A 144,179-nucleotide genomic window follows, 5' to 3' on the forward strand; every position below is an offset into this window, starting at 1 on the left:
TTTGGGTGTTTTTTCCATGCGTCTTTTTGTAATTTTTCCATGCGTGTTTAGGTGTTTTTCGCATGCATTTTTTGGTGATTTCTCCATGCGTTTCTGATGTGTTTTTCATGCGCTTTTTGGTGTTTTTCTACGCGTTTTTTTGGTGTAATTTGCATGCGTTTTTTCGTATATTTTTTATTCGGTTTCTAGGATTACTTCCACGAATTTGTTTTGTGTTTATTTCACCCGTTTTTTGGAGATTTTTACATGTGTATTTTTTTGCGTATTTTGCATGCATTTCTTAAATGTTTCTTGCATGCGTGTTTTGGTGTTTTTTGTATGCATTGCTGGTGTTTATTCCATGCGTTTTCTGGTGCATTGTTCATGCGTTTTTTCGTGTTTTATTTCTTGCGTTTTTCGTGATGTTTCCATCCGTTTTATGATGTTTTTTGCTTGAATTTCTTCGTAATTCTTCTATGCTTTTTTAGTGCAATTGTCATGCGTTTTTTGGTGTTTTTTCCATGCGTTTCTTGCATGCATTTTTGGTATTTTTTGCATGCGTTTTTTGGTGTTTTTTCCACGCGTTCGAGATTTTTCTATGCGATTTTACGGTTTTTTTGCTTGCAAAGTTTAGTGTTTTTTTTCCACGCGTTTTTTTTTTTTGTGTTTCTTGCAAGCGTTATTTGTAGTTTTTTCCATGCGTTTTTTTGTGTTTTTTGCATGCAATGTTTGGTGATTTTTCCATGCGTTCTTTGGTGTATTTTTCTTGCGTTTTTTCGTGTGTATTTCATGCATTTTCTAGGATTTTTTCCATGTATTTTTTGTTTTTTTCCACGCGTTTTTTTTGGTGTTTCTTGCAAGCGTTATTTGTAGTTTTTTCCATGCGTTTTGTTTTGATGTCTTTTGCATGCTTTCTTGGTGTATTTTTCATGCGTATTTTGATGTTTTTTCGACGCTGATTTTCGTGTAATTTTCGTACGTTTTTGGTGTATTTTTCATGCGTTTTCTAGCATTATTTAGACGCATTTTCTGGTGTTCTTTCTATGCGTTTTTTGATGTTATTCTGCACACATTTTGGTGTTTTTTTGCATGCGTTCTTGTGGTTTCCCCATGCGTTTTCTGGTGTTTTTTGCATGCAAAATTCGGTGTGCTTTCCTTGCGTTTTGGGGTGTCTTTTCCACGCGTCTTTTTGTGATTTTTCCATGCGTGTTTTGTGTTTTCGCATGCATTTTTTTTTTGTGATTTCTCCATGCGTTTCTGATATATTTTTCATGCGCTTTCTGGTGTTTTTTCTACGCGTTTTTGGTGTAATTTGCGTGTGTTTTTTCGTATATTTCTTATTCGGTTTCTAGGATTACTTCCACGAATTTTTTTTTGTTTTTTTTGCATGCATTTTTGGTTATTCTTGCATGCGTGTTTTGGTGCTTTTGTATGCATTTCTGGTGTTTATTCCATGCGTTTTCTGGTGTATTGTTCATGCGTTTTTTCGTGTTTTTTCCTTGCGTTTTTTGTGATGTTTCCATCCGTTTTTTGGTGTTTTTTGCTTGCATTTCTTCGTATTTCTTCTATGCGTTTTTAGTGCAATTGTCATGCGTTTTTTGATGTTTTTCCATGCGTTTCTTGCATGCATTTTTGGTATTTTTTGCATGCGTTTTTTGGTGTTTTTTCCACGCGTTCGATATTTTTCTATGCGTTTTTAGGGTTTTTTTGCATGTAAATTTTAGTGTTTTTTTTTTCACCCTTTTTTTTTTGGTGTTTCTTGCAAGCGTTATTTGTAGTTTTGTTCCATGCGTTTTTTTGGTGTTTTTTGCATGCAATGTTTGGTGATTTTTCCATGCGTTCTTTGGGGTATTCTTGCGTTTTTTCGTGTGTATTTCATGCATTTTCTAGGATTTTTTCCATGCATTTTTTGTTTTTTTCCAAGCCTTTTTTTTGTGTGTGTGTGTGTTTCTTGCTACCGTTATTTGTAGTTATTTGTATCCATGCGTTTTTTTTTTGGTGTTTTTGCATGCAATGTTTGGTGATTTTTCCATGCGTTTTTTGGTGTATTTTTCTTGCGTTTTTTTGAGTACATTTCCTGAGTTTTCTAGAATATTTTTCATGCATTTTTTCGTGATTTTGCATGCGTTTTTTTTGGGCTTTTTTGTATGCGTTTGTTGACGATTTTTGCATGCCTTTGTTCTCATTTTCCCATGCATGTTTTAGTATTTTTCCCATGCATTTTTTCGTATTTTTTTCCACCCGTTTTTTGTGCTTTTTCCATGCGCGTTTTGGGATTATTTTTGCATGGATTTTTTTGGTGCTTTTCCATGCGTTTTTGATGTATTTTTAATGCGTTTTTGGTGTTTTGTCTACGCGATTTTTGGTGTAATTTTCGTGCGTTTCTTCGTGTATTTTTCATGCGTTTTCTAGGAATATTTCGATGTATTTTGTGTTTTTTACACGCGTTCTTTTTCTTATTTTTCCATTCGTTTTTTCGTGTTTTCTGCTTTCATATTTTCGTATTTCTTCTATGCGTTTTTGGTGTAATTTTCATGCATATCTTTGGTGTTCTTTCCATGCGTTTCTTTGGTATTTTTTGCATGCATTTTTTCGTACTTTTTGCATGCGTTTTTTAGTGTTTTCTTTCACGCGCTTTTTTGTGTTTTTTGCATGCGTTATTTGTTCTTTTTTCGATGCGTGGTTCTTTTTTCCATGCGTCGTGTAATTGTCATGCGTTTTTCCGTGTTTTTTCCATACGTTTTTTGGCGTTTATTCCTGGGTATTTTGTTGTTTTTTACATGCGTTCTTTTGGGATTTTTCCATGCGCCTTTTCGGTGTTTTTTTTGCATGCATTTTTTGCTGTTTTTCCATGCATAATCTGGCCTTTTTTTCATGCGTTTTTTCGTGTATTTTTCACGCGTATTTTAGCATTTTTTTAAGCTCTTTTTGTTTTTTCCACGCGCTTTTTAGTGATTTTTCCATGCTTTTTGGGGGGTTTTTTCTTGCCTTTTTCGTGTTTCTTCTATGCGTTTTTTGGTGTAATTGTCATGTGTTTTTTGGTGTTTCTTCCATGCGTTTCATTGGTGCTTTTCGCATGCGTTTTCGTTTTTCACGCAATTTTTTGGTGTCTTTTCCATACGTTTTTTGTCGTTTTTTCCATGCGTATTACTGTCTTTATTCCATGCGTACTTTTGGGATTTTTCCATGCGTTTTTTCGGTGTTTTTTGCACCCAATTTTTGGAGTTTTTTGCATGCGTTTTTGGAATTTTTTGCATGCATTTTTGGTGTTCTTTCCATGCGTTTGTTCTTTTTGCGTGCGTTTTTGGTGTTTTTTCCATGCGTTTTTGCTGTTTTTCGATGCGTTTTTTGGTGTTTCTTGCATGCTATGTGTGATGTTCTTTCCATGCGCTTTCGCTTGTGTTTTCCACGCGTCTTTTTGTAATTTTTCCATGCTTGTTTTGGTGTTTGTGCTTGCATTTTCTCGTGTTTCTTCTATGCGTTTTTTGGTGTAAGTGTCAAGAGTTTTTTGTCTTTTTCGACGCGTTTCTTTGGTGTTTTTCGCATGCAATGTTTAGTGTTTTTTTCATGAAATCTCGGATATTTTTTCCATGCGTGTTTCTGTGATTTTTCCATGCGTGTTTCTGTGATTTTTCCATGCGTTTCTTTTTGGGTTTTTACTGGCATTTGTTGGTGTTTCTGCTATGCGTTTTTTCTTGTAATTGCCATCCGCTTTTTGGTGTTTTTTCCACGCGTTTCTTTGGTGTCTTTTGCATGCTTTCTTGGTGTATTTTTCATGCGTATTTTGATGTTTTTACGACGCGGTTTTTCGTGTAATTTTCGCACGTTTTTGGTGTATTTATCATGGGTTTTCTAGGATTATTTAGACGCATTTTTTGGTGTTTTTTCCATGCGTTTTCTGATGTTTTTTTGCACACTTTTTTGGTGTTTTCTTGCATGTGTTCTTGTGGTTTTTCCATGCGTTTTTGGTGTTTTTTGCATGCAAAATTTGGTGTGCTTTCCATGTGTTTTGGGGTGTTTTATGCATGCGTCTTTTTGTGATTTTTCCATGCGTATTTTGGTGTTTTATGCATGCATTTTTTTGGTCATTTCTCCATGCGTTTCTGATGTATTTTTCATGCGCTTTTTGGTGTTTTTTCTACGCTTTTTTTGGTGTAATTTGCGTGCGGCTTTTCGTATATTTTTTATTCGGTTTTATTCGGATTACTTCAACGAATTTTTTTGTGTTTATTTCACCCGTTTTTTTGGAGATTTTTCCATGTGTATTTTTTTGTGTATTTTGCACGCATTTTTTGGTGCTTCTTGCATGCGTGTTTTAGTGCTTTTGTATGCATTTCTGGTGTTTTTTAAATGCGTTTTCTGATGTATTGTTCATGCGTTTTTTCGTGTTTTTTTTCTTGCGTTTTTTGTGATGTTTCCGTCCGTTTTTTGGTGTATTTTGCTTGCACTTCTTCGTATTTCTTCTATGCGTTTTTAGTGCAATTGTCATGCGTTTTTTGGTGTTTGTTCCATGCGTTTCTCTCATGCTTTTTTGGTATTTTTTGCATGCGTTTTTTGGTGTTTTTTCTATGCGTATTTTGGTGTTTATTTCCACACGTTCGAGATTTTTCTAAGCGTTTTTACGTTTTTTTTGCATGCAAAGTTTAGTGTCTTTTCCCACGCGTTTTTTTGGTGTTTCTTGCAAGCGTTATTTGTAGTTTTTTCCATGCGTTTTTTTGGTGTTTTTTGCATGCAATGTTTGGAGATTTTTCCATGCGTTCTTTGGTGTATTTTTCTTGCGTTTTTTCGTATGTATTTCATGCCTTTTCAAGGATTTTTTACATGCAATTTTTCTTTTTTCCACGCGTTATTTTGTGATTTTTTCCATGCGTTTTTTGGTGTATTTTTCTTGCGTTTTTTGTGTACACTTCATGCGTTTTCTAGGATTATTTTCATGCATTTTTTGTTGATTTTGCATGCGTTTTTTGGTGGTTCTTAAATGCGTTTGTTGGCGTCTTTTCCATGCCTTTGTTCTGATTTTCCCATGCATGTTTTAGTATTTTTTACATGCATTTTTTCGTTTTTTTTCCACCCGCTTTTTGTGCTTTTTCCATGCGCGTTTTGGGGTTTTTTTTTTTTTGCATGCATTTTTTGTTGCTTTTCCATGCGTTTTTGATGTATTTTTAATGCGTTTTTTGGTGTTTTGTCTACGAGTTCTTTGGTGTAATTTTCGTGCGTTTCTTCGTGTATTTTTCATGCGTTTTCTAGGAACATTTCCATGTATTTTGTGTTTTTTACCCGCGTTCTTTTTGTTATTTTTCCATGCGTTTTTTCGTGTTTTCTGCTTCCATATTTTCGTATTTCTTCTATGCGTTTTTGGTGTATTTTCCATGCGTATTTTCGTGTATGTTTCATACGTTTTTTAGTATTTTTACCATTCATTTTTTCGTGTTTTATTCCATGCGTGTTTTGGTGTTCTTTGCTTGCATTATTTCGTGTTTCTTCTATGTGTTTTTTGGTGTAATATTCATGCGATTTTTGGTGTTTTTTCCCATGCATTTCTTTCGTGTTTTTGCATGCATTTTTTCGTGTTTTTTGTATGCACATTTTTGTAATTTTTGCACGCATATTTTTGGTGTTTTTTCCATTCGTATTTCCGTGTTTTTTCATGCTTTTTTTGTGATTTTTCCCTGCGTTTTTTTCGCGTTTTTTGCTTGCAATTTTTCGTGTTTCTTCTATGCGTTTTTTGATGTTCTTTCCATGCCTTTCTTTGGTGCTTTTTGTAAGCATCTTTTGGTGATTTTTCATGCGTTTCTTTGGTGTTTTTTGCATGAAATATTTGGTGTTCTTTTATTGCGTTTTTAGTGTATTTTTATGTGTTTTTTGGTGCTTAGTCTACGCGATTTTTGGTGTAAATTTCGTGCCTTTTTTTCGCGTATTTTAATGGGTTTTTGGTGTTTTTGGTTGCATTTTTCGTGATTCTTCTATGCGGTTTTTGGTGTTTTTTGCATGCTTTATTTGTTGTTTTTCCATGCGTGTTTTGGTGTTTTTGCAGGCAAAATTTGTTGTTTTTCAATGCATTTTTTGGTGTATTTTTCTGGCGTTTTTTTGTGTATATTTCATGCGTTTTCTAGTTTTTCTCCATGCGGTTTTTGGCGATTTTCATGCATTTCTTAGTGTTTTTGTATGAATTTTATGTGTTTTTTGCATGCCTGTGTTGTGGTTTTCCCATGCATGTTTTGGTGTTTTTTGCATGCAATTTTTGGTATTTTTTGCATGCCTTGGTTGTGATCTTTACATGCATCTTTTGGTGTTCTTTGCATGCAATTTTTGTTTTTCCATGCGTTGTCTCGTGTATTTTCCATGCGTATTTTCGTGTATTTTTCATACGTTTTTTAGTAGTTTTACCATGCATTTTTTTTCGTGTTTTATTCCATGCGTGCTTTGGTGTTCTTTGCTTGCATTATTTCGTGTTTTTTCTATGCGTTTTTTGGTGTAATATTCATGCAATTTTTAGTGTTTTTTCCATGCGTTTCTTTCGTGTTTCTTGCATTCACTTTTTTTATGCATTTTTTGGTAATTTTTGCACGCATTTTTTAGGTGTTTTTCCATGCGTTTTTTGGCGTTTTTTCCATGCGTATTTCCGTGTTTTTTCATGCTTTTTTGTGATTTTTCCATGCGCTTTTTTGGCGTTTTTTGCTTGCATTTTTTCGTGTTTCTTCTATGCATTTTTTGTGTTCTTTGCATGCCTGTCTTTGGTGCTTTTTGCAAGCATCTTTTGGTGTTTTTTCATGCGTTTCTTTGGTGTTTTTTGCATGCAATATTTGGTGTTCTTTTATTGCGTTTTTAGTGTATTTTTATGTGTTTTTTTTGGTGGTTAGTCTACGCTATTTTTTGTGTAAATTTCTTGCGTTTTTTCGTGTATTTTAATGCGTTTTTTGGTGTTTATTGCTTGCATATTTTCGTGTTTCTTCTATGCGTTTTTTGGTGTTCTGTCCATGGCATTCTTTGGTGTTTTCCCTTTTTTTTTGGTGTTTTTTCCATACGTTTCATTGGTGTGTTTGCAATCAAAGTTTGGTGTTTCTTCCATGCGTTCCTTTGGTGACTTTTGCATGCATATTTTAGTTTCTTTGCACGCATGGTTTTGGTAGTTCTTCCATACGTTTTTTGGCGTCTTTTCCATGCGTATTTTGGTGTCTTCTCCATTCGATCTTTTAGGATATTTTCATGTTTTTTCGGTGTATTTTGTATGAAACTTTTTGTGTTCTTTCCATGCGTCTTCGGGTGTTTTTTCCATGCGTCTATTCGTAATTTTTCCATGCGTGTTTTTGCCATTTTCGAATGCGTTTTTGGTGTATTTTTAATGCGGTTTTGGTGTTTCGTCTACGTGTTTATTGGTCTAATTTTCGTGCGTTGTTTCGTGTAGTTTTCATGCGTTTTCTAGAAATATTTCGATGCATTTTTTTGTGTTTTTCCACGCGTTTTCTTTTGTGAATTTTCCATACGTTTTTTTGGTGTTTTTTGCATGCATTTGTTGTGATTTTTCCATGCGTGTTTTGGTGTTTTTTGCTAGCATTTTTTCGTGTTTCTTCTATATTTTTTGGTGTATTTGTCATTCGTTTTTTATGTTTTTCCATGCGTTTCTTTAGTGTTTTTTGCATGCAGTTTTGGTGTATTTTCCATGCTTTTTTTTGGCGTTTTTGCATGCAATTTTTTGGTATTTTTTGCATGCGTTTTTTGGTTTTGTTCCATGCGTATTTTGGTGTTTTTTCGATGCGTACCTTTGAGATTTTTCTATGCGTTTTATCGGTGTTTTTGCATGAAACTTTTGTAATTTTTCCACGCGATTTTTGGTGTTTTTTGCACGCTTTTTTTTTTGGTGTTTTTCCATGCGTTGTTTGGTGTATTTTTCTTGCGTTTTCTGTGCATATTTCTTGCCTTTTTTGGTGTAATTGTCATGCGTTTTTTGGTGTTTTTCCATGCGTTTCTTTGGTGTTCTTCCATGCGTTTTCGGCGTTTATTCCATGCGTATTTTGGTATTTTTTACATGCGTTCTTTTGTGATTTTTTTTTCGGTGTTTTTTGCCCGCAATTTTTGGTGTTTTTTTGCATGCTTTTTTGGAGTTTTTTACATGCAGTTTTTGGTCTTCCTTCCATACGTTTTTCGGGGGTTTTGCTCGCGTTTTTTGGTATTTTTTTTGCATGCGTTTTTGTTGTTTTTTCTATGCGTTTTTTCGTGTTGTTTGCATGCAATGTGTGATGACCTTTCCATGCGCTTTTGGGTGCTTTTTCCATGCTTCTTTTCGTAAATTTTCCATGCATGTTTTTGTGTTTTTGCATGCATTTTTGGTGTTTTTTCCATGCGTTCTTGATGTATTTTTCATGCATTTTTTCGTGTATTTTTCATGCGATTTTTAGCCATTTTTCCACGCAGTTTTTTGTGTTTTTCGGACTCGTTTTTTTGATTTTTCCATGCCTTTTTTGGTGTATTTGGCATGCATTTTCTGGTGTTACTTGCATGCGTTTGTTGAGATTTTTCGATGCGTGTTTTTGGTGTTTTTTGCATGCATTTTTGGTGTTTTTTCCACGCATTTTCTGGTGTATTTTTCATGCGTTTTTTCGTGTATTTTTCACGCGTTTATTAGTATTTCTCCACGCATTTTTTTGTGTTTTTTCGACTTTTTATTTTTCTATGCAAATTTTCGTGTATTTTACATGCATTATTTGGTGTTACTTTCATGCGTTTGTTATGATTTTTCCATGCGTGTTTTGGTGTTTTTTTCATGCGTTTCTTAGTGTACTTTTCATGCGTTTTTTAGTACGTTTTTCATGCAGATTTTTGTTTTTTCCACGCTTTTTTTTGTAATTTTTCCATGCGTTTTTTGGTGTTTTTTGCTTGCATATTTTCGTATTTCTTCTATGCGGTTTTTGGTGTTTTTTGCATGAGTTATTTGTTGCTTTTTACATGCGTGTTTTGGTGTCTTTTGCACGCAAGATTTGGTGTTTTTCCATGCATTTTTTGGTGTGTTTTTCTGGCATTTTTTTGTGTACATTTCATGCGTTTTCTAGGTTTTTCTCCATGCCTTTTTTTGTAATTTTCATGCATTTCTTGGTGTTTTTTGCATGCATATTTTGATATTTTTATGCATGCATTTTTTGGTGTTTTTCTATGCGTTTTTTGGTGTTTTTTGCATGCCTTTTTTGTTATTTTTACATGCATGGTTTGGTGTTCTTTGCATGCAATTTTTGTGGTTTATCATTGCGCAGTCTCATGTATTTTCCATGCGTATTTTCGTGTATGTTTCACATGTTTTTTAGTATTTTTACCATGCATTTTTTTCGTGTTTTATTCCATGCGTGTTTTGGTGTTCTTTGCTTGCATTATTTCGTGTTTCTTCTATGCGTTTTTTGGTGTAATATTCATGCGATTTTTGGTGTTTTTCCCATGCATTTCTTTCGTGTTTTTGCATGCATTTTTTCCTGTTTTTTTGTATGCACATTTTTGTAATTTTTGCACGCATTTTTTTGGTGTTTTTTCCATGCGTATTTCCGTGTTTTTTTCATGCTTTTTTGTGATTTTTCCATGCGTTTTTTTCGCGTTTTTTGCTTGCAATTTTTCGTGTTTCTTCTATGCGTTTTTTGGTGTTCTTTCCATGCCTTTCTTTGGTGCTTTTTGCAAGCATTTTTGGTGATTTTTCATGCGTTTCTTTGGTGTTTTTTGCATGCAATATTTGGTGTTCTTTTATTGCGTTTTTAGTGTATTTTTATGTGTTTTTGGTGCTTAGTCTACGCGATTTTTGGTGTAAATTTCGTGCCTTTTTTTCGCGTATTTTAATGGGATTTTGGTGTTTTTGGTTGCATATTTTCGTGATTCTTCTATGCGGTTTTTGGTGTTTTTTGCATGCTTTATTTGTTGTTTTTCCATGCGTGTTTTGGTGTTTTTGCAGGCAATATTTGGTGTTTTTCAATGCACTCTTTGGTGTATTTTTCTGGCGTTTTTTTTTTGTGTATATTTCATGCGTTTTCTAGTTTTTCTCCATGCGGTTTTTGGCGATTTTCATGCATTTCTTAGTGTTTTTTGTATGCATTTTTTGGTGTTTTTTGCTTGCCTCTGTTGTGGTTTTCCCATGCATGTTTTGGTGTTTTTTGCATGCCTTGGTTGTGATTTTTACATGCATGTTTTGGTGTTCTTTGCATGCAATTTTTGTTTTTCCATGCGTTGTCTCGTGTATTTTCCATGCGTATTTTCGTGTATTTTTCATACGTTTTTTAGTAGTTTTACCATGCATTTTTTTTCGTGTTTTATTCCATGCGTGCTTTGGTGTTCTTTGCTTGCATTATTTCGTGTTTTTTCTATGCGTTTTTTGGTGTAATATTCATGCAATTTTTAGTGTTTTTTCCATGCGTTTCTTTCGTGTTTCTTGCATTCACTTTTTTATGCATTTTTTGGTAATTTTTGCACGCATTTTTTTTTTTTGGTATTTTTCCATGCGTTTTTTGGCGTTTTTTCCATGCGTATTTCCGTGTTTTTTCATGCTTGTGATATTTCCATACGCTTTTATGGCGTTTTTTGCTTGCATTTTTTCGTGTTTCTTCTATGCAATTTTTGGTGTTCTTTGCATGCCTGTCTTTGGTGCTTTTTGCAAGCATCTTTTGGTGTTTTTTCATGCCTTTCTTTGGTGTTTTTTGCATGCAATATTTGGTGTTCTTTTATTGCGTTTTTAGTGTATTTTTATGTGTTTTTTTGGTGCTTAGTGTACGCTATTTTTGGTGTAAATTTCTTGCGTTTTTTCGTGTATTTTAATGCGTTTTTTTGGTGTTTATTGCTTGCATATTTTCGTGTTTCTTCTATGCGTTTTTTGGTGTTCTGTCCATGGCTTTCTTTGGTGTTTTTCCCTGCATCTTTTGGTGTTTTTTCCATACGTTTCATTGGTGTTTTCGCAATCAAAGTTTGGTGTTTCTTCCATGCGTTCCTTTGGTTTTTTTTGCATGCATTTTTTTGGTGACTTTTGCATGCATATTTTGGTTTCTTTGCACGCATGGTTTTGTTATTTCTTCCATACGTTTTTTGGCGTCTTTTCCATGCGTATTTTGGTGTCTTCTCCATTCGATCTTTTCGGATATTTTCATGCGTTTTTTCGGTGTATTTTGTATGAAACTTTTGGTGTTCTTTCCATGCGTCTTCGGGTGTTTTTTCCATGCGTCTATTCGTAATTTTTCCATGCGTGTTTTTGCCATTTTCGAATGCGTTTTTGGTGTATTTTTAATGCGGTTTTGGTGTTTCGTCTACGTGTTTATTGGTCTAATTTTCGTGCGTTGTTTCGTGTAGTTTTCATGCGTTTTCTAGAAATATTTCGATGCATTTTTTTGTGTTTTTCCACGCGTTTTCTTTTGTGAATTTTCCATGCGTTTTTTTTTGGTGTTTTTTGCATGCATTTGTTGTGATTTTTCCATGCGTGTTTTGGTGTTTTTTGCTAGCATTTTTTCGTGTTTCTTCTATATTTTTTGGTGTATTTGTCATTCGTTTTTTATGTTTTTCCATGCGTTTCTTTAGTGTTTTTTGCATGCAGTTTTGGTGTATTTTCCATGCTTTATTTGGCGTTTTTGCATGCATTTTTTGGTATTTTTTGCATGCGCTTTTTGGTTTTGTTCCATGCGTATTTTGGTGTTTTTTCGATGCGTACCTTTGAGATTTTTCTATGCGTTTTATCGGTGTTTTTGCATGCAACTTTTGTTAATTTTTCCACGCGATTCTTGGTGTTTTTTGCACGCATTTTTTTGGTGTTTTTCCATGCGTTGTTTGGTGTATTTTTCTTGCGTTTTTTTGTGTATATTTCTTGCGTTTTTTGGTGTAATTATCATGCGTTGTTTTTTTTCCATGCGTTTCTTTCGTGTTCTTCCATGCGTTTTTGGCGTTTATTCCATGCGTATTTTGGTATTTTTTACATGCGTTCTTTTGGGATTTTTCCATGTGTTTTTTCGGTGTTTTTTGCCCGCAATTTTTGGTGTTCTTTTGCATGCGATTTTGGAGTTTTTTACATGCAGTTTTTTGTCTTCCTTCCATACGTTTTTCGGGGTTTTTGCTCGCGTTTTTTGATATTTTTTTGCATGCGTTTTGTTGTTTTTCTATGCGTTTTTTCGTGTTGTTTGCATGCAATGTGTGATGACCTTTCCATGCGCTTTTGGGTGCTTTTTCCATGCTTCTTTTCGTAAATTTTCCATGCATGTTTTTGTGTTTTTGCATGCATTTTTGGTGTTTTTTCCATGCGTTTTTGATGTATTTTTCATGCATTTGTTTCGTGTATTTTTCATGCGATTTTTAGCCATTTTTCCACGCAGTTTTTTGTGTTTTTCCGACTCGTTTTTTTGATTTTTCCATGCCTTTTTTTGGTGTATTTGGCATGCATTTTCTGGTGTTACTTGCATGCATTTGCTGCGATTTTTCGATGCGTGTTTTTGGTGTTTTTTGCATGCATTTTTGGTGTTTTTTCCACGGATTTTCTGGTGTATTTTTCATGCGTTTTTTCGTGTATTTTTCACGAGTTTATTAGTATTTCTCGACGCATTTTTTTGTTTTTTCGACTTTTATTTTTCTATGCAAATTTTCGTGTATTTTACATGCATTATTTGGTGTTACTTGCATGCGTTTGTTATTTTTCCATGAGTGTTTTGGTGCTTTTTGCATGCATTTTTGGCGTTTTTTTCATGCGTTTCTTAGTACGTTTTCCATGCAGATTTTTGTTTTTTCCACGCTTTTTTTTGTAATTTTTCCATGCGTTTTTTGGTGTTTTTTGCTTGCATATTTTCGTATTTCTTCTATGCGGTTTTTGGTGTTTTTTCCATGCGTTATTTGTTGTTTTTTCCATGCGTATTTTGGTGTTTTTTGCACGCAAGATTTGGTGTTTTTCCATGCATTTTTTGGTGTGTTTTTCTGGCGTTTTTTTGTGTACATTTCATGAGTTTTCTAGGTTTTTCTCTAAGCGGTTTTTGTGATTTTCATGCATTTCTTGGTGTTTTTTGCATGCATATTTTGATATTTTTATGCATGCATTTTTTGGTGTTTTTGTATGCGTTTTTTGGTGTTTTTTGCATGCCTTTTTTGTTATTTTTACATGCATGTTTTCGTGTTCTTTGCATGCAATTTTTGTTGTTTTTCATTGCGTTGTCTCATGTATTTTCCATGCGTATTTTCGTGTATGTTTCATACGTTTTTTAGTATTTTTACCATTCATTTTTTCGTGTTTTATTCCATGCGTGTTTTGGTGTTCTTTGCTTGCATTATTTCGTGTTTCTTCTATGCGTTTTTTGGTGTAATATTCATGCGATTTTTGGTGTTTTTTCCCATGCATTTCTTTCGTGTTTTTGCATGCATTTTTTCCTGTTTTTTGTATGCACATTTTTGTAATTTTTGCACGCATATTTTTGGTGTTTTTTCCATTCGTATTTCCGTGTTTTTTCATGCTTTTTTTGTGATTTTTCCCTGCGTTTTTTTCGCGTTTTTTGCTTGCAATTTTTCGTGTTTCTTCTATGCGTTTTTTGGTGTTCTTTCCATGCCTTTCTTTGGTGCTTTTTGTAAGCATCTTTTGGTGATTTTTCATGCGTTTCTTTGGTGTTTTTTGCATGCAATATTTGGTGTTCTTTTATTGCGTTTTTAGTGTATTTTTATGTGTTTTTTGGTGCTTAGTCTACGCGATTTTTGGTGTAAATTTCGTGCCTTTTTTTCGCGTATTTTAATGGGTTTTTGGTGTTTTTGGTTGCATATTTTCGTGATTCTTCTATGCGGTTTTTGGTTTTGTTCCATGCGTATTTTGGTGTTTTTTTCGATGCGTACCTTTGAGATTTTTCTATGCGTTTTATCGGTGTTTTTGCATGCAACTTTTGTTAATTTTTCCACGCGATTTTTGGTGTTTTTTGCACGCATTTTTTGGTGTTTTTCCATGCGTTGTTTGGTGTATTTTTCTTGCGTTTTTTTGTGCAGATTTCTTGCGTTTTTTGGTGTAATTGTCATGCGTTTTTTGGTGTTTTTCCATGCGTTTCTTTGGTGTTCTTCCATGCGTTTTTGGCGTTTATTCCATGCCTATTTTGGTATTTTTTACATGCTTTCTTTTGGGATTTTTTTTTCGGTGTTTTTTGCCCGCAATTTTTGGTGTTTTTTTGCATGCGTTTTTGGAGTTTTTTACATGCAGTTTTTGGTCTTCCTTCCATACGTTTTTCGGGGTTTTTGCTCGCGTTTTTTGGTATTTTTTTTTGCATGCGTTTTTGTTGTTTTTTCTATGCGTTTTTTCGTGTTGTTTATATGCAATGTGTGATGACCTTTCCATGCGCTTTTGGGTGCTTTTTCCATGCTTCTTTTCGTAAATTTTCCATGCATGTTTTTGTATGCATTTGTGGTGTTTTTTCCATGCGTTTTTGATGTATTTTTCATGCATTTTTTCGTGTATTTTTCATGCGATTTTTAGCCATTTTTCCACGCATTTTTTTTTGTGTTTTTCCGACTCGTTTTTTTGATTTTTCCATGCCTTTTTTTGGTGTATTTGGCATGCATTTTCTGGTGTTACTTGCATGCATTTGTTGCGATTTTTCGATGCGTGTTTTTGGTGTTTTTTGCATGTATTTTTGGTGTTTTTTCCACGGATTTTCTGGTGTATTTTTCATGCTTTTTTTCATGTATTTTCATGCGTTTTTATTACATTTTTCCATGCATTATTTGTGTTTTTTCCACGTGTCTTTTTTGATTTTTCCATGCTTTTTTGTGTTGTTTCCTTGCGTATTTTCGTATTTTTTCTATGCGTTTTTGGCGTAATTTTCGTGCGTTTTTTGGTGCTCTTTCCATGCGTTTCTTTGGTGTTTTCTGCATGCATTTTTTGGTATTTTTGCATGCGATTTTTGGTGTTTGTTCCACGCGATTTTTGGTGTTTTTTGCATGCGTTATTCATTGTTAGGAGCATGTTTACGGAAAGAATAGTTATGCGCATGGTTACCAGAATTTGGCGACTTCTACGAAGGTGCTTGCGTTAATACGTAACGGGAACACTGGTGCTTTAGTCAGGGATTCAAGTCCCCGGCGAACGGGTTGGCTGCATGGGCGTTTTCGTGGTTTTTCCCATGTGTAACTTTAATACGAGCCAGTTTCCCTTCAGAAGACCTCCACGGGGCGGTGGCTTGGCAAATGCGGTCAACAGCAGGAGACTGACGTTAATTACGGAAGGGGAAAGTAAACGGCTGTGTCGGGGATCATATGAGGAGATATATTTTAAAAAAAGTGTTTTTAGGTCTCATTCAGTATCAGTATATCATTAACGTAATTAATGAAAGCTATTTGAAACCAAAATAGGATTTGCCTTAGTAAATTATAGTTAAGAATAATGGCTCCCATTGTTCTGATTATTATTGGAATAATTTAAAGATTAAATCCGATAGTATCTTAAGATGTTTTTGCAGTTGGAAAAACAAGAATATGACTCATTTTGATTCAACCTTTCTTTTCTTTATGAATGACGAATATCTGTTTGCCATACACGTGATCAAATAGGGAAGAAGTGTTTAATCCGTAAGATTATAAGTATTGATTAACATTTCATATAACTACTTCTAATTGAGGCTTTCTAAGAGCAACCCCCTTAATTTTGACTTTTAGCTTTTAATTTTAGACTAAAATATGAGCATAGAATCTACCTTTAAACAATGCGATTTTTTTTTTAAACATTGTGGCATGAGAGTGCCTAGTAATAATAGTTTTAGCGTCGCTAAGAATCATTTTCTGGATTCTCATATTGATTTTTTTCCAAAAAATATTAAAAGCTGCAATTGACGAGTATGAGCAATGCATGATACATACATACATAACGTAAGTATACCATAAAGAAAAATGAACCCCCAACAAAAGCTGATCGACTGCTATTGAACTCTAAAGAGGGGTTTATCAGAGGGAAAATGGCAATTAAAATCAATTAAAATTCCATTTAATTGATTTTAATTATTTATTTACTGTATCGATTTATTACTTATTGTAATGGATTGGAATATTTGAATATGAATTAGCTGAATACTTAAGAAAAATATTATGACTGCGAGAATCGAAAAAAAAAAAAAAAACATTTTTGAATATTTGCTTTCTTATAGAATGCAGATGAATTCATTTTTACTCAACGAAGATCAAAATTTAGTAGCTAATTAATCTGTCCTATATCGAGCACTTTAGTTCAGTGATCCGTATTAATGTGCGCTTTTTTTTTAAAAAAATTAAATGCTTCAAGAATAATTAGAAAAGGGCATAATTCTCTTCTTACCCTTAAATTCTTCAATAAAAAAAACTGCATTTTCTGCTATAACCAAGTGAAATAATTTTCTAAATATAATTCAGTGTACAAAAAATTAAGATACATAAAGGTCTAGGAAATGGAATCAGCGTTGCGATTCTCTTTAAGAAATATGGTGAAGCTTAGCAAAAAGTCTACGAAGTGAAGTAATTCCGTAGAATATTTTCTCTTTATGATTAAATTGCACTCAATTATACTTTATAAACGACATGTAAATACTACTTAATGTATATGTGTGGATGTGTGTGTGTGTGTGGCTCACTAGCGGCTGAGCTCTAAAACCGTTGAACTCTGGCAGGTCGATCCGGGGTTCGAATCCGGATCGACGGGGATGGCTGTATTGGCGTTTTCGAGGTTTTCCCCACGTGTAACGTGCATAAGAGTCAGTTTTGCTTAGAACGTTCTCCACGAGGCACTCTTACCCTTAGGCAAATAACCGTCGAATGCTTTGCTATAATCAAACAAACCAGACCAAACAATAGATATATAAATAAGTAGCTTAAAAACTGCTATATTTTACGTATACTTATCAAGTAGTATTTCAATATATATAATGATTAAAAGAAAGGAAAAGTAGGATCCTAACTGATTGTACATAATGTAATCCCTATGAAGGCCCTAACAATTCTTTCTCACTTAAAGTCGTAACCCAAAAAAGAGAACAAATTAAACTTCAGATACGTATACAATACTGAATCTAATACAAAAATACAAAATATAAAAATAAATTATATATGTACGAAACCTAACTAAGTATTTATATTGATATTACGTAAATATACGTATGGTGATGAACATTGTATAATAAAGATATTTTATACCTTGTTCTAGATTTGGTTCCATTTATATAAACCTATACATATATATAATTTAAGGATTCCATTTAAGGATTATAGTACTAGTTAATGCTACTACATATAAAACACAAAAGTGCATCAATAATGTATTTTTCAGTATTATTTAACTTCCTTCTTAAGAATTTTCTGTAGTCTAGTTTGCGTTATTTTATTCATAAGTCTCAAATAAAACAACTATTGTTTATATGTCATTAGAAAATTAACCAAAAAGCAGCGACCACAATGTAATTGAGAAACAGTCCTTAGCCGTGAAAAGGTTGAAAGCCATTCGGTTATGACTATTATCTCACATACTCAGCTACTTCGCATACATGGAACATAGCATTCGAAATAAAAAACTCAATATTTACTACAAATTTATTCGTGTAATAAATATCTGTCTTTCTACACCTATGGCTTTAAAAAAAGATGTTATTTATCTTATCGTTTATCGTTAAGTAATACATTTTCATTGCACAAAATTGCATTCATTCGAAGAATTCAATTTGTATTTTCCTCTGTATAAAACTGAATGCAGAGAAGTTAGATGTTTAAACGACCCCTAAGACCATGAGCAAGATTATTCCCTACTTTTCAGCCTCCCCTGTAAAAAAAGGGGTTCTAAATTTACGACCTGACCGCATATAAGGGTATTTCCACGGGGCATCCCTTTCTTTCCGTACAGCGCCTAAGGGCAGAGCACGTAATAAGTAAAAGAAATATCCAAGTGTTTAGGATAGAAATAGAAGAAAACTAGTAAATATTATGGGACAAAGCTATGTTTCTAAGGCTGGCACAGAATTAAACTTTTTACGGAAGAGAGTGTACTTTTAAACTTCCAATTGAGGTGCACTTTCAAAAATAAATGCAGTGGATGCGTTAAGCTACTTTTAAAGCATTCTAATATTAATACTAGACAGTGTGCTCCCAATGTAGCAAGAATACAAGTTTTTGATGTTAATTTTACAGAAATGCCTCACTTACTTTGAGAGAGTATACCGTATTTGTTCCGCCTCTCAAGAACCCGTATTATTTCTTAGGAATAGCAGTTTCCTTGGAAATGCCTTACTTATCTTTCTAGAATTAACTCGTTTTATGATAGAATCTCACCTGGTTTTAAAATTCACAATTTTAGTGAATGAAACATCTACGTCTATTTCATTTTTCAAGATAAGTATTCTTTAATTCTGTTATGTATTAATCGTTTTTATTTTCAAGCTTAAGTTGATTTGCTTATTATTTCAGGTTTGATCTGTAATTGAATGTTCTAATTTTTTTTTTAATTACAATTTTCAATTACAGATCAAACCTGAAATAATAAGGAAAACAACTTAAGCTTGAAAATAAAAACGAATAATACATAACAATTCCAGTTAAGTGCTCAGAGGGGGTCGGTCCACCCAAGCATGTAAAGGATAATGAGATTCTGAATTGAGGGGTGAATTCTGATTGAATTAAACTGAGGGGGAGATAGATTTTACTCGAAGTAAAGTCCTCAAAAGAAATCAATACAAGATTTCAACAGCTAAATACTTTTACATACATCTTTTTATACCTTTTGCACTCCGTCGAAGAAACTTTTGAATGAAAAACACGAATATCAACTAAATTGTGACTTCTTATTGCGAGAAAAGTATTTCGAGAGTTTTATTTCCGTCATTGCTAGGGAAAACGGAACAAGCCCTTAACTTTTGAATTTTTACAATTTATTCTAAAATGAAGTCTCCAAAACAAAGTTCCAAATATTGTAATTCTCTTGCGAACTACCCTCACAATTGCTGTTGTTAAGTGCTGCTAGCAGTGAGAAGAGTTTTCTAAATAAAAATGATTTCAGTGGTATTTCTGAACTGCAAATGTTTGGATTTAAGAAATCTTTCTATACTGTCTGTATTAAAGTCACTTTAAGCATCAAGTATAGGGTTATCATTGAAGGTTTTGAAAACATACAAACGAATTTTAAAAAAAGCAGAATAATAATATAATTTTAAAATGTTCGAATTAAAACTTTTCTTCAAAAATAAGTATAGAGCTTAAATTTATTTCCCTATATATCATTATTTACACATTTGTTTAGTTATTTGTTTCAATATCAAGAGAGACGGTTAAATCAGCGACCGCCCGAGGCGGCAAAAGATCTCAAAGTCGCGAACGAAGGTGCCGACACCCTTACACAAGTTGACCGTTGTACGCGGATTTCTCGCCACTAAGTTTCAGCTTGTACCTAAAGAATGCAGCCTTGTGAAGTTCCCGGGAGGTTCCGTGAAAATCGAAGTTAACAGTCGCCAACTTAATTAATGGTACTACTAGTACCTTTTGCAAGTTAAACATAGTCCATCAAAATTTTGTAGCTATTGCTGAGGAAATACTATTCTCATCATTCTTTAAGTTTTCTGTTATTGCATAAACACAGCTTAGTGTACTATATTTCTATCTAATAATTTGTAATAGAATTCTATGTAATATACGTCTATCTAATAATTTGCAATAGAATTCTATGTAATATATTTCTATCTAATTCTTCTAATATTCTTCTATCTAATATTTATATCTAATTGTTTATTAGACGCATACGGTTTAAAGCAGGGATGGACCAACTACGGCCCACCGGAAGGTTCTATCCGGCCCGTGGATAGAATTTTAATTTGCCGGTCAGAGGCAAAATAAATAAAATATGTGTTTATATATTATATGCCATCTCCTTTTCTACTTTGTTTAAATATTATTTTTTCTTCCTTTTTTACTTCCTTGTACGAAGTAAAAAGGAAGTATTTTAATCTCGAAAAGTTTCCGGCAGCATATTTCAATGCAAATATCCATTTTGACCGATATCGAATGCAATTTAACGATGTTTTTGCTTGATATCTGTACGTAAGGAAAGAATAAAACACTCTTTTCCTCCACAAAAAAAATTATAAAACTGCTTTAAAATGAATTCTGAAGAGAATGTTTCGTGGAGTCTGTACGAACGTATGTACGTACGTACGTATCTCGCATAACTGAAAAACGAGTATCCTCAGAACGTTGAAATTTTGTATATAGGACTGTTATAACATGTAGATGTGCACCTCGTATTATTATTACCAATTAAATCATGCTTAATCCTTTCTGGAATTTTTTCGAGGAAATAAGTGTTTAAGATTTACTTCGTAATTTTTAATACAGATATTTCGAGTTTTTATGTATTTTTGCCTTGTCGCGAACTGAATTAATTGAATGAGAAATACTCAATCGTATGTGAAAAACTGTTTCTTTTTTGTTTTATTTGCTTAATTTCTTTTATACATCGTTTTAGCTTTATTATAGTATTTGAATAGAACATGTGGCAACGATTAGATAATTCTTTAAATGATATCAATTTTGTGCATTCTGAGTTATAATATGAACGAAATATAATACTGTTAAGTGAACCTAGCGCCAGAGTGTCGCTACGGTAAACAAATAGAGTGAATTTTAAAGAATGCATTTATTCTATTGTGGTTTATGCGCTGATTTTTTTTTTCGCTGATTTATCAGATTTTTTTTCAAAGTGCTGATGGTCTTTTTACTTTCGCTATTTTTATAGCTTAAATAGTATATGAATTCTCTTTTCTGTAAGAATTAGTAATGTTTGCACAGTTATGAAAATATGCGTTTATGCAATGTTATGTGTTAATTGCACGTGTCGCAAGAACAGCGCGTTTATCGTTTGCAGGATAACATAATAATGGTTGTTCAAACAACTTAAAATTGTATTGAGTTCTGAAAGAACAAGAATAAAGAAGATACCAATATTTCAAATAATTCATCCAACGGAAAACTCGCATTTACTAAAAATAAAAAAAAAAATAGACAAAAATGCATTCAAATGAAACACGTTTTCGATACGTATTGTCCCTTAGAGAATTAGCGAGACACAGTAAGGTTATAATTGACGATATTTCAGTTATCGAATATCGCTTAATGGTTTTTTAGATACTACTAGCAAACAAAAAAACTACTTTATTCTTGTAAATCCTGTCTAAATTTAAGGACAAATTATTCTGCGCTCTCGTTGACTTCGCAAGTCTGTCTACCAGTCTGTTCTTACACTCACTCCTACTAACCCATTTTTGTCTGCCTTTTTAGCTTTATTATTCAACATCATTTTCTTCGCATTTACGCCATATGCAATTCAACAGCAAAGTTACAAAACTTTCAAAAGCAGCATAGTAGTACGTGTTTGAATTCACGATGCGGCGTAAGCATTAGAATTTGTTTTATTATCGATTTCATATTTCGTAAAACTTTAACGAATTTTTGAGTAACAAACTCAACGATTTAAAAGCAAGCAATGGCAGCACTCTACGGAGAGAAAAAAAAAAAAAAAAAAAAAAAAAAACCTTTTTATCTCCAGTGCGTCGAACTGTGTATCGGAAATTCTAAACATATGCTCATTTTAAAATTATTTTGCGACATAGCTATTGAATTAAATTTTATGGTTTATGGGCAAGGAACATGATATTTAATAAATAAAGGTAACACACAAAACGTTAAAAAAATGCCCCTTTGGACGTAATTTAAAATCTGAAACATTTAAGTTTCTTTTTTTTTTTTTTTTTTTCTGTTTCTTTCAGTCTTTTCTTAGTTAATCATAGGAATTCGGCTTTACAAAACTCTCCTTCGTCTTTTAATTATTAACATTCTGTGTATGCACTTTATTTATTAAATATCAAGTTCCTAGGCTTACGCCGCATAAAATTACATTTAACACCAAAATCACAAAATATCTGAAAATAACGCATCATCAGGATTATCGATAGACATACTAGTGAGTTGCATATAAAAATGTTTTATTCCGTAGAGTGTCTGCTATTGCTAGCTTTGAAATCGTTGAGTTCGTTAAAGAAAAATTCATTATTAAAGTTTTACACAATATGAAGTAGATAATAAAACAAATTCCACATTCAAAGCTTGAGCTTCCAGGTATCCATGTTCGGATGAAGGCCTACGTTACTCATCAACATTAAATGGCTCTAGGTACCATTATTTTTTCAAAATGCGAGAAACATGCAGATTCTTGATTATTTAATTTCTTTAAATAAGTAATTCGCGAATTGCGAAGTAATTCGACTTTGAGAAATTAAGGCCGGTAGCCTGTTTCACAACTGATAGTCCAATACATACTGAATTTTTTACTACTAATATTTACAGTGTCTCACAAAAGTGATGGGACACTTGTGCTTTACAAAAGAAAACTGTAATAAAATTAATTTAAAAAAATGTAAAAATTTTTTGTGGGTGTGTTTCATACTTAAATTTAGTAACAATTATTACATAACATACATTTTCTCAAAATATTAAAATATTAATTTAATAAAAATACAATTGCTTAGAACGGAGCAAAAAATGGCTCACATAAGTGATGGGACACTACGTACTATGCAACAGAAATCGTCTGAAGTAAGCAATAAAAATATCTTTTGGGATATTTATTTTTACTCAGAAGCAATGGGCAATAATTTATAAAATCGTCTGCAGTATTTCTCTCTAGTTTGTTTTGGAAGTTTTGTGTTTTTTAGCTCTGTGCAGCCATGAATGCTAAACGAAAAGAAACTTTGCCTGAAATTCGAAAATTAGTTAATTTGCATATTGAACGTGGAAAATCTATTAGAGAAACTGCTGAAACAGTTAACTTCAGTCATTCAACAGTTTTCAATATTATTAAACGATATAAAAAGAATCATATGATTCAGGATAAAAGAAGACCTGGCCGACCATCAAAAGCTATCCAATGGAATAAAGCGAATTATAGTTCGAAATATTAAAAAAAGTCGAAGAATTAGTGCTCCTAAAGTTGCTGCTGATTTACAAGCATTATATGGAGTAATTGTTAATTCTGAGACTATTAGAAGAGTAATTCGATGTACTGGATATCACGGTAGAGCAGCCAGGAAAAAATTCTTCGTAAGTGAAAAGAATAGAAAACTCACACTGGCTTTCGCAAAATCCAACATAAAAATAAGGATCCTGATTACTGGAATGAAGTTATATTTACTGATGAGAGTAAATTTAATATATTTGGTTCTGACGGTAGAATTTTGGTGTGGAGAAAACCCAGGGAAGAAGTTCGCAAACAGAACTTGGTGCCAACAGTAAAACATGGTGGAGGAGGAATTATGGTATGGGGGTGTATGTCGTCGGTTGGAGTTGGTAATCTTGTTTTTATTGACAGTATAATGGATCAGTACAAGTATATTGACATTTTAAATCAAAATTTGAAATCTTCAGCACGAATATTGAACCTTTATAACGATTTTAAATTCTACCAGGACAATGACCCCAAGCACACTGCTTTGAACGTTAGACTCTGGCTGCTGTATAACTGTCCTGAAATAATAAAAACACCACCACAATCTCCAGACTTAAATCCCATAGAGAATATTTGGCAAGAATTGGAATCAAGAATTCGCAAACACACCATTTTTTCAAAACAACAATTAAAATCGGTGCTTCAACAAGAATGGGGTAAAATCACTCCAGAAATCACAAAAAAAATTAGTCGAATCCATCCCAAGAAGATTAAATCATGTTTTAAAAGTAAGAGATGATAATATTAACTTGAAACATAAAGCTAAAAAGCAAAATGCTAAACATGTTGAAAAATTGAATTTGAAATAACGGAGCTAAAAACGAAAATGCTTAAGAAGTTGAAAAATTCAGGAATTTTTTTAGACATAAAAAATGTATTACCGCTGAAAAATTTCAACACAATGGGAATGATAAGGGGTCATCTGTTCCTAAATCAAGCAAAACAAGTACGGCATCTGACAATATTATTCAATTTATTAAAAAATCCAAAGGACTGAGCCATAAAAGGAGCTGTATAGACATTGGATCAGATATGCAATAGTATGTCGTATATTAGAAAACTCGCCGAAGGCCTCTTTTTTTACGCTTTGCGGCATAATAAATATCAGTTTAATGAATGCACATGTTATATATGTGCATAATATAAAATCCAAACAGGCATATCAAAAAAAAGTTCGCAATAAAGCTAAGTGAAGACGATCTTGCTCCATGGATGAAGAAACGTTACAAAGTACCAACTTCACCACGACCAACAAGAACAATTATAAGGGAAATGAAATTTTGTTTTGAATACTGAACCTCCTGAACAATCTGACAGTAAAAAAAGAAAAATGTGTGCCTATTGCGGTATAGTTTGCGCACAATGACTCCTAACTCTTGTCAAATATGTTCCAGAGTAATGCGCAGAGAACAGCATGCTAGTATGTGTAAAGACTGCTTTGAGAATAAATATATGATACCTTCTTGCTAACCTAAAGTTCCAGAGATCTGAAATCATCTGCGAGTAGTATACTTTTATTTTAATTTACTTTTAAAATAGGTTTTAAACACGATTACGCACAATTCGTCTAGGAGACGAATGGTTACCATTCCCGTAAGGTTTTAAAAGAGTAGCATTCTAGGGTTAAGCGGGAAGCAGATGACTCAGGAAACGCTTTAAAAATGCGGTATGACTTGCGGTGAAGTATTCACATAGTATCAACGATCAAAAAGAGCGATAATATTGCAAACATACCCACTAAGGAGATTCTGAAAACACTATTTTTTTTAGTACTTGCTCAATGCACCGCTGAATTCAGAACGGACTGCCAGCTTTTACAATTTATAAAGTCATATGTTATACAGATATTTGAGTTAGAAAAATAACAATTTGCTTACCAACATTTGCTGCGAATATTTTTTTCATGAGACATAATGAATGAAAGCCGGCCGCATATGTGGGCATTAAAGAAAATCTTATTTCCGAAGTATTTCAGAATATTTATCTACATAAAAATATTTTTACTTTGAACTTCTAGAAGTTTGGTGAAATCTCACCGACTCGAGCGCAGAAGGTTCAACAGACATCTCAGTTCTACTTTATACATCTCAACTTAAGTGAGGGGCACAAATATATGTGGTTATATATTCGAATCCCGGGGGCGGCATTCGGATATTTAGGGCTCCGAGTTAAATTTTTTTTTTTTCATTTCATATTCGCCTTCGTCTTTTTTCTTTCCTATCTATTCCTACATGTTGCTTACATTTTAAATGCTAGATAGAGGAGAGAGGCGAAATACGCCTATTTACCTATATTAGACACCAGGCGTCACCGTCCTTCGTAACCTGTAACCTGCATTCTGCTTACAGAGATGTTGAGATTTTTCAATGTTATCCCAGCTCGTGAGTAACGAATCTTGTCGGGACTTTGTTGAAAGAATGTAAATGATTCGCAAGATAATGTGGGCATGTCGAAGTTTGAACTATTATACTGCCTATTAAAGTTTTTACATAAGGAAGAAAAGCATTTAGTGGAAATATAAATAGTTTACAAATACAACATATCGGAGAGCTAAAACTAATTAAAATGTCAGATAATTTTGAATTGCATTATGTGTAGAAATGAGTATTCCAAACACTATTTTCTGGCAAATGACATCTGTTTGAAGGGAAACCATCAGATATTGGATTGCACTTATCGGTATTGCAATTAACGCGGCTTCATTCTACATCAGACTTCATCAGACAGTCCGACTTATGGTAACCCATGCACACCCAGACTGTGTTCTGAAAAACATTTATCGGTATTGCAAACCAAAAGGCTTCAGACATTATCAGACAGTTCGACAGAGAGGTGGTCTGGTGTCAGTTCAGCTGGAAAGAGATTTTGAAGATGTGTTGTTCAAAATAAGTATCGAAAACATTGTTGGGTATTCTAACAAAAAAAAAAAAAAAAAAAGAAAGAAAGAAAGAAAAAAGGGGACGGAGAGGTTTAGCATGATGCCTCGTCGACTTTGTGTTCTTGAAAGATGGGTGATGAGAACACCGAAGATGTTGCATAACCATGGACCTTAGTATTGCAATTGCACCTAATTATGTACAGTTATGCTACAAGTACAGATATGCATGCTACGATTACAGATACGACTACAGATAGCCATGATACGAGTACAGATACGACTACAGATAGGCATGATACGAGTAAACGGGATGCGTATGCAATGGTAACTAGCCCGATCAAATCCTGTTATGGGGCACTTTGAAGAATGCAGAAGTCCAACCCGCAATCACCTCGATGCCGTCCAGCAAGCATGCAGCCCTCAAGACGTTTGTTACAGCAAAAGCATCATCGACGCATATATATGCGTTACCGAAAGCAGCACTGCAAGAGCTGACTCCGTGCTGTCAAAGGAGGCCCGAAGCAGTCGGCGGTTTGGTGATTGCGTTGCCGATATCAATGTCTGGTATTTGCGGATATTCCGTGTTGTACAAAAACCGTAGTTTTCTGGCCTAGGGTACGACCGAATGTATGATCAATACATTCGAAATGTATGGATTTAAAACAGCTGTCTCGTGCAAAGTAATGGCCACCCCTATTTTCATTTGGTGAATTTAAATCGATTCGAGTTAAGATCAAAGTTCTGTGACGCATGAAGACTGGCAATGAAAGCCGTTTTGCTTGTATTTGGGTATTTTATCCAGCTGCTTGCTGTTGAGAGAATTCTTATCATATCCCGAAATATTGCTTAATCTGTGCTTATCGTTGGTTTCGATAGAATTTGCCAAACACGTGGGTGCCATTTATGTTTAATAGCTGTGGGATAATTTATTAATACACGTTCTAATTTATTAAGTTGAATTGTTTCTTTGAACATTACTTTTAACATACATCAGATTCTGAGTCCTTCTAAATTAAACTCATTGGCGCAACAGCCCTAGTGGGCGACGGCCTGCAGTGCCCCAAAATCTGGTTTTTTGACTTTGGGCCCCAGAGGGCATCAGCATATGCCCTAGGCAAGTGGTCAGCTTGTCGTAAGACCCTCCTCTCGATGTTTCGTCCCCAAGCGAACTTGGAACTCATTTTATCGACCCACTCAAGTGATGAAAGGCAAGGTCAAAATTGTTCAGAGCGGGGATCGAACCCCGGACCTGTGGTATTGCTGCGCGACGCGTTAGCCACTTCGCCACCGGGCGACTGTCAGTCGTTCTAACAAGGATTAAAATGAAAAATGTTAAGGGAATTGAAATTTAATACAACAATAGGACTTAGTGTGTAAATGTAAATAATTTATAGTAACAATATAAGTATTTAATGGTAAATTTGTTGTTATGAATTGTATCACGTCTCTGACAGTAGTATCAGAATAAGCACACGAAATTCATCATGGCAAGGATTGCAAGATTGTGACTGTCGTTGGCAACAGCCTCGAACACCTTTCAGGTGACAGTACGACTTTGCACAGTTCCGCCCCCCCCCCAATTTTGATGGAGAGCACCCAGTGGGAACGCGTCCGAGAATATTCCACGCCTCTTCCCCTACCACAACCTCTCGAGAGGACATTTAGTTCGCCGCACATTTAGAGTGCCCCCCATGCCGCACAGATACTATATATTTATAAACATCCATGCCTTTTCCGGGATTCGGTCCTTCGCTAACCGCTGCCCGGTTGGGCAGCTGGTAAATATTGCTTCGAGTTTGTTTCTTAAAATTTTAAATCAAGAAATATTGGATTGAAAATATTACACTTTACCTGGTGTAAAGTGTCCTGTTTTGTAATCATTGTTATCGATATTCGCGCAATTAATCTAGGCCATACAAACTGACAAATTCCGATAAAACCTACAAGGTACGGTATGTATATCATAAATGATAATCGTGTGTTGGGTTCGAATTATTTCATTTTATAACCGTGGGCACCCATTCTTACTTGAGATGGCCCCTAGAAATTAAATATGTAATAGCCTAAAATTTCTGTATGATGTAAATTAGAATACAAAAATACCTTTTTATCTTTATTAACGCCTAACGCAAATTTTAGCAAATCTCGAAGTTTCATGAGTATTCTGTTATCGTTACCGGATTCAGAAATGTATAAATGTATGTCAGTGTGTGTGTATATAGGTGTATATATGTGCTATATACACACACACACACACACACACACACACACATACATTCGTGCTTACATATATACACGAACACGTACATCCATTTATACATGCATCCATTCATACATGCATACATTTCTGAATCCGGTCCGGATAACAAGACAGTACCGTTTCATGGTTACACTCATTTTCGAGAAAGTACCGACACGACATGTGGCAAATCGGCAAATGAGAAAAATGACTGGAAAATCTCTTTTGTTATTATAAACGAAAATAAAATTTAAAATTTTTAACATACTAATTCTGTGCCTTGTATTATATGGCTCTGGTGTCCCATGTCTTAACTGCAACATTTCTAGATTACTAAGCCCTTCGGATTTGAATATGTATACCTTCTCGTAACCACCGATGTGAAGGTTTACCGAATCCCAGCTATGCACATTTTGTTGACACTCTCATAAGGTTACATCCAGATTGCTCTGTTTACTTATTTACAATCAAGGCAAACAACGTCTTGATTCTGGAAATAGTTTATTGCTTAAGAATTAGCTGCACAATATTTGTATACAAAAATATAACCTTAAATAATATGCAAAAGCAGATGCTCATCATTCTTACCAATCTTAAAAGATTTGCATGAAATACTAGAATGCAGATTATAAATAGATGTCCCACTGGAAGCCTCTAACTGTGCTTCCAATCTGTGAATGTCAAGTAGGAAATACTTGGTCAATCCAAAGGCTGAAGAGTCGGTTGAGTTTATCGAATAGTAACGGTAAAGTACTCGACGGCTATCTGCCTAAGGGGAAGGATGCTTTCCTGGAAGACTTTCTCATGGTGGTGCGGTGTATTTGATTATGCCAAAGCACACTAGGGCTATCTGCCTAAGGGGAGGGATGCCTTCGTGGAGGACTTTCTAAGGGAAATTGCCTCTTTCTAAGGGATTCTAAATTTCTAAGGAAAATACACGTTAAATATGGGGAAAACCACGAAAACGCCCATGCATACAGCCAGCCCGTTCGCCGGATTCGAACCTCGGACCGAACTACCAGTGCTCAGTGACATTACCGCTCGGCCGCTAGTGGGCCCGACTTTCTGAGGGAAACACACTCGTATGCCCGTTATACGAGGGAAAACCACGAAAGTGCTCATGCGCTGTTCGCGGCATTCGAACCTCGGACCTAACTAGCAGTATTCAGTGTCTTTAACTCTTGATTGTTGGCGAGTGGATAAAGAGTCAAATAATATAACTCAGGGCAGTTCAGGTGTTGCTCAAATGCGAGTTTTTTGCTCAAGCAAATCAGAAAAATCATCTTTTCTTCAAATTTAACATTAAATAACGCTTTATATTTCACGGTTTTAGACTTCGAAACGCAAACTCCGTATTTTCTCATGAATTATATACCCATATTCAATACTCGGTAAAACTTAAACTTTGCTATTAATACGGATTGAGTTATTTTTACTGAAAATTAATCTAAAGAAGCTGACAATCTCAAGACGTAATACCTACTAACAAAAACTAACGCCCTGGCAATTTTTATTAGCACGCTTTAAAAAATTCTTAGATTTTTATATTTTACTAGCTTGTTCTAGTTAAAAATAAAATGGTAATAAATATTTAACATAAAAAAATGAAACATAAAAAGCAGTATTTGGTAAAATATAAAAACAAAATTCCAAAACATTTCAGATTTTATATTATGCCCAAAGAGACTATTTTTAACGTTTTGTGTGTTACCTTTATTTATTAAAATATCATGTTCTTCGCAATTAAATCATAAAATTCAATTTAACAGCCATTTCACAAAATATTTTAAAACAGCATATCTTTGGAATTTCCGATAGACAGTCCCACACGCTGGAGGTAAAATGTTTTTTTCCGTACATTGCTCGCTTTGAAATCGTTGAGTTCGTTAGTCAAAATTTCGTTTAAAGTTTCACAAAATATGAAATAGATAACAAAACAAATTCAAAATTAGGGATTTTAAGTGTCCATGTTTGGGCGGAAGGCTTATTCAAAATTGATTGCTCTAGGTGCATACATGCATGCAGATTCTTCATTATTTATTTTCTTTTAAAACAATACAGCGCGATAACATCTGGAGGCAACAGTTTAAATAGCTATTCTTTGTTTAGAGTGAAACGCCACAAAATGACGTTTTGAGGCTAATAGTCCTTCTGGGCTACCAGCCCTTTGGGCTAACAAAGGAAATTATACCTCATATCTCAAGTTAAATATATTATTTTGAAAGTGGTAGCGGTGGAAATTCGCCAATACCCTTGAATGTAATGTGCGCTAGTACGCCCTATGCTTCTATGTTGTTTCTTAGCTCAGAGAATGTAACATGATGCAGCTAAAAACTCACTAAAATAAAGATATTTTATTAAGCTACAGAAAAAATAATAATACTACCATATCAACACCAAGTCCTTTATTTTTCATCTCTAAAACTGATTTTTTCTTAGAAACAAAACTTTGGATTCTAAAGTGAAATCCAATGCGAGAACTGTTACCACCAAAGCATAATACAGTAACACGCAAAGTGAACATTTATATTTATTAAAATATTTGCGAGTAACTTTTAAATTAATTATTTACATTTCCTACCGTTACAAGTAAAATAATAATTGTTTTTGTACACCAGCATGTTCCGCTTCGTTCGTAACGTGTGCAGTAATCATTTGCACATATAATTATTTTTCCGCTTCCGAGCAAGTGAAATTTAAGGGAAGAAATATTTTCTTCGAATAAGCAATTTATTGTTTATACTGTTATCGTTATATAAATTGAAATATAAATAAAATCTTATGTTCCGAAAAGCTCTCCGTTTACAATTATGACGGTTTTCATACCTTAATCTCGGTTTCGATATTCACCGTCCACTTTCCAGTCAGTAGCGAATACAAAGAGCGCTACAAGAAACATGGAAATAGAGAACATTTAATGTCTCCTATTGTAGGTGCTTTCGGTTTATGAATATAATGTTTATCGTCAATATTTAAGTAAATTTATACAGTTATTAGATAATTCAAAGATAAAAAGATCTACGAAAAATTACAAATGAATACTAAACTTCAAAGTTCAACATCACGCAAACAAAGCTACATTTTTAGGCTGAAGTGATGTTATCTATCCTATTTCTATGAATACGATTGTGTAAAACGCATTGTATGTAACGTAACTACAGAAAAAATAAATGCAAATTAAAGAAGTGGTTACCGAAAACATAAAAGGAATATGGGTAAAAGCAAATGTTTTCATCAGAGAGAATTTTATAATACCCTATATATATTAATAGCCACAACTGCATTTTTTAATATTAGTTTCATAAGATCTTTTCATTGTTTGAAAATTAGAGTTCTGCCTAAAAGACGTCTTTGACTTCTATTCAAGTAACTGCGCTATTTTCCACTTTTGCGAGTAGGATCGCTGAGCGAAAGTGTTCCTTTTGAAAGATTAGTTTTCGCAGGCAACACTACGATTTTTAGGATAATTTGACATTCTACAATGTGGGCTTTGATGCCTCAAAATGAACCAATTTCCCAGATCCACCGCTAATGAGTTTTTGCATTCCCCGTAAACTGAAGCAGTATTTTCGCAGTTCACAAACTATTTGGTTTATGTTACAGCAAGAGTTTCATTAATATAAAAAGGAGGTATGCCTTCCAGGAGGACTTTCTAAGGAACACGGCTCTTACTAATGAAAGCCGTGGAGAAAACAGAGAAACGCCTCCTGTTCTTTGAAGTTTGTTCCCAGATCTAACCGGTAATTTTCCCTGATTTTACTCTCCCTCGGCTGTTCAGTCAACCTGTATGATTCTCGCTAAAACGGGGAGATTTGGTCTGATTTATGTGATCATGGCAAAGCCTCAAGAGCTATCTGCCTAAACTATATGCCATCGTGGAGGACCTTATAAGGGAAACTGGCTCGTTACACATTTGAAAACCGCGAAAACGACCGTGCAGCCTGCTCGTTTGCGGAATTCGAACCTCGGACCGAACTACCAGTGTTCAACGACTTTACTACTCGGTAGCTGGTCGGCATCTAAAAACGGGAAGGAGATTCGAAGCCTCTCACCATATGTTTTTCTTTGACGGAGGCCAACATTTACAGAAACGCTGAGTACCCAAGAGTCTCCCAATGAACCAATTTCCCAGATCTACCCACAACGATTTTTTGCATTTTTGTAAACTGAAGCAACCTTTTTGCAATTCACGAACTATTGGATTTATGTAAAAACATTAAAAATCAATTAGAAACCATGATGTAACGTAAAAAAAATAATTTTAGACTATTATTTTCTTCTACTCTAAGACTTAAAGAATGCTTCCCATTTATAGAGTGTAAAAGCAAATCAAACCTGAACTCTACGCAATTCATTTTGGAAAGAAATTAATGTAATATAGGAAATCCAAAATGGATGTAAGTTAGACAGATTATTAATTTTAAAGCATTTCTTTAAATTTCACTAAAAACTGAAATATCCATTCGTAAGTTTTAAATTGTCAAACAAACAAAATTTTCCCTTCCAAAAACGTGAAACCCCACAGTAATGCAATCAAAGCTCTTTAATAGTTTGGTGTGATAAAATTTAACTTGGAAGAAATATGCCAGAGAAGGGTGTTTTCAATAGCATTCAACGAGTCCAACAATCTAACAAAAGCCTTATATAGCAAGAGCTGTAAAGCGATTTGAAACATTACTCGTTTAATTTCAATTACGAATTGGAGTAACATATTTATTATATGCGAAGTAAAAATTATTTTTCATGATTAAGCATAGATTTGTTTGGCAATTTTCGCAGAAATGAAAGATACATAATAACGTCTAAATTAATACATAATAACGTCTAAATTACTAAAATTATTGTAGCATGTATTGCATATGAGATTATTTGTAAAATGTCAAGTTTCCATGAACTAGCGAGACATCAACAACGGGATGTCACAACGGTGTCTTTAACAGAAAACAGCATAGCGTATTGGATACAGACATAGATGGTTTGCTTTGATTTATTGAGATTACGACAAAGCACACTAGGGCTATCTGCCTAAGAGGGAGGGATGCCTTCGTGGAGGTCTTTCTAAGAGAAACTGGCTGGTACTGGTATACACGCAACACATGGACAAAAATACGAAAAGGACTATGCAGGCAGCGTGTTCTCAGAATTCGAACCTCGAATCGAACTACCAGTGTTCGACGAATTTACAGCTCGGCCGCTGGTGGGCCTGTTACTTACGTAGAACAGAAACATATATTTCTAAATAACAGAAAACCAAAGAGTCATTATCTGTAACAGCAATTCTGTATTAGATGTAATGCAAACTGTGACAGCTAAAAGAATTTTGTCAACATAATATTGAATTATTGTTATTCCAATTATATCGGCAAACTAAGACCACTGAGATGCTGATTTTCAGAATATCCTAAGTAAAATAATAAAAAACGGACTTTATTCTTCGTGCTTTAACTCAAAAAGTTTATGCTTATATAATGTCCTGAAATTTTAGTGTAAAACGAGAACACAAAATTCCATCTACTCATCGCATAGGACAATCATTTTCCGATTTCAAATAAAGCATGCGCTCAGATGTCAATGAAAAGCCTCAGAGACAAAATATGTGAAATAAAATAAAAATTCGAAGTTCTTGTATACGAACACATACAACTGTCAACAATGTGAAAATATGCAAATTCCGTTTATAATTTGTACAACAGTATTTCTTATATTTCAGTTACTCAACACTCACCACCGAAGACGGATTGCTTTTAGGAACGGTTTGTTGATATTTTCTTAAAACAAATTACCTAAAACAGACTTTAGTATTTACGGCATGACAAAAAGCACACAAAGATCTTCTCATCGTAGAAGTTCTGATATTTTCTACAATATTTAACAACTAGTACAGAAATCCAACAATTAGTACATTTTACCTCTTTCCTCTCGATAAGTCCTGTATATTTCTATAATTTTCTTTGATATGCTTTTTGTTGACCATTTTCGCAATATTGATGTACCATCTGGGAGTAAGAAGATTATTTTAAAGCCTTTTCCAGTTATTCTGTTTCAAAACCTCATAAAATCAGTTGGGATAACAGTTTCCCAAACAATTTTAAATGCTCTCACTTATAAGCATATTCTGAAGAACCATAGTAGAGCTACAGGAAAAGGCTGCCTGATTCGTTTTGGGTGGTTTCATGTACCGACTGATTATTTTTTGGTGGTTTCACACACACTGCCTGATTAGTTTTTGGTGGTTCAACATCGACTGTTAGTATCGTGTGAACTCTCCATAGAAAGCGAATAAAGGAAAGGACATAGTACAGCAATCTTCTCATGAACATATTAATCAACTTCAAAACTACTGACCGGAAAATGTGGTCTTGAAGTAAATGCGGTACTTTTCCGTTTTGCCGGCGCAGGCGATAAAGTCGCCAATAGTGGTACGACTGATGCCAAACGGAATATTCTCTCTGGTAACCTTTTACGCCTCATTTTCAAAACAAATCGCAGCCATTTTTATCAGTGATTGTTTCTTTCAATACTGGGGTAAAATTACATAGAATTTTTACCAGATAGCTCAGTTTTATACCCTAAAGCCATTCACACCAGTAAAACGGAAAAGCACCTTTTTATCTAAGGAGCATGAATAATAACATAAAATAAATATCCTAAATGCGTCATTTTTAGATTTTATGGGATAATAAATGAGTTGTTTGATAAGGTCATCCATAAAAGCAAAAATTATGTGCACACTGAAATGATATTCCGATATCTGAAGCAAATTAAGGATTTCTTAATTCTGGCAAAATTTGTATGTGAAAAACGAAAATAGAATAATAGGTTCTTTGTACATAAAATTATATAGAATTTTTATCAGATAAATCAATTTTATGCTCTAAGGCCATTCGCGGTAATTAAGTCAATTAGGATGCAATTACACCGCTCACCCGAGAGCGAAAATACAGAAAAGGCAAAGTCAAGTGTTAAATTCACCCATTCTAATGAGATTTACTTTGGTTTATTTAATTACGGCAAAGCACACTAGGGCTATCTGCCTAAGAGGAGGGATGCCTTCGTGAAGGACTTTCTAAGGGAAACTGGCTCCTATACACGTTACCCATGGGAAAAACAACGAAAATGCCCATGCAGCCAGCCCGATCGCGGGATTCGAACCTCGGACCGAACTTCCAGTGTTCAGAGACTTTACCGCTCGACCGCTGGTGGGCCCCATTCTAATGAGAATGCGCCAACGAAGTTAAGCACTGAGACGGTTTTACATAATTTCTGAGTAATCTATTAATACGAATGGAAATAATTCTTGGATTTTAAACTTCTATTCGAAATGAGGATTTAACTTGAAATTAATGTAGGTTATTAGTTTTTTGGATTAGTAGAATTAGTTTTTTGGAGCGTAGTTTACGCGAGATGAGATCCCTTGGGGTCACGTGATATGAACGTGATCAGGATGTTGAACCATGAAAGCATAGTAAATTATTAATGCCTTTTTACAAATTTATTGTCTTTATTTATTGGCTTTTTATAAAGTTTTAACGATATTAAAATGTTCATGCTTTCAAAATAAAAAATTCTTAGAACTAACATTTGTTATGTGTATACTGTATGTTGTCGCCAATAAAGTCTGCTTGGCAACATTTGAGTTGGCGAAACGGAAAAGTACCGTCCAAAACTTTGTATACCCAGCTCAAGTAGTGACAATCTCCTCTGCGTAATATCGTAGTATACGGTACGGCCCTGGCGCGATTTTGAAAATTGTTGCCAAAGGCAACATTGGGATGAGCAGTAAACGAGTCAATGTTTCAATGTCAAACGAGTCAATGTCTAACGAGTTAATGTTGTCAACACCAACATTGACTCGTTTACTGCTCATCACAATGTTGCCAAAAGGTACGTTATAATGAGCCAAAAGGTGCAGTATTATAAAACCTACTGCTGTACAAAATCGGCAAATCCCGTGTGTACCATATACTAGAATATACTCTCCCATTTTTCAGTGCAGTTCAAACCTAAACGGAGCAGCAGTATCAGGAGCTAGATTCTGTCCAAAGCAGGCGTAAAGGCTCTATGAGACTTTGGCTTTCTTCCAGTTACTCTGGAAGAAAGCCAAAGTCTACGGCTATAAACATAAAACTAAACTGAAGTTAACCAATTTGACATGACTTATAACATAAATTCACAATTACGAAACACATTATTGCTTATTATACAATTTTTCTAACTAAATTACATAAATAATCACAAATATACGAGTCAACTTAGTTACAATTTTAGAAATTTACTACATAATCTACTTCAAAATATTCATATCCAATTAGATTGTTTACAATTTTTATAATTTCTAACCCGGGTAAATAAATTATAATTAAGATTACCGAACACACCGAACAAGTATTGATTTTGAAGTCAAACAACAAAAATCAGCTTTAATTTTTCAAATTTTCACAGGACTAGTTTCGATGCTTTTACCGAACCATCCTTCTCTATAAATACTTTATATATTTTTGAAGTATTTAAAAAATATTCCTCTCTAATAGAGATTGTCTGTTTGCATTCACAGAAATAGTGTATTAAGTCTGCACTTTTTGCTTCACAATTACATTTTAGTTTGTCCGTGACCTGTCAGTGCTTGATTTATTCTTTTGTCACTAGAGAGCTTTTTTGTCTTAACTTGAGAAAAAATCTGAAATAATTTTCTTCCAGTGTTATCATTATTCAATCGTCTTGCTATTTTTTCATCATTTCTTTTTCCAATAATGTTTTCACGTATTCTATTGAGAAGGTGAAACAAATATCTATGTTTTCGCTCTTAGTTGCTTCCTTCTCAGTGTTGTCTGTAGCTTCATTCCCAACACTCCTATATAACCTTTAACCCAATTTATTTTCAAATTATGTTTTTCTATAAGTTCTACAGCTTTATTTCTGTAGTGCTTGATTTATAAACGGCTATAAAATGGTCTTGTTCCCGCGTACCCGAGAGGGGCCGATTTTGTATCCATTACATAAAATCAGAACTTGCACCTGGAGAAGTGCAGCTCCTGCTAAGATGTTGTTTTCTTAACGTTTGTGTAGTGCGTTACATTTTTGCAATCAAGTTGATTGCACCAGGAAACCGAATTTTAACAGATTTTGAGTTTATTAGAAATTAAAGATTGAGTCGAATCTTAAGTTTTAAACAATAAAAACTATGCGTTAAATAAGATTCAAGTCTAAAATTAATAGGTATGACAATGGATGGTTTAATCCTAGTATCCGGTGCACACGGGATTTGGCTACTTTTGGCGACTTTATGATGAGCAATAAAAACGGGACATATACGATGAGTAGTAAACGGGTCATTCAAAGAATATATATAGTTATACATAGTATATACTTAATATATAGTGTATAGTATATACATAGACGTTGTTTGGGTATGTATATAGTGTATAGTACATAGACGTTGTTTGGGTCATTTTTGGTGTTGGCGATAATTTTCAAAATCACGCCAAGGCTGCACCGTATACTAGGATTTTACCCAATGGATTATCATTTGACTATTATACGTGGTAGTCACCTAAAGCAGAAACTGAAAGACAAATTAGTCTTTATTGGAAAGGGAAACCACATCATCCTTCATTTATATGCAGGAGTGCAATGTCCTATTTATAGAAAAGGCTCTATGGCTAATCTTTGGAATATGGTAACAGGTAGTTTGGCGACATTTTAGTAAGGCGATAAAGGTTACTAGCTAGGACTTTAGCAAAAAACTGAGAAGTACACAGTTCCAGTCACAGATTATTTTGTGGCGACTTTTATAATAGATAATTTAGAGGGAAAAGAAAATTAATGTGGTTTCTTGCATATTTTATTTATTTTATACGTGCAAATGTCCATCCTTGGAAAGGATATATGCAAGCTGAAGATATAAAAGCTTGCATAGTATACATACTTTTTAGCGATCAGGTAATTTCATACATGTCCTTTTTACCGACTTCAAAGATTCACAAAATTTTCCTGCAAATTTTTCTATTTTATGAGAAAAATTATTTACATGTTTCATATATAAATTTGCTCTGTAAAAACAAATTTCTGTGCGCTTTTGTTCCACTACTTTCCGGAAACTTCCGATCGTGATTTTAGCTAATAAGCACTTAAAAGCAATTTCGCACCTAATCTTCGTCATGATTAAGCACTTTTGTTCCATAAAAGTTCTAGCAAAAGCGTAATTCGGCTAGCAGATTGTTGGAAAAAATGTTGAGTAAAAACAAAAAAAAAAACAAAATGGCGTCCAAAAAAAATCAAAAAAAACTAACAAGTTGCTGTAGCAGGGTTGGTCGTCAAATTTTCGTCAAAAAATACCATAATCCGAAGATTCAGCGGATGTATTTTCATGACCAAAATCTCGCAAAGTAAACAAAGAACAACAGTCTTGTATTACAGTAACAACTCGTTTTCTAATAATAAAATTATAGGGTTATATTGGGTCGGTAGAAAAACTTGGCAAAAGAAACAGTAAGGAAGAACATTTTTAAAGTTGCATAAAAAAGCTGCATATACTATATGTGTGGAAGTTTTCATTTCACTAAATTATGTTTGGCAAACGGAAGTCAAGACAGCTTCCTGAACCAAGATTCTCACTAAATTCTCTATTATGTCTTCAAACGGAATACCTGAAAGAAGCTGAAGTTCATAGCAAACTGTATGGTGTTTACAATTCACCTGCACTTAATTTCAACCGCGTCAGTATTTGAGGACAAGTCTCTTCATAAGGTTTTTACTAGTCTTTCATGCGTAGCTACGGTAACAAAGCGAAATATTTCCGAAAAGTACCTACTGACGATTTTATGATCATGGTCCGAGCGAGCTAGCACTTTAAGGAATTCGTCGCTTAATTGGCATAAAAATTCAGCGTCTAGTCATTTAGCTGCAAGATCTTTAAGAGAATAAGTAAATTTTACATTTCCGACTGGCCTAATCATAATTGCGGATAGCCTTCTGCTGCACATTACCGTTAACATTATCATTTGAATCCTCATCAGTATTACAGTTATGAACAACATTGTTATCAGTAGAATTATTAACGTTTAAACTTAGATCACTATTACTAGACACAGGATTATTTCCAAGAATAAGAGAACTAATAACATTGTCGACAGCATTATATCTATTCGGTAAATCAAGGTTACTTCTAGACTTTAAATGCCCAAGCAGTTTTATTAGGGTTTTTCTTTTTTTTTTTATCATTGCGAGATATTTCAGATTTACTAGTACAACCATTTCTTTTACTTTTAGAATCACTATTACCTAAAACCATGGAATTTGGATCGGCCTACGTTGGCGATACCATCATTACATTTGTCATTACCTTTAACAAAATTTGAAGAATGTCAGGTAGAATTTTCACTTACCTTCTGAAACCTCAATCTGCTGGTTAGCAATCGGACTGCAGACATATAATCATCAGTAGAAATGCCAGTAACCCATTGTTCCGCAGTTCATTCTTGGTGCGTGCAACACGTTTAATCTTCAATAAATGAAAGTCTTCTTCACACGCACAAATCTCCACGTTCACAAATCTTGAGTTGAATGTTCGTAACCCAGAGAACGTCCATGTCCGTCCGTTAGAAGTGACGGGCGCTAAATACTGATTCAAATCTGAGTTATCCATCAAGGCTGAGGCCGAAGTTCCAAAAACATCACGGGACAGAGTCGGGAAATCTTCGGCGGCTTCCGCCGAGAAACTGCGCTAGTGTATCATAAAAACCACTCTACCCAGCAGAGTACAGAAATCTCTTTGGATCTTGGATCATATCTTTACTGCTGGCTTTAGCTACTAGGAGCTCTTACCAGTATATTATCCTTTTACCATAGGCCATAAAGTTAAAAATTTAAGAGGTGTATTTAAAAATACACCACGCCCGAAGGCGAGATCAATAAATGAGAGAACTCATAAAATAAGTTTTGCTAAATTGTATATCATGGCATAGCATGGGTGATTATATAAATGGTGGCGAGAAGTGAAATGAAAGTCTAAGCTCCTGGGTGAATCAAGAAGAGCAGAAACACGTGATCAGCGTCCGGCATTTAGATGGTTCTAGGAGTCAGAGTTCGAAAAATTAAGTTTTTTCTAGTTTTTGGAAATAAATAAAGTTTGAACATAGTAAAAGCAACATCTATCTGTGAATTTAAGAGTCCTATGTCTTTTGAAACACTTGAAAATCTTCTAAACTTGCGATAAAATCATTAAATGGATAGGAAATTGTAAAAGGCGAAAATGAAGTCATGTAGCTCACTAGGGCTAATGAGTGAGAGTAAGTACTTGGTGTTACCACGAACTTTGATTTTAAAACACACGATACGAAATAGTAAAAATAAAAAGTAAAAGTAAAAATTTTAGTTAAATAAGTAGACAAAAGAAAAATTCATCAATGAAAAATAAAGTCCTAACTTTGCAAAGTTCATCTTTCTTGAATAGTAACAGAAATCTCGCACCAACACAATAGGCGTCTAACACACAACTCCCTTCGGTGCTCGGTGTTGCCAGCTCGTTCGCTGGATTCGAGCCTCGAACCCAACTACCGGTGTTCATGGTTCATGTTCTGTTGACTATATTTAGAATTCTCTTACTTCGTTTACAGAACTTATAAAACATGTGGTATTTTCCCGTCTCTTGTCCCCTGTTCCGAATTGCAAAACTGTATGTTATTTACCTTTCGTGGAATGTATAAAAATTAAAATTCAATTTCGTAGTTTGTGATTAGCCTCAAACCACTGCAGTAGGGTAACAAACGTGTTGGCGACTGATTTTTTGCCATGATAACCAGGAAAATGAACTGCTAACTCAAATAACTTAGCACAAATACGCTAAAAATCCAAAGGCGAGAAAGCGCTTAACAGTGATATGAACAAATTAATTATAAAAAAAAATTAATATGAAAATACTATTAAAAAAATCTGAAAGGTTTCAGATTTTAAATTACGTCCGAAGGGGCTTTCTTTTTACATTTTGTTTGTTACCTTTATTTATTAAATATTACGTTCTTCGCACTTTAAAATTTAGTTCAAGAGCAATATCTCAAAATACTTTTAAATTGAGCCTACCTTTAGAATTTCCGATACACAGTCTCGCGCGCTGGAGATAAAAATGTTTTTTCTGTGCCATGACTCGCTTTGGAAAGCTTGAGTTTGTTAAATCAAAAATTCGTTAAAGTTTTACAAAATATGAAATCGATCATAAAACAAATTCCAAATTTAGGCTTCTACATGCCCATGTTCGGGTGGAAACGTACTTTATTCAAAATTGGATGCCTCTAGGTACCCTTGTGTTTTCACAGTGCAAGAAATATACATACATTTATGTAGATTTTTCATTACTTAATTTCTTCCAAAAACATCACGGGACAGAGACATCACGGACATCACATTAGTCCAAAGGGTCAAAGCCCCTTTGGACTAATAAACAAATAAAAAAATGTGAAAGAGTTCAGATTTTACATTACGCCCAAAGGAACTTTTATTAACCGTTTTGCGTTACATTTAATTATGAATTATCACGTTCTTTGGACTTAAACCATAAAACTAAATTCAACGGCAATATCGCAAACTAATTTTAAAATGAGCCTACCTTTAGAATTTCCGATACACAGTCTCGCGAGCTGGAGATAAAAAGGTCTTTTCTTCTTCGTGCATTGCTCGATTTGAAATCGTTCGGTTCGTTAATCAAAAATTCGTTGAAGTGTTACAAAATATGAAATCTTTAATAAAACAAATTGCACATTCCAAATTAGGGCTTCCAGATGCCCATATTCGGTGGAAGATTACGTTTTTCAAAATTGAATGGCTCTAGGTACCGTTGTTTTATCGCAATGCGAGAAACATATATACATTTATACAGATTCTTCATTATTTAATTAATTTAAGTATAATACAAGGCTCTAATATTTGGCGGCAACTATCTAATAAGTGAACCGACATTTCAACGCAAAATGCCAAAACGAAATTAATAGTCCTTCTGAGCAAATTACCCCTTTGAATTAAAAAAAAAACCGTAACTATTAAAAGAAAAATTATTGTCTAAACAGTGGATAACTAGTAATATTGTTTTAAAATTTTCGCCAAAATTGAGATATGTAATTAAAATGTCTAAGAATCGAATTATAGTCCATATCTTACGAAACCGATGGAGGCTGAATTTGTGATGATGTCAAGGTCATGTGAACATACATAACTATGACGTCACAAAAATTACGTAATGTCTAATGTCATGTACTACCTTTTTTTCTAATTTTTGATTCTGCTTCTGCTACATTAGTTGAAAACTGTCTGACAACGCTGAACTCATGGTTAATCTTTAATCATTTTTAGGGTCAAAGTGAGTTTGCTTTTGCCCAGTACCGGCTAATTTTACTTTGATTATAATGGTAATTGCATAATCGAAACGCAGAATATAATCTGTTTACGCATATCGACAGATTTCCATGTTTTATAAGGATTTCCACAGCAGAATATAAAAACTTAGGACTTCAAGATTTTGTAGCATCTGTTTCTTGCAGACGAGAAAACCCATAAAAACATACTATCAGCTCATTCGCCAGGTTTTGAAACGAGGTCTAACTATCAGTATTAATTGCTCTTAGATCATCTGCCACTACGGGGTCGCTTGGAGTCCAAAAAGAAATGTTTCCAATCCTGTAAGAAAACTGGTTATTTTTTTCATATTTTTTTTAAAAAATTTTAATGGTTTTAAAAGCAAAATCTGGCAGGCTATGTGTGAAAACTGCAGTTTTTAAATGATTCTAAGAATAGCGTAACAATTCGTAGCTAAAATGAAATATTCCTACAACAAGTAAGCCGCCGAGCGGTAAAATGGCTGAACACTGGTAGTTCCGACCTGGGTTCGATTCTAGGGTAACGAGCTGGCTGCATGCGTGTTTTCGTCGTTTTCCCCATTGTAACGTGTATACAAGCCAGTTTCCCTTAGAAAGTCTTCCACGAAGGCATCGCTCCCCTTAAGCAGATAGCCTAAGGGACTGTGCTTTGCCAGAATAATAAATAAAATAAGTAAACGTACAGAAAATAAGCGCTTGCAGGATTAGTGTAACAAATCATCTTCAACCCTGGCAAAATTCATGTTTATCTGTGGAGTGTAGCATATCTGTGCCACTTGTGTTCACTACATTAAAACATAGCTCAAATTTCGTGTACTGTGTGGAAGTTTAAAATTTCCTACAAATGCGGAGCAAGGAAATGACAGACCCCCGTCGATTTGTTTTTCTGTTCTTTGCCGACTGAATAGTTGACTAAACGGCTTTAAGTAACTCCTACCAGTGAACGAGTGGTTAAGGCCGCTGAACACTGGTGATTAGCTTGTAAGGATCTTAAGTTTTACTAACGTTTATTTTATTTTAAATCTTTACTATCACTTCTTATTTTCTACTTCCGGCCAGAATTATAAGCGTGAAGGAGTTTTATGCAAAGTTGTCTGGCGAACGCCAAGTATTTAAGTGTGGCCTTTTTGCCAAGCAGAAGAGAGGAAGCCGTGAGTTCGAAGCAGGCCGCTTACCTTAGAAGTTACGCAGTTGCTACTTTGCCTTCCAGGCCAGAGGTTTTAATCCTCTTGATAAATTAAACGTATTGTAGTGTTCACAGTCTCTGTGCTACATACGCTTTCTGTTATTATAAGGCCAATCTTATTCTAAAGTTAAATTAGAGTTTAGTTTTATTTTGATATCTTTTAAGTTAGACCCCGAGTGGAGGGTCATTGTATTCCGAAGTACGGAAGTCATTGTATATAAAGAAAAAAATAAAGGGTTTTGTATACCCTTCGTCTGTATCCTGTCCACTTACTACAATTAGTGAACATAGCTTTAGTAAGCTCTCTGTTCTAGTCAGGTCATTGTATGTTTCCGAAGAAAGTTAGAAGAAACATTGAACCTGATAGTGGCGCCCGACGAAGAATAACCATGGCCGAGTTTCAAGAAGAACCTGTGCTGCCTGCAGAAACAGCTCAGAATCCAGAAATGCCAGCTGCCGCCCTGGAAGGATTTGGGTATATTGTCCAGACCATGCGCGCTTCGATGAAACCGGAAGCAACGTTTAATGGAAACTCACAGGTAACCAGTTTTTTGGAAAAATTGGATGACCACTTCATGCTCTACCCCGTGCACGAGTTTCAAAAAGTTACCTTAGCTACCAGCGCTTTGAGGGGCCAAGCGCTTAACTGGTTCAAATGTATCGGCAGAAGTCTCTTGGGTCAAGCAGGAAGTCCCACCTATACCTACGAAAATTTCAAGACTGCCCTACTAAAAGCCTTCCCTGTTGTAAGGGATCGTGCGAAATTAGAAACAGAACTGTTCAGTATATATCAACAAAGAATGGAAAACCTCTCCAGGTTTATTTTAAGAAAAATTCACGTTTTCAAGCTCTTGTATGGAAACCGTCCGGATCCTGAAATAATTCAAGTGATTTTGCCGAGGTTACTACCCCAAGTGCAAGACTTTATTGAATTGAGAAATCCGACTACACTGGAAAAATTATTTGAGCTAGCAATCCAGTTTGAAAGTAGAAGAACGGCGGACGTCGAAAGAAGACGCCAATATCAACAGCGAAACCAATTTGGTACGCCAAGACTACAGCAAACTCAAGCACATGGCTACGGAGAAAAAGCGAATCAGTGGGCAAGGAAACCCGAGCATTCAAAAACAGCCGGCGAACGTCGACAGTTCAATAGCAACCCAGGAAAAAAGTCTCAAGGCCAGTGGAGAAAGAAGGAAAGCACCGAAAGAAAAAATAATTTAAACTAAAACGGATTTCTGCTGACGAGAGGGTGCGGAAATCCGAAGGCCACGAAAACCCCTCTTCCTACAAGTTAAATACAGTAATGGTGAAAAATTTAACTCTTCCGAAGATTGAAGTCTTGGTAAATAATATCCCGGCCACCGCACTCCTGGATACCGGCGCGCAGTGTTCCTGTGTGGCAGAAGTCTTTTTTAGAAAGTATTTTCGCAAATGCCGCATATATAATGCGGATAATACAACAGTATTAGCGGCGCAAGGAGAACAATGTAAGTGCGTAGGTAAAGTACCTTTGTACATCCGTATCAAGGACGAACAAGTAAAGGTGATGTTTTTTATAGTAAAGAATTTGCAAGCACACTTAATACTAGGAATAGACTTTCTTTCAGACGCACAAGCTACACTGGATTTTAATGAAGCGTCTCTTAAACTGACGATGAAACCAGTGCGTGTAGAAAAGGTTGAACCGCCAAGGGTAAATCTCGACCACCTGCCTAATGACGAGCAAGATAGAATCCGACAAGTGGTAAGTGAATTTGCTTCCTTATTTAGTGATATTCCAGGATTTACCCAGGTTACTAACCATAGTATTGACACCGGAGATGCATTGCCGGTTCGTCAAAAACCATACCGGTATGATAAGAATAAGGAAAAAATTATAGAATGGCATATTACCGATATGCTACGTAAAAAGATCGTAACGCCTATCTCAAGTAGTTATGCTAGTCCGGTGGTTTTATGTAAGAAAAATAATGATTATCCTTTGGAGCATCCAAAAAGGTGGAGATTCGCTATTGATTACCGTAAATTAAATTCCATAACGAAATATCCGGTATATCCGTTACCGATTATAGAAGAAATTTTAAGGAACATAAAATCAACCAAATTTATGACAACTTTAGACTTAACGAATGGTTATTTTCAAATAGGGATCAGGCCTGAGGACGTGCCTAAGACTGCTTTTATAACCAAGTCTGGCACTTATGCATTTTTGCGAATGCCGTTTGGCCTTTCAGGCGCCCCAGCAACATTTCAGCGATGCATGGACATTGTGTTAAGACCTGTTCTCGGAAAGTCCACATTTATCTATTTAGACGATATCATTATTACTAGTGATAATCTAGACCAACATGTACAGGATTTAAGACAGGTGTTTTCTTTATTAAATGAGGCCGGTCTAAAAGTTAATGTCGAAAAATGCAAATTTGCAGCCCCTGAATTAAAATATTTAGGTTACAAAATATCGCAAAAAGGGATCGAGACAGATGAATCAAAAATAATCGCGGTACAAAAGTATCCCACTCCAAACACGGCAAAGAAGCTCTCTTCTTTTCTAGGACTTTGTTCATATTATAGGTCCTTTATAAAAGATTTTGCGGCTATCGCTGAGCCATTGTTAAAATTAAAAAGGAAAAAGGCAAGATTCTCGTGGACGGCCGAAGCCAATAGTGCTTTCGAAAAATTAAAACAAGCATTAACGCAAGCCCCTGTGTTGAAATTTCCTGAAAAGGATGAAAATTTAGAAATTTCAGCGGATGCTTCGGATTATGCGGTAGGAGCGGTACTTTCGCAAAATCAGCAGCCAGTAGCATTTTTTAGCCGAACTTTAAATCAAACACAAAGAAACTATTCCGCGACCGAGAGAGAGGCACTTGCAGTTCTGTTAGCAGTGCAAAAGTTCCGAGTCTATTTTGGAAAGGCGCCGATAACAGTATATTCTGATCATGCGGCGGTAACTAGATTGTACTCTGGAAAAAATTTATCCCCAAGGTTAATAAGATGGGCACTCAAGCTGCAAGAATATAATCTGGTAATCAAGCATACCCCCGGAAAGGAAAATATCGTAGCAGATGCCCTGTCACGAATTAAATTAGACGAACAGGGTAATACCGTAAAAGTTGCAATGCTGACAGCGTGTACAATAAATTCCCGAGAAACTGTAATAACCGAACTGGGTAAGGATCCTGAGTTTGGAAGTATTTATGAGTATTTGAAGGATCCTGAAAATTTTAGCCACCAAGATATTGTGGCGATAAGAAATAGGGCGGCCCATTACGAACTAATAGATGGTCTATTATTTTATACAAAAACTACGAATTCCAACAACGAATTTCGACCTGTTATCCCAGCTAGTCTTAGATTAAATATCCTGCAAGAGCTCCATGACAGCCCTTTAGCTTCTCATGCTGGTATTCGAAAAACTACTCAACGCGTACGCGAGGCAGTCTACTTTCCTGAACTGCAAAAGTTAACAAGGGCGTATGTCCAGTCCTGCCCAACATGTCAAGCCGTTAATTATATTAATTTCCGCCCGGCCGGGTTTCTAAATAGTATTAAATCCGAATTTCCAAATGAAATAATCGGTATCGATTTATTGGGCCCTTTCCCAAAAAGTCAGTTAAACAAAAGTCGCTATCTCCTTGTTATAGTTGATCATTTTAGTAAATGGACCGAAATTGTTCCCTTAAAACGAGCCTCCGCGAAATTAGTTACCGATTCTATTTTAAATAAATATATTTTAAAATACGGGGCGCCCCTAAAAGTTATATCGGATAATGGTCCTCAATTTGTAAGTAATATATTTGAAGACATGTGCCAAAAACTGGGCATACGTCATTTAAAAATGGTCCCGTATCGGCCGCAATCAAATATAGCGGAACGGGTCAACAGAAATATAGTGAAAATTATCCGTAGTTATGTTAAAAATTTTCATAAAAGCTGGGATAACTATGTCAATGAATTTGCTTTCGCCCTTAGGACCGCAAAACATGATACAACGGGCAAAACTCCTGCTGAGTTATTTCTAGGCAGAAAGATTATAACACCGTTAGATAAATTATTTTATGTGCAACAAAGAGCCCCAGAATTTAAAATGGGTGATATAGAAAAACTAATTAAGGAAGCAAAGAAGAATACGGAAGTAGCACAAAGAAAACAGAAGCTCTATTATGATTTGAAACGACGGGGAGTAACTTATAAAGTAGGGGATGAAGTACTAAAAATTAAGCATTCACTTTCTTCAGCACCAGAAGATAAAACTGCCAAATTTTTCCCACGCTTTGAAGGACCATATGTTATAGAAAAAATAACTCACGCTGTTGTAGTATTAAAGGCAAGAAATGGCGAAACCTGTTCCGCAAACATTGACCAGATAAAACCATTCTATGACCGTAATAAAATGCAAATCTTTTCAGATCTTTTGCAGGATCCGGTACGGCAGACACCGCAGGTACAAGTTCCAGAGGTGGGAAAACGACAAGTACAAGGGCAAGCCAATGAGAGACAGAAGCAAGTGAAAAGAAAATTGCCCCGCGGAAAAATTGAAGGTACAAAGAAAAAGAAGTCGTTCCACCGTCCAAAAAACAGAGTTCACGAACACCCCCAGAATGAAGAAGGGAGAAGGACGACGTATGTGGAAAAGACCGGGAGAAAGGACGGCAACTATAACCCGGCTGTGAAACGGAAGATTGACTCATCCGACAGAACTCTCCGCAGCAAAAGTCGCCGAACTGCGGAAGGGCCATCAGCGGCGGAGGAAAAAGTACAAGAAAAATTTGAACGGCCAACAACGAGGTCCAAGCAGGATCACGACAGAAGTTTCCCGGTTCCACCAACACCAGCTGCCTTCAAACGGCCAAGACCACAAGCAGAGGACAGAAGGAAGATGTTCAAGGGTGGCCGTAGTGGTGAAAAACGGAAGCTTCCAGAGGAAAGCACTGAAGGGCGAGCCCGTACAAGAAGGAGGATCAACCAAGCTACGGTTTGCAGCACCTTTAAAGACTGGGCCCAGAAAAGGATGTCTGAATATTACAAAGATAAGTAAAATTTTGTGTTACTTTACAAACTTAAGTTAATCTTTCATTCTTACTGCAAGTGGCAGATTTGAAGAAGTTTTACCTCATGCGAGGTCTACCTTTATCGCCAAAAGGGCGAGAAATGAGTTGTGACCGATTTTCTTATTATGTTTTTCAATTACTCGCGCGTAAAACTAAAGTTGATGTATAATAGCGTTGTATAAAGACTTAAATATTGTAAAAAGTTATTGTATAAATTTTATTTAAAACATTCTAACAAGAAAGAAGTTTTAGTCTGAAAGACTTTTTGAAATGTACTATTATTTCAATGTAGAAAGAATTGGCACTTGCTTTGAAAAGAATAGAAGTTAACAATGTACTACTAATGTATGTTTTCAAATGTGTAAAATTAACGGCATCTTGATATGTTCTTGTATACATGTGAACTGTTATTTTGAATGTTTAGAAATACCGTGATATGGTAAAAGTGAAAGTAATGTTAAAAAATTTGTTATTCGTGTGACTGTAAAGATTAAATCATGGTGAATATGTGTTAAAGGTTGAATGATGTAGTTAGGCTCTCTGACGCTACACTTTAGAGTTAGCCACTTTCAGAATAGTACCTCAGGGTCTAGAGTTGAAATTAGGGTGTGTTAAGAGGTCTCGTATGTTGAATTTTAACACGTTAGTGTTTTGATTATAGGAGGAAGTGTTGAACACATAGACAGAAACACATTCGTGTTTGGTGTTTTTACAACACATGTCAGAGAGCACGGGGAGAGATAATTAAAATAGTCATGAATGAAATAAGAATGTTAAGAAAAGTATATTCTATATGTTATTTACAATGTCATTCTGTAACATTTCATTAAACTAGTTTTCCTTCCAGATCTCTGGAAGGAACCAGAATTGAATAAAGCTCCTGTTTTGATGCAGTACAGATGAAAAAGAAAAAAGATTGTTGTATATTCCGGGAGCTGCTATTGTAACAAATTTCTTTCTTTTAAAATTTTCTAGTTTCTAGCTAAGTTATGTTTGTAAAAGGTTGGTCTCGCGTTAGTTTCTAGAGCTAAAAGTTTTCAACAAGGTCGTTTTAGACCTCAGTTTCAAACTAATTAACTCTGGCGGGAAGTATGTAAGGATCTTAAGTTTTACTAACGTTTATTTTATTTTAAATCTTTACTATCACTTCTTATTTTCTACTTCCGGCCAGAATTATAAGCGTGAAGGAGTTTTATGCAAAGTTGTCTGGCGAACGCCAAGTATTTAAGTGTGGCCTTTTTGCCAAGCAGAAGAGAGGAAGCCGTGAGTTCGAAGCAGGCCGCTTACCTTAGAAGTTACGCAGTTGCTACTTTGCCTTCCAGGCCAGAGGTTTTAATCCTCTTGATAAATTAAACGTATTGTAGTGTTCACAGTCTCTGTGCTACATACGCTTTCTGTTATTATAAGGCCAATCTTATTCTAAAGTTAAATTAGAGTTTAGTTTTATTTTGATATCTTTTAAGTTAGACCCCGAGTGGAGGGTCATTGTATTCCGAAGTACGGAAGTCATTGTATATAAAGAAAAAAATAAAGGGTTTTGTATACCCTTCGTCTGTATCCTGTCCACTTACTACAATTAGTGAACATAGCTTTAGTAAGCTCTCTGTTCTAGTCAGGTCATTGTATGTTTCCGAAGAAAGTTAGAAGAAACATTGAACCTGATAAGCTCTAGATTCAAATTTCAGCGAACGAGCTGACTGCTTGGGCGTTTTCGTAATTTTTCTGTTGTATCACAAGAGTACAAGCTATTTCCTATAAACTTCCTCCTCGAATACCTTCCTTTCCTTAGAGAAACAGCCCTATTATCGAATTTATGGAATTTTATGGCACCATTGAATCGAATTTTATGGTTTAACTGCGAAGAACATGATATTTAATAAATAAAGGTAACGCAAAAAATGTTTAAAAAAAGCCCCTTTAGGCGTAATATGAAATCTTAAAACTTTCAGACTTTTTTTTTTCGTTTCTGTTACATTCTAATTGTATTTATCCTTAGAGTCTGCTTTAAATTGGGTTCGACGTGTATATTTACTAAATTACCTAATGACGTAGAACCTTTCTAGCGTGTGATGCTTAGTTTAGCTATGGAGGGAAAAATTAGAAGATTCGAGACTGTTATACTAGTCAAAACTGAGTTCAGGTTTAATAATAAGACTTTTCTAATTCCTTTCGTGACTGACGAGCGTAAAAGTGTTATCAAAAATCCAATTGAATATTTAAACAATTAGTATAATTAAAATCTGAATGATTTCGGACTTTAGCAATTGCCCAAAAGCATTTGGTAAGATTTTTACGCTCTCGTTGAGTTCGCAGTCTACCATTCTGCTGTTGCAGTCACTCGTGCAATCTTTATTATTAAGAATCATTTTATTCGCTCTTACGCCATATACGATTCAACAGCAAAATTACAAAATATTTAAAAGTAGCGTATCTTTATGCTTCTAGACTGTATTATTATCGAAAGAATATACTGAAATTCTCGATGTAGTGTTAAGTGTCGGCATACATTTTTCTACTTTTCAGAGTTCCTCATATCAGTGTTCGTTTTTTGTTGGTAAGATAGCTTACAAAACATTTTTTGTGTCTTTGTATTCTTAATGTTTCGTGTGCTAGCTTTATTTTTTAGATATCACGTTCTTGGCACTTACGTCACATAAACTTCAATTCATTAAAGTTTTAAAGACAGGAAATTCAAAATTCAAATTTTGGGCTTCTAAATGCATATATTCCGGTGGAGGATTACCTTACCTAAAATGTAATGGCTCGCTCTAGGTAGCATCGGATTTTCACAGTGCGAGAAATATACATACATTGCGTGAAGATTCTTCATTATTTAAATTCTTTAAAGATAATACAGGGCGATAGTATTTGGTGGTAACAATTGGAAGCTTGAATAGCACTGAAATTGCTATTCAAGCTTCCAATTGAAATTGCTCTGAATTGCTGAGTAGCTTGAATAAGGCACTGAAATTTAATTTCAGGTGAAATTTCTTCAGCATTATGAATCTGTTAGAACTGACTCCAAAAGGGTAGCCAATCCTTAATGTCACCACTAAACTGTGCAATTTCTGATTTCGAAAATTAAATTTATTTTTAGATCTAGTGAAAGTAACAGAGTTCTGAGACTCATCCGCTATTGGCGATTTTGCATGGATTCGCGCAATTCAAGTCATGTTGCCTCAACTTTTCCCGTTCTTCGTATTCTTTTTGTTTTAGCTTTTCATCAAGTTCTTTTTGTCTCCGTTCACTAACAGTCGTTATCAAAAAATCTGTAACGAACTGTGAATTATCCAAATACTGTTTACTCTGAAAAAATCAGTTCTTCCAGTTATGTTATTGTGATCGTTTGAAGCAATGTCACTCCAATTTCTTCAGCAACATATAACAAGTCTTTTTTCTTAAATCCTTTTGCTGCCGGAAATATTGTTTCGAATCAGAAGTAATGACACCTAATGTCAGAAAATGTAAAGAACAACTGCAAACAAAAAGGTACAGATGCCTTTTAAATCACTCAAATGAACTACAATGAATGAATACGATAATTTAAAAAAATTAAAAGCTATATATTCAGTTAAAATGCAGCTTTAAATTAGCATCGCTAACAAAAACAACATAAAAAATGGCCGAAAACTTTACGTTCTAAACATTACGCAAAAAGGAAAAAGAATATTTTTTAACAACAATAATAATTGTCGCCATTGAGCAACAAGAAAAGTAATAACGAAACGTAAGTTAAAAATATTAGATAAAGTAGTAGTTAAGTTTAAATAACGATGTTAATTACTGCACAATCCTCATCAGGCACCTCGAAGTCAGAATTTTGAATTTGGAGTGTTTTTGTTTCACTTATTTCGCATTTTGTTTAGATTTAAAGCATTTTTGTTTAGCATACTCAGTGATTTGGAAGCGAGAAGTGGCAAAATTGTTCGAAATAAATTATTTGCAACTCCAGTTTGTCAGACTTTTACTATTCTGCAAAGTGTAAGATATTTATGTTTCAATTTTAATCCACAAATTCAGTTCTTTCAAAGCAATGTGTTTCCGCGACCTCAAACAGAATACTTATTATCCAGCGGTATTCCACCTGTCGATAGACATTGTTGCTCGTGACGTCAGTCACGATTTTTCTCCGCGCGGAATTTGATTTAATTTTTGAACCTGGCAGCACAAAATTGTAAGAATGAAATGTTTATGTTTAGAACAGTTGAGTGCGTAATAACGAAACTAAAATACTGATATAAACTCAATATTTGGTGCAGAAACTTTATAGATGTAGGATTTTGTATAGATACGCTTGTGTTATCTGGAATTAAGGCAAGTATGGTTTTATTTTCTTTATTTATATCGTTTAGAACTTTAATTTTTCCTTGCGCATTTTGAAATGTCATTCCAAAGCAACGCTATGGATGACATTAGCATCTTGAGGAAAAACAGAAGCAAATATTTTTCGCTTTATTATGTAAATTAAATATTATTATTATTATTTTCGAGCAAATATTACTCGCTTTATTATCAAGTTGGCAGACGTTATTAATGATAGTTCCGATGATGTAAATAATGGTGATTTTAGAATATTTTTTGTGATGGACTTTCGGAGATGTTGAGTGAAATGAAATTATTGGATAATAATAGCATTCGTAATTTATTCTCCGATACTGAGTATGAATCTGATGTTTTACAATTTAAAGAGTATATAAATGCTGGCAAACTCGCTATTTTTAAAGCACATAAAGCTATGCTATGTCGTAGCTTAGCTGCTAATAGCGTTCCAGTTTCTTTCCAAGTATGCCTCCTATTACGCTACCAGTGTGTAAGTAAAATTTTAGATGTTTTATGAACAAAAAGCGACCTTCATAATTTGTTAAGTTGTCAAGAACAGCGTTTTAATATAGACGTAAATTTTTAACTAATACGATTATTCAGTTAAGTTTGGAAAAAATACTTTTGAAATTCAAAATATTTCTTGCTCTGAGCTTTAAAATTTCGCAGTTTTTAAATTTATTTCATTATTCCGAGGGCTTTAATTAATATAAATACAACAAGAGAAGAGTGAAAATACTAATAAGCATAGTTATGAAGATATTAAATTATTTTAGTTTGCTTTATAATATTAAGATTATTTTTAAATTAATGGAACCCTCCTTAGAAGTTTGATTATAGTTTGATTACGGGGTAGATAGCCCCGTAATCAAACTAACCAAACTGCAATTAAATAATCTAATGTAAACTATTCGAGGTCTGATAAGCATTTTGATTTTGCTTTCATCATCAGGTTTGGTTTAGGCCAGATGCTATATGTAACTATTAGTGTTATTGCTAATCTGAAAAGGAAACTGCAATAAATGAGAAACAGAGTTTGGGTTATTTCTGTGCGAAAAAGGGAAATGTTCATTTATTGGCCTATGAAATTGGTCAGATTTATCACGAACAGTCTATTATTATATTCAATTTTAAAATCATTCATAATAAGGAAATTTATACTGTTGAAATAGAGTATGATAGCGAAACGAGAAGCCTATTTCTCCACATTCCTCTTCTAATGAAATGTTATGGTTGCATTTTTTAAAATTATCTTATTTTATGCACTTTTATTAATATCTGATTTCAAAACAAGTTCCCTAAGTTGTTCTGGTTTTATTTTTACTAGAAAGTTAAAAATATTGAGACAGAATATCTAATCGAGACTAATGTATTTTTGTATTCCTTGCAGTACAAAATACTGAGAAGTTCTTAAGTATTATTTAAAGCGTCCAGATAAATTTTAATACTGAACACTAAAAGATATTGCTTTTCCTAGAATATGCGTTATATCTGAAGTAAAAATATTTGAAAAAAAAAAAAAAAAAAAGCTTTCATTTTAGTATACTGCCATGTATACGAAATGTTTCACAATTATAAAGATATAGTACAATTAGTGGGTGAATAAATAAAATGACACGTTACGTTATTGCGTATGATACATTTAGAGACGGGCGAAATATTGTATGTTAGTACGAACAAGGATGTTGGATAAGAAGAATAACATACAAATGAAACGAAAACTGTAAGGACTCGGACTTTACCTGTGGTCCAAAAGGGTTTTTTAAGTTTTTTCTAAGCTCGCAGTCTGCTGCTGCATCTACTCTAGCTAAACCATTTCTTTTTGTCATTTTAGCTTTATTATCAAGTCTCATTTTCTTCACACTTATGCCATCTACAATTCAACAAGAAAAATTGTAAAAATTTTAAAAGCAGCATGTGTTCTACTATTTTCAGTGTTTTCTCAGTTTACCATGTCAATGTACTTAGTAATATGGCTTGCGAAACTTTTTGTGTTTTGGGTACTAACGTTTTTTGTGTTAAATTTATTAATTAAATATCCGCTCTTCGCACTCGTGCGATAAAAATAAATTCAGTTGAATAGCAAAATAACAAAATATTTAAAAATAGCATATCTTTAGAATTCCCAATAGATAGTTACGAGTGAAAGTTACGAACATCATTGGCCCAGCTCGCTTTCAAATCGTTGAGTTTCAAAATTAACGTTTTACAACCAGGTGCAGATGCTCGGGTGTAGAGGACTACGCTATTCCAAACATGCTGTCCCTAGGAACAGTCGTTTTTTCACAGTGCGAGAAATATACATACAGTTAGCCACAAAAGTCTGCGTACAGACTAAATTTTAAATTAAAAAACACTTAAAGCATAGAAAAAATGTATTTTAATAATTTCATTTTTTGGTTGATCTTTACATTACGGTAACTGGTAGTTTGGCGACATTTTGGAGGCGATAAAGGTTACTACCTGGGACTTTGGTAATAATGTGAGTAGTACTGAGTTCCGATTACGCATTATTTTGTGTGGGGGAAATGAGAGATCATGGGATATGTCATGTGATATTAATGGACGAATTACGGTTCTTTAATCGGAAAAGGGGGGAAATCGGGAAAAAATCTGGAAATTTTGTATTTGGCTTTATTCTGTGTTGTGTGAAATAGTGTTTGTGAATTTTTGGATCCCATGGCGGTAAGTAAAGTGAATTCGAAATGGGTATTTAGTGGTATTGAAAAGGATAGTAAGAAATGTTTTTTAAGGTTGTGTGAGAGAGAAATAAACATGTTTTATTATGTTATTTATTTTACCTGGTATCTTGCTTTGAAAGATAAGTATGATTTTAAAGATTCTGAAAGAGAATGAAGAAAAGTGTATCCGCCACGTAATGAAGATTCTGAAGGGGATTAGGTAAGTTAGTATTTTTAATTATTTTTATGCATTGTTGGAAATGTAAGGTGGAAAGGAATTTGGTATTATTGGGAAAATTGTTATTAGCAATGATTTAGTTTAAAGTAATTAGGATTGTAAGGTAATTTTTATTAATTGAATGTATGTGCTCATGTATATTTTAAGTGGTGTTTTTGAATTTAATTATATTTTAATGAAATGATAGTTATTTTGTGAATTTTATACTTGTAGGAATTTGGTGTATGGTTAAGTTGAAATAAATGTGCATGGAAATAATTTAAATATTTGATAATAAATATTTGTAATGCTTCATGTATGAATTCGTTGGTGACGTGTATAATGTAATAGATGATTTAGAGGTAAAAGTTTTTGGATATTTTATTTATTTTATATGTGGAAATGTTCATATTTGTAAAGGGTAAATACTTTTTCGCGATCAGGTAATTTCATATATGTTCTTTTTACCGGGTTTAAAGATTGAGAAAATTGTCATGTATTTTCGTGAAATTTTTCGAATTTATGAGAAAAAAGCAGTGTACATGGATATAGTGAAGAGTGTGCGCAATGCCATTTTTGTGCAATTCTGGGATGTTTTTTTAAGTAAAAATAAGTCGGCGTGTACATGGTTTATGTGTATGTGTTATTTTGAAAAACGCGTAAGGTGTATGGTATTGTGCACTTTTTCCGAATTTTGCTGTGAATATTTGTCATGATTAAGCAGTTTTGTTTGATAAAATTTCTAGCATAAGTGTAATTCGGCTAGTAGATTGTTGGAAGAAGTGTTCAGTAGATAAGAAGAAAAGAAACATGTCTTTACTTCGTGAAGACAAAATGGCGGAGGGGGGAAAAAATAGAGGGTTGCTGTAAGGGAGTTGGTCGCCAAATGTTCGCCAAAAAATCGCCAAGTTACCGTAATGTAAAGATCAACCCATTTTTTTCTTCTATTAGCTAAAATTGTAAGCTTAAATAAAGAGTAAATAATATCAGTGTAATACTTTTTACATTTTTTGAAAAATATATTTTGTCAAAAAAACTCAGAAATTCCCTCCAATAAGTCTGCGTACACTTAAAAAAAATGCGAAATATAAGTTTTTTACATTACTTCAATACTTTGTAGTATCCTTTATTCTTCAAAACAGCTTGCAGACGTCTGGGCATTGACTGAACTAGTTTTTCAGTGTCATCCGACGTAAATTTCGCCCATTCTTCCTGCAATTTACTAATTAGCTCATTTCGCCAAGTAATATTGTGTTTTCGAATTCGTTTCTCCAATTTTGCCCACAAATGTTCGATTGGATTGAGGTCTGTTGACTGTGGAGGAGTACGCAACTGTCTTAGAGTGTGATAAAAGAGATATTCCTTCACAATTTTAGCTGTATGTTTCGGGTCGTTGTCTTGTTGGAAAATAAAGGTATTAGAAAGGTTTAAAATTTCGGGCACTGTCTTGTAGATGTTTCTTCAGAATATCCAGATAAACATACTTACCCATGACTTTATCAATAATGTGAATTTCCAACTCCTTTCGATGACATATACCCCCATACCATCACGCCGCCAGCTCCATGTTTGACAGTTTGATTTCAATTTCTCAGATTCAGTTCTGTTCCTGGTTTTCTCCATACAATAGGATGGCTATTAACTTTAAATATTGTAAATTTACTTTCATCTGACCAAATTACATAATTCTAGAAGTCCTGCGAAGAGTTTAAATATGTTTTGGCAAAAGCAATTAGTTTCTTTCTATTTGTCTAGGGAAATGTATAGCTTAGACCTAGGTTTGCATCCATGATAATCGGCCTTTCCCAGCACTTTTCGTATAGTTTCAGGAGAAATTTCCATGTTGCTAGTTAACAAAATGTCTTTTGCAATGCTTGCACAGAAAGTTTAGGATTTTGTTTAATTCGTAAAAGAAATTTTTTTTCTTCTCTCTGCGTTAGCTTCTTCGGTCTCCCACATCCTGGTTTTACAGCAAGACTACCAGTGTCAAGATAGTTTTGAATAACTCTTTGCACACTAGAAAATGGTTTTACCAATATAACGAAGAGTTTTACCTTCATCTCTCAATTTGATAATTAGTTGTCTCGTAACTAAAGGAATTTCTTTATTGGTTGTCATTTTCGTCAAAGAAAATAGAAATAACAACTTCCAATTAACGTGAAATTTGCTTCGGAAGTCAAGGACCTTGAAAGTGTAATCTTTTTTGCATTCTTCAAGTTTGAAGTTTAAAAGTTAGATAAGAAATCCTCCGCCTCCTTCGCGTTGTACGCAAACTTTATAGGCTTTGATTTTTGGTCACTTACATTTTAAAAATTAGTGTGCATAAATTATTAGGTATGAAAATATTACAGTTAAATAATTTCAAAGTCCCTTATTGAAACTAAATATTTAAAAAATAAAACTTTAAGAAACTACTCTTTTCGCACCTTAAAATTTGGATTTGATATTGCTTTTCTTGATGTACGCAGATTTTATTGACTAACTGTACATTCAGGCAGACATTTACTTAGTTAGTTCCTTTAAAAGTAATGTAGGGACTTTCGAAATTTTCACAGTAATGAAATATTTATTCCCTACTTACAACTGCATTTATTCTTGCTAAGTCATTTTGTCCATGCTGTCACTTTATCAAACAATGGGGCGACATCAAAATTAAGCTGATCCCATTTCTTAGTTCATCAGAGAAACAGTTATTTTAAACTTCTTGCATTTCCAAAATTGATATTTTAACAATTTGCAGCAATGTGGAAGCGTCATTTGGAATTTTGAGTGATCAGGAGAATGTTGAAAAATGGAAACTTTCTAGTGTCCTAGAAAAGAAGCCCTCGTTCGCGAAAAACGATTAATATATGAAAGAACCATGAAATAAAAAATATTTTTGGAGTATGAATTAGGAAATGCATACCTGGTAAACCGTCCAAGATCTAAAACTAATACATCTAATTTTCGGTGTCCACAAACGGCCGAGCGGTAACGCCGCTGAATGCTGGTAATTTGACCTGGGATCGAATCCAGGCGAACGAGCTAGTTTCCCCCCCCCCCAATGTACTTTGGAACTTTGCGGTTATACTGGCTTTCAGCAGGAAATTAAAGTCCTGCTCTTGCCAGTTCCTGATGTGATCCCATGTGGGGCCTGACAGAGTAGAAACCTGAAAGAAATTTTCTCTCGTGGAGGTAGAAGTGTGCTGGAGAGAGAAAAAGAAGCACTTTGCTCCTGTACTGCTACATCTTGGATGGAATCCGCCAAGCAGGGGCCGGAGAAAGAAACTTCGGATGACCTGTGTAGGATAGCCCGAATACTAACTGTTCATTCGTCGGAGCCAGTCACGTGGGAGGTCACCCTCCCAGAAACTGACCCCGATTGATGCTGCTTGAAAACCAGAAAAACTGGAACTTAGAATTTTTGAACTCAAGAGGTGGGCGGCAAATGGGCGGAGGTTTTTGTCTTCAGCCAGGATTTCGTAGATAAGAATGTCCGTGAAATTAGCGGGATTCACATTGATAATGTTATTAAAAAAGTTGTTGTTTATTCTGCTGAGGTAGTCCTGAATAGTATCTATTTTCAAGTCGGAGTGGAGAGTCCTATTCCGAACATAGTAAGGAGCTTTTGTGATGATTCTTAGCACCTTATTTTGAAGCACTTGGAGTTTGCTAATTTCGTTTGCTTTGTAGTTTGCCCAGGCTGGGGAAGCATACGTGAGAATGGGTCGGATGACAGTTTCATAAATCCTCTTTTTCAGTCTGAGGGTGAGGTTTTCATTCTTTAGGAGAGGAAAAAGCCTGAAAATGATCCCGTGTGCTTTTCCGCTTACTCTAAGCATATGATCCTTCCAATTGTAGTTCTTGTTAAGGGTAACTCCCAGGTAATTAGCTTTATCAACTGTAGGGATGATTTTGCCAAAGAGTTTAACCTCAGTTCTGACCCGTTTCCTCTGTCTGCGATTTCGAATGAGTAGAATCTTGGACTTTTCTGGCTGAATGCACGTTTTCCAGCGACTGCACCACCCTCAATAGCAGGGATTTTCGCCTGAATTCTTGACAAGGCATACTCTGGGTTTAGAGACTTGGTGGCTATCGCTGTATCATCAGCGTAGCTGGCTGCGAGAACATTTGTATCCTCGGAAAAGCAAGGGAAATCGTTGGTATAGATGATGTAAAAAAGCGGGCCTAAAATTGACCCTTGAGGAATAACCCCCCCCCCAATGTAACTAAAATATTCTGGTTAAATAACCTTAATAAATTCTGACCTTAAGAATGAATACAGGTTCCCTTAGGAATTCCTCCACGAAGAAATGTCTCCCATAGGCAAATAACCATCGAGTTGCTTTGGCTTTACTTATTATAGGCTAACAACGACATTTGTTCCTTAACATTATCGTCTGAATGTAAAACGAAGTGTTGCTTTATGTTAATCTGTTAGTGCAGAATGATCGAAAAATTAATGTTAAATTATTGAGGTCTAACTGGGAGACAATGGTTTGAAGAATTACTAAATAAGCAAAGCTTGTGATTTCTTAGTATTTTCTTAGAAAGTATACTCCATGTTCTTCCATACAAAAAAAAAAAAAAGGGGGGGGGGTTTAAAGGAAACGAATTGCGAATATGACAACGGTCATTTAACACGTTGAGCGCGGCGCCGAATTTCCTGTCCTTTCCGTTCAGCCGGTAGCAAGATCAGCCGTAAAGCTAAGACGTATTTTTTTTTTAGAATGTTTCAATACATTTCATTAAAACTAAATTTGATCACATTTCATTGAGACTATATTTATTTTTTAACTTTAAATTTTAAGATTTTTTGTTAGCCAGGAAATTGGCCAAGGTATCGTAATTTGTTCAGCATTTATGTTCTGCGCCGCTTCTTTGGCTAGCTGATCTGCCAGCTCGTTTCCTGTTTGGCCAGCATGGGCCTTTATCCATTGCAGCTTTAGGTTTAACACGTTTTTTCCGCGGGAAATAGTTTAATTTTTTAACTGTTTCTCGCGGACCGACGCCAGCCAAACGATAATTCCAGTGCCAGTCCCCAGGCACCGACGCCAGCCACACGGAAAGTTCACTGCCGGTACCCAGGGACCGACACCGGCCACACGGAAGGTTCACTGCCGGTCCCCGGGAACCGGCGCCACATTTAACGTGTTAAACCTAAAACTGCAATAGATAAAGGCTCATGCTGGCCAAACAGGAAACAAACTGGCGGATCAGCTAGCCAAAGAAGAGGCGCAGAACATAAATGCTAAACAAATTACGATACCTTGGCCAATTTCCTGGCTTAAGAAAAATCTTACACAAAAAATTAAATCCCTGTGACAGGAAGACTGGAACTCTGACTCATTATCCCCACAGTAACTTATGATCCCCTCATAATACATGCTCAACTTGTACGGTATATAACAGGACACGGTCCTTTTCCTGTATATTTTGAAAGGTTTGGCATTACAAATACGGCACAGTGCATTTGCGAGTTGGGCACACCCAAACATTATGTAGCTAACTGCCCAATAACAACTGATTTGCACCTGCCGATCCCGCCAACGAATGAGCAAGCATTTAGCAGGTTGATGATTAATAACAAGCATACAGTACGAAAGATGAACAAAATTGTTAATAAACTTACGGACCTCGGCACTGACCTATGTCAAATCTGATTTTATATGTCTCTAATGTAAATCGTAAAGTAAACTATCTTAATCTGCAATGCAAATAAAAACCAAGAATTGCCCCGTTATGTGGACTTCCTCGGCTTTAAACAATCCTCTGGCTTTGAAGCGGACATGTCAGGCAGTCAGAAAATCACTCTCTTGGCTATTCCAAATGTATCTAAAACTGTTCTAATGTGCTGTATATACCATACTGTACTATGCATAATGTGGACTCCCTAGGCTATGAACGTTCCTTTGGCTGTGGAGCGGACATGTGAGGTAGGTAGGTAGATATTAACTGTTCTGCTATTTGAAAATTAATACTATAATACGTATAATATGATATACTTATTGTTTTGATATTGAATTGGCTAATATGACTAATAACATGTACGGTTTTATTATTATTTATTTGAGTAATTGCATAAAATAATTGAGAGATGACTTTGTTTCCTTGTACTATAGAATTCACATTTATACTGAATAATTATTTTAGTAAGCACATAGAATTCTCGCATTAAATCATTGTATTAGAATAATCGTGTAAAATCATCTTACTGAATCATTGAATAGTATTCAATTTCCAGTGTGCAAGTCACATTGTGTACTGTTCATTTCTTAAAACTGAATTGTTTTTAAGTAAATGTAAAATCAGTACCATAATAAGTACTTAGATGACAAAGTTATTGCTTTTAATGTTTACTTATCTGATTTATTTAATTATGGAATGGTTCTGTCATTAATTTGAGTAATCGTTTTCTATCAGAGTAATTGTGTGTTGTATTGATTCATGGTATCATAGTTTTGAAACATTGTAATAGATTAATCGTATTGATGATTGTGTAGATGATAAGATTATTACTTTTAATTTTTACCTACGTAGTACAATTAATAGCGGAATAGTTCTGTTATTAAATAGAGTAATCGTATTGAAGAGAAATTGTATTGTTTTATGGTATTATAGTGTTAGCTGGTTTGGTATGATTTATCATTGTACTTAGCAAATGCATAGAATATTCCACACATAAATGATATCTGTTTGGAAGAAATGTTTCCAACGTGGAGGACGTTTTGGTACCTAGGAAATTTTCTCGTCTACCGTTAAACGTTGGCCGAAAGAGAGCAAAAAGTTGGCGAAAATCCCGGCTAAATTGTCGAAGTTATTTTTTGCTGAGAGCGGTTTTGTAGGTGACGATCCAGACAAAGTTACGCCATTTGTTTTTGTGGAATTCTGTGATGTACTTCTATCTGCTCATTTTAAAATAAAATATTTATAAGTCTGACTTCACGATCCAGCAAACAGCCACTGCTCCGAAAGCTTTCGACAGGCTTTTTATTTTGCGTTTCGCAAAATTGGTTTTGTAGATTTCTACTATTTTGGTATTGTTTCCGATTAAACTGGAAGTTCTGTTCAGAACCTTAAGAGTACCAACTTTTCTCAAGTAATTGCTCCAATCGGTAACTATTGTGTCAGCTATATCCAGCCGTTCTTCTTCCCATTAAGCCCATCAACGGCCGAACGTAAAACCCGCAGAACACTGGTTGTTTCGTCCGAGGTTCGAATCTTGCGAACGGGCTGACTGCTTGGGTGTTTTCGTTGTTTCTCCCATGTGTAATGTGTATATCAGCTAGTTTCCCTTAGTGTCTTCCACGATGGCATCCCTCATCGTAACACTTTGCGGGCCGCGCATTTATCGAAGCGCCGTTACGCTGCCGCCGGTTCACGCAGGTTCTACTGCTCGCCAACGGTGATATTTACGCAATTTTTCGAAACATAAGTAGTTGGTATATAATTATTATTAAAGAAAGCACTAAAATAATTGTTACACTATTTTTATTCCATTTTATTCCAATTATATTTTTTAATTAGTACTAAAACGTTTTATTTAGAAAATTTAACTCCTAGGAATCGCAGTTCTTTTTAGTATGATAATTCTGAAAACATTTTCCAACATGCAGAAAAACGTTGCAGGAAGAACACATGTATGTAGTGGAACTTCTTTTCGGCAGTGCAGACTTTACAGGCCCTTCGCGGGTTTTCAATTCTCCCATTACCACTAATACGTGTTATTCTATGTTTCCTCAAGTCCGTAGTAAGTCTGCCTGGTGGATCAAACCTCGGCGATCTCTTATCACATTGAGCAGCCGATCTTGATTGTTGCTCCTCTTCATTCCCATTAATCCATGCTAGTGCAAGGTTTAGTAAAAATTGTTTGAATCTAATAGGATTTTCAGAATTTTTTATGTATATCTGGAACGAGTTGAGTAATGCACAGTTTATGAGATATAAAACCGTTTTTTTTTGGTCCATTTTTTGTTTTTCGGAGTATGGAATAACACGATAGGTATTGATCGGCGTGATCAACACCTTTCACAAATTTATTACACTCTTGTATGCAAATTGGGGTACTATTCGGTTTCGAGGGCCGTAAAAAAATTGCAGCGAAAATGCTGATTTCAGATTGCGTAAGTTTATATAGTTCTATATTTCTTAAGACGTCATTGAAATACTAGTTTAATTTTTAATTCCTTTTTGCTATCCTATGGATTTAACAATTTCGGAATTGCCTATGATGAAAAGTCTGCGATCGAATTTTGGGTAAAGTGCAGAATCACCCACTGCTTGACACGTTTTTAAGAATTGCACATACTCGGTATCCATGTGCCCATCGACCTATTTTCACTTAAAAAAAAATCCTAGAATTGCACAAAAATGGCACTGCGCACACCCTTGACTTTATCTATATACACATCGACCTGTTGTCACTTAAAAAGTAAAAGCAAATTGACACAATTCCAATTTTTTTACCTTTGTAAAAAGCGGCAAAGAAAAAAGCGGGCGATTCTGCACTTTACCGAAAATGTTTTCAAAGAAAAGGCATCATTCATTATAGGAAATTATGGGTACTTTTCCGTTTTGTCGGCGCAAGCGATAAAGTCGCCAATAATGGTACAACCGATGCCAAACGGAATATTCTCGCTGGTAACCTTTTACGCTTCATTTTCAAAACAAGTCGCAGCTTTTTCTTATCAGATTGTTTCTTTCAATAGTGGCATATAATTACATAGAATTTTTATCAGATAGTTCAGTTTTATGTCTAAGGCCATTTTCGGTAATTAAGTTAATCAGGATGCAATCACAGCGCTTACCCGAAGCCGAAAATATAGAAAATGTAAGTCAAGGGTTAAATTCATCAATTCTAATGAGAATGCATTAGCGAAGTAAAGCACTGCAGCTTTACATAATTTCTGAGTAAGCTATTCGTACGCATTGAAATATGTCTTGCATTTGAACTTGTGTTCCAAATTAAGATTTAACTTGAAATTAATGTAGATAATTACTGCGAGCATTAGATTTTTGTAGAGTAGTTTAAGTGAGATGAGATCGCTTGGGGTCACGTGATATGAACCGGCGAATCAAGATGTTGAACCATGAAAGCATAGTAAATTCTTAAATTAATGTCTTTTTACAAATTTACTGTCTTTATTTATTGGCTTTTTATAAAATTTTATGCGATATTAAAATGTTTATGCCTTCAAAAAAAGAATTCTTAGAACTAACATTTTTTTAAATATTTTTTATGTGTATATTGTATGTTGTCGCCAATAAAGTCTGCTTGGCGAGATTTGCGCCGGCCAAACGGAAAAGTACCAAATTATGTTTGAACAACCAACGAGATGACATTATGCTTTAGCGATAACTTGGTAGCGAAATATTATATGAAATTAACCTTTCATCTGAATTAAAACATCAATATTTAAATAGTTATTTACTATTGTACTTCCTTTCTTGCGTTAGGGTTGCCGCAATTACTTTTGGCAGCACTGGCATCAACAATAGTTTGGCGATTTTTTACGGCCCTCGAAACCGAATAGTACCCAAATTGGTTTAATGCACTTCTTTTTGGTTCTTTTACTCACACATTCGACCATGTCTGCTGAAGTTATCGTAGAAATCATCATTATCAATTTTTTGGCCGAATTTCATTTTTGTACCATAATTTCCCCTTTCCTACGAAATTCCATTGACTTATTTTTCAATGTAGCAGATTGGCAGAACAATTTGGCTCTCCTCTGTTTACTCTAATTTTGCACAGATGTTTGTTTTATGCTTTAGTAACTCCTCTGCAACCTTTACATTATTGTAATAGTTGTCCACATATACATTGTGCCATAAATTTAAATCTGGCGATAGCACGGACCTGGCGAATATTGTTGCAGTTAGCGATTTTCCTTGCGCGCAATATATTTCTAAATTGCATATATAACCAGATGTCGCCTCAAACACCATACGAACTAAAATTCCATATTTTATAATTTTCGCAGGATTATATGTACGAAAAGATAGCCTGCCCCTCCATGGAATGATACCTTCATTCAGCGATAATTCTTTCTCAAGTTTATAAATTTTTTGAAACTTTTCTACCAGGTACGAGTAAACTGGTTTTATTTTATCAAGCATTTCTTGGCAATGCTCGTTATTACTTGTCAATACTTCCATAACTGCCAAAATCGGTTCCTTGGCATAGTATTCCCAAAAATAGGTGTATGTAATCCAGGGTGAGTAGACCAATAATCGTCTTATTCTGGTTTTCTTACTATTCCCATTAGGATAACAAACCCCAAAAGTTTTTTCATTTCTACAACATTCGTATCAATCCAAGCTTTATTCTTTTTGATTCAATGTTGTTATCATTAGTCTGCTGATTATGATATAAGTTTGTTTGTGTGGCAACACAAACTGTTCCAGGCAAGCATGAAAGTTAGGTTTAAAATCAACTTCTGACCAATCATTTGCCACAGAATGCTCTTCATCACTTTCAGATTCACTAATTATTATGGTCTTCCCTTATTTCTGAATCGTCTCACAATTATATCGCTTCCACTGCCCTAATCACTTTCACTATCAGAGCAATTATCCTCTTCTGATAACAGATCAGCATATATTTCCTCATCGAAGAGCATTTTGAAGGATATCTTTAAATCTAACGTAAGTTTCCGATATTTGAAGGCAGCGAAAGACAGTCTCAAACTAACAAAACAAGCGTCCACGAAAAAAGATTTCAATAATAGACAGTCTGGTGAATTGGGAGAGGAAAGCAATTGAAACCAATGTTTTCTGATCGTCAAATGTTTTGCTATAGTATGTCTATCTATACAAACGTCGATGTGAAGCATCGTCGTTGGCGAAAATAAGTTACGCGTACGTGACAGCGGCCGATAACTGTTGCCGAGCAAAAGTCACGCCAGCGTGACAGCGGCCCGCAAAGTGTTTAGCAGATAGCCATCAATGCTTTGCCGTAATCGCATAAACCAAACCAAACCAAACTAAACCTCTTCCCATTAAACAGATACGAATTCTCTTGACCAACTGTAAATGAAATAGAGTGTAGGCACTGTGACCCCACAACCGTGGAACCTTTTTTCAAAATGCCAGAAAGAAATTACAGCAATAGCTATTGCCTTTTCTCCATAAAAGCCTGCGAAGTCAAGTTTATGCATAAATGGTGCTGCTTGGCGACAGTTTTACGGTGAAAGTCGTAATACGTAAGTACCAACGGTTTTAAGAGAAAATGGCTCCCATGAACGATTCAGGTAAATAAAATCTCAAAAGCATCAGTTCAGCCACGCGTAACCAAAATTTGTACAAACTTCTGGTATAGAGAAGCGTTACTTGTCAAAATACTAGATACGCAGAAGAAAAAAAAAAAAAAAAAATTGAATGCTTTCAGATTTTATATTACGCCCAGTGGGATGTTTTTTTGGTTTACATGTACATGCATGTTTCATAAGCCTTCGAGATAACGTCGCTTTGTACTAAACCTATTTAAAAAACAGCCTCTCTACAGAATTTCCGATAGACAGCCTCGCGCGCTGGAGATAAAAATATTTTATTTCGTACAGTGTGTTGACACTGCTGGCTTTGAAATCGTTAAGTTTCTTAATCAAAAATTCACTAAAGTTTAAGAAATATAAAATAGATAATAAAACAAATTCGAAATTCAAAATTCGATCTTCCAGTTGCACATATTCGGGTGGAAGACTTCGTTATTCAAAATTTGATGGCTATATTTATCGTTGTTTTTCCATAATGCGAGAAACATTCACGCGGGGAGAAAATATTCGGTGACGACAATTTGAAAAGTGATGCAACCATTTATAGTGATTCGAAAAAAAAAATGCCGTTTCGAGACTTCTGGGCTAACGCCCGTTTAGGCAAAAAAAAAAAAAAAAAAAAAAAAAGGTTTACCGAGTTCCTCACTTTTATTCTGTTAAATTAAGTGTGAAGGAATTTATTGAACTGCCCAGCGAATAATCGTTGGGTTCAAAGAACAGAAAGCGTAAACTCAAGAAGGGTTGTTATTATTCGCTCAAGATAGGATTAACAGTGAGCCTCTTTCTTCGGACGTGAAGGAAAGCCTCCACTCGGGACTCCACTCAAAAGTAAGAAATAAGAACTAATTAATGACTAACAAAGAGATTTAGCCGAAACTAATACAATTCTAAAATAGTTGGCCCGTAATCTTAAAGCCCACCAGCGGCCGAGCGGTAAAGACGCTGAACACTGGTAGTTCGGTCTGAGGTTCGAATTCCGCGAACGGGGTGGCTGCATGGGCGTTTTCGTGGTTTTCCCCATGTGAAACGTGTATACGAGCCAGTTTCCCTTAGAAAGTCCTCCACGAAGGCATCCCTCCCTTCAGGCAGATAGCCCTCGTGTGCTTTGCCATAATTTAATTTAATAATACAAATCAATCTAATTGTAATGTTAAACTAGCCGGCGAACTATCAAAAAGCGCGTAATACGGCCGAGCGTAAGAACGGCTTAGAGAGACTTATCCCAAAGGCCGAATCCTAGCTCTCTGTGTCGAAGTTCCGTTTGCCGTTGTCGCCGTCTCTAGCAGCTTGCACCCCCCGGGGGTCGACGTAGAGAACTCTGCGAAGCTACTGGCTAGGATCTGTACCTAGGCAGTCTCGGCCACGGGGGTATAAAATTTATGAACTTGGTGGTTCTGAAGGCTCTGGGAAAGGTCACTTATTGGCCGGCCCCGGAGTCTGGCACGTCCTAGCGCGGCGTGGTTCTAGTAACCCGGGGGTCTCCCCCGGGGTCGCTGGGTAATGTCCCGCTGCGACGGGCTCGCCCAAGCGACTGGTAGGTGCATTAGACGACCGGTGCCGCCCCGGGTGCGTCCCAGGCGGTGCGCTGCTCTCCTGGAGGGTAATAGTGGAGGTTGAACCACCATGATGTGCCCGAAGGGGGGAGTGGACCCGGAATGAGATTGAGTTCTCGATACGGGGAATGCCCTAATTATCTCTAGCTTGCAAGCTGTATACCGGCTCTCTTCCTTTGGTTGCTTCATGTAGCGGTGCAGGGAGAAAAATGCCTAAGTGAGTCCTGAAAACAAGATATAATACATAAAATAATTTTTTTTTCATAAACTGGAAAACTATATATGGCCTAACTTGAATTGCCGGTTTGGCATCGCCTTATTGCTCGAGTAAAGGACAAAACACATTCGTATTTATTTCTTAATTATTGTTCATTGAACGGGAGTTGGTTTGTTCCCTTGAAAAGTCAACTAATTTCCGATCAATGGCAATGATTACTTGCATTTAATTTAATTACTTGCTTTTAATTTATTTCTTTTTACAATTGAAATTTCGTTATTCATGATTTAATTCCAGTCCCCGTTAAACATTTTTAACAATTTACATTCAAGTTACTTTAAAACATTTTTCGAAATTGAACTTACTAAGTATGGATTCACTCTTTTAAGATAATTCTACTAAAATTAGTCTTAGGAGATAATATAATAAATTTTCTTTAGTAAATAAATTATTATTAACTTACTTTGCAGCAATTGCGCAAGTAGTAGAATAACTCGATTTCGCACTAAATGAATTTAAGATCATACAACATATATACAACCTTTTTTTTTGCATTAAATGAGTGATGAGGATGAAGTCAAAAATCATGCTATAAAGACATATTCAGCTGAGATTTTTGGACAGAGCAGATGCGAAAGCACATTAAACTTTTTATGTATGAAACTTTTGGTTATAGCTGAACATGAAAGTCGCAAATGGGCGAAGAAATTTCATACTAAACAACTTTCCCTGACCAACCCTGCCGTAAAAATTGCTGATTACGATTTTAATGACTTCAGTAATATGGACAGGTCTCTAGCTATTTCAACAAAAGGATTATGTAACTACAGTTATGTGCTTACTGTACCCTTTATCCTTATATTTGTACACATTAATATCTGTACCATGCGTTTTATTCTGTAGAATATCTGTGTATGTCATATGTAACATGTCTAACTAAATTTTACCTTGCTAAGATGTTATCGCTGGTCGTGCTCCTTGTTATTGTAATTTTTTGCATCCTTTCGTATACTCTGGCACCATCATTCTAACACTTGACATGTCATGTGCTAATCTCTCGCCTTTCAGAAATCACATCACCAGCTCGACTGCTTTCTGGCCTTCAGATATATATTCTGCCTAAAAATATAGATTAAAATGTTTTTTAAAATTTAATTATCCTATATCTCATTCATATATCTCAGTCCTGGCTAACCTTAATGTGATTCAAAACGTCTTAATTGTGTTCTACAAGGGGTAGGGCTTTTGCCCAGGTACCCTGGTGTTGAGACACCATTCTACTGGCATCTCGTGAAGAATCTCGTAGCTAAAACGCTCAGAGTGGCTTATTATATTACATTGTTGTGCTTCCTGATAGAAGCGTTCATTGAGTTTTCTGAGAAACTTCGTGAAGATCGTCGTGAAGACATTTGTTACGTACATAGAAATGCGCATTTGTAATAACGCGAAGATATCTGCTTTGCATCACCTGAAGCTTCTAAAGGTCTCTGTCGGAGATAGTCATCCATGCCTGCGAACCGGAAGTCATGATTAGGCTGATAACGGAGAGGTAAATAAGTCTCTTCTTGTCCAAGTCCAGTTGAGAGTATTTCCCAATAATATGGTATAAGCATTTCACGCACATTATTAACGTGATGTCTCCTTTCACGCACATTATTAACGGGATGTGTCCAAGTAAGGCGGTCATTAAATAAGACACCCACATTAAATAAACACGCAAGATATTTGGCCTGGGAAACCACCGGAACAATTTCATTGAATAAAGTTGTTTTTTTGATCGGAACCTTTCCTTTTGCGTTTCCGAAGGATCAAGAGCTGCGGCTTTGAGGCATTCATTTGGATTTTTAATTGTGCTCATCACTGTTCAATCGAAGGAATAAAGATCTGGACGTTTTTTGACTTACATTTTTAGTTTACATTTGCAGATTTACATTTGCAGATTTCACACCTAACACGGTATCATCTGCATAGCAAACCAAAATAGAGTTGTGTCGAAGTCAGTTGAACTTTACTTTAATAATACCCTTCCTCCTTTGCATTCAACGCAATTCTAAAAACTCATTCTGGTAGGGAGCTTTAAGTTGAAGCGAGATAAGAAAGGTTCGCTAAATTAAAATAACTGTTATAAAATTAAAACATACAAGTTATTATTCTTTTTGTCCTAAATTTAAAGAACTAACGAGCGCCTCAAAATGCATTGAAAAAATGTTCTATGTGAGGCTAGGTAGCTTTTATAAGCGTAGTAACGAAATTCCTGAAACATCGAAGGATAGAAGATAATAAAAACAACTTTGAAAGCATTTCATTTTTACCCATTTTATTGCTGTTAAGGTTCATATGATGATTTTTATGAAAGAATGGAATAATATTTGCATAATGTATACAATGTAAGGTGTACAGTAAAATCATTAAGGAACTAGAAACTGAAAAATTATACTCTATATCTCGTATTATACTTTATGGCCCCATAAAAATACAAACCACCTCCAAAGACAATTTCGCGTTTCCAATAAGAGCGCCGACCCTAACCATCAATATAGAATTTTACGCACTTTGGGAACCCACTATAAATTTCTGCGACCTCATATGAGGTCGAGTACCATTGGTGCATATCATTGTCTCACAACAGATTCATATTCATTGCCGCCGATCTACAAAAAAAAAAAGAAAAAAAAAAAAAAAAAAGTGCAAGTAGGAAAGTTGTACAAAAAATGCCAGTATCATATGAAACAGAAAAATACGGATAATTTTCATATGTGTTTTTAAATTGCACTTCTCCGTTTTTTTGTATATATTATTCTTGCAGACTTATTTCAAGAGCTGTGCGTTCACCAGCGATCAAGCGGTAAAGTCACTAAACATTGGTAATTTGACCGAAGTTTCAAATTCAAGAGAATGATTTGGCTGCATGACAGTTTTTGTGGCTTTTGTATATGTAAAGTGAATACGAGCCAGTTTATCTTGAAAACTTGCTCATACTAGTGACCTAATTGAAGACCGCTGTACGCCAGGTTCAATCGCAGGCGAACAAGTTGGCTGGGGCAGATATCCTTCGGGTGCTTTGCAATAACATACCAACCAAGAGCTCTTTCTTTTGTGTAAATATGTAAATATTTATACTGTTATCGAGCTGTATGAGGACGATAGTAGAGTTCTTGAGTAGCCTAAATAAAGGCGTTATAGTGAAATGAAATTTTAAAGTGTTAAAATTACTGTTAATTTAGAGAAATTGATGTGTTAATTACTGAATCCATTGCATTCGTGATTTGTAAGTTGTATATATTTGTTTCAGATATTAATTAGTAATGTGTCATTCCTATTTTTTGTACTATGCTGAACTGCTTTAGTATTTAGTACTGAATCATTTTCCATTAGTTTGGTTCGTTATTGTTGCAAATATTGCAAAACCGCGTATTTCGGAGAATTTCTATGTAAATTTGAATTATTACAGTGCAAAAATAGTGTGAATATGCAAATATTATGTTATCGAGCTGTGTGAGAACTATAATAGAGTTCTTGAGTAGTTTACATAAAGGCGTTATTGTGAATTTTAACGTGCTAGGTTAAACTTACTGTTAGTATAGAGAAACTGGTATAAAATTATTCAATCCATTTCATTAGTGACTTGTAATTTGCTTATATTTGTTTAGATGAAATTTTTAATTATTTAATAATGTGCGATTCCCATTTTTGTACTGTGCCGAACTATTTTAGTGTTGTATTGAATCGTTTTCTATTAGTATTATTTATTAGTGTGAGTAATTATTGCTGCAAATATTGAAAAACTGCCTATTATACGTAAACTTGATTATTTCATTGCACCGGAGAGACAGCTGCATAGCACGGTTTTATCCGTGTGACCTTTGATATGTATGTCGGGCCTCCAGCGGCTGAGCGGTAAACTCTGAACACTGGTAGTTCGGTCAGGGGTTAGAATCCAGGCGAATTTGCTGGCTCCATGGGCATTTCCGTCGTTTCACTCATGCGTAATTTGCATACAAGCCAATTACTCTTCGAAAGCCCTCAGCGAAGTCATCTCTCGTCTTAGGCAAATAGCCCTCTTATGCTTTGCCATAAATAAACTAAACAATTCGTTACGTATATTTCTTTTATAACAAAAAATTGCACATAAAGAATTTCTTTCTATAAAGTGGATTTTACATTTTATATCAAACCCTACCTATTTCTATGCTTATTAGAAAAACTGAAATTTGTTAGAGAAACTTAAAGGAAGATAGGTGAGGGCGGCAGTTTTAAGTTTTTGCCCCGCCTAGGAAAAATGCTAAATCCGGCGCTGATGTAACACTTTCTTCGCTTTAGAAATCTATTAAAAGTATTATCGAGTGCTTACAGTCCAAAGAAATATCATATATTGGGTTGGCAACTAAGTAATTGCGTATTTTTTTTAGAAAATCGAAGACAATTTTTTCATGGAACTAAATAACTTTATTCTGTAATGTATTACCCATTTTGATCAATGACCTTTTGCCATATTTCAGGCAGCATCATAATCCCACGTTCATAAAACTTCTGGTTTTTATTAGCAAAAAACTGAATCAGGTGCGATTTGACATCATCATCATTATTGAAATTTTTACCATTCAAAGAGATTTGTAAAGATCGAAACAAAAAGTAATCAGATGGTGCAAGGTCAGGACTATATGGTGGATGTGGCAAAACATCCCAACAGAGCTCCAATAATTTTTGCCGAGTGACCAAAGATGTGTGTGGCTTTGCATTGTCATGATGGAATACAACACCTTTTCGATTTGTCAATTCGGGCCGCTTTTCTTCAACTGCATTATTTAATTTCGTTAGTTGTTCAATGTAGACATCAGAATTGATCGTTCGGTTGGGTGGTAAGCGTTCAAAGTAGACAATTCCTTTGTAATTCCAACAAACTGATAACAAAACCTTCTTTTGATGAATATCAGCTTTTGATCTTGTTTGAGTTGGTTCACCTGGCCTGCTCCACGATCTTTTCCAGCTTGATATTGTTGTAAACAACTCATTTTTCATCGCCAGTTATCAGTCGTTTAAAAAATGGATCATTTTCATTACGTTTCTTTAGCAAATCGCAGCTGTTAATGCGTTGCATTAAATGCGTTTCTTTCAGTTCGTGAGGAACCCACGTATCGAGTTTTTGAACATTGCCAAGTTGTTTTAAATGATTTTCAATGCATGTATGTGATACATGAAGCTTCTCTGCAATCTCACGTGTTGCTCGATTCCACGTGTTCACGTCGATTATTGCTTTGGTTAGGTCGCTTTTGAATTAGGTCGCTTTTGAATTAGGTCGTCATCAACTTCAACTGGACGACCAGAGCGTTTTTCATCTTTGAGTTAAAAATCACCAGAACGAAATTTGGCAAACCAATTTTGACACTGCCGTTCTTTTAAGGCTTCGTCACCATAAACAGCACATAACGTTTTATGAGCTTGCGATGCGTTTTTCCCTTTGCGGAAATAAAAATGCAAAATATGACGAAAACATTCCTTTTGATTTTCCATTTTTCAATGAACGGCAGACGAAAACTACGCAACCGATAAAAAAACTTTTTTTACTGATTGACAGCTGAATTGCCAACTGTCAAATAACAATGTGTTTTACATTTGTACTACGTCTGCAACCCTAAAAATTCAACTGAAGCCATCTATGAGTGAAATCCGCAATTACTTAGTTGCCAACCCAATAGTTCATTAATCTAAGCTACGTTTAAAAGCTGAGTGATATTTCATATCTGATGTCTAATAAAAGTACTCCCTTTTCATTTAGTACATAATACATACAGATAAAATAAACAGCCGTAACTTTTCAGTTTTCATTTAGCAACATTGCTAATGTTATTTTTTAAATAGAAGAGGCTTGATATTCAGGAGAGAACGAAAACAAATTGTTGTGTTCTAGGATAAGCGAATAATCTATCCGTATAGTTTATTTTGACATACTGAACTGCATACAAGCATTCTTCTTTACCTTCAAGGAGCTAATAAGTTTCTAGCAATGGGATTTTTTTCTATTTCTTTGTTGATTAGCAACCTTTGACCCTCGCTTGAGCAGCTTGGTTCCTCAAAATATCACACTTCGTTGCTGAAATATGACTTTTTCAGCAAATTACGCAGAGATTTCTTTTCGCGCAGTTTTTGGATACATTTTTTTGTTTACTTTAGCAAAAATAATATTTCATTTTCAGGGATGCGTATCACTCCTTAAAATGAACATTTCATGTTTTCATTATTGTATACCCTGCATAAAAAAATAGAACAGTCCTGAATTCCCCGTTCTATTGGGCCGATTGGCGAAATTTAACTTGCGTTTTCCATATCTCGAAAGCGCGACTTAGGATATATATTAGATTTACATATAGCATTATTCTAACATGGGTACTTTGGCACGAAATCGGACTATTTCTGAAATCGCATACAGATTACTTTCCATGTTTGGTTTCTACGACTCAAGTTATGCCAAAGTGTCAAGTTTTGTAAAATTCGCACGAGTATAAGTAAACTCTCAAAATTTTCTCTCCTCGATGTTTATTGAAATTGCTATATATTTATAAATATTCCCTTTATTTATTAAATTTAATTCATTCCTTCATTCAGAATTCGAAGTTTAGAATACATTCAAATAAAAATCCTAGTATTTTCTGGTTTAGTTTTAAAGTTTGTATTTTTTAGTAACTTTTAGGAATTTTTCGAAAAACAATTTTGAAACCTATAAAACTTTCGCCATCATCTTAAAGTAGATTTATTTTGAGACATACCTGGAACATATTAACAATTTATTCAAAATTTCTCAAGATATACATGAATTTATATAAAAAAAGTACTTGAGGAGGAAAACTTTATTTCTGAACATAGAGTGAAGTGGAAAGGCTTCGAATGCAGAAGACAAATATAAATAAAAAATCATGTTCTTGAATGTTCAGATGGATGACTATCATTGTCCAGACGACAACGTTGATGACGAGCACCACGGGGATTCGCAAACGTCACGGAACAGGCCGTTAGGAATATCGCGACAATGTCTTTCAATTTCTAACTTCAATGCATCAATTGTTCTTGGTTTGGTGCGATAAACTTTGTATCGGAAATTTTAAAGATATGCTCAATTTAAAATTATTGTGCAATATTGCTGTTGAATTGAATTTTATGATTTAAGTGCGAAGAATGTGATATTCAATAAATAAAGGTAACACACAAATATGCCCCTTTGGTCTTAAGTCTGGAACCGTTCAGAATTTTTTTTGTTGTTGTTGTTTGTGTCGGCCTTGAACTACCACCTGTTAAAGCTAAGTTATGTGTAGTTAAAATTCCGCAATAGCAATCATTATTTTGATAATTGATCTCCATCGTTTCTCTTCCGGCCCACCAGCTGCCGATCGGTAAAGCAGCTGAACACTGGTATTTCGGTTCGAAGATCGAATCCCGTGCACGGGCTGGTTACATGGGCGTTTTTGTTCTCCTCCCCATGTGTAACGTGTATACGAGCCAGTTTCCCTTACAAATTCTTCCATAAAGGTACCCCTACTCTTGCGAAGATAGCCCTCAAGATTTCTCGCTGTGTTTTCATCTCCCAATAAATATTAACACATTTCGCATGTTCTGCATTATTCTCGTGTCTAGAAAAATAGTCAGAGCAATGGCACCAGTCCCTGCAACCAAGATTAATAAGATAAATGTACCCCTCCGAATAATTTACATGAGAAACAAAAGATGGCATCTAATGAAACAGAATATAAAAGCAGAGTTCGTATAACGTTTTAAGCATTTTTCAATACCTTGCAAAAATACGAATAAATGAATAATAGACAAATTCCGGTCTATCAGTTTCACTAGAAGAAAATTAAAAATTTTCACTTACAAAGTACACGTTCTATCTCCATTCAAATTCAATAATTCTAGAAGCTAAGTTGGGAAACCAAATATACCGAAGAGTGTTCTTTCTCTGCATGTTCAAAGTTGAGCCTGTGCAAGATCAAATTCTGCCGTGTGCGCATTCTCAAAACCCACGGTCTCATCCGGCGAAAAATGTTACGTTATCCGCCGGTGAATCCAAACTGTCTTTTGCCTCTTCTGTTATTTATATTTCTGAACTACTGTCCTGGTGACCATCTTACAGCCGCTCAAATTACTAAAGTTACCATCAAAGGGAGTAGAGCATTCTACTTTTGTTTAATATTGTCCAAGAGACCCGCGAAAAGTGCTACTATGACTGTTGGTTTTCCTTTACTTTGTGACACTTTTTAATCCTATATATAGGAAAAGTATCACAAAGTAAAGAAAACTAATAGTCATATTGGCGCTTTTTTAGAGAAAAGAAGGAAGCTGGACTCAAAGATAAGTAATATTTTAATGTTTCATGTACTGATTCTCGCCCAATGTCAATACGTGTCATAAGGCCGCATGAAACTGAAGTTTTTTAATTGTTACAGCTTATGAAAGCAGTTGAGACTTCATCAGTTTCTATTGGCGACAAAGTTATTCGCCAATACGTTTGTTGTAACATGAGTAAGCGATTTCATCAGACAAGAACTCGTTTCAGTTCAGTTCAGTTGATCCGACAAGAAAGAGGAATTATATGATCGGCTGTTCTTTCAACGTGGATTTTTCCTCATTGGCTGGGAACCTTAACTGTTGGCTTAACCTTCCTTGCGTACAAAAAGCTTGAATACTTTTCAGTTACTTCAGAAATGGGATTGTTTGTAATATGCGTTCTGGATACTATTATTGAGAAGTGTTGCATGATCAATACTTTTTATTGTATTAAGTGATGCATTGGCCTGGGGAGGTAGTACTTTGGTTAATGTAAATTTCGGACTTCTTCCCATCAGTAAGTTTGTAGGTGTTCATCGTGTCCGGTTTATGTATTCCCGACCACGGCAGCGCTGGGTTATCCTATCATCCGGGAAAATATCGTCATTCGGCCGCCAACGCCGGTGAGTGTAGTTCTTTAGTACTTCTGTGATATTGGATTTTTATGATAGTGTTTATTGGACAGTAAAATGAACGGGGACTCGCTTCGCCCTCTCCAAGCTATAGAATGGAGTAGACCGCGCGAAGCTTAAATCCGATATTGTACCTTCAAGTTATGATCTCTATCTGGTGACTTCAAATTTTGTTTTAAGTTATAAGGACTTGCTCATGAAAGATTCTTACAACTCACGAAGAGCGTAAGCAGTTCGCGTTTTGAAAATTTCAGTGTGAAAGACTTTGGGTGATGATCGACCTCGCGCAAGGTAAGTGCAAACAATTTTGGTGTCGGTTGTGATTTAAATAATACCTTTAAAGTTTGTGTATAATGCTTTAAAAATTGATTCTTGTAGCGACCTTGGCTAATTCTTTGGAATATCGTAACAGGTAGTTTGGCGACATTTTGGTAAGGCGATAAAGGTTACTAGGTAGGACTTTAGCAATAATCTGAGAAGTACACAGTTCGAATCACAGATTATTTTGTCTCAGAGAAATGAGAGATCATGAGACATGTCGTGACATTTTCCGGAAAAATCCGTTCGTGATTTTAGCTAATAAGCCCTTAGAAATAATTTTGCTGCTAAAGTGCAGAATCGTCCACTGCACTTTGGCGCTTTTTACAAGAGTAAGAAGAATTGGATTTTTGTCAATTTTCTTTGACTTTTTAAGTGAAAATAGGTCGATGTGTACATGGATAAAGTCAAGAGTGTGCGCAATGCCATTTTTGTGCAATCCTGGGATGTTTTTTCAAGTGAAAATAGGTCGACGTGTACATGGATACCGCGTATGTGCAATTCTTAAAAACGCGCGAAGCAGTGGACAGTTCTGCACTTTCTCCTAATTTCGCACCTAAACTTCGTCATGATTAAGCACTTTTGTTCCATAAAAGTTCTAGCATAAGCGTAATTCGGGTAGCAGATTGTTGGAAAAAAATGTTGAGTAAAAAAAAAAAAAAAAAAAAGCCTTTACTTTGTAAAAACAAAATGGCGTCCAGGGAAAAAAAAAAAATAAGAGGTTGCAGTAGCAGGGTTGGTCGGCAGATTTTCGCCAAAAAATCGCCAAATTACCATAATCCGAAGATTCACCGCGACATTAGCTTGATTGTACCAATGTAGATTCTAATAAGATCTCGGCTATTGGTTATCTTGTGAGTGACAATGGATGTCTAATGAATTCTTCCAAGTGCCGAAGTAAACCTATTGCTAGTAAATTTAGAATCTGATCTAAGGAATCGAATTAACGCCTAAATGGTGTTTATTCTGTATGCTGATGGCTTTGTTTAGGCGAAAAGTACGGACATGCCAAGTAAGATTTTGAACGCCATTATATATCTATCTCTTCAAAATAAGTTTCAGGGATTGTCTAAAGCCTCTGGATAAATGTGTGAATGAACTAATGCTACGAGGGACAAAGTGTTACTGATATCCAATGTCCTAAAATAAAACCTACTATGATCTAGAAAAATGTTCAAATCGTGGGCTTTTTTTAAAATCCTTAAACAAAATACCGATACAAATTTTCCTCAATTTTTTCCGCTGGTGAATTTCTGAAAACATTTCCTACTAGAGACAATAATCACAGCGTAATTTCTAAATATCTTATGAGGTAGAAATTCGAATGTCCAATTACGGGGGTAATTAGGGGTTTACCCACATGTATGCCTAAGAGGAAGTTGAGGAGGAGCTGCGAAATTTAGGTTTTACAATTAGGAAGGTAGCACAAATATTTAGACTGAAATCCAAAAAACCAATGTCTTTGTACTAAACAGTTTGTTCCTGCTGGCGAACGCATTTGTGAAGTTATCAAATTTTTATATTTTAGAGGTTCGATAGTTCCCTACAAAGGTAGAGGCGGCGTAGTCCGGTTTCTAAAGTGTAAATGAATGCCAAGTATTTTAGTATAAGTAATTTAATGCCGGGTATGCCAAGTATTTACATGTTTAATGTTTGCAAAGATATATGTGGCATCTTCAAGTAGTTTAGCAAAATGTTTAAAGGTATTTTACACCCTTTAAATACTGGTTTGTAATCTATGCGGTCTGTAATCTGTGCTCAATCTTGCTAAAAAATTACAGAACGTATTCCTGACACACATACTACGAAAAATACCGTCGACAAATTATTTTTTGTATTTGCTACATCTGAAGACATCTTTAACACTGCTAAATAACTACTAATTCTGCTGAGATTATTATTATAGTGTAAATAAGTTCTGTACATTATTTAGTCTACTTAATATCTGTACAGTATCTTCTAATGTTTAATTTATACCACCACTCTATTTTACAATAACTATCTTTCATATTCTCAACAGAAATTTTAAAAAATCGTATTTTGCCATTTGCACAACCTATTGGCTATTTCTGTTAAATGTGTACTTATTAAAATATTAGATTAAAATCTTTTACCATTTTAATTGTCAAAATTTAAGTTATTCTGAAATTGAGTGTGAATTTTAGTGTGAGAATGAGTTATGTGTAGAATTTTAGTGTAAATGTGTAGAATTTTATGTGTAGAATTTTAGTGTAAAATTAAGTGTAAAATTTGGGGCTGTTTAAGAGAGATCCATTTCATTACGTCTGGTCTTATTTTACTTGGCTTTAGCCGTCAATTAGTATCCACATTTAAATTTGTTCTGTATTTATTTTTCAAATATAACATGGAAGAAAGTCCTTGTTTACACAAATAGATTCTGCAAAAAGGCAATAAAAATTGGATAGCTTTATTTGAAACGCGTTTAAGTTCTTTTTTCGGTTCAGTTAACAAATGTGCTATTTTTGAAATCTCAGTTAAAGTTCCATCCCAGAAAATAGAATTTTAAAAAGAAATGATAAAAAATGGGGGAATTTTATTTGGAATGAACCTGAATTTCGAAATGTAAAAGGTTTAATAAAAAAAAAGAAAGAATAAATATATACCAAACTTAATTAGCATTGAGGAGCTAAAATTTTGAGAGAGAATTTTTTAAAAATGACTCGTGCGGTTTCTACAAAACTTGGTAGTTTGGCGTAATTTGAGTCTTAGAATCGAAATTTGAAAAGGAACAGTCCTATATCTCCCGTTCTACTTTGCCGATTGACGCAATTCAACTTGCCTTTTTCATGTCTCGAAAGCGTTACTTTAAGATATGTATTAGATTTATATATAGCATTGTTCTAATGTAGGTATTTTGACTCAAAATCGGACTTTTTCTGAAATGACATGCCAATTGTTTTCCTTATTCCGATTCTACTACTCATATTATGCCTAAATATTAAATTTTGTAATAGGTATTATGAAATTTACTGAGAAATTCAAAAATTTATATTGCCGCACGTTTTCAATTTGCGAATCATTCACTTGGCAAACTTCTTAATTTATTGCAGCCTATTTTCCTTTCCTCTTTGTCATTGTAAGCCAGCGGAGAAAAAGACATCGTTCATTATTTCAAAAAATTTTAACAAAGTGCCTAAAGCCCATTTGGCATTATTAACGCTTATAACAAATACTTAATATATATATATAAATAATAAATTTCAAAACTCGCCAATATATCAATTAACGTATAGCGTAGGAAATTTTGAATCAAATACTCTAATGTTTCGAAGGTGTGCTCAGAAATACATCTACTTTAAGATTGTAGTAAAAATTTTATAGGTTATAATACAACTTTTTTTAAATGTATAAAATATTTAAAAATACAAATTTTTAAAATAAATCATAAAAAAATGGGCAACTTTTATTTGACATGAACCTAACTTCCGAATTCTGGAAGAAGGAATCAAGTTAGTTTAATTAAAAAAAAGAGCTATTAATAAATATATATAAAATTCAATTAACATTGAGGAGCTAAAAGTTTCAGAGCTAGTTTTTTTAAAACGTACTTGTGGGATTTTAACAAAACTTGGCACTTTGGCATAATTTTGAGTCGCAGAATTGTTATATGGAAAAGTATCACTTTTCCATATAACGCGGAGTATTTTGAGTTATATGGAAAATAACGTTATATTCCATATAACGCTATTTTCCATATAACTCAAAATACGAATATCAGAACAATGCTATATATCAATCTAACACATATCGTAAGTCGCGCTTTCGAGACATGAAAAACGCAGGTTGAATTTCCTCAATAGGCGCAGTAGAACGAGAGATCTAGAACTGTCCCCCCCTCTTTTTTGGGGGGGGCGCATTGTGCATTGCTATTACCTGTCAGCTTGCGCTTAATGGCATAAGTAAGGTTAGCCTATAAATAAAAGAGTGCTAAAATCCAAAACATTGTATCAAAAATCCGTTAACCGTTAAACATCGCAGCAGAAAATACTGAGTTATTTGAGTACGGCCAAGCACTTAAGGACTATTTGGCTAAAGGTAGGAATGCCTTCATGGAAGGATTTCTAGCGGAAACTGGCTGAAATTCACGTTATACATGGGGAAAATCACGATAATCAACCATACAGCCTGACGATTCTCCTGTATTCGAACCCGAATCGAACTTCTAGTATTCCAGATCTTGATCAGTCACTGCTGCCATTGTTGGGGGGCTCGGCAAGCAAGAGAAAACGTTTTGGATGTATTCATGTTTTTAAGTTGTTAAAAACCGCAGATATAACATTGAAAGAGCAGAATAGTAGATAAGAGTAAAGTAGATACCAACAGTAGTAGACTATATCTGTTTTAATTTTAATACTGCCTTTTCCGAAAATAAGACCCTGTCTTACTTTCTTTTTGGTCCAAAATACGCGCTAGGGCTTATTTTCGGGGAAGGGCAAAAATAAAAGTATATTTATATATTTTTATTTAATATTTATTTTACACAGAATACAAAAATTTAAATTTATTCAGTTACAGTCATGTCATCTTCTCGAACATCGTCATAAATAAAATTCTGAATTATATTCTGATTTTCTTCTAAATCCATTTCCTGTTGAATCATTGTTCCGAATCTATGTCTTGCGATATAGCTATCGTTAAATGAATACTTCTTGTCTAAGTAGCCTGTTCGTAGTGCATTGGAAACATCACTATCAGTTATTTTGCCCCATGAAATTTTTACCCAATTCACAACTTCTTGTAAGCCTGGTTTTGCAAAATTACCTCGATGATTTCTCACCATTCTGTTTTCAATATATTCATTAATTTTCATCCACAAATGATCCTTGAATGGCTTGTTTATTGCAATGTCGAGTGTCTGGAGGTAACCAGTCATTCCTGCCGGAATCATTATTTGATCAATCTTCCTCTCAGCAAGAAAGTTTATCATGTCTTTAGCACGGTGAGTACTGGCTGAATCCTAAACTAGTAAACCTCTATTCTGACCCCTCAACAGTGGTGGCAGCATAAAATCAACCCACTTTCTTTAACGAATTCTTTTTGTCACATTATTTTAACTAGGGATTATCTTCGGGGGATGTCTTATTTTACAAAAAGCTCCGAAAATCACGTAGGGCTTATTTTCGGAGGATATCTTATTTTTAGAAAAAGACGGTAGTCAACTTTGCGAAGGTAATAAGTTTATAGGGCTGAAAAAGTTCCAGAAGGAGAGTAAAAAATGTACGAAAGTCCCAGAAAGAGAATTGTGTGGTTATTTTATGTTATCGGAAGTATAAGTGATCTGCCCGTAAATTTACGCTAGTTTTTTTTATCTGAAAATGAAGTCTGCTACTACTTGAGATGTATACTGTTTTCATATTCTAATTCCCCCCACCCCCACCTAGAAGCGTTCCTATACCAGAAGACGTTCTTATTTCCCGTTGAGAAATTATGGATTTTGATTTCTGCACGACTCGTTACTCTTTTCACTTTTATTTATAGGCAAACTTCCGAAGCTTCAGATCACTTTGATAAAGCAAATCGTTCTTCGAAGCAATATTTTCAAGAAATATCAGATACGTTTAAAACTATTATAAGAACTTGCTGTATAGGTATTCATGAGAAAATTAAAAGAGTGATATCGATGATAATTGGAAGTGCTGTAATTATTAACTTCTATCGATTGCCTACATGTAAGGAGATCTTAATTCACAAAAAACAAAAACCTGCGCGTGCAGTTTCTTTTAATTTTAATTGCCTGAATTCGGCCGTAATTCGCAGAAATTCATTTCCCATTCCGAATACGAAGTAATTCTTAGTCCAAATGGGTTTTGTCCCTGAGGGAATATTGTTTTTACTCTGCGATTTTGCGTCGAATCACTGTGAATGCCCGTTTCACTTTTCAAACTGTTTCCACCAAATATTATCACCCTGTATTATATTTCAAGAAATTAAATAATGAAGAATTTGCACAAATGTATGTATCTTTCTCTCGCTGCGATAAAACAAACGGTACCTAGAGCCACTCCATTTTAAATGACGTAATCCTACTCCGCATATGGCATTTGGCCAAATTTGGAATACTTTTCATTATCGATTTCATATTTTGTAAAATTTTAATTTTTGATTAACAAACTCAAGGATTTCAAAGCGAACACTGGCAACGTTGTACAAACAAACAAAAAACTTCTGATTATCTCCAGCGCGCGAGACTGTGTATCGGATATTCTAAAGATACGCTCTTTTTAAATTATTTTGTGACAACGCTGTTGATCTGAATTTTATGGTTTAAGTGCGAAGAATATGATATTTAATAAATAAAGGTAACACACAAAATGTTAAAAAACGCCCCTTTGGACGTAATTTTAAATCTGAAATCTTTCAGATTTGTTTTATGAATATTTTCAATAATTTGTGCATGAAATAAATATATAAGATGTGTGTCTCTTTGTTTTCAGAAAGTGGAAGAAAGAACAAAAAATAGCTGGTCTCCTACAGAAAATTCCATTACAGGATATACAGCGATAGGATTCGAATGGTTTTGTTTCGTCTCCAAGTAGGGTAAGCATTTGAAATTATTTGTCTTGAGTAACTCTCAACCGTTTGGTTTACATGATTACGGCAAAGCCTTAAGGGGTATCTGCCTAAGGGAAGGCAGTGGCGTAGCGAGCATAACTGGCGCCCGGGGCAAAATACCTTTTTCGCGCCCCCTCCAAAAAAAAAAAAAAAAAAAACTTACAGTAATATATTGTATAGAATATCTTCGTAATAAGAAAATAATGCAAATAAAAATAAAACGCTGAATCTGAGATAAAAAAACATATTAAGAATAATTATTACCTAACTACATTAGCATTGGATTGGGAATTGTGTAACCTCTACAAACCATATATAATCGTTTTTTCGTACAACTTTATGCAGACTGTGAGTGGCAACTGTAAGAAACGAAAATAATCATAGAATGATGTCGTTTAAAAAAGAACGTTTTTAAAAGGTGAATAATAAATTGTATTTCTTTCAAAATTAGTAGTGTAAAATAATTCTTAAAGCAGAAAAATAATGTTTATGTTTGTGAAAAACTGTATCATTCAAATATTTACCCACGTAAGTTATTATTTTCTTTATATTTTATTTTTATCTTTGAATAATGCGTGCTGAATTTCATTTTTTGACTTGTTTGTAACTGCGCGATTTTTTAGTAGTTAGGTTCTGGCAACAACAAAATACCTAAGTCTATTCTATTCTTTTTACTTCCTTGTACGAAGTAAAAAGGAAGTATTGTAATCGCGAAAAGTTTCAGGCAGCATATTTCAACGAAAATATCCATTTTGACCGCTATTGAATGCAATTTAACAATGTTTTCGCGTGATATCTGTAAGTAAGGACAGAATAAAAGACTCCTTTCCTCCAAAAAAATTATAAAACTGCTTTAAAATAAATTCTGAAGAGAATTTTTCGTGGCGTCTGTATCTCGCATAACTCAAAAACGAGTAGCCTCAGAAGGTTGAGCCCACCAGCGGCCGAGCGGTAAAGTCGCTGAACACTGGTAGTTCGGTCCGAGGTTCGAATCCCGCGAACGGGCTGGCTGCATGGGCGTTTTCGTGGTTTTCCCCATGTGTAACGTGTATACGAGCCAGTTTACCTTAGAAAGTCCTCCACGAAAGGCATCCCTCCCCTTAGGCAGATAGCCCTCGAGGCTCTGCCATAATCACACGTACACCATACACCAGAAGGTTGAAATTTTGTATATAGGACTGCTATAACATGTAAATGTGCACCTCGTATTTTGGTTGCAATCGGCCGCACCAAACGTATATAAATACATTTATATATATATATCCACTTTGTTACCCGCCTCAGTGATCTGTTTCTTTACTCTTATATGTTTGTAAATTGTACATTTTATTTTGCTTTAAAAATGATTGAATTATGTTGTTTTTATCTTCCGGTTAAGGTTTTTATGCCTTTAGTAAATCTGTATGCAATATTTTTAGAATTATCAACAATTTTAAAGTTGTTTAAGTGCCGCTAAGCCTTTTTTTTTTATAGCGGCCATTGATTATTTACATTTGAAACAGTAGATTGTTGCCCATCTAGAGAAACTTAGCTTCGCAACAACAAAGATAACGCCTTCATTTATTATTGCAAATTAAATCATGCTTAATCCTTTCCGAAATTTTTTCGAGGAAATAAGTGTTTAAGATTTACTTCGTAATTTTTAATATAGATATTTTGAGTTTTTATCTATTTTTTGCCTTCTCGCGAAGCGAGAACTGAATTAATTGAATGAGAAATACTCAATCGTCTGTGAAAAACTTTTTTGTTTTGTTTGCTTAGTTTCTTTTATACATTATCCTAGCTTTATTATAGTAGTTGAATAGAACATGTGGCAACGATTAGATAATTCTATTTTTTAAATGATATAAATTTTGTGCATTATGAGTTATAATATGAATGAAACAAAATACTGTTATGTGAATCTAGCGCAAGAGTGTCGCTATGGTAAACAAATACTAGAGTGAATTTTAAAGAATGCATTTATTCTATTGCGGTTTATGCGCTGTAGGCGAAGTAGATTCAATTCAATCCAATAAGTTTAAATGAAATGCAAGAAAAAATGCGCATAATTTAATATTCCGTACAAGGAAGTCGTGGTGTGCACATCAGATTTTTTAATTTTAAGAATAATTTTTTTATGTTCTGTTCTTGAGTTGTAAGAAGAAAATGCATCTTTTTGTGATATTTAAAGATGCACATATTGAGTTTCGATGTGCTTACGTCTAATAAATGTGTTTTATTAAACAACTTAAGTCTTTAATGAATCGTTATTGACTTTGGAGTATTTTTGAGAGGCAACTATTTGTCAATGATGTAGCAAACCGCTACAAATATATCTATGCCGGCGAAAAAAGCAGACATACGATGATCTAGAATTATTAAACGTTATTATTTATTCTACATATAACTGTTTTTAAAAAAGTACAATTTTAAACAATTAAGTTTTATATGTATTATAGATAAGTTGATATATTTATTAATAATATTATATACAATGAGAATATAATATTACTAAAGAGAATATAATACTACTGAGAATATAATATTACTAATTAATTGTAATTTAAAAATTATTAATTTTAAATATATTTTCCAGAAATCAAACTAAAAACTGAAATTTTCCAGAAAATCTTGTTTGGAGACCATTTGGCGCCCCTCTGCGAGCGGCGCCCGGGGCATCATACACCCCCTTGCCCAACCTTCGCTACGCCACCATGGAGGTAAGAAAGGGAGGAGGGGCCATTCCGCGCTAGAAGTGAAGCACTGCTTTGACGCTTGGGTCACCAGACGGGGTGTTCTTTGTTTACATTCAGAAGCTCGCTTGACAAGATTCTGATAGTATTTCGACACACGACAGTTCCATAGAAATCGAAAACGGGACACTCTCGCATGTAAGAAACATTCATAGTGTGATGGATAATAGCAATTTGTATAGTTTACTGACATTTACGCAAAAATCTTGGTTATTTTTCGATAACTAACAACAGCGATTTTGATTATGAATTTGTTTTATAAAATTCTAAGCTGTTGCACTACAAAAATATAGATTTTAAGAAAATTGCTAAAAGAGATCTGCCAAATTTATTTTCTAGAAGATTTGAAAATTTTGAAACTTGATGGCTAAATGTAAATATAAAATTATGTATGTTAAAATATTTGTAATTAGGCACATAGGTCAGATTAAGTTTTTATTAAATAGAGTAACGCATGCAAGGGCTATCTGCCTAAAGAGAGAGATGCCATCGTGGAGGAATTTTGAAGAAAAACTGACCTTTGAGTGGGTATTAAAAATAATACTTATAATTTTCATTCAAATTATATTCATATATATTTTTTATGTAAAACTTTCGGGTGTATGCTAAATTAGTGTAAATTACTTTACACGAAAAATATAGTGAATGCACAGAAATTAAAGATTTGCACATGCCGGAAATGATAAATAGGAAATATGTACGGGTATTTATGCATGTGCTTGCAAAAAGCATGTATCTGCCTTTTGACAAAATACTTAAATATTCATTAAATTATTTATAAATGTATTTGAAATGAATAATTTATTCACTTATAAACAACTGTGAAAGTACTGTGAAGAAATCTAATGATTAAATGTATCTAATTTATAATGATTATAAATGTTATCTAAATATATAATAACCTTAATATTGAATTGTAAACATAAATTGAAATCCTGTTGACAAATACGTTATAAAACTATTTAAGCAAGAATTGTTCGTATTGGAAAGCAGTCTGTTAAAAGGTATTGTAAAGCAAATGCTACGAGATGCGCACTTAAGAACGTAATAAAGAGTTTTGGAATATGTATTGTTGAAATGAAGGGTAAAAAAAAATCTGATAAGTATAATTAAAAGAATTATTCCCTTTACATTTTATAATAACTCAGTTACAAGTTTTAAATAATACTTTAAAAAAAAACTTATTTTATTCCCTTTCAGAAATGTTCAGAGAAAGTCAAATACTATTTAATTCCTAATAATTCTCTAATTTAAAATGAACCAATAGAGCATTAATTATAAATTGACTTACATTTTTCGATTTAAAAGAAGCCAAAAATCATGTCATATTTAAGAAATTATTTTAGGAAGAAGCTCTATAAATAGAAAAGAAATAATGCATAATTTTAATATTAATAATACAATAAACTTTGATCTTAATTTTTGTACCTTAACCGAATAAAATCGAATTACCTTAATTTTTTTTTCTAATGTAATTAACGAAAACTTGTGAAAATATTTCATTCAAATTAAACCATTCTGAGAAAACTGTCCTGTGAAAAGTATAGCATTTATTCCGTTCAGAATGAAATGTTGTTTAAAAATATGTCGTTTTCACATACTTAGGACTTTGAAGTGTTGTAGAAAAAGAAAATATATACATTTATATGTATATTTGCGACGTAATTACAAAATATTTACACTCGAACGCGTCAAATCCCATAGAACTCAAGGGTAAATGACCCAATGTTTTGGTCACCACGTAGGGATCGCCGGTGCTTCAGAGCAGGGTACGGAGAAACTTGTTTAGGGCGACTCCTTCTTACTTCCTACCTCCATGTACGCCACTGAGGGAAGGGATGACTCCGTGGAGGACTTTCTAAGGGTTAAAAATTTTACTTTGTTAAAAATCATTTGAAAGAATGAACAGTCACTTTTTTTCAGCTCGTCTACAATGAGAAAATGAAAATGAAAATATATCTATAATTTAAGAAGTTCGCCAAGTAAATTATTCTTGGCGAAAAGTGAAAAAAAATACGCTGAGATACATTTTTGAATTTCTCCGTAAATTTCGCACCAAATTTTACGCAATTGGCATTCAAAAATTGATATTCACAAAGTACTGCAGAAGAAACGTTTAAACAACCTTTTTTATTTAAATCAAATTAAAACACACGCGCTCGCATTTGCTCTTTATAACATGTTGACGCCGGCCTGGGCGTGACCTTCGAGAGGGAGAAAAATTATGGCCCTCTCGAAGGTCACGGCCTGGCGCACCGGTGGCGTAATGGCAAACCGCACATTGAGTTGAACAGTGTTAAACGAATGTCGCATACTGCGCATGCCCAGAAACAAATTTGGCGTAATTATTATGTTGGCGCGATTTGAAAAGAGGATAAATATGGTATGTGGTTTAAGTTTTTCAGAGTTCTCACACAGTATATATTACCAAAGTGGGTGAAACTCGTATAAGGTGTAAGAAAGACCAAAAGGAGATTTATTAAATCAAGAAAAGTAATCGGTAGAAAAGGCGTTTAATCTTAATAATGAAAAATCGAATTTTACACCAAATATTCAGACTTTTGTAACTGTTTTATATTTAATTAGCGAGAGTTTAAAATAAAAATTACCTTTATATTCATAACATAGGTTACATTCTGTTAATTTCCCATAAATAAACATAAAGAATACATTGACAAAATCATTGTACTAAGTTAATTTCATTGTACTTCAAATTTAGGTTGTTTTCATGAAATTCTTTTATTAAACATTAACTTATACTTGATAATCAATCTTCAAGTTCGAAAATAAGTTAACTGTAATTGCATTTGTTTTATGATCAAATATTTTAATTTGGCATTTGAGCATTTCTAATGGCATTTCTTTTTCTGTTTGACATCTCTGCTCTGTTAAGGTTATAATCAGTTAAATTGTTACTGTGTCTCTGAAAAATCAACAGCATTCTTAAACACCATTTTAAAAATATTTCTGTGTGTAGTATTTTATCAGTAAAATTTTTCCTAAATAAATACAGAAGTTGTTATGAAAACATTTGAGAGTACATGTCTTGAAAGAGAAACAGTATTCGTAGTGTTTAGTCAATTATGATATATTAACAGCTATCATAATTGCATATATGTTGTATGCATTATACATATATATATATGCATAAAGACCCAATTTTGGCAATAAGTAGAGCTCTTACAAAATAATCATGAAGTCTAATGGAACGTACTCATCACACATACTGGGGAGGAATCAAATTTATGTACGTATTTGCCACTCTTAAAGAATTTTTGGGGAAATTACAAATGTACCAATTTCTTATTAATATATAATCATTTGTTAATATTAAAGGAAAAATTTATTTCTTAACTTAACTAAGCCAGCTACGTCATAGACCGAAATATGTGTTTCTGCAGATATTCAGAACTTCCGGAACTACGAATACATTCACAGTTACAAAATATGTAAAATATATTTCTTTTAAATGCTTGGAATATTCGGAAAAATATCTAAATTCAAAGAAATGGTAAAATACGTTTCACTTGCAGATTCTTTGTTATTTATTTGATTATATCACCATTAATAACAATGTTCACCCCCCAGAATAAAAAATATATTGTTTATGTACTGAAGTCTTGGTTTGTTTCCCTTGACAAGTCAATCTATCATCAATGACAATAGCTACCTTTTAAATACTTTTAATTTTGGCACTTAAAATGTTTGCATTTCAAAATAATATTTCTATGCAGCTTTTAAATAATCTTTAATGCAACAGAAATCTAAATAACTTCAAATGCTGGCTAAAATTCATTCCAATAATTCATCGCTTTAAATTTCTGTTCCTTGCAGATGATACAGGAAAAACCTTTTCTAATAATATATTTCTAATTCTACCAGGAATTATTGATAAATAACCCGATGAAAAAATTGATACAGGCATAGATGGAGAAGATGTAAATAATTATTACGAAATAATGTGAAGCAGTGTTTGCATTCAAAATGTAAGATGTTATACTTATGAAATTCTGCACTTCACTTTGGAACTGTACGAATTTTCGCTCAGAAAAAGGCTGAAATTCAGGATATATTAGTTACACTTTTAAGGAATAAAAACAATTCAGAATTTACCATACGTTACATTCGTGCATACGCAAAGAAACACGGACATACGTAAAAAATATAGCAAGTGTTTGCAAATAACATTGAAGAAATTTTACAATTCCTTAATGCTGTTTATTTAATTCTTTTAAATAAGAAATAAAAGCGCGAATATACGTTAACAAACTAAGCGGGAAAATTCAGTTTACATTACTGAGAATTACAACATGTAAACAAATTACATCTAAATAACGAATTATTAAGCACAATATATGGTAACAATTATTAAATGCACTGTTAGACAAATTAAAATGAAACATATATTAGAAAAATAAGCAAGTGCAATCGGTATGAACGTTAAAATAACTAATAAACAAAGTTCCACAACATTGCAGTTGTACACATCACTCGACAGCCATGGAGATCACGAATGAGCTAGCGTAGGGTTGCTTTTAGTCGCCAATATTTCTTCCCGCGCCAAAGGTACACCATCAAGCACGCGCAGTAAGCGAAATTCGCTTAACACTGTTCAACTCAATGTGCGGTCTGCCATTACGCCGCACCGGTGGGTCATGCTTGGTGGGCGGTCATGCTTGATTGTTCCGCGGACCGGCATGACTCACAGATGGGTCACGATTGTATATAAAAAATACTCAAATACGCTTGTATGTCAAAAAATGCAATTATTATATTATATAAAATAATATAGCAATATTATTTATATATAATAAATATATTATTTATATATAATATAGCAATATTATAATATTTATAATATAATATAGCAATTTAATTTTATAATTTCAATTTTATAATTTTTAGTCGGAAGGGGTAATTTTCTCTGAAGGACTATTAATTTCGTTTTGGCATTTTACATTGAAAACTAAACGGCAAATCACTTTTCAAATTGTAGGCCACCCCAATATTAGATCCCTGTCTTATACGAGGGCCATCCAGGAAGTAGATTACGTTTCCGTCTGTGTCCGCTAGGGGCGGGGCTAGCGCGGCCATCTTGGGGTCAGAGCGTTGCGCAGCTCAGTCTGCATCTAGCCGTGCTAGTGAGAGGTTCGTGCTGTGCTCCGTTCAGATACCGTGACGGTTTGAAATGTCTGCGTTAATTGAAAATCCCGCGAGCTGCGAGGTGCGCTCAGTAATAAGGTTTCTGACTGCAAAAAACTGTAAACCGATAGAAATCTATCGGCAGCTTCGTGAAGTGTATGGGGACAACATTATCACTGAAGGTGGAGTGCGTCAGTGGGTCATAAGATTTCAAAATGGCCGAACCAATGTTCACGACGAAGATCGAAGTGGGAGACCCAGCATAGTGACCGCCGAACTTCTCGAAAAAGTCGATGCTAAAGTCCGTGAAAATCGAAATTTCACAATAACGGAACTTTCTTTGAGTTTTCCACAAATTTCGCGAAGTTTGTTGCACGAAATCATCAGCGAAAAGCTTGGTTACCACAAGTTTTGTGCAAGATGGATTCCAAAAATCTTGACAGAGGACCACAAAAATCAGCGAATGGCTGCAGCGTTGAACCTTTTGGACGCTTACCATAAGGATGGTGACTCTTTACTCGATCGCATCGTTACTGGTGACGAAACATGGGTGAAACACGTGAACTGTGAAACGAAATTGCAATCAATGCAGTGGGGGCACACAAGTTCTCCCCAAAAACCCAAGAAATGCATGCAAACAATGTCGGCAAGGAAGATGATGGCGACTGTTTTTTGGGACAGAAAAGGTGTAATTTTGGTGGACTTCCTGGAAAGAGGCACTACAATAAACTCTCAAAGGTATTGCCAAACTCTCCAAAAACTCAGAAGAGCAATTCAAAACAAGCGCAGAGGAATGTTGAGCTCTAAGATCTTGTTGATTCACGACAACGCCCGGCCCCACACGGCAAATGTCACTCGTAAAGTTCTTGAATCTTTTAAGTGGGAGTTGTTTCCTCATCCGCCGTACAGTCCCGACCTGGCACCGAGCGACTTCCACCTATTCCCAGCAATGAAGAAGTGGCTGGCTATGCAGCGTTTTGATGACGACGCACAGCTGCAAGAAGAGGTAACGAAGTGGTTGAAGGCGCAGGCGGCCGAATTTTTCGACGAAGGAATTTCCAAGCTCGTACATCGCTACGATAAATGCCTTAATTTGTATGGTGACTATGTAGAAAAGTAGTATTTGAGTGTGGCTTTCATCTGTATATAATAAAATTTGTTTCCTATACTTTGTTTATTTTTTTATTCCAAAACGTAATCTACTTTCTGGATAGCCCTCGTATTTAAAGAAATTAAATAATGCAATATTTAATAATTAAAGAAATAAATAATGCAATATTTAAAGAAATCTGCATGAATGTATGGATGTTTCTCGCATTCATTGATAAAATATCAGTACCTAGAGCCATCAAAATTTGAATAACGTAATCTCCCATAGAATATGGGCATATGGATGCCCTAATTTGAATTTGAAATTTGTTTTATTATCGATTTCATATTGTAGAGTTCCTCACTTTGGAATTCTAAGTTAATGTTGGAAGTGAAGAATCTAAGAACTGATAAGCGAATAATCGCTTGCGTTCGGTGACAAGAAACAACAAGATAGAAGAGTAACTAACCCTTTATTATTCCAATAAGGTTTAACAAAACTCCGCCTGGGAGTGTACAAGCAAAGCCGGCACTTGGACTTGAACTTAAAAGACTAAGAATTAAACTAAGATTAACCAAAGAAGTATAGCCGAAGCTATCAAGGTTCAAATTGAACTGGCCCCTTAACTTATTTGACTACGAAGCTTAGGAAGGGCCTGAATACGGCCGTGCGTAATAACAGCTTTGAGAGAGAGAGTGGCCAAAAAGGCAGACGCGCGTAAATCAGAAACTCTGATTCTCTCTGACTCAGTAACTTCGTGGTTTAAATACCGCTCCTCCTCATTTAATATTCAGCAAGATTTCAAAACTACGTTCTGGCCGGAAGTAGTATGTTGAAGTTAAGAATTTGACAGGAAAGGAACTTTAACTTAAAATTTAACTGTTAATAAAATTAACATAATCCTTACAATATTTTGTAACACTTCAACGAATTTTTGATTAAAAAAACTCAACGATCTGAAAGCCAGCAATGTGCGGGGGAAAAAAAAAATGTCTGCAGCCCACGAGACTCTGTATCGGAAATTCTAAAGATAAGCTCAATTTAAAATTAATTTGCGATATTGCTGCTGAACTGGATTTGATGGTTTGAGTACGTAGAACATGATATTTAATGAATAAAGGTAACACACTAAACGTTAAAAAAAAAGTCCCTTTGGACGTAATTTAAAATCTGAAATCTTTCAGAACTTTATTTTTTAATTTTAAAATTTAAATTTTATAATTAGGCGCTGCGCCGCCCCACAAAACGGACCGCGAATTCAAGCGCTGCCGCTCGAAAAGAACAATGAATATCCCCTCCGCCGTTAAATACTGCTTCTGAAACGTGTTGACAATAATCGAAGTAAATATAAGTGCTAACCACTTATATTCTTCGATTATTTTCAACGCGTTTAATAATAAAGTAAAACCTTATAACTTACCCTGACCATGAAACTCTTGAGTGACAAAGAATAAACTATATCTGTCTGCCCTACCCTGAGATTCTTCCATCGAAGCCCATGGATTTCTAGGACGTAAGCCTGCTGCGTGGCATACAAATAGTGTGGCATAATAAGTATATACGTGGCGTACGAATATGGGTGGCGTAGTGAATGCAAATTTTCCACTCCAATAGTCGTTCACACTGTCATTAACGATACTCCCCTCCAAATAATCGGACACTTTTCTTTTTATTAACATGAATGTTCGGCAGAGGGTTGAGCCATTAAGAGAAATATCACAGTACGATTTATAAAAATTTCTTCATCTATCTTCTAACCCATATGAATGGTTAGTTAAATTATAACAATGAGAAATTTCCCTATTACTTTTAGTAAGCGATCATTTTCTTTTATATGAAAGATATTTTCGGGGAAGAAATTTTAGTTTAAAAATTTATTGAAAGCTGTATAAAAGTTACAAATTGCTTGAAAGATATATATAGAAATAAATTTAAAATCTTCGCAGAGATGTGACACACTCCATTTCTTCTATATCATAAAGGAAAGTTAAATAAAAGAATGTGAAATGAAATACTTGGTAATAATGGGAGAAAATGAGAATCGGAATTTATGCACGATTTAACTGTAATGAGTCTTCTTTCCTTTCAGCTTGATCTAGTGCTCAGTGAGATGGTAATATCATTGTTATAAGACTTTTATTATTTGCTTTTAAATCACAGCTTTGTTTTACCTTCTTCACAGAATGGAAGTTACGCCCTTTGAGATTGCTAGATGTGTATTGTTTGGCCAAAGGACGTTAGCCCAGAAGGGTTATTAATTTTGTTTTGGCATTTTGCTTCGATTCATTTTTCAGAGCGTTGCCACCAAATATTGCAGCCCTATATTATATTTAAAGAAATTAAATAAGAATTTGCATAAATGCATATATGTTTCTCGCATTGTGATAAAACAACGGTACCTAGAGCTATCCAATTTTGAATAACGTAATACTCCACAGAATATGGGCATCTGGAAGCTCGAAATTTGGAGTTCGTTTTATTATATATTTTATATTCTGTCAGACATTAAAGAATTTTTGATTAATTAACCCATCGATTTCAAAACTAGGAATGGCAACACTGTACGAAAAAAAAAATTATTTATTGGGAAGTGGCATTTGGAAATGGAAACAAGAGAGCTTATGATTTTACACGAACTTTTATAACCATTACAATACTAGCAAAAGTCAAACACTGCACTAATCATTGAGTTAAAAACAGATGGAAATGACACTAAATATGTATAAAACATTAAACTACTGTATGTGCCAAAAAAAAAAAGTACCTGCGTGAAGTACAGCTTTAGAAGAGGCCTCAACCTGCTTGATGCTTTCCAGTGCCTGTCACAATTAGAATGCTGTATAAATTATTTTTGCATTGAAATAAAAACAGTTTAAGAGCAGTTTATTGCACTTCATATAATCTCTAACATATCTATTCTTCTCTTTATCATAGTTTACACCAGTGTGCTTTTATGAGAAATCTGTACTTGTATTGATGTTCGCTTACCGTAAAAAATTCTAAGAGTTTCTCTTACACCGGAGCTTCTGTACAGCTTTACACAATGCAAGTAACAGCCTATGGGCCACAAAAGTGGAAACATGTATAGTACAGATGCTGGTCGAGAGAAGAGTCTTTAAGTGCTTGCTGTTCTGAGCACAGCAAGGTATTTTGTGCTGATTTCAAGCTCTTTTTATGGCTGTGCTATCTCAGTGTTCTCAGTCCCCCGTGGATTAAATCGAATGAGTGTGAAGTTATTTTTGTACTGTGTGTGATAGTTTTCTTCTGTGACTTTGATTATTAACATGTGAGATGGAGGAGAGTGAATTCCCTCCGCTCAACAAAATGGATGCCGCCGCTGCTGCTGTTCGTAATCACGTGGTAGGGCTACCTGATGGAATACATAAACATGCGAATGCATTGCTTGACGATAACTGGATTGAATTACTAAATGAAATACTCAATCTTTAAATGACTATGTGACTGTTGCTCAACAAGTTAGCATACTACACAATGCCATTAGTCAGAGGAATTCGGATATTGATGAGATACTGACTAGTACTAAGACTGAAGACGAAAAACAATTGAAGCTTAGTTGTTTTCACAAGAAAAAGGAATCTCCCAAGGACTCATACAACTGTTCTAAGGTAAGCATGAATTTTTTGGTGTGCTCAGTTCTGAGGAATTTTTTTTACTACTAATATTACTAATAATGTCTCTGTGTGCTAAATCAGATTCATGCAATGTTAAAACTGATGTAAATTGTGTATCTCATACTCATTGTGTTGGGAATGTTGAGAACCCTGAGCCAAAAAGGCCTTCCAAAAAATCTAAGCGCAGTGCGAATGACATACTGATTTGTCAATCTGTCCAGGTCCCTTGAAATGATCTTGCACTATCACTGTTGAATTTTTCCTTTTATGCTGGATTCATTTGCGAGGATTTTCAAGACATGGAGTAGAGAAAAGCACAAAGTTTTAAAATGAAGCATTAAATATGAATTGATCATATACTAAATGAGGCAGCATTATTAACCAATGGTAAGGAATTGGATTTTGACGAATCAACAATCTATGGCTATCAAATGGGAACGGGGGATTGCAGTAACTGTTAACCCGGACATCACTTTGCTAAACTTCTAACTTTAGACCTCATGTGCTCCTTTTCGGCTTTACCGGGCTTATTCTGACTCAGCACATGTGAATAAACTTGGCTTCCCTACTAGGCTTTCGCGTTTTGCTTTATTATCAGATTGCATGTTTTTCCATTATATTTGTGCATTCTGTTTATATATTACATTAGAATTATTCGTAACAGAATGCTGAGATCTGAAAACTGGAATCTATTTAACAATGAAAGTATTAAAACTCACTGGCAGTCTGCAATAAATTTGAATTCGTTTAGCAAACATTAGCTGCTTCAACTTTGGCATATTCCTTGCCATGTAGCAAGTAATATGATTGGCCCAAACAATTGAAACGTCATAAATTGGGTCAATAAATATGTATATCATTTCTGTGGCGATAAATGAAAAGCTTATATATAGGCTTCGGCCCTATGTCCATGGCATTATGCGATAAGTAAGTGAAACGTTCAAGACTAAATACTTATTTAAACTAACTAAACAGACTAAAATACTTATTTAAATTACATAGTTATCATTTTATTGTGGTTATTGATTAAGGAAGTAATATTTTAGTCGCATGCCGGCTGATCAGGCTCTGCATGCCGACTGCGGCACGCGTGCTACAGGTTCGCCATCACTGGTCTCTAGACATAGCCCAGGTAGAAAAGCAAAACATTTCATAGGAAATTAGATGAATATTCATTTAGACTGACATGAGAAAAATTATGTATTTTCTGTACATTTAAAAAGTGAAAAAAATATGTTATATAACCCTACAAAAATATTTAATTTTCTAATCTGATTAATTTAAATAAAATTCAAAATGCGGTATATTAACAGAAAAGAAAACTTTTCTAAGGCAGTCGTCTCAAACTGGTGGCCTGCAGGCTGCATGTAACTCCCTGAAGCAGTTTCACACAGCTTGCAGATATATTTCCAACCATTTAATTACCATTACTTTGAAGACAAAGTTCAATATTTAAATTCTTCAGCGTGCAGTTTTACATTATTTTACTTATCAAAAATAAGTATAAGAATCAGCAAAAATACGTAGCGTATTCGGAAACTAAGTACCGTTTCATTCTAACGCCGTCGCAGCGCTGTGGCAGGCGTCCCGCGCATGCGCACTAGTCTTTCTTATTCACTGACTTTCAATTGTCGCCATTTTGGTTGCTCTATGTTGTGTTTTCAGTTTGCTGTGCACATTCAAAATGTTTAAGACAATTAGTTCTCCCGCTGACTGTGAGATTCGTGCCGTGATTAAATTTTTGAACGCGAGGAATGTTCAACCGGCCGAAATTTATCGTCAAGTGACAGAAGTTTACAGTGAATACGCGATAAGTGATGGAATGGTGAGAAAGTGGGTAGGAATGTTTAATGCAGGTCGAACAAATGTCCACTCCGGAGGCTCAGAGTGGTCGGCCTTCTGTTGTCACCGATGATTTGGTAAGGAAAGTTGATGAAGCAATTCATGAGAACAGACGCTTCACAATGAAAACTCTTTCAGAAGCATTTCCACAAATTTCACGTACTGTTTTGTTCGAAATTGTGTCTGACCGCTTGAATTATCGCAAACTGTGTTCCCGATGGGTTGCGCTTTGGATCTGACGATGACACGAAAAATGCTGTGGAGTCGTGGTTATCGAAACTGGCGGGAAGTTTCTTTGACGATGGTATACAAAAACTGGTCACCCGCTATGACAAGTGTTTGATCATTGGCAGAAACTATGTTGAAAAATAGTTTAAGACATGTATTTTCATGTAAAAATTAAATTGGATTCGAAAAAATTGTTTTACTATTTTTTTTTTTTTTTTTTTTTTTCAAAACGGTACTTAGTTTCCGAATACGTCTCTAATTCACAAATGGAACTAATTCACATAAATATATATATTAATATATAAATTTAATTCCTTAAAATTTTTTCAAAGATTTCAAGCTATAGATCTGACGAAATTTCATTCATTCTTATAAAATAAAACATCCTCATTTGTGAATGTTTGCAAAAATAACAATCACTTTGTTTGCGTGTACATTTATAAGTAAACATTGTTTCTGCTCAGTTGAAAATTAATAAGGAAAACATTAGATTGGGGGATGGTTAGTAGGTTCTGCAGCGCAAATCTTCAGCCAGAAATACTTGGAAATATTTTGTAAACCCTTTATTTTTAGCTTATGATGTTGGGAGGCCCCAACTTGTCAGAAACAGTAGTAGTGACTGCTATGAACTGGAAATTACACAAACTCTTAAGAAGGGTTTAACTCCCTTTTTATTTCACTTTAGAAATCACAGTTGCGTTCACTTGACGCTCACAAACTACGCCGACCCGGCGGTTGAACAAAATAGAAAAAAATGCAACTAAAAATAAATGACAGGATGAATAAATAACGAAGTCACTACCTACGACTCTTTATAATCGTAACTAACTTAACCGCGTTCTAAGATACAGCTGAGATTTCAGCAAACTTTCTGAATAAGAAGTTGAAAGATTCAACTAACTGCCGAAGTAGGCACACAGGCCGAACCGTGCGGTTATTAAACTTTCTACCAAGCAACTTCACGCTCGTGAATCAAGAAAGCACACCTACAAACTCGTTTCCCTTCTATTTAACTCTAAATTACTTCTGCTGAAAATTTGAATACTCTGCGCGTTCTACTATGATTTACATACTTTGGCATTGGCAATTCCAGGGGAAAGTAAAGGCTTGACAGGAAAGATAGCTTAAACTTAAAATAAATGTTAGTTAACATAAATATAAACCCTACAAGCTTAAGTAAGAAAGTTAATCACTGATTCGACATACTAGAATTATTTGGAATAAGAAAGATGCTTGTGTTTGAGTCCACTGCTCTTAGATGACAACATTAACAGAAAATCAAATGGATAATGCTTAGAAAAGTTTCATGAAAATTATACATACCCCTTTAATCTCGTCCTGCAGAACCTGCGATCTGTATGCTGTAAAAAAAAAAAAAAAAAAAAAATCAAGATATTATTTGACATTTTAAAGAAAGATATGTACTGATTTTGAGTAAAAAGAAGCTCTTTTTGCTACTGAAAATATTTGTTTATTTGTATACAAATATTTTCAGGCAAGAGCAATTGGTGACATAAAAAAATTCAAAGCTGCAGAAACAACAATAAACACTCTTTGAAGGTTTTGTTTAAAAGAACGACAACTGCTGCTTTAAAAATTTACTTATCAATATGATTTTAAACATATTGATTTAACAATAAAATTTTCGGAAAAACAGTTCTGTCACATAAGCGGTGCCACCGCTGGGGCTGATAAAACAGGTGAAAGGTGAATGCAGGGCCCGGACGGCTTAATATGACAAATCGGGTGTCGTTCGGTACCCGCACCTATTTAGAACAACACAACCCTGGCGACTTCCTGAGAGGGCTGCATCGGGCAGCATGCCGATATATTTGATAAAATTACACTCACACTTTACACTTTTTTTTTCATTTTAGCACATAAAATTTTAAGGGTCCACCAGCGGCTGAGCGATAGAGACGCCGAACACTGGTAGTTCGGTCCGAGGTTCGAATCCCGCGAACGGGCTGCCTGCATGGCTTTCCCCATGTGTAACTTGTATACGAGCCAGTTTCCCTTCGAAAGTCTTCCTCGAAGGCCTTCCTCCCTTTAGACAGATAGCCCTCGTGTGCTTTGCCATAATTAAATAATCCAATCCGTAAAATTTTAAAATATGTACAAAATTTTTAAAGAATTTCATTCAAATCCTTCAAATACTTATTCAATTCAGAATCTGCCAATAAATCCAGAAATTCTTTTTCAGTCATTAGCGAGTCGACATAAATTTAATCTCTCGATTTATCACAGCTGATGTCATTATCTTTACTTTGATAGATTGCATTATATCTTCTTATAACGTTTTTTGGCTGTAAATAATCATGGGGGTGCAACATGGGGAGCTTATAAAATGGAAGGAATTAAGAAATGTTTTGTGTTGTTTCTGAATGAACAATATATTTTATAATCAAGTTTGCCGATGTGTCGACGTTACGGATATTCAACATGTGAACGGTGTAGAAAATTGACCAGCCGATGCTCTTTCTTGCATTCAAACAGTTATTGATGCTATTCCTGTTAACTATGAATTTATTTTGCTAGCCTAATTTATTTCACATTGCTAGTCTCCAGTGTCACATGAACTTAAATAAAAAGATAAAAATTTCTGCTGACTGCCAAGAAGCCACAGAGTTTTAAAACATGAACACCAGACACGCCTTTTGTTCATCGAGAGCTTTTTCAGAAAAATAAGTTTGCTTAAATTTCTGGGCACTCAGTTCTTATTTCATAAATGAGGCAGTAACTTGCTTGTCTCTAGGACAAATACATCCTCAGAGGAGGGAAATAATCAAAAATTCTATAATTTCATTTACCAGATGGTTCAGTGCATTTCAAACATCATTCATTATATTCAAATATTTATAATCATTACAAGATTAAAAAAAGCCAAACAGAAAATAATGCACTAAACATTGAGTTAGAAAAGAAAATCAAACGAAATATATATAAAACATTAAATTACTACATATGCCAAAAAAAAATTACTATTAATTACCTAGCGAGACTGAGCATTGGAGCATGGCTGCGGCATCTCTGCACAGACTTTTAATCTTGTTGAGTGTCTGAAAAGGATTAAAATCAGAATTAGAGTGCTGCATAATTTTTTTTAACATTTAAATAAGCATATACATTTAAGTAATTTTTTTTACACTTAAATAAAAACTTCAGTGAATTTGAAAGCATTTTATTATACTTCATATGATTTCTAACACATATATTCTTTGCTTTGTGCACTTTTACGAAAAACCTGTACATGTTTTAGTGTTTGCTTACCGAAAGCAATCCTAAAAAGAGTTTTGCTCATACCGGGGCTTCTGTACAGCATTAGACAATGCAAGTAATAGCTTGCCACAGAAACTGGAAACTTATATAGTACAGATGCTGATCAACAGAAGATAATCTTTTAAAACAAACTGTATTTCAAACCACTTCACTAAAGCGTTGTTTCCTGAGCAGTTCTGAAATAAAATTCATTACTCCGGATAATGAAAAGACAGGCATAGGAAGCTGATTAAAATACAAAATATTCATAAAATGAACGATTCTTTCAAAACTCTGCACACTTATTTATTGTAGTAATAGAACATTTTTGAGTCTTTCAGACCAGATTCCAAGGTCAAAAGGATTTTGCATTAAAACCTCGTATGATGAGCCATACCAAGATGGAAGGCCAGTCATCCATTGATAATACCATCCAACATTCAAGTAAACTAAAGAGGTAACCTCCGAATTTGGCTGAATTGGTTTTAAGAGACAGGAAGCGTTTATAAACATATTGATCAACGTCATTAACAAGTTTAAACTTCAACAGAATGACCCTTATTTGCTAATAATGGTACCTCTGAACAGGTGATAAAATGCCACAAAACAAAGAAAGCTTCCAATGGCTATAACAAGAAGCTTATGCAAAGAATTTACATAGGTCTTTTCCATGTGTGGGGTAGGATTGAGGATACTGGACTTAAGAACTCCGAGACTGGACAAATGCACAGCCAAGCTTTCTTCCACAAGAAATCCAGATTTGGCCCAGAGACAGCTAATCCACGACTTCTGACATGTAGAGAAGGCAACACTCAAACACAATCTAAAAAACAACTTGCTTAGCTGAAAGTAGCGTGTTTGTTTCGGGATATACGGTTGTACTGATTTCTACTTCATTCAGAATGAATCTCCTACCTGATGGTCCAGATGTTCCGAACAGGAATTCTTAAAACTTTGATAATGCCTTGTACTGCTGCCAACAGTGATTCCACCTTTCTTATACACGAAAATGGACAAGTTCATGAACTTCAACACAAGAGGAGCAAATAACAGGACATATGGAATGGAACTCAGATCAGGATACATCAGAAAATTAAAGAATAATCAGATTACATCAGAAAATTAAAGAATAATCAGAATACATCAGAAAATTAAAGAATAATATTCTTACGAACTGCATCTACTGCTTTTATATAGCTTATTTTGTTAATCCTTTGCACTCGAAGCCTTTTCGCTTGCGCGAACCAGCAACTCGAGACAATTTGGGCCGAATTCGGCAAACACTTTACAAGTAATTTGAGAGTAATTGTACTTCGTTGGTCACATCACGCCAGCTTCGCCAAATTGAATTTGCAGAGAGCGTCTTCCCTTCCAATTTTCTTTTTGCATATATATTGGTTTCACAAATAATTTTTTTGACGCGGTCTTTAGTGAAAAACAGTTTAAAAAAATCTATTGGTTGTTTTACGTTAGGAACTATTCATGTTTCTGTGGCCATGAATTTGGTATAAATAAGTATAAATTGTATGCTTTGGCCAGGTATAAATTGTACGCTTGGCGGCACTTCGTCGTAATCTCCCCAAAGTACTCATGTGGAACTACTTGCACCTTCCACAGGTTCACTTGACCCTTCTCTTTTAACATCACTCTCAACTTCCCTGTCGCTCTCTACAATTCTAATTTTCCGCCCTCTCACACCTCTTACTGCATCACTGGATTCGTTCGTTTCGCGGCGGACTCTGTCGGAAATCGCTGCAAGTTCATCATCCAAAGCGGCAAAATCGAATTCGTCCGAACTCGAAGTGATCTGATCTTCCTCCATATTTTTAGGGTAAAACACTATTTAGTTACTATTTTTACTGCCAAGACTGTTTCAAGCGAATGCTATGCTGAGACTAACTAAACTGTGCTAAGATTTGGCAACAATGTCAGCAGAGCCTAGTCCGAGAAAAATATCTTATCTCGCATCGTAAATAAGGAGACTGCGTTACAAAAGACCATAGTGTCGTAGCAGCGTCACTCGATTTAAGACTTCAAATCACTCGGGTGCCGCAGCAGTGCCGCTCGAGCTAGTAACCAAGTTAAATAAAATTTTAAGAAAATCTTTAGTTGAATTATGAATGCAAAAATCGGGAAAACTCAGCGGAACTTGGCGCAATTTTTCCCCCATCTTGAATCGTCATATCCTCGGGAGGAATTTTTTGACGCCAAGAGGGAAATAGCATCAAAAGGCGCTTTCCGAAAATTCCCTCTTCAGCCCAATATCGGGGGGAAAAAACTCTACTGGTCGAAAATCGCATAAGGCAAAGTGTAGCGTTTGTAACGAGATGGTAAACCATGCACACAGAATAGATTGTATACGGTTAGTTATTACTGTGATTAAGTAAACCTACATATCTTTTTTCATCTTAGTATTTTATATTATGATTATATATAACTCCACCATTATACTTCTCTTTTTAATTTTTACCATTAATTTGAACAATTATCCGTAATATGGTTATATATGTTTGAAAACATGTTCGTTATATAAATGCAGTAATGATCACGAAAATGTGATATATATCATATAGTTAATGAGGAAAGTTTAAAAAATGAAATATGCATGTATTTCCACAATAATAATTGCATCCTCGAAATGTATTCCAGGCTAATGAATCATCCAGCCAGTTACTCATGAACATGAGTAACGCGTCAGAGAAATCTATAAATATAAATCTTATTCAACGATTTGAAGATAAAAATTTAACTTGTATTTGTTTTTTGTGAAAAAATAAAGAAATGCTCATGTTTTGGCTAATGGTTTAGATCTTTTACTGATATACCCAACTTTTAATCCACAAAATCCTTTATATAACGAAATCAGTGAAATATGCTGGACATAGAAAAACAGCAGAATAATGTTTAATATTTTTTACTAACTTATTAGCATTTTAAAGTCTGATTATCATTTTGAATAATTACATTTGAATATAAATTTAATTATGAGGGGTTAAAAACTGCTTTTATGATACAGGGTGTCTTTCAGTAGTTGAAGGGAAAAACTGTTGCACACTGGTAGTCAATCCTCGGCTAACAGACTTCCCTCTCCTTAAGCAAACAGCCCGTGAGTGCTTTTGATATTCTAAATAATCCTAATTGTATTTATACATGGAAATAATTAGAAAAAGGCATTTGGTTAGATTAAACAATTGACTTCCATAAACTATATATATATATATATATATATATATGTATTAGAAGTACAATGAATTTATTTAAATATTAATTCCTGTTTCTTATGGCCAGACTCCCATATATTTAAATATTAAGTAAATAATTAAAAAAATTAATTTTAATTAGAAATTAATTGTAAATACGAGCAATAAGTTAGAAAAAGAGTATCTTTTATCGAAGTTGGTCACACTATACACGATTTGCCAAGAAAGTGATCGCTTCCGACGTTGGCGCGAAAGTGACTTTTTTGGGGATTTCAGCAAGAAATTCCCCAACTTCTCCAGATTTTACTAAAATACTTAAATTCCTCGATTTTTTATCACTTTTCAAATTTCCTGTCTTTTTTCCAGTTTTCAAGGTAGCTTGATAACCCTGCATTAATAACATGTAATAAAGCACCAGCACCTAAGGAAATTTCTCGAATTCCCAACAGCCCTATCTGCGCCCAGTTTCATTTATTATTTGGAAACAGTAATTTGCATTTATTAGGCTAAAAACTACAAATAGGAGATTCAGTATTCTACCGAGAGATGTGTTGAAAGACATTGCCACGTGAAATCTCAACATCTGAAAAATCAAACAACCTCCTTAGTGCAATTGTTTACCATTTAAAATATTGGCAGTGGAGTGATCACGTGGGTCGGTAACTGCTTGCTCCTGTCGCCGGTGAGAAGTGCAGCATCGCATGAGCGGGACCCGAACCTGGATCAGTTTATTACGAGTATAATTCTTTACCGCTAGCCCAAAAGAGCTCCATTGCACTAGGTTCAAGAATTCCAACTATTAAAAACAAAAAATAGATATGAAAAAGTATAAAACTTACTTGGGCTATAATTGGAGATTCATCAGGTGACGGGATAAAACAAATATATCAAAATTTTCAATTAAAACAAACAGTGAGAACAAAGAGAAACTATGCACACAAATAAGACTAAAAAAAGGTGAGAAAAACAAAACAATGCTAATTTTTTTATTAGAAAATACAAGCATGTCTAGGTGGGGGAGGGTGAGAAAAACTTGCAGTTTTCATTGCTGTTTGCAGTGATAGGGAAAAAAAATTATTCAGGCCTATCTATCAAAAAAAGCTTTACTTTCTTTAGAAGTTTATGGATCTACTGTATAAAGACAGCGTCTGTGCTGAATATGCATATATAATTTGCATTACAACATCATGTATGATACATCAACTATTCCACTAAAAAATGCGTTTATGACATAAAAAGAATAGTTTTAAAAAGTAAATGTATATATATCCATAAACATGTTTTAAAGAAACATCTAAATGAAATAAATAAGTACTTACAGATGATAGATATCAAAATGTGTCAGTGTGTCAAGATGATGGACACGTCAGATGATGTTCCCTAAAAATACAATGAAATAACTATGAAAAAATTAATATAAAATCTGAAAGCTTTCAATATTATGCCCAAAGGGGCATTTTTTTAAACATTTACCTTTATTTACATATTCTTTTCACTTAAACCACATAAAATTCAATTCAACAGCAGTATCACAAAATATTTAAAAAAACAGCATATCTTTAGAATTTCCGATAGACAGTCTCGCACGCGCTGAATAGAAAAATGTGGTTTGCCATTAGGTGCTGCCATTGCTCACTTTGAAATCATTGAGGTTGTTAATCAAAATTCTTCTTGAAAGTTTACAAAATCTGAAATAAATAATAAAACAAATTTAAAATTCGGCCATCCAGGTGCCCATGTGCTTCCAGATCCGCGATATTTTGTGGTGCCCGACTCTGGCGGCCTACCATGTTCCAGACATGCTCGATTGGTGACCTTGCTGGCCAAGGAAGAGTATCAAACACACAGAGACAGTCCAGAGATATGCGAGCGGTATGTGGGCGGGCATTATTTTGTTAGAAAATGGCCCCAAGATGACGTGCTATGAAGGGTAATGCAACCGGTCGCAGGATGGTATCAACATATTGAGCTGTTAAAGATGTATGGAAGATGACCTGCTGTCATAAGAAATAGTGCCTCACACCAGGGGTTATGGCTGTATGCCTTTGTAAAACAAAGGCTGATTGGGACCGTTGGCCCCGTCCTCTCCAGGCACGAACACGGTGGTCATCTGCTTCAAGAGTGAAGCGGAATTCTATACGATGCCAGTCTGATGGCAGCCATGATGATCGGCTGCAGCACCACTCCAGATGACTGCACCGATGTTGTGGGGTCAAAAGCAAACGTCTTCTGTGAGCGTAACGTTGCCTCAGACAAGCACCGTCAGACGGTGGACGGTACCACGGGAGGTATAGATGTGGCTGTAGTGCGTTGAATAGTTGACAATGATACCGCTGGGGTGGTTCGGCCTGGCGAATTAGTACTCTATCTTGCCTCGCATAATGCGACCACGTTCGAAGTCGTTCAGTTGTCTGTAAGGTTTTCGATATCGTCGTAATGGTTATCGTCGTTTAGTTGCTTCTTTACGGAATTACGATGGCAGCAACAAAGAAAGATAAATTTTCCGCTTCTGTTACTGGTTATATACTTTGCGAATTGTGTGCTATGATCGCAATTCCTGTTCATTTGCCTCGAAACTTTTAACATTTTCACGTTCGATCAAGATGTTTTCGCATATCGAATTTCGTCGCAATTGCAAAAACTCTTCTTGGTGTTTCGATTTTTTTTTTTTTTTTTCAAAAGAGTGTATTTATTCACTTTACTTTATTTTGCTCTTTATTAAATTCAATTATCTTTTGGTTACAATCATTTACTTTATTTACTTATTAAGCAAGCAAAATGTATCATTTTAAACATTAACTTTACATAATATTATCAAAAAGGGAGCCTTTTCTTCTATTCAGAACAAGGACTCGTAATGACCACTGATCTTAGTTATTGGTACATGGAAAATGCCGTAATGCTAGTGTTAAGTACAAAACTGGTTACCTTTACCATTTATGCAAAACAATTTTTAAGAAAAACATTAAACAATACATGAATCTTAAAATGATGAAAAGCAGAGTTAAAAATAAACTGACCTCAAGTAGCAGCCGCTTGCGGTAGTACATTTCAATAAAGTGCCTAATGTCTTCTTTGTTTCTCAGGGGCAACTGCAATTAAATTTGAAAATTAGAGCTATGTTACCTAATAAAATTTAAATGTTAAGAAATAAAAACAATTTTTGATCCCATGATTACTTTCTTCAGCAATGATGTTCATGCGTCAATTTGACCGACATAAACTGCCCACCAAAAAAATTAATAATAATAAATAAACAAAAATGATGAAGATTTATTAATATATTGCTGATATACATCCAGCAGCCTGAACTGATATAAAAATACTACACATTACTTCAAGAAATTTGCATGCGGTTCACAGTTGTTTTTGTCATGCCACCCTACTGCCAAAAATGAAACTTCCTGCACCTCCCTTGCCTAACAATAGTAATATGATCTATCTATAAGGGTAAAAACATAATTTATAAAGGTTTTATTATAAAAATATGCTGTTTCCAACACATAATAAGAAAAGAAACAGACAAATCAATGAGACAGATGTGTTGCATATTTTTGACAAGATATATAGTTAGTTCTTGGTTGAATAGAAGAAAGTACGCAACGTAAATCACTAGCGACACTGAATTTGCTTCTGAACTTTGTTTTATTGCTACAACTGCTGAAAATGCTCTTTTGCACAAATCAGTGCATGAAAATGATAAGTACAGTTATAGTGCTTGCTCTGTTATGCTATGCTGGGATAAACTCTGAGATATCTTACCCAAAATAATGGCTCATCCATCTTCTTAAAGTCGTATTTAGCTGCAGAATCATTTTCAATTTCCAAAGTTTGTTCTTATACTGTTTCTGGAAGCAGATCTGTGTCAACATGAAAAGCATCTATCACCATTTATATAAATATTTTTATCACATTAGTTAAGGATGTAACATTTGAATTCATCAGTGAAATGATTTGATATTTTAGTAGAACGTATTTCAGTTATGCATTGTTGCAAATACAGCGATGCAAAGATTTCTATGTTTTACTCATTTGAAGTTTCAATTTACTTTACATTCATTACTATTAAACATGAACATGAGTAACTGTCAGAGAAATCTATTTTCGCAACTCATGTGACGGAACAATTTGTTTCCAATGATTCTCCTACTGACCCAGCCTTCATCACGGCCATTGATAACCACTTACACACCTGGCTGAATGCTACGACTACAACAAAGGTCAACAACCCCTCGGGAAGTCACAGACATCATTTAGCTTTCCAAAACTAGAAAGGCTCTTGGTAGTGATCAGATTACAAATAAGCTGCTCAAAAATCTACCTCACAACGTAATATGCAAGTTGTTAGGAATTTATAACACCTACCTTACACAGTCTTATTTCCCTGTATGCTGGAAACATGCAAATATTTTCTTGCTGCAAAAAACTAAAAAGCCACCTGATATTCCATCCACTTATCGCCCGATCAGCCTCCTTTCCTCGCTGGGAAAGATTTTAGAACGCATGATCTTCACCAGACTCCAGGCGTATCTAGTATTTTTACCGAACGATCAGTTCGGCTTCCGGAAAGGACTTTCTACGGTTCATCAACTTGTCAGAATCTCGGAGTTCATTGGCTCCGCTCTTCAAAACAACCTTAGTATAGCTTTTCTCATGTTGTATGAGGCCAAACACTTGCATGCAATTTTCTAATTTCCTTTAAAATATAAATAATTAATAATGACACACATTCTGGGAAGGCATATATTATCGATTGATATGAAACAAATCTTAAAGCTGACACGAATTTTAAAAGTAAAAGATTTTGTGCATACCTTGTGCTCTTGTTGAAACCTGGTTTCACTGAATATGCACAAAAGAGTATTTATTATGTCGTCATAGTCTTCATCTGATGGTTTTGATGGAAGATATTTGAATGTCTGTAACAATAAGAGAAATATGTTTAAAAACTTTAAAATGTCACTATTCATTTATATCTTAAATTTGCAGCTAGATGTCGAAATTCATAGGACAGTAGCATTCTGATTTTTAGAAGCTGCTTATATCAAATAAAAAGTATTGTGAATGACTAGCGCAATGTCAGTTCCCAAGCGTGAATTTTTGAGTTTAGCAAAAATCTTCCAATACAATTATGGTAAATAACGTCTATTATCAGAGAATGTAAGCCAACTTTTGATGAATCAACATTTAATTTCTGATACTGCACATTTAACATTTCCTGAGCTGCAATGTCATGGATGCTATGAAAATTAGTCACGTTCTCCGAGGATAGGAGGATTATTATGTCTAGTTAAACGCGTCTGGCATGAAGGACTAATACACAAAATAATTCCCGAGCAGTTTCGTCGGGAGCTTGTCCTGCTTATCATTCCTTGAAAATCGATCCTTCGCAGTGAGGCAAGGAGATAAATGTACTGATTCACACCCCATTACTGGGGGTGTAGTTCAAGGAAGTATTTTAGGACCAATTTTATATCTAATTTATGTGCATGACTTTCCCCAAATCAGCTTGGATCATAATTTCCTGCTCGCTTGCTATGCTGACGACACAGCACTCTTTCAAAAATCCAGAAATCCAAATCACGCCCTGGAAAAATTACAAGAAAAATCATCTCCGATAGAAGAATGATGCCAAAAACGGAGAAAAAATATCAGTCCTGATAAATGTGAAATTCTACTCATCAGAAGATTTAAGCGTACTGACAAAATTAACTTCTCTATTTCTCTCTTCGGTCAAATCATCCCTCTAGTAAATAGTGTCAAATACCTCGGAACCATGTTCAATAGATCATTCACATGTTTACCCACATCAATATTATCCGTGGGAAAATCTATGGTATCATCAGGAATCTCTATTTCTTTCTCTCGACATCCTCAGGACCTATCTTATCCAGAAAAAGAGAATTTATAAGGCTATTTTTATCAGACCCGTCCTCATTTACGCATCGCCTGTCTGAGCGAATGCTAAACAGTCTGAAATTAACAAACTTCAAGTTATCGAAAACAAGTTACTCGGGATTATTATAGGTGCTCCGTTTTTGTATCAAAATTACGAACCTTCATAGAGATCTCAAAATTGAATACGTACGTGAATGCTTAAACTCAACGAACACTTCTACAGCAAGGCCAAGAATAATCAACACGCAAGGTTTCGCCATTATATTAAATTATGAAATAATAGCTGAAGATTATTTTTCAAGACCATTTACAGCTCACACACTCAATATGCTTAACGAAATTCTTTAACCGCTCTCGATACCTGCATATGCCTACGGATCCCCAATTCACAGGAAATCAGCAATTACCATAGTTAGGAACTTTAATATTATGACACCTCACGTATGTGAATGGATAGCATAGCGGTAAAGCACTGTGCTGTGGCTCGATACTCCATGGTGAAGTTTTTAAAAAAATTCCACTCTATAGGACTTTAAATTGCATAAACTATGTGATTATTAGTGATTTTTCAAGCATCTTTTGTATTATTACCGCAATTATTTTTACATATATAATTTTTTTTTCTGCTACCTACGAAGATTATGGCTTGCGATCTGACTAGGACCGTGGACTTTGGTTATTTAATTACTATGAACTGGTTACTGCATTTTTTCTAATTTTTAATCAGAGTACACCTTGTGTTTTTACACCATTTCGCACTGTATCACTAATGTGCTCAATAATGTTCACCGTGTTCACAAATGGACGCCAGCTTCTGACATCTCAGTTCCGCATTCCCAGGATTCAATCAATTTGCCAGCGCAGCTCAAGTGTCTTTGCCCCGGAACTTTTCTGCCTGTTTCTTCCATCAGTAGATTGGAGACGCATTTGCAACCTAGCTTATTGTTTTTCTCAGCCCTCTCAAAGCAAAGTGCTTCCATTCTTTGAACTTCCTCATCAACACGCCCGTTGCGGAGCTCATTCATGTGAGCAGGTAAGTACTGCTATTGCAGTAGATAGCCTGCATTATCACACAAGTATTAAGGTATCAAAATATTCGCAGGATTGCCTTTGGACTTCGAGTGTGAAGGTGCACTGTCTCCTCGCTCTCTGCCTTCTTAGTTGATTATTCTATCGCACGGGTTTCGCCTTGTACCTCGCTCTGAAAAGGTTGGATTCCTGAACTTCGTGTTCTGAGTTTCTGTAGAAAGGCCTTGTGTGGGGTACAAGTGTGCAGATTTTTTTCACGTACAAGCGTGCAGATCACTAGTGCAGATTTTTTCTGCGTGCTTTCGTGTTCTTTCACGATTGTACTTCGATTACTTTTTGGACTCTAACTGCACCGAAAATGGCATTTGTAAAGCAAATCCTCGTTGAATATATGGACTTCAAAGAAAAACAGGAAAACAATACCATGTATAAATCCGAGCGTACGTTTCGCCGGCTGTCACAAAAATTCGTCAAGCTCTTCGCTAATGAATTACCAGAGTACCAGGAGACGCTTTCGAAATCGTACCCCTCTTTTTCCACTAATGATTATGATAAATGTGAAAATGGAAGAGAGGACATGGACTTTGAAATTGTTCGCAAAAACTTCCAAATTTTTTGTAACAAAGCAACATAGGCCCACCATTCCGCCTACCTCGCCAAATAACAATCGTTTCGCCACGCTTCCTGATGAAAGCGACGATACCCAGGTCAACGAAGTCATCGACGGCTCTCAGAAATCGGCCAAGAACGCCCTAAACTCAGCGAAGCAGAATCTTAAAACTTTACCAAAAGGACTCTTCAATATTGGAAACTCGCAAAAGTGTTAACCAGAGGAAACCACCGGAAGACTCCGCCTAGGAGATTGCTCTTCCTCACATCACGCCACCTCCAGCGAACGAGGAAGCTCCAGGCGAGATATTTGATTATCCAAATAGGAGCTCTCAGTTTTCTCCGATCATAATTAAAGACTCTTACTAAACTCCCAGACAACTCGGGTTACAGTGATTTCAAAGCCCAAATGAAATCCCAGCATGAATTTCATGTGAAAGTGTTCACTATTGAAGCTCATAGACTTGTTACTGCTTGACAGTAAGCAGATTAAATTCCACTCCTTTCAACTCGCTGCGAACAAAAATATTAAAGTAGCGATTCGCAGTCTTCCTATCGATACGAGCGTCACCGAAATTGCCGATTCCCTTACTGAGGACTGCTTTCAGGTTAATAAAATCCTCCAGGTGACGCACAGGAAAGGACCAGAAGTCGTCAAGATGCCCCTGTTACTGGTTATCTTTCCTAAAAAAAATTGTAGAAGAAAATTATAGAGAGATTCATTACATAAACTATCTGATGAGGCTACGCATAAATGTCGAGAACTACAAGGGACGGCAGGGAGCTACACAGTGCTACCGCTGCCAAGCCTTTTTTCATGCTCAAAATCAGTGTAGGCACGCCCCTCGCTGTGTAACATGCGGCCAAGACCACAAATCGAAAGATTTTACTAAGCCTAAAGACGAACCGCTTCGCGGTTGCCACCGTGGACTATCACATACAGCAAGTTACAGGGGTTGTTCTTACTTCCCAAAACCACGTTCCTCACTTGTTAAGACTGGTATAACCTACGCGGACAGGGTAATAAACAACAGTAATATCCCTGCTGTTACTGCCACACTAGCAAACTCTCAACTTGAGGAATTACAGAAAACACTTGACGAAACTAATGCGGTTATTCCCAAGCTAACTGCTGCCTTGACCATGTTCTCCGAAATTGACAAATCCATGCTTTCTATGCCTCAGTCAGAATCTCCAGTTATGTCCACACAGGTGGATCATGGATAATTACATCGTAAGTGTTTCTCCAATTAAGATTCTTTTGTGGAATGCGCAAAGTGTGACCACCAAGACCCTTGAATTGCAGCACTTTCTCACCGAAAACGATGTGGATATTTGCTTAATTTCCGAAACGCGTGCAAAACCTACACATAATCTGAAGATTGCAAACTACTGTACATACCGTTGTGATCGACTCCATCACAGTAGTGGTGGATCTCTTATTTACGTGAAATGAATCATATTTTCAAAGTGCGAATAACTCGCCTGGCTATGAAGCTGTCAAAGCAGTAGTAAAGTTACCCAAACTTAGACCCTGTTACTTTCTGTGCGATGTATAACAAAGAAGATAATAGACTTACGTCAACAACTTGGATAATATTCTGAACTCTGATTTCCCTGTTATTCGTGATGGCGAACATTGCGATTGGAGTTGCAATAGATCACATTTTAGTTGCTAAGTTGTGTATGATTATGTGAGTAATAATCCCCGATTTATTCTCTTCCCGGGTGAGCCGATATACAGGCCAACTATGTTAAATCGTATTTTAGATTTTTTATTTCCACAATCAATATTCCTATGCAGCTATCTGTTTTGAACAAACTAATCTCGGATCACGTGCCTATTGGCGTTAGTATGACTAAGGACACGCCCCCACTTGAAATCACCGACTGGGATTTATATCACAATACTCTGTTTACTTCTAATTTGAGTTTTGATAATTTAAAATCTAGGAGTGACATTGATCATGCAGTAACTACCTGTACTGAACATCTACATAACGCTTGTGCACAGGCTACCAAAACTGTGGATCGCAATAAATATGAACATCAGCTTCCCAAGCACATCAGAGAAATCATCGCTGTTCGCAACAGATTGCGTAAAGACTTTAATCCTAGTTGGGATTCGGCTCCTAAGACTGTCATCAACAGATTCAATCGACGCATTAAGCAGCTGATCAAGGCACATAAAACAAACATCTGGAGTAGCAAAATCAAAAATCTTAATCTGGATAGCAGCTCCATTTGGAACTATGTAAATAGGCTGTGATGTTGCGTGGCCCCCAACTTGCCCGCAACAATAGTAGTGACTGCTATGAACTGGAAATTACACAAACTCTTAAGAAGGGTTTAACTCCCTTTTTATTTCACTTTAGAAATCACAGTTGCGTTCACTTGACGCTCACAAACTACGCCGACCCGACGGTTAAATAAAAATAAGAAAGTACAACTGAAAATGAATAACAGGATTAATAAATAACAAGCCATTACCTACGAGGCTCTATAAACGTGACTAACTTAACCGCGTTCTAAGATACAGCTGAGATTTCAGCAAACTTTCTGAATAAGAAGTTGAAAGATTCAACTAACTGCCGAAGTAGGCACACAGGCCGAAACGTGCGGTTCTTAAATTTCTACCTAGCAACTTCACGCTCGTGAATCAAGAAAGCACACCTACAAACTCGTTTCCCTTCTATTTAACTCTAAATTACTTCTGCTGAAAATTTGAATACTCTACGCGTTCTACTAAAACATACATACTCTGGCATTGGCAATTCCAGGGGAAAGTAAAGGCTTGACAGGAAAGATAGCTTAAACTTAAAATAAATGTTAGTTAAAATAAATATAAACCTTACAAGGCTCAAGCGGACTGGCTCTTGCAGCAAGCTCACCAGAAATGAGAACGGATTCGCCTACACGTACGAAGAGAAATCCGAACTCTTCGCTAATCACCTGGCCGGAACAATTCGTTCCAAACTCCTGTCCTGTTAACCATTAATCTGACCTGCAAGTAACTGATTTCGTATATAGATGGATTAACGCTCCTAGTGCTTTGAATGTCGCAAATCTGGTCTATCCTCATGAAGTAAATAAAATCATCAGATCTCTCAAACCCCAGAAAGCTCCAAGTAGCGATGCAGTCAGCGATCAGATGCTCAAGAACATGCTGTTAAAAACTCTCCGCAAACTCGCGTGTATTTTTAACGCCTGTTTTTTTTTCAGTACCTTCCACAGGAGTGGAAACATGCAAACATCTTTCTCATTCCGAAACCAAGAAAAGAGCATGAAAATCCTGCAAACTGCAGGCCCATTAGCCTGCTATCAGCAAAACTATCGAAAGACTCAGTCTGCTCTACAAATTTATCAGACTCGACCTGCCTCCTGAACTGGTTTTGCTCCTAAACTCTTTTCTCGAAAAGCAAACTTTCCCTGTGAAACATGGAAAGGCGATTTCTACTGTAAAGAATATCCTAGCTGGTATTCCACAAGGTAAACATCCTTGAGCCTTTATTTTACATACTTTACGTTAAAGATTTCCCCAGCTTTCCAGACGACGTTAACATTCTGCACCGATGACAACGTCGATCGGATCATCCTGTGGCCAGGCTGCAAGAGAAAATTCCAGCCGAAAATCGAAGTTAAGAAAAACTTGATAAAGGATAGACTTCTTTGCCTATTCGCGCCGCTCACTTGTTGCAGTCTAACTAAACCCACCAAAGAGAGTTCAGCTTACTCGCTCAGTGGTTTGCAAGCTCATCACGTTTCGGATTCTACAAACCTCCTCGTGTGTTCCGGATATCTTTTCCCACTTCCCTGTCCTTCTGCAGTTGCCCCAGATATGGCTTGCTGATCTCCGAAGCTCAAGGATTCACTTCTTTTACAAGCTTTTCCTGAACTGGATAAGCTTCATTTTTGGACTTTTACATACGTCTGGACCCTAAGAGGACTCATTCAGGAATCTGGAAAGAACAGGAGTAGTGCATCTCCCGCTGCATGCCAGAATAACGAACAAAGTATCAAGATATTGCATTCAAAAAATGAAAAGACTAATCTGCACTGAAGCTGCAAGATAAAAAATAATCATTCTCAAAGTGAAGTAAAAAGGTGGAAAGAAAAATTAAAATAAAATTAATGTCAAAAATAAAGCTAAACCCAATATCCTATCTTCATGAAGTTGATGAAATCACCGAATTACATTTATTGAACGGGTAAAAAAAATTTTGAAAAACTTATCTTAAGAATATCAATAAACCTGCTGTGAATGGGGCACAGTGCTGTACAAATGCAAGAAAAAATTGTAATATTTATCTCCTTTCTTTAACGCTTTAAAGAGAGCTTGTCAAGGAAAAAGTGTTTTTGAGCCTTAAACTTGGTTGATTAATGAGTTTCGAATACATGTTTCGTTCGTTCCTCTTAACCATTTGGGACTTAAAATTCTTGGCTCATAAAATTAAAAATGATTTTGCAACAAAACCCTCAAATGAGCTCATATATCCCCCGGCTAGGCGACCTCTTTTTTGCTGCCCTTGTACGAAGTAAAGGAAGTATTGTAATCGCGAAAAAATTCCGTATATCGTATTTCAACAAAAATATCCTTTTTGATCGCTGTCGAATGCAATTGAACGATGTTTTTGAGCGACATCTACGTAAGGACAGAATAAAGGACTTCCCCCCCCCAAAAAAAAAGAATTATAAAACTAATTTGAAGTTCATTCAGGAGAGATTTTATCATCGTGTCTGTACGTACATACATATGTATTTCGCATAACTCAAAAACGACTGTCCTCGGAACGTTGAAATTTCGCTTATAGGACTGCTATAACATGTATTTGTGCCCCTCAAATTTTAGTTGCAATCGGCCGCATTAAAAGTGCATATATACCAATAAGTCATAACAATTTATAATAAGAAAACTTTCCATATACCATCTCCAAGGAAAACAAATTCAATTTACAATTATAAATGAAAAAAATGTTTTGGTCAGAATTTTAAATTAGTATAATAAACCAATCTACCATTAATTGATGGTAGATTGGTTTATCCCCTTGATAAGTCGATTAATCTGAGATCAGTGACAATAGCTACTTCCACATTATTAACATATTTACTTTTGGTTTTGATATTTTTGCGATTAAACATTTTTCTTAGGAGATTTTTATGTTTTTAAATAAGAAGATGGAAATTACTATTTAAAATACTAATTTAAGTCTTGACTGAAATTTTTTTTTCACTCATGGGTTTAAATTGATTGTGTTCCTTGGAGAGGGTATATGAAAAGTCTTCTTATTATAAATTACTAGCAGCTTCTCTGCCAGCCTTCGTCTGGCTTTTAAATGTACCGGGAAAATGGCTGAAGTAAACACCAAACGTTAAATTTAAAAACTGCATAGAATTTTACTCTGCAGAACAACTTCATAAATTAAACACGAATACTAACACTGAATTAAATAGATAACCAAAAGTATAGACTGACGCAATACTGCATTAATACAATACATTAAAAGAATTTAACTACAGTTTATTATGAAAAACTTAATGCGGATAATTTAATTTTCATCAACAAAGATTTAACAAAGATTAAATTTCATCAACAAAGATTTAACCGGGAAATAGGTAATATCGACAAACCAAGTGAAGTGATAAAAAATAAATAAAACAATATAAAGACGCAAATATATATATATATATATATATAAACCCTTACCTGGACTTACCAGTCTTGGACTACATTTTTATTACACAAATTACAATAACAAATATATTACAAAAATATATATTACAAAAGTATTATGTACAAATGTTAGTGGTTAGTAAGAAAAATTAGTAATTATATACAAATGTTAGTAGGGTTAGAATAAATATTTATATACAAAGATATTAAAGCTTAAATATCTGATTAGTAAAAAAAAAAAATTAGAAAATTATATAAAAAATAAATCAAATACAAAGAAATTAAAGATTAAATATCTGAAAAAAATTATATAAAAAAATAAATCAAATAAAAAGAAATTAAAGATTAAATATCTTAAAAAGAATTATATAAAAAATAAATCAAATACAAAAAAAATTAAATATTTTAAAAAGAATTAGAAATCAAATTAGACTATGAAATTAGATTTGAACTATGAAAGAATTAGATTTGAACTATGAAAAAATATAGTGAGAGATTTTATAATCGCAAGAATATCACCTAGATCCAACAGAGTTAAATTCTAGTATGAACCGTAATGCTTTTGCGCTTAGTCGCGAACGGCCATGTGACCTTTCTAGCCAATCAGAAAAATCAGTTAAAAATTAGACTAAAATTTCTTTGGATGGATTTGCACCGTTTGCTAATTGCAAATTTCGCCCCCCCTCCCACACCCGAAGCACTTGGCGACATGAAGTTCGAGTGTTTTTGCTCTGCTGTTATTAACAACCACTGATCAAGGAAACGTCGATGCTTGTCAAAATTCATCATGTAACCCTCTCAAAATTGATTCTGGCCCTTTTTTGACACAAAAAATTTACTAAACTAAGTCCTTCAGTGTTTTTACCTTTTTTTCATTGTGGAATTTAACATTTGGCACTAAATTTTACCTCTTTGCGGAACCCTCTTTTTGGCGATAAAAATAATTCTTTGATGATGTGGGGATAAAGGCATTGGTCATTGCAAATTCGAATCGTTTGTTACCATTTCAATTAATCCAGGTGATTTTTTTTAGTCTAAAACAAACACTTCGCTTCCGAAAACTGACAGATTTAAATTGAAATGAGTTTCACTTCAGTTTTAGACAAACGAAATAATTTGACTAGCTACTCGGGGAGAAGGAATATCTTATTTTAGCAAGTACGGTTATATAAATGGCGGGAAAAACTTTCTATTACCACCTTGCAATAAACTTTAATTAAAATTAAGAACATCTGTGTTACATTGAACTCAGAATATATAATTATGATTTTAAAGATATTAACAACAAAAGAAGCCTGTGACCATTTTAAACCAAAGTTTTATTACTGAAACTCAAATGTATTTTTTCCTTACTTTATTCTTATGTATTGTTTTTATATTTTGATGTATTGTTTTTATATTTCGATATTTTGAGTTTTCTTTCCACTCTTTTGCATCATTTATGTTCTAGATCAGGGTTTCTTAAACTTTTTTCAGTCACGACTCCTTTTTATCACTGACATATTGACCCCCAGGACCCCGTAATATTTACAAAACTTTTGTGGGACTCAATAAGTATTGCGCAAATAAGACACACGCGTGAGAGAAACTCAATTTTTTCACTTGTACTGTAATATACTATTGCAGTTTTAGGTCATTAACTTTAATTTCTAATTTTAAGACATAGAACGATGTGACATTTTTAAATAAGTAACAAACGAAATGGCAGCTTCACGTGCAAAGCAAGGAGAATGAACGTTTATATTATAAAAAGAATGCGTCGAAACGTTTTCGTTTTTCCCTTTGTCTGTATTGTTTAGTTTTATCTATTTTCAGATACATTGTGTAAAAATATTTGGTAACTGTAAAATTATTATATTAAGTTAAAGAAATATCAAAACTGCTAAAATTTTGGCAACACCCTACTGCAGGTCCCGCGACCAACACGGGAGTCGTGACCTACAGTTTAAGAAACCCTGTTCTAGGTAAAATCCTAGTATACGGAACAGCATTTGACGCGACTTTAAAAATCGTCGCCAACACCAAAATGACACGTTTACTGCTCATCATAATGCCGCCAAATACCGTATGTACTGCAAACTAGAATTAAAACATGTTCTCTCTCTCACACACACACATAATATCCATATATATAATTTATTTACTAAATAATATTGATTATATTTATCTTCCAAGATTAATTATAGTAGAATTATCTGAAAAAAGTGAATCCATACTTAGTAAGTTCTATATCGAAAGATGTTTTTAAGTAACTTGAATGTAAATTGTTAAAAATGTTTAACGGAGACTAGAATTAAATCATGACTAACAAAATTTCAATTGTAAAAGGAATAAATTAAAAGCAAGAATTAAATTAAATGCAAGTAATCATTGTCATTGATCGGAAATTAGTTGACTTTTCAAGGGGAACAAACCAACTCCCGTTCAATGAACAATAATTAAGAAATAAATACGAATGTGTTTCGTCCTTTACTCGAGCAATTAGGCGATGCCAAACCGGCAATTTAAGTCAGGCCAAACATTTCCGTGAATAGAAGGGATTAAGAACCAATGCAGAGATCCAAAGAACTCATTCCGATTAAGTATTTTAGCTAATTCAATTTTGAGTGAAAAGCAATTTCTGCAGTAAAATTGATATCGCTCGAGTAACCATATATATATATATATATATATATATATATATATACATATAAATTATATGCGTTGCTCTAGTTATTTTGTGCACTATTTAGGAATTTTTTACTTGTTGTAGAAGGGTTTGAGGTAAAAACCTAAGCTCCATTTTATACTAAATTCTTAACGTGCCTTTTTTTTTTTTTTTTTTTTTTTTTTTTTTTTTTTTTTTTTTTTTGCTATAAAGGAAAAACGAAGTTACATAATTAGAAATTCGTACCCGCCTAGGAGAATCGCCTTTCTGGTGAGCTTACTTTCGGATTCAAGCCTAATGCTAACTCTAATCCTGAGTGCTTCTAACTCTCCAGTCCTCGCCACCATTCGTTTTCCGTTCTAAGGACAACGAGCATGCCCTAAGCTTCTCACTATTCCGTATTATTGCATTATTGGTTAAATTAGGTTGAGTTAGATTATATGAATATGGCAAAGACAGGAAGGCTACCTGCTTAGAGGAGAGCTGCTTTCATGGAGGAATTTCTTAAAGGAAACTGGCTCGTATTCACATTACACATGAGGAAATCCACGAAAAGAAACCATGCAGCCAGCCCGTTCTTTTGGGTTTGAACCCAGGCAAGGTCTAAGGCCACTGCTCAGGACATTTGCCTGATTAATTACTATGTGTTTCGCCATTAAACTCTGCATGGAAAAGGAGGAATATCCAGTGGAAAAATCTTTGTAAGGGAAACTGGCTTGTATCTATGTTACACACGGGGAAAATCACGGAAATGCTCATACAGCCAGCCCATTCACCTATACTTGACACTCGGACCGAACTACTAGTGTTCAGCGGCTATAAATAGCTCAGCCACTAATGGGACCATTGCATACAAAATATGGGCTATTGCCGAAAGGAAGTATTCTGAAACGATTATACACAATATGGGCTATTACTGAGAGTATTCGTGCTTCCTGTCTTGTTTTTCATTCTTCCTATTTCATAAGTAATTTTCAGTTCTTACCTGCCTTAACTCTATTAAAATATCACGGAATTAGTAACGAAAATTAAAATTTTATTCTGTAAGCCTTTTGTTCGGCAAATAAGTGCATGGAATCGTCATAATTTGATCTGCAGTTAACTTTTTGGTTGCCAGATTCGTGAGACTTGATAAACGCTCTTGGCTCACCGATGATCGTAGATATTTTTTAATATGTTTTAATTTGCTGAAACTTCGATCTGAACAGGTTGAAGTGTTTGTGATTCGTTCTCAAACAGTTCATCAGTTTGCTTTTTGTGCTTTGGAATTCTTTATTTGTCAGAATAGACTCAACTGCAATTTTTCGGGCTACTGTTTTAGACTTTTGTAGCCAATATCCCATAGGATTTTCCTCTCATTCTTTATAATTCCTCAGTTTTTGTCAGTTCTTTCGTTAACTACACAGAACGCGGAAGAGGAATTCCTTTTGAATTTCTATGTATACTCGATTGACTTCTGGAAAAATATTAGCTCAAATTTTTCAGGTTGATAGTAAATTCAAATTTTTTCACAGCATGTACCAGGTGTCCTACCTCATGCTTTGATTCCGTATCAAGAGAAATATCTTTAATTTCTTTTAAATATTTGAATATTTCCGGTACATTCATTAGAAGGACTTGCCCACCAGCGGCCGGGCGGTAACGTCGTTGAACACTGGTAGTTCGGTCCGAGGTTCGAATCCCGCGAACGGGCTGTCTGCATGAATGTTTTCGTGGTTTTCCCCATGTGTAACGTGTATACGAGCCAGTTTCCCTTAAAAAGTCTTCTACGAAGGCATCCCTCCCTTAAGGCAGATAGCCCTCTTGTGCTTTGTCGTAATCTAATAAACCAAACCATTAGAAGGACTTTCACAGCCACATATTTTTCTGACCATCTCGTTTGGCTGCTTCCTTTTAAGTTGTATTTTGCACATTTTTTAATAATATACTGTCGAGTAGTTCATCCAACAAAAAAGCGAAGTATTTTCTGAGTAATTCTAAACAGATTAACTGCTTCCGTGCACGAAGAAGCAGAATGCATACTGACAAAATACGAGGAGTGAGCCAAACATGGCATAAATTCCTCCAGCTTAATCATTTCTATAATTCTAGTTTGTACTGTTTTAGAAATGCCAGCCATATTAGACCCGTTGTCGTAAGACTGACACCGACATTGTCCAATATCTAAACCATCAAGTGTCAGTTAAGACACTAATTTTCTACAGTGCGTTCAGAAATACATTATCCTATCTTTCCACCAACTTCTATGAAATCAATTAAATTTTCTTTTATCTCACACAATCACCACACGTTTTTACGTATTGAATCACCCGGTTCATTTTTTTTTTTTCTGTATGAGACACATATGGAGAAAATATGATTCCTTTCCCTTTGTTAGGTGCTTTGACTTGTTAGGTGCTTGTACTTAAGAATCGAATTATGTTTGGCATGCGGAGAGATTCAGAAAATTTGCATCGCTAGGTCGAGAACACTTTGTGAACAGGCGACTTGGGATTTCATCAGACCCAAGAAAAGAACAATTTGTTGAAAGATATAGTACCGCATCCATGACTATATAGAATTTTTCTCCACTTTTCTTTCTCTGTATGAATGAGTCGCTCAGTGTCGTGATCGATGCCTTGGCACGATTTCATTTGTTGTACTCGAATTTTCCACTTAATCATGCACCTCTGGATTCCAGACGCTTCGCGCTCAGTTAATCTTGCTAAAACTTTTTTCCAATTAATGAATCCTGTTGTATGGTGTAACGGCAGCACCATGTTTCTGATAAATGTTGCAGGTTGTACAGAAAATTGCATTCTTGTTTTCAGAATATGTAAACCAAGATCTAAGCTTTTCATTACTTACTAATGTTCTGTATTACATGTCAAATGTCTGCCATGACGTTCAATGGGATTGAGGTTTACGTTTTCCCGGATGTTTACCGGCTAATAATACTAATTGACTGCTTAAGAAAGATTGTTGGTGACAGTTCATTTTTTTCTATGACCAGCCAACTGCATGCGTCCAACAAATCAAAAATTTTTAGTTTTTCATCTTTCTGCTGCCTGCCCCCATCTAAATGAAGACATCTTTATATCATGGTTTCATGTCCTCCAGCTTTTTGATTGATGTCGATGAAGAAGTTTATTCTTTCAAATGCTGACTTGTAGATTGTTTGGGGATGATATATGCAGTCATGTTTGGTCGTGCAAATTGCAACAAATATTCTCTCTAGAATCTCAGCAAATCGGAATTGCGGCAAGATCTGACGGTTTACTTCTTCCGCGAAGTTATTTTTTCATCTTAGTTGAAATTTGTTTTCTCTGTTTGGCCTTATCTTTCGCTCGTTTTCTGTATTTCGCTTTTCTCCCCCTCGAGGCGCAGATGGTTTCTTTTAATCTAAATGAAATTCACTATGAATTGCCTTAATAAGAATAACTAAGAATTGACATATACACTTAACAGTCCTAAATAAATGGTCGTGTGTTGCTAAATATAGTGCGGGCTATTAAAAGCAAGCACATCTTTAAATAAAAAAAAAAAAAAAAAAAAACAGTATAGAAGAGACCTGAAAACAAATAAACAACAACAATAATAATAATAATAATAATAAATTTAGCTTTAAAATTCAAAATGCGCTCCACCGTTCCGGGTCAAACCAAAAGTGAGCCTAAGTTGCGGACTGGCTGCCAAAAAATCTAAATGCCTTCAGCTTGAAGACATAATGGCTGTTACTTGTATATACTGGATGAATATTAATTTCAATTATTTCATTTGTCCAGGATTGCCCAAGGTTAATTTTTTCGGTTAGCTCTTAAAAAATAGTTACAATGCTTCTCCATTTCCCAGCAGACGTTGCTATGGGAACCAGGTGACTTCAATAATCTATCGTTCTATTTATTATTTGAATACACCTGGCCCAGACAGCAAATGTTATAAGGACTTGAAATGTTATTGATAGGGTCAGTCTGATTCTATCAGTGGTGCCTGAAGTTCCTCTATTAGCCTCTTTCTGATCTTGTATTTATAGTCGTAATCGGTTGTACTTTATTTTAACTCATGTTCTTTTAAAAGGGTTCTCAGTATTGAATTACAAATCTTCTTAGAATAGGTTTTTAAACTTGGCCTTAAAACTATTAACATTGTACTAAAATTAGAGAGCTGTTTTAGCGAACAACATACCAAAACGATCCAGCGTTATATTTGAATTTGCCACCCGGGGCAAGAATCCCGGCTTGCCCCGCTAAATCTGGGGCTCATAAGCGTATTGTGTAACGGCTAAGTGTATGTTAACTGCTCGTTAAGCGTATGTGCAATGTTTAATTGTTTATGTACGTATATGTTTAAAGGAGTATAATATGTATATGGCCATTTCATCCATTTTTTTTGCAATAAACTCCCGATGAAGGGCGCCGGGAGGAGTTGCTCTAGACAGTTGTAGATTCCGGGCTCTACCCGAATAGCCTGTGAAAGCCGCCCGGTTGCCCGGATTCTGCTCTCGTTTGTAGCCTAGAGTTCGAATTAATTTCTTAAAATTATTTATTTTATAACGTGAACTATCCCAAAGTGAATTTATTGAGGTATTTTATATCCAATTTAGTTTTTATTTGCTGAAATTTATAGCACCATGCCCTCAACCCGAGTATGGGCAGCAAGAAGATCGAATTCTGAATTTCGATTTTTTTAGAAGTTTATTTAATATTTGCACATATTTAGCGAACATCTGTTTAACAGCCTCAGCGGTTTGAAAGCGAGCATTGGCAACACTCTTCCAAATAAAACATTTTTATCTCCAGCGTGCCAAAATATTGCCATTCGGCAAAATGTAAGATATTTAATTTAATTTGAGTCTGCAAATTCGGCAGTTTGGAAACAATGTGTTGCCAGTGTCTCAAAAAGAATCATTATTATTCAATTCAAATAACTTTAAGATTTAATTTTTCTGTTACTGACTAGCAAACCAAGTAATTGAAAAGCAATAAACGCAGTTCTTAAACATAATTTTCCTACCTTTTTATCTGATTAATTCAAATAAAAATGCATTTAAATCGCGAGATGTCTAATTAGAAGTATTAAATATTTTTTTTGGCATGACACTAGCGGGACTTATTAAAACCATTATATATATATATTTTCACTATAACTCTTTTAGGCGGCTGGCTGCTAAATTGATGAGTTTTCGGAAGAATAATATAGCGAATATAAAAACTGTATATGGCAAACCCCTAAAATCAGTAATTCTAAAAATATGTTATTCTTAAATATTTTGTAATTTTCCTCTTGAGATTCATGTGGCGTAAGTGCGAACAAATCGATACTTAACAGTAAAGCTAAAACACAAAAAAGGTGCGTTATTTGGAATAATCAAAGGGCAAATTGGTAACAGCGACAGCAAATAGGAAAACTTTCACAAATCCTCAGTTGCGATGTGAAAATCTGCATCCTTCAAGACCTTTTTTCTTTATTTATTAGTTATCTTTGATTAAATTTATTTGCAGAATTTACTCGTTATTCGTAAAATTAACACTTAATTTCATTAAGTTATTCTAGTTCAAATGGAAATTGGCTGTGTTTATGAAAGCAAAAATAATTCTACTACCTCATTTTCTCAGAAAAAAAGCATATTTTATATTGCATTGCGGCCAAAAAGCGATTTTATTTTCAAGCACACAAATTTACAGCTTTCGTTAAATAAAAAAGTAACAAAAATATAAAGCTACTTCTATAACATTAAAAGAATTATTTGTTTGTCCTTGAGTAAAAGCTGTGGAATTTTATAGAGAAGTTTTCAAATAATTCGACTCATTCTTCAGGTATTAGCTTTCTTCTTTAAGCAAATTTCTGATAGAAATTTGTTTGAATGCGGCAAAGGTGTAGATGATTATGGCAAAGCCTCGAGGGCTATCTGCTTAAGGGCAGGGATGCCTGCGTGGAGGACTTTCTAAAGGAAAATTGGCTCGTATGTACGTTACACACGAGGAAAACCACGAGAACGCCCATGCAGCCGGCCCGTTCGCGGAATTCGAACCTCGGACAGAACTACCAGTGTTCAGCAACTTTATTGTTCAGCCACTAGTAGGGTGAATTCGGCAAAGAATATCCCAAATAAACATAATTCTATGAAGTTATATTTTCCTTAAAATCAGTTTTCCTTCCCTGGTTGGTGGCAACGACTTCACTTTAATGAATCAATGTTTCATAATAATCAAAATTCCAAATTTTCTTTGTGAAATTTTAAAATTTCTTTGCGAAAAATTCCTTTAATTTCCCTAAGCTTTTTAAACGCGACTGCAGAAATTTATATCTTTAACTTTTCCATTTCTGCAAATGATACATAAACTAGAGTTAATTAGTTAGATGTGATTTTTAACTTTCTAATAAGAAGAAAATAAAGTATATTGTTTATGGTAGTTGTATACATTCATTTAAAATTCAATTATTACTACGGATAAAATTGTCGGCGTGGCTTATATGTACATTTCGATTTATATCAATTTTCATTACATTTATAAAATTTTCTATCGTTGGTTAAATTCTGTTAAAATCCAAATTCTTTACAATTTTTTTTTTTGGCACGAATTAATATTTATTACTCTTTTGTAAGGGTAAGATTTTAATTTCTTTCATATATAAGTACGGATGAAATGTAATTTCTTCACATTTATATCATTTAATTATTAATTATATTAATTTTTGCAAAAGTATTTACTTGAATGTGAAGGGAATATAATCGTAATTATATTCCCTTAACATTAAAGTAAATACTTTTGCATGGTCGGTTTTTATGGTTTACTTTATATGCAACATTAATGCGAGCCCTTTTCTCATAAAAAGTCTTCCACAAAGACAACCATCCCTTTAGGATACCCAGCCTTTGTGTGTTTTTCTGTATTCAAATAACATAGCCTAACTAAGAAATATATTTACCTAACTAAATATCTTAGTAAAGAGAGTGAGTTACTTTAGTAATATAACTTAAATATGTTATATGCAAAAACACGACTTAAATAATGTAATATTTCAGAAATAATCTCCTAAATTTACATAAAAGATACATGTAGAAGTTCAACGTTGAAAAAAATATGCCATCTGTAAAATTATAACAACTTATTATAATAGAACTAGAATCTAGTTATAGAAGTATGGCATCATTTGTAATGTTATGGAAGTATGCCATCCATCGTAATGCGACACAGGGTACGACGCATAAAAAGAAATGACTAAAATCGCAAGCTATAAGCCTAAAAAATAATTTATTTCGAAAGCTGTATTGAAATATTTAACAATCAAATCGCTTTTGGGAGTGGGGAGAGTTCACCTACCTTTTAAGAAAAATTATGTGAGCAAGGTAAAGAAATTTTATGAGTGAGGGAGACAAACTTTTGTGTAATTAAATGTTTGCTATGACGAGTATGTGACATTCGCATCCACATCACAATGTGACATCTCTGTGCCCGTTGTAGAGTGGTCACAAATGCAATATGACGAAAATATAACATTGGGACATCATTGTGACGTGTTTATAAGTGGGTAGTCTGGAGGAGTTGAAAAAAAAAGTCATTTTTTATTCATAAAATTAACAAAGTAACAACCTCATGCTTGGCGCAGATTCAGTGAACATTCTAACGATTTCGAGGTCCCTCTTGATCGGGAGGAAAGAAATCTGCAAGCCTGGGGGTGGGGATTTCTTTGCTTCTGTTGAAAAGGAACGTGCACCGTTTCGCCCTCGAAAGCGATTCAGTTCTTGATTCAAATCAAATCTTTAACCAAACACAAGGTTGTTGCTTTGTTAATTTATGTTTCACTTTGGGTTTTTTGTCTTGTGTTCAGTTTTAATTAAGCTGAAAAATCGCAATTTCCCGTGTAACGGAGTTAGTCGACACATGGAAGCGACTCTGTTAGCTCACATAAACCCTAATGTGAATGAGCCTTAAGGGAAACTAGGTCGTATGTGCATTACACATTACACATTGGAAAAGTCACGAGAACACGTATGCAAATAGCTCATTCGTCAGGTCAAAATACCAGTGTTCAGAGGATCCAACCTAATAAGCCCCGCATTTTTAAGCTTTCGAGTTTTCATAAAATTTACGAAAGTATTTCCTTTGCTTGAAAATGTACTTTTCATTTATGGAACAACGAGCTGTTCGTCATTCTATATTTACGTCTTTTAGACATGTAATATATTTTCTTTACAACATTAAGAGGCATTTTTCTTTAAACATTCATTTTCTTAAGATTAGGTTAAATGATTAAGGTAAAGAAACTCGAAGGCTATGGTGAGGGATGCTTACGCGGATAACCGTTGCACATGGGAAAGCCAGAAAAACTCCGAGGCAGGCAACAATACATTTGACGGGAATCGAAGAATGGTTGTATAACCCAAGTTCAGCGACTTTCTCCGCTTGGCCGTTAATGGTCCACGCAATATTTTGATTACATTTTTAGGTGTTCTGCATTTTATTGTATGTTTCACTCAGGGAATATAGTTTCTTTATGATCTTAAAGGTTATCGTTAAAAATGAACGTTCATTTTATTACGTCTGGTTTTGTTTATGCTTGCTAGACAATGTTCTAGTCGTTGGATATAAAGTCCGTTACCACTTAATGAAACGAAAATTCGTTGACATTACCAATGAATTTAGGTCATCTACCTCATCATTAGAATTCTGTAATTTCACAACACCAGCAACAACAACTTTTAACACAGAGATTAAGATTTAAGAATTCAAATTTCTTGAGTTATGTTAAATTTCATTTCACATACCAAAATAACTGCTACTAATGCACACTGCGCAAAAAAAGCAGAAAAAAGGATTCTTCTATATCTCCTGTTCTACTGGTCCGATTGACGAAATTCAACTTGAGTTTTTCCTGCCTCGAAAGCGCGACTTAGGATATATATTAGATTTATATCTAGGTTTTTGACACAAATATATTTTATATATTTTAATATAGATATTTTGACATAAAAATCGGACAGCATATCTGCAAAAAAGTACAGTTTTCTACGTAAATTTACATATTGGCGAGTTTTGAAATTTGGCATATTTGTTATAAGCGATGATAACGCCAAATGTGGTTTAAACACTTTGTTAAAATTATTTGGAAAAAAGCTCGATGCGCCTTTTTTCCACGTGCACAATGAAAAAAAGGAAAGGAATAGGTTGCTGTAAATTACGAATTTTGCCAACTGAATTATTCTAGGCACAAGCTAAAAAAAATTGCGCCAAGAAATATTAAATTTTTCACCAAAAATTACAAAATTTAATATTTATGCACAATGTGAGTCGTAGAATCGAAATATTGAAAAAATTGGCACGTCATTTTGGCAAGTCCGATTTTGTGCCAAAATACCTATATTAGAACAATGTCTATGTATAAATGTAATACATATCCTAACTCCCGCTTTCGAGACATGAAAAACGCAATTTGAAATTCGTCAACAGGCCCAGTAGAACGGAAGATATAGAACTGTCCCCCCTTTTGTTTGCACAGTATACATGTAAATTTCAACTCAAGTCTCGAATAACGATTCCCCCCCCAACCAGTTTGCTCTATTTTTAACTTCTCATACGAAGTCTACTAATAGAAATATACTTATAGACAGTTCTCGAGTGCTTTGCCATGAACAGTTAATCCTTTAGTTTGGCTTAGCAAATTTAAAGTGTTAATGTATTAGTAAGACCCTTCATATATAAATTTTTCTCAGCTATATTTCTCTAAATCGGACAAATTTGGTTGTTATAAGTTTCCTACATATTGCCGAGTTCAATTCTACGTTACACCACATTTTCAGACATCGCATTTTTGGAAGCCGCATAAAATTATACATCATTCAAATAAGTGATAAGATTCTAGAACGCTGGAACAGTAGCTACATTTCACATTACAGTTTTGAGAACTGCAAACAAAGCGGAAATAAAACAGTACATAACTCCTTCGTGATGCGATTCCTTCGCGATAGACTCAACAACTCAACAACTTCGAACTAGTAGATGCTGTATACTTGGCAACCTCTTTGTCGCCATCCAAGCTAAAATTCGAATCAATTCGCTAAAGTTGTGCGAGTAACTGAGTGATTTGGTTTAGTTTATTACGGAAAAGCACACCAGGGCTATCTGCTTAAGGGGAGGGATGCCTTCGTGGAGGATGTTTTAAGGTTAACTGGCTCGTATACGCGTTACACACAGACAAATCTACGAAAACGCCCATGCAGCCAGCCCGTTCGCCTATATTCTCACCCAGGTCGGAACTACCAGTGTTCAACGATTATGGGCAACTCCGTAAACGAATCAACAAACAAGCATAATGTATTATTTTCTAGCAGAATCAGTTGTGGTAAGTATGGAGAATTGTTACAATAAACCCAAGTTACAATAAACAAAATGAAGTCGTTCAAAATTTTCGTTGTAATTATCAAATTAAAAGATATATGCAATATTTAAGAAAATTTAAATAATAAGCAAATAATAGGAATTTCTCAAGAAACTAAGCCGGGGAAAAATGGAAACTGCGTCCAGTTGTATCATATTTTATTGTTCCAAATAAAGGAGGAAAGTTAGCATCATGATTTGAAAAATAAAGGTAAAAATCTTACTTTCTCCAAAGAGATATTCTTTACTCTTTTAATCAGATTAGTAAATACGTTTTCAGTGACGAAAAATAAACACATCTAACGGATACCATACAACACAGTTCTATACAACTCCTGGTTTCGAGGAGACTTCTTTCGATTCATATCACGTGATTGCGCATGCGTGAATGACGTGATATGAGTCGTTTGGCAAGAGTTTCAACGGCTTATGACCGAACTGTAAACTCTCATTTTTCCCCCTTATTAAGTGCTGAGGCCTGAGGCACTACACGTAATGGGAGGGTAGAGGTCATTTTAAGGGAAACTGGCTCGTATCGACGTTACACATGGGAAAACCCCGAAAACGGCCACGCAGCCAGCCCGTTCGCCAGGATTCGAACCCCGGACCGAACTAACAGTATTCGGGGGGCATATAAGCAAAATGTACACTGCTAGGACAACGGCTTAAATTTGGCCAATGACAGTCCAGATGAGTCCAGATTAACTCCGCCCACATTAGTGACGTCATATTTCTGACGTTTGTTTACATTCTACTGTTCGGAGTTACGAAGTGCGTTTTTTGAATGTACATTTAGTTTTTCCGAATAAAAGTGTATATATATGCGTATATATCTGTATATAACGATTTAATGTTTGTTTCGAATATTAAGGATTATTCTTCTGTTCCAATACAAAATTAGGTCTAGTCAGATGGAAGTTACTGATGGCTGGAAGATACAATGTAAAGTGTGGTTTACAAATTATTCTGCATTTTGATAATCAGAAACTTTTAAGTGACAATGACTTAAATCATCTACTATATAAAATGTACTTGCGGGAATTAAACCAAGTGAAGGTTATGTTAAGTTAGTGAATCCAAGTGCTATTTTGTGTCAGTAATTAATGCAGTAAATATTTTGAATCAAATTGCCACCAGTAACTATTGACATAGTGTGTGTCAAGAAAATTTCATATATATATCTATCTGAATATTTACAACATTAATTGTGCTTTGATTAAGAAATCAATATGATTTACAGGATTCAATGTGATTTCTTAGAAATAAACTTCATTTCATTATTAGAACATAAAGAGTATAAAAGATGAAAAAGTGTGTCCACTCTAATGAACATATTGAAATGTAATTTAGCTGTGAAACTACTGAAGTTAAATGATGAACATGTTATTTAATAAGAACTGAATATATTTAAGATATGCTACCAGCTCTGATATTTCAAGACTGTTAGATATGCTTATCTATGAAGATTAAATCACTATTAACTGACAAATTATGGTTCTGGTAAAGCATATATCATATTTGGAATCGTAGAAAGGAATTTCATTATTTTTCTGAAATGTAAAGAAAATAATACTGAATAATTGTAAGTGCTTAGTGTAATAGACCTACTGAAATCTAATTTAGCTATAAAACTGCAAATGCTAAAGAACAAAATTTAGCAAGAACTGAATTTAGTAAGATATGTTAACAGTAATGATTTTTCAAGACTATCAAAAATGCCTAACAATGAGGTATCTTAATCAAATTCAATTTTAAAAAATCACTATTAACTGACATTTTAGTTCTGGTAAAGCATATACTAGAATATTTGGAATTTTCATTGTTCAGTATGCATTCTTAGAAAGGAAGCTCATTGTTTTGTTAAAATGTTAAGAAAATAATAGTGAATAACTGTAAGTGCTTAGAGTAATAGACCTACTGACAGAGGCGTAGCGCCGTTTTTCAGCGCCCGAGGACAACTGAAGATTTTCTGCCCCTTTATGTGTGCCACGAATGGAAAACACTTCATTCTAAAATTTCGTACCATCAATTTGGCGCCCCCTGGATGCTGCGCCTGGGGACAGTTCCCCCCCCCTCTGCTCCACCCTAGCTACGCCACTGCCTACTGAAACCTAATTTAGTTATAAAACTGCAAATGCTAAATGATGCTTAACATAATTTAACAAGAACTGAATTTAGAAATATATGTTACCAGTTATACTATTTCAAGACTATCGAAAATGCCTAACAATGAGGTATCATTACGTGTTCTAAGGTGTAATGTTGAATTGAATCCGATAAGTATACTTTTATTTCCTGGAAACATACCTTCAAGTGAATGTGTGTTCATAGTTCTTTACATCTAGTTAAATACAGTGAAACTTACATAAGCCAAAACTGAATGGATTTAAAAAAATAACTTAAAGTTGTATTTCAAATTTTACATTTTGTCGTATTAAAGACTGATTACCTGGGTTTCCACTGATGTTTGCACTTGATAAAATATGTCTTGAACAGGCATTTTTTTTTTTTTGAGAAAAAGTATTAATTATTGATTTTCTTACATCAGTATGTATTTTTAACTGTGAAGTTTGTGCATTTAAAAATTGTAATGACATGTAGATTATTATATTTTCATTTATTTCCAATTTCATTAAAAGTATTTTTTTACAATTTACTCCTGATTTTATACATTATATGTATGAGTAATAAATAATTATTGTAAATATGCTATGTAACTTATATTGTGATCTTTATATTGAACCAACTTATATATTATATATGTATGAGTCATGCATCAATTCATGGCAATTGAAATTGAATTGTTAGTAAGAAATTAATGATAATAAGATGCATTGATGTATCTAATAAGATGTATTATTGATGACAGTACATAAAATTAATCAAAACTGTAAGATATACAGTTAAAAGGTACTATTCTATTTTCGGAACCAGATTTTGTATGTATTCGTGTTACGTGTGTGTATGCACACACACTTATACACAGGTGCATAGGCCCACCAGTGGCAGAGTGGTAAAATCTTTGAACACTGGATTCGAATCCAGACAAATTCTTTGGCTTCATGGGCGTTTTTGTAGTTTTCCCCATTTGTAAAGTGTATACCAGCCAGTTTCCTTTAGAAAGTCCTCCAAAAAGACATCCCTTCCCACAGGCAGATAAACCTAGTGTACTTTGCCATACTAAACTAAAATGAAATCCAAACCACTCGTTGATACATACATTATTTGTCTGAATCCTGTCCTGATAACAGAAAAGTACCGTTTAAAATTGGGCTTTTAAAGATATGTGAAAAGAGTTTTGAATTAAAATCCACATTATAATTTCATTATCTTGTAATAAATACATTGGACTTAAGATTGCACTGTAACTATTTAATATGAGTTCCACTAAGCTGTCAATAATGCTTTACGTTAAGTACTAAAATCAAGATCAGAATGTTATGAATTAGTATTATTGTTCGCATAAGTGCTTCACATTTAGAAGTCCATTCTATTATCAATAATTTAATATCCATTCTTAATAAATAAGAACAATATGATACTAATTATTACATTTATTTATTTACAAGTTCTATGAATTGCAATAATTTCCTTTTCCAATATCTTCTTTTACAAAATATTTTCAGTCTATAATTCCTTTTTTAAATGTTAATTTCTCTTCATCATAAGTAAAATATATGCACACATTATTGAAGAAAAATTATTTAATTAAAATGTTCAAAGTATATGTTACAAAAAACGAACATATTGACGTCTATAATACATTTATTTACTACACTGAAATAATCAAATTCTCAGATTAATAGATAGAGTTTGAAAAGCAGAGGTCTAAGAAATCGTGTAACATTTGTTTTACATAAAAATGACTGTATATACATAATGATCACAAGTTAGCCTTTACTCAGACATTTCATGCTAACCTGTTTTTATTGCATTCGAGTTTTAAAACTAAGTATTTTGAATGATTTTTCTACTACTGTTTCAAAATTCTGATTTTTATGCCAGTCAGAAATGATTTTCTTCGAGTATACAGAATTAAATTATTTATTTCTGGATTAGTCATTGAGTAATTTAAAATATAATACTTAGTACTATTACAAAATTTAAGAACTACAACTTTTAACATGCTGCTTTTTATCACATAAAAAAATTAACCAAAATGTAAACTTGTAATATTGAAAAATTTCTCTCTTAAGTAAAATTGCCACTACATAATTTCAGCACAAACTAAATATTACAGTATATAAAAGAATACAGTGTATTGCCTGTAAAATTAATGATACTTACATATTAACACAACCACCTTAGCTCAATTTGGATTTAACACATGAAAAGGTAAAAATTATTCATTGGGTGCCAGTTGATGCTTTGCACAACTTTTCTTAAATAGATACCCAAATTATTGATATCTATCATAAGTTGGCTAACATTATCGAATTATAAAAAGAAAACATACTTTAGAATTTGAAATATAAATTTTAATTATTAAATAAGGAAATAAAACACGTTCATCTCCAAATCTTTCTGTAATTATTTTGCCCTATTCTTTTCCCCAAGCGGTTTGTTTTTGCTTGAAAAAAAATTAAATAATTTCAGAGACTCGGCATCACACAAACTTCAGCATCGGCTATCTACCAAATGCATTTCCTTTTTCTTTCTTTTAGAAATTTTGTATTCCTGTAGAGTTTCCACTGTAGTTTTTTCCATTGTTGATAAATTCAAAAGAGCATATTTTAAAATTAAGGCAAAAAATATCACAATTTGTTCATAAAAATGTTGAAACTTGAAATACAACACAAAGAATGTATACGAAAATGGCGACATTGTCCTATTAAAGGATTGTTATGAGTATGGTTGCTAGAGTTTGACACATTTTAAAAATTTGACGAGTTCTACTGAGGTGGTTGCAAGTAATAAAGTAATTGCATTGTAATATGTGCATTTTTACTGTTAAGAATATAAAATTTTTGCTTATAATAAATATCTGAATATGCTAATTACTTATTTGCCCTCTTATGTGATTTTGATAAATTAGACACTATTTATTTTACATCAGTAATCTTCAGACTAATTTTAAATTTAGTTTCAGTGTGAATTTCTTTTGTCCTCTGTTTTCTTATGTTTAAATTGACATCATGTAAAGCAACATAAAAAATATATGAAAAGCAAACAAATAAACAGATATGAAAATTTATCAGTTCAGTTTCATAGATATTCCGTACAATAAAACCCCTAAGTTAATTAATAGGTGGGACTAATGAAAAGTACAACTTCACATACAGGATCTGTCAGAAAAATACATAGAAACTTTAATAGATGATATCTATATATTGGTTTCTAAGTTGAATTATCTTTAGAATATGTAGTATGATATTTCCTTAACATGTTTCTTACTCTCACATATATGTAACACATGACAGTGAACCAAAATGGATTTGGAGGACTCTGAGCGATGTTGTGTAGTACAAGAAATCGGTTAGGCTAGAGGTCCTTCATCAAAAAATTATGGCAGAATGTGCAGCAGTCGCCTCAGACACATCGACTAAACATTGTTCAAATAACTGCTCAGTATTGTGCTATAACTCTAGCTGTTAATGTCTACCGCTGTGACTGAGCAATCTAAGTTACTGTACATATTCATAAATATTATTATTAAACCTAGCATAGCCTCTGATATGTATGATTTAATTATAATTAAGTTCAATACTAAAGCACAAGAATTTACGAATAATCTTTGGAATATGGTAACAGGTAGTTTGGTAAGGTGATAAAGGTTACTAGCTAGGACTTTAGCAGTGTACATGGATAAAGTCAAGAGTGTGCACAATGCCATATTTGTGCAATTCTGGGATGTTTTTTTAAGTGATACAGATTGCACATACAACACCATATCCATGTACACGAGGTTGACGTGTACATGGATACGGTGTTGTATGTGCAATTCTTAAAAACGCGGCAAGCAGTGGACGATTCTGCACTTTGTCCCAATTTCAAACCTAATCTTCATCATGATTAAGCACTTTTGTTCCATAAAAGTTCTAGCATAAGCGTAATTCGGCTAGCAGATTGCTGGAAAAAAGTGTTGAGTTAAAAAAAAAAATCTTTTGTCAAGCTTGTGACTATCATACATTTTTCTGTAAACTTTAAATTTAAAACTGTGTAACTTCACGTTCCCTTAAGTCAAGGATGAATATTCCATAACATGTGAAGAAAACATATATTTATTTTCTCATATGTCGAACCTTTTTCAGTATTATACTCAAATATAAGACTTCATACTATATTTAAAGTTTATATATCAATATACCAGAGCCTGGTCTTTACATTAAAAAAAAAATCACATCACAGGAAACGAAATTTGAGATTAACATTACATGATATTCAAATTTATATAATTTTAATTTCAGCTTCAACATTATTCATTTCCTAGATTAAATCTTAACATGGACTATTTAGATATGTTATGTCCTACACTTCCTTTCCTGCAAAAAAAGGAGCCCACCAGCATCAAGCGGTTAAGTCGCTGAACACTGGTAGTTCGGTCTGAGGTTCGAATCCCGCGAACAGGCTGGCTGCATGGACGTTTTCATGGTTTTCCCCATGTGTAATGTGTATACAAGCCAGTTTTCCTTAGAACGTCCTCCATGAAGGCATCCCTCTGCTTAGGCAGATAGCCCTCGAGCTATAAAATGCTATAAATCACATAAACCAAATCAAACCCTGCAAAAAAGTTAGGAACAGATTATCATTTTAACACAGTAAACTTTTTCTTTGTGATCATTTCTGAAACTGACTACTTTTCCTCAATACACAAATTCTGGTACTGAACATCTTCTTTTTGAAATGACAAGCTTTACACAAAATAAAAATCATGTAGAACTGCTGGTGGTCATCTTAGAGTTCACTGTATTTATTATAAAGGTCAGAAATTTATTCAACTACTCTTATTTCTAAAATGCAAATTAATCAACAAAATCTGTACTTTGTTTCTGTAAGCATAATTAATAACAACTCTGAGTTTGATTTAGGATGTATGATTACAGTTTATTACATTAACGAATGTCATTTGCTTGACAGATATGAAGAATTTCTTTTGAGGAGCTGTTTTGCTTGGAGGGTTGGTTTGGTTTTTTTGATTATGGAAAGCATACAAGGTCTATGTGGAGGATTTTCTAAGGGAAAAACTCTCATATCCATGTTATGCATGTGGAAAACCAGGTAAGTGCTCATGCAGCCAGCCTGTCCAACAGAAATCAAACTCAGATCGAACTATCAGCGTTCTAGTCATTTTACCACTCAGCCTCTGTTGGGCTGTGTGGGGAGAGCCATGAAGGTTTGGTTAGGTTAGGTTATTTAATTATGGCAAAGCCTCGAGGGCTATCTGCCTAAGGGGAGGGATGCCTTTGTGGAGAACTTTCTAAGGGAAACTGGCTCGTATACATATTACACATGAGGAAAACCACGAAAACACTCATGCAGCCAGCCCATTCACGGGCTTCGAACCTCGAACCGAACTACCAATTTTAAGCGACTTTACCGCTCGGCCGCTGGAGGGCTCGAGGGCCATGAAGGAGAATAATTACATGCACTGAAAACTGAATTCTAAACTAAATGTATAAAGAAAGCAATGGAAATTCACTTATGAACACTAGTTCTTATTAAATTAAAATACTGCTTAAAATAAATTTATAAAGCTATTGAATGAAAATTTTCTGTTAACCTGTTTCGGACATGTGTAAGGAGTAACAAATTAATTATTTGTAATATTATTACGTAATTTTCTTATAAAGGAATTAAAAAATAAAAACAAACAAAAGCTTCTTTAGAGAAATTATTCTACTATTCAAAATCATATACTACTGGAATTAACATCCCACTTTATCCAAAATTAAATAAATGCATTTTTAAGTGATAAATCAAGTTGTGCAGAAATATTAAATATGAATACATTCATCTTTTTAAAAAAACTGAATGTGAAGATGGGAAAAATTAAGAGAAAAAAAGCTTTGTAGATTATTTCCTAGAAATCTGACATTCTGAAAAATGAATACACGCATACACACACACTCACTCATATTTATATGCATAAAACACACACATATTGATAGATATAATTCACATATGATTAATTATATATTGAAAATATATGTATGTGAGCATGCGTGAGTATACACACCCACGCATATAGTGAGAAATTTTGTAATGTTTGAGACACAAATTTATATTCCTTCTGGAACAGTAAGGAAATAATACTTTAAAGGAAAATTTAAAAAATAGTATCACTAGAACAAATTTACGTTGCAAAGTAAAAATGTTTTTCATTCAAAGAACGCACTTCCTAACGCCAAATAGCAGAATGTAAACAAACGTCAGGAATGTGACATCACTCATGTGGGCGGAGTTAATGCTGATCCTTATCTGGATTGTCATTGGCCAAACTTAAGCCGTTGTCCTAGCAGTGTACATTTTGCTTATATGCATTCGGGGGCTTTTACCGCTCGGCTGCTGGTGGGCAACTGAAAACTTTGGATGAGGAAATTTCAAAGTGAGGTTTCGAAGGTTATTTTCATCCATGGAATCGTACAGATTATCGTTTCTTTTGTTAATTTTTTTTTTCACGTGTTAACGTTAACCACGACGGTTTAATTAAGCAAAAAATGAGTGGGAAAAAATTTTCCTTAACTCAATGACCGTAAATTGCCCTCTTCATAGCGTTTTCAAAATATGATTTAGAAATTTCTGATTAAATATAAGCATAGGCTTATAACTTACTATGTCCGATAAATAAGAATACTGTTGAAATTAATAAAAATGACTCCTTTAGAAGAGAATGAAAAAAAATAGAAGAGTATACAATATCGAATTTAAAATTTAGTTTTGCTAAATTTTTGCTAAATTTTATAAATTTAGCAAAACGAAGGAGCAAAAATACACAAATAAGGACTGGTAGATACGTTTATTAGTCCAAAGGGGCTTCCTCCCTGAAGGACTATTGTTTTCGTTTTGCGATTTTGCGTTGAAAACTTTAAAGAGCTGTATCACTTTTCAAATGGTTGCCAACAAATACTATCGCCCTGTATTATATTTGAAGAAATTACATAATGAAAAATCTGCATCAATGTATGTATGTATGTTTCTCACATTATTATCATACAACGGAACCTACAGCCATCCAATTTTGAATGACGTAATCCTACTGCGAATACGGCCATGTGGAAGCCCAAATTTGGAATTTATTTTATGATCGATTAACTAACTCAAGGATTTCAAAGCGAGCGATGGCAACGTCGTACATAAAAAAAAATTTTTATCTCCAGCGCGTGAGACTGCGTATCAGAAATTCTAAAGATAGGCTCAATTTAAAATTATTTTTGCGATATTGCTCTTGAACTGAATTTTATGGTTTTAGTGCGAAGAACATGCTATTTAATAAATAAAGGTAACACACAAAATGTTAAAAAAATAAAAGTCCCATTGGACGTAATTTAAAAATCTGGGAACCTTTCAGATTTTCTATCTTTTTCTCCCCCTCCCCGACTTTTCGCCTCGTATAGAAAGATTGTTTCTGTCCGCACATTCGCCGTGTAAAACATCGGTGATCAGTTCAAAGCGAAGCATATTGTTTTCGAGAGCAAAGACCTTGGGTACCTACTTTTTGCTTGTCCTGTTATAAAGCATATCTCATCTGAATTGTGAGAGAATTATCATCTTACATTTCACATACACTCCCAATAGTATCTTTTGCTCTAAATTTAAACCTTTAGTATAAATTGAAGTTCGGTTCTATGTAATCAAGGATGGTACAGATATCTCCGTAACATTTTAATATAGTATAAAACCGATTTCTATTATTTCATATATTTTGTTTTCTAAATGCTGGCCAATAAATACGTCAATAAACTCACATATATATACTTTTGAACACCTAAGTAAAAAAGCAAAATTATTCAGTATTTCTCTATGTGTATTTAAGTAAGCCCTATTTTAAGTTCGTGAGTTACGGAATCTCTTAAACGGGCACAATTGTTTTTTTTTTTTTTTTTTTCATTTTTCACTAGCATCTGCTTTTGATGTTGTAAATAATTCAATTTTAGAAGTCGTGCCCTTGCATTAACTATTCCGCTATTGCGTTGCTGATAACCCATTTTTAAATCTGTTCTATTTGTTGATTTAGTGGCCGAGCAGTCATGTTGCTTGGTGTTCGATCTGGATTTGATTCGAGCGAACGGCATTGGCGCTTTCGTGGTGTTTCATGTCAAACGTGTATACGAGAAAATTTCATTTGAAAAGTTTTCCGTTAAGGGATCTCTTCCGTCCGGTAAACAGCCTTTGCGGCCTTTCCTATAATCAAATGAAACCAAAACTAATTATTTGTTGATTTATTGGATAATTATAGCGAAAGATTTTGTTTCTCTATTTGACATGGCAAAGCACTCGAGGGCTAAGGGGAGGAATGTCTTCGAACAGGTCTTTCTAAGGGAAACTGTCTCATATACACATTACACACGGGGAAAACAACGGAAACTAGCCCGCTCATCGGCCATTAAGACCGACCGAACTATCGGTGTTCAGAGACTTCTACCGCTCGGCCACTGGTGGATCTTCAAGTGAAAGAAAATACATTGTTCCTAATAAAGGAGGAAAGTTAACATCATGATATCAAAAACAAAGGTAAAAATCTTACTTTCTCCAAAGAGATATTCTTTACTCTTTTAATTCGATTACTTTTCGTCACTGAAAACGTATTTCGTAATTTACTAAACACAACTAACTGATAGCAAGCAACACAGTCTGATACCATACAACACTGGTAGCATACAACACAGTTCTATGCAACTCCTGGTTTCGAGGAGAACTTCTTTCGATTCATATGCGCGAATCACGTGATATGAGTCGTTTGGCAAGAGTTTCAACTGCTGATGACCGAACTGTAAACTCTCATTTTTCCCCCCTTATTACGTGCTGCGGCCTTAGGCACTACACGTAATGGGAGGGATGCCCCCCGTAGAGGTCATTTTAAGGGAAACTGGCTCGTATCCACGTTATACTTGGGAAAACCCCGAAAACGACCATGCAGCCAGCCCGTTCGCCAGGACTCGAACCCCGGACCGAACTAACAGTGTTCGGGGGCTTTTACCGCTCGGCCGCTGGTGGGCAACTGAAAACTTTGGATGAGGAAATTTCGAAGTGAGGTTTCGAAGGTTATTTTCATCCATGGAATCCTACAGATTATTGTTTCTATAGTGATTCTATATTTATTTCTATATTGTTGGTATTATTGTTGTTATATTATTTCTATATTTTTGGTAGTAGAGATAGAGGAGTGGAAAACCCTCGGAAACGTCCCCCGGGATACTCTCCTTCAAAATTGGGGGCCGGACCTGAGCAAAGTCGTACCGTCACCTGTATGACGCTGAAGGCTCTTGGCAACGACAGATGCAATTTGCACGCCTTGCCACGATGAATTTCGTGGGCTTGTTCTGATGTTACTGTCGGACAAATGAAATTAGTCACATCAACAACGTTTGTCCATGGCTAATTTGGTAACAGTAACCGAATGATAACACTAAACGACGAGAAAAACAATTGCCCTTCAAAACAGCCATGACATTTACCTAAATATAAATAGGATCAGAAATATATAAATAGGTACGTTTATAAAGTTTTAAACAGGAAACATACTGTTCGCATTATGAAAGGTTCATACGTTTCTAGAAATTATTTGACCGATGCTGAACCCCTAATCTTAATGTTTGAAGGGTATTCCTCGCTGAAAGACAACATGCTAGTGTAAAAAAAAATTCTGCAAGAACTGTAAGCTTTAGCAGATGGTTTCATCTTTTCATTCGAATCTGTTATCATTCGGAAAAACGTAAGATATTATTCTTTCAATATGTTATTAATTAGAAAACTATTCCTTCGGGCTGTAACTGGAAGCATGTTCGACGCGTATTCGGAATGCCCGGAGTTCGAATCCCGGCGAAGGCATTGCCCTTTTTCCCGTTCTTGCATCGATATAACCTAATGATTCTATAAGCAGTTTTTAAGAGCAATAATTTTTTACTCTCAATCGGATTGACTAAAAAATGCATTTAATGA

The sequence above is a fragment of the Stegodyphus dumicola genome, chromosome X1 (genome assembly GCF_044657685.1).
Source record: "Stegodyphus dumicola isolate Sdum_Otavi_A_Nest chromosome X1, ASM4465768v1".
NCBI lineage: Eukaryota > Metazoa > Arthropoda > Arachnida > Araneae > Eresidae > Stegodyphus > Stegodyphus dumicola.